Consider the following 108,066-nt stretch of genomic DNA (forward strand, 5'->3'; position numbering starts at 1 on the left):
GCCGCCGAGCGGGCCCGGGATCTGCCGGGCGGCCTGAGACGCGGCGCGAGCCACATGCGAGCGGGTGCCTGGTGGCGGCGGCGGCGGCGGCGGCGAAACCAGCAGCGGCGGCGGCCAGGACGCGGACGCGCCTGCGGCCCGAGGAGAAGCCGAGGCAGCAACAGCAACGGCAACAGCGGCAGCCACTGCAGTTAGAGCAGCAGCAGCAGCAGCAGCAGCAGCCACAGCAGCAGCCGCAGCGAGCGGCGCTCGGCGGGCGCGCCCTCCTGAAGGAAGCCGCCCGCCCCCCATCACCGTCCCCTCCGGCGTGTTCATGCCCCCGGGGTGAGTGTGCGCGCCCCAAGTCCCAGCCAGCGGCGATTGGCCAGGCCGGGTGGGCTCCCTGGAGGAGGTGGCGGGAGTGCACTCGGAGAGCAGTGGGGGGGGCGCTAAGTCCCTACACCGTGCCTCCCTCTCTCCCTGCCCTCCCCACCCCCCATGAGGCTGGTGTCGCTGGGCGGGAGGCACTGAGGGTCCGAGAGCGCAGGTGCCTCAGCGGTCTGACGGGTTTGTTTACAAACAATGGGGTGCGGGCTCGGCAGCGCCCCCTGGCGGCCAGTGCGGCTCCGGGGAAGTGAGTCGACCCCGACTGCCCCGGCCCCTGCAGTCCGGGAGGGGCGGGGGGCGGGGGGGGAACGGCGTGGAGGGGCGGCCACACCCCGGGCGCGCGCGCCCGCCGGGGGCGGCGACAGGGGGCGGCTCGCGGGCCGTGAAGTCTGCGGCTCCTGCGGGCGGGGGCTGCGCCCCAGCAACAGCCTGTTATTGGCCCCGCGCTCGCCTGGCGGGCGGGGCGGGCGCACGTGGCGGCGGCGGGGTTGGGGGGGGCTGTGACAGCGCAGGGGGGCGTCTGGGCCCGCCGTGGGAGCGCGCGTGTGCGGGGTTGTGGATCTGCAGGTGTCTCGCCTGGGTGTGTGCGTGTGTCTGGCTCCGAGTTTGTGCTGGGGTCTGCAGGGAGTGCTTGTGTCAGTCCCGGGGAAAGGTGGGGCTGTGTGGCCCGTCGTGGTGTGCGCGCCGTCCCCATGCGTGTTTGTGTGGGGTTCTGTCTGTGTACGCCGCGCCTGAAGGCGGGTGCTCTGTTTATGTGTGGTGTACCTGTGTTGTGTCCTCTGTGAGAGTTGTCTGTGTGTGCTGTTTGGGGGTGATTCTATGGGTCTGTATGCCTGTGTTATAGTGTGTGGTTGTAGTGTGTTGGTGTGTTGCTTGAGTGAGCTGTTTGTGTGTTTACATGTGTGTCTTGCCCGATGTGCTGTGTTTGTGTGTGCTTGTGTGTCTTGCCTGTGTGTACTGTGTGTGACTGTCTGTGACTATCTCCAGGGCATGTAGCTCAGCTAAGCGTTTGTGATGGTGTGCCTGCCCAGTGCCGATGTCTGTTTTCTCTCCAGGTGTCTGTGTGAGTTCTGCGTGGTGTGTGTGTCTGTGTGTGTGTGTGCTGGGGGTTGTCTGGTCTGTGTTTGCCTTGTGTGTCTGGCATCGGCGTCTGGGAATTGAGGAGCTGGGCTCTGTGGGGTCTGAGCAGAGCAGTCAGTGGATGTTGCTGGCAGCCTCTTGTATGAGGCTGTGTCTGAGCCCGTGTGTGTGCCTGTGTGTGTGTGTGTGTGTGTGTGTGTGTGTGTGTTGGGTCTGAGGGGCTTGTCTCTGATCGGCTGGCTGGCTCATGTGTGTCATGTGGGCTGCGTGTGTGTAGTGTTTATGTCAGTCACGTGAGACCAGTGTTTTCTGTGGGTGCTTTAGGTGTGCGCGCTGCCAGGGCAGTGTAGGATTAGAGTTAGCTGTAGTGTGTGTGTGTGCGAGTGTGTGCGTGTGTGCGCGCGTGCACGCGTGCATTTGCGTGTGTGTCCGGGGCTGACAGTTGGTGATGGTGTTTGGAGGTTGGGGCAGGAGGGAGGGTTGATGTCTGCTGTTCTGCTGTTGCGTCTCTGTGTTGTTGCCGGCATGTGGTGACGCATCTGGGTCTGATGACATGTGTCTGTGTGTGCCAGCTTTACATGTGTCCTGGGGTCTGAGAGTTGGTGACAAGAGGGTGTGTTTCGGGTGTGTCGGTCCATGTGTGTGTCCATGGAGGTCTGTTTTGTGTTGATATGTGTGTGAGTGCTGAGGTGTGTGGGTCTTATCTGTTGCATGTGTGTTGTCGGGAGGGGCATGTGTGTTTGAGAAGTGTGGCAGTGCCTATTTGGTGTGTGTTTCTGTCTGTGCTTGTGAGGGTTGCATTGTGTGTGTGTGTGTGTGTGTGTGTGTGTGTCTGTGGGCCTATTAACAGTGGCTCAGCGGGTGAGATCCTGACAGTTTGTATATGTGTGTGTATGGGGTGGAGGGGATGGGTTGTGCCGGCCACTATGCATTGTGGGGATAGTTCTTCCTGTGGCCTGTGTGTATGTGTGTGTCCACGTTTTGGTCAGTGTTTGTATGTGTGTGTCCTGGGACATCTCAATGTTTCTGTGCAAATGGGAGACGAGTTGGGGGGTCTGGCTAGCCAGTCCTGCGTGAGCCTTTGTGTGTGTGTTGTGTACCCTCCACACACACCCCTTTGGGTCCTGTGTGAGTCCCCGTGTGTGTTGCGAGGCATCACAGTGCCTGGCTGCCCTCCCTGTGTGCCCATCACTGTGTTCCAGAAGTTAATCCCACCAGCGCAGGCCCTGTGTGAGTCCCACGTTGGGTGAGTTTGTGTTGCGGGGCTGTCAGCCCTCATACACACACACACACCTGACAGACCCACAAGTCTGGGTCCTGTGTGAGCCCTTGTCCTTGCTGTGACAGCCATCCTGTGCCTCCTTGTCCCTCATGTGTGCCCATCACCATGTGCACGGGAGGCTATTCCGGCCAGCCCAGGCCTCGGGTCAGCCCGGAAGGATGTGTCTTGAGGGGCCATCACACGCACCTACGGTCCCCTCCGTCTGGGCCCTGCGTGTGTTGTGGGCACCAGCCCTGGGCTGCCTGGCCTGCCATGTGTACAGGAGTGGGGTGCCCTGTGTACCCCGGGTGGGATGGGTCCCTGCACTTCCCGGCTGACCGCACCCCTCTGCCCTGTCCTGCAGGCCCCAGGGAGCGCCATGGCCCGAGCACGCCAGGAGGGCAGCTCCCCCGAGCCCGTAGAGGGCCTGGCCCGCGACGGCCCGCGTCCCTTCCCCCTCAGCCGCCTGGTGCCCTCGGCCGTATCCTGCGGCCTCTGCGAACCCGGCCTGCCTGCCGCCCCCGCCGCCCCCGCCCTGCTGCCCGCCGCCTACCTCTGCGCCCCCACCGCCCCGCCCGCCGTCACCGCCGCCCTGGGGGCCCCCCGCTGGCCTGGGGGTCCTCGCAGCCGGCCCCGAGGCCCGCGCCTCGACGGTGAGTGCCCGCCCCGCACCAGGGATGCTGGGAGCCGGGAAAGAGAGACACGGAGGAACCGGAGAAGTGGGAGCGAGTGGGGGGAGGTGGCGAGCCGGCCGGGCCACGGGGAGGGTGTGGCCAGTGTGGTCTTTGTGTTGCAAGAAGCAGGAAGACTGAGTGGGAGGCAGGGGGTGGGGGGAAGCTGAATGGGAAGTCCCTCCTGGAATCTGACTGCAGTCCCCGAGTTGCAGCCCACGGCCTTTTCCGGGCCTCGGGCAACAGCTGTTTCCAAGCCCCCTTCTCTCGGTCTGGGTCCCCTGAAGCCCCCTGAGGACTGTAGTTGGAGAGAGTGGGCAGAGATGACTGTCACTTCTGGACACTGGGGAGGGGTCGAGGGTGGCCTTTTGCCTTTTATCTGCATCTCTTTGGCCAGGGCCCGCCCTCTCTGCAGTCCGGCCGGAGGAAGGAGTGGGGGAGGGGTAATTGTATGGGGAAAGGGTGGGAGACGGGTCTTGGGGAGGGAAGGGTTAAAGGTCCCCTGCCTGATGGGCTGTTAACTCCGTGGTGCCCGGTTAGCCCCATCCCAGCCGGCACACTCGGTGGCAATGGAAAGATTGTCCCGGTTTCCCTCCCCACCCCATCCCCGGACCCCAGAGAGATCAGGAGAGAGAAAACTTCCCCGGCTCTGTTCCTTGGCAGCAGAGGCAAGAGGAGACCCGATTTCTAGACCAGAGTCACAGGTGTGGAAACTGAGGCCCTGATTTTAGGTCTCAGGGATCCCTCGTGCCAGGACCTGGCGTGACAGAAGGGAGGAAGAGACGTCAGGGGAGCTCAGAGTGTGCGTGTGGGGAGGAGGCAGGAAGCATCTCCCGCATCCCAGCCCCCAGGCCCCTGCTCAGAGGCAGCCACAGTCTGGCCTTCTGGTTTCCAGGCCTCGGCCACATCCGGGGTGTGGCTTCACTGTGGTTGGACACTAGAGGGCAGGAGACCTGAGGCTTGTGACTCTGGGTGTAGTCGGTCACCGTAGCCCTGTGTGACCTTGGACCACTTCTTAGGGTGAGCCTCAGTTTCCCCATCTGTTGAGTGGAGCAGTCAAAATTTGGCACCGTTTTGGAAGGGAAGTATTTAGGTAGGATAAGAGGAAGCACTTCCAAACTAACACGGGTAGTGAGGTGGTGGCTGGCTAGACAGGTGACCCCAGGAAGGCCTCCCCAGGACTTCTTTTTTGCCTGGGGAGTAGGAGCTGAGAAATCTGGCTCTTAAAGGGGAAAACAGAATCTCTAAAGTGAGGTGGGGTGCAGGAGAGAAATCAGGCAGCTAGAAAAGGGAGAAGTAGGCCCTGGATAACGGGCCCCTCCGGGACACCTCAGGGCCTAGAGGGGCGGTGGGTGTGACCACGGCCCCTGGCTTTTCCCAGGTCCACAGCCCTCACTCTCGCCCGCGGAGCAGCACCTGGAATCGCCAGTGCCCAGCGCCCCGGGGGCCCTGGCGGGCGGCCCCACCCAAGCGGCCCCGGGAGTCCGGGGGGAGGAGGAGCAGTGGGCCCGAGAGATCGGGGCCCAGCTGCGGCGGATGGCGGACGATCTCAACGCGCTGTACGAACGGCGGGTGAGTGCTGGGGGAGGGGTAGACGGCAGGTGGGACTTCCCGCCGGGGAGGGGGCTGCGGCGGCCCAGCCAGATGTGCGGCAGCTGCCGCCCTGCGCGGCGGGGTCGCGCTGGGGACAGGCAGGTGGGAGGGGCGGCGTGTCCGCGGAGCCGCCGTAGGGCTAAGGCCCGCGCCGCCGCTGTCACGGCCCGGGGGAGGGCCGGGGCCGGGGCCGGGTATCCCCGAGCCCTGCAGCGCGCCCGGGGCCCACGGCCGCGGGGACTGAGGGCGGCGCTCGGCTGAGCGGCTCATATATCCCGGGCTATTTATAGCCGGTGAGTCAGCAGCGGCGGCGCTGCCGCGCCCGCCCGCGCGGCTGCGGCGCGCCACCCCGCTTCCCGGGCGGGCCGGGGGCGGGCCCGGAGGAGGCCCGCCCCGCCGGAACCCCCGCCCCGCTTGAGGCTCCGCCCCCAAGGCCCACAGCCAGACCAACTCATTAAAACAAAATATTTGAAGCCTGCAGCAGTGAGCAGAGAATAACAAACACCAGGGCGCCCACCACCCAGATCTGTCCAACCTGAACATTACACCCACACTGCTTGCTTATTCAAAGAAAAAACAAAAACCGGATGTTGTGAAGCTCCTTGTTTCCCTCCCTGACCCTCTTCCCCTCACCCCTTCCAAAGGAAACCTCTCAATCCTCTCAAATTGGCCTGTCCATTCCTCTGCAGGTGTTGATTCTTCTACTACATATTTACCAGGCCACAAACAATGCTTAGGATTGTGGGGCGTTTCAGACTTAATATACATGATATAGTATGTGTTCCTCTCCAAACTCTCTGCTTCTCAGTGTTAGGCTCGAGATTCATCCATATGGGCAAAGGAGCTTTAATTCATTCATTTTCATGGCCATGTAGCATTTTATTGGATCGACATGTAGTATCCTTGTTCATTTTCTCATTGGTGAGAAATGTCTCAAAAATTTATTTATTTATTTATTTATTTTTGTTGGTTGATTTGGGCTTTTTTTTTTGGCTCTTCCAAAAAATACACATCTCCAGGTGCACGCATGTGTCTCCAGAGCAGATACCTGTCTGGTCCTCCGGCCCTCAACCTTAGTAAATGATAGCCTGCTCACCAAGGTGACTGTGCCAGGTGGCACTCCACAGCAGTGTAACAGCGGCAAGCTTTTACATTTCTGCCAATCTGATGTGCCCCCTTGGCCACCTTCTCCTGGATGCAAAGTTTAGTGGGGAGTGATAAGGAGGCAGGCTGGTACCAGGCAGCCCACCCCCAGGCACCCATTAGGATCATTAGGATGGTTTATTTATTTATTTTTTTGCGGTACATGGGCCTCTCACTGTTGTGGCCTCTCCCGTTGCGGAGCACAGGCTCCGGACGCACAGGCTCAGCGGCCATGGCTCATGGGCGCAGCCGCTCCGCGGCATGTGGGATCTTCCCAGACCGGGGCACGAACCCGTGTCCCCTGCATTGGCAGGCGGACTCTCAACCACTGTGCCACCAGGGAAGCCCTATCTGACCTTCTTGTTCACATCTGTAAAATGGGTTTCTCCTTCCCACCTTGTGGGGATGAGATTAGGTGGGCCCTGCTAATTAGCACCGGATTTAGCCCTGCATTCAGTACAGGGAGTGGAGAGTACTATAGGTATTCATAAGTTTTTTAGTATTGTTAATTTTTTTTGGTGGGAGGCCTTTTCTTGTATCTAGCTTCCTTCGTTTCTAACACTGTGGAACTGAGATGGTCCTAGAGGCTACCCCCAGCCTTCATCCTGCCACTGAGGAAAGGGCAGGGGGTTAGCTTTACCTCGACATGCTTCCGTGCAGCTTCAGCGCAGATGGTGAACCATTCCCAGTTCTTCCACAGATTGTTCTAGAATTGCTGAGACTGTGGGCTCCCTGCCCCCTCCTGTGTGGCTTCACCAGCCTTTTATGGGAGGGCAGATGGGCTGCAATCCAGCCCCACCCCTCAGCCCCGTGTGACTTTGGTTGGATAACTTTCTCATCTGGAGACCAGGGACTAGGAGACCACAGCTAATATGCGCAGGCCCTGTGCTGAGGACATTGTCTGCATCCCTTCTGTCCTAGTCTCATGTTCCAGAGGACCTTGGCCCAAGGTGGGCAGAGAAATGTATCTGGACCCGATGAACAATGATAATAGTACCGACCCCAGAGGGTTGGTTGAGGGCGTAGCTCACTCTTAGAACCGTGCCCTGTTCCTCGCTGCCCTTCGACCTGACCACCTACGCGTGCCCATCTCAGGGCCACTCTAACTTGGCATTCGCTCTTTCCCTAGAGACAAGAGGAGCAGCAGCGACACCGCCCCTCCCCCTGGAGGGTCCTGTACAATCTCATCATGGGACTCCTGCCCTTACCCAGGGGCCGCGGAGCCCCCGAGATGGAGCCCAATTAGGTGCCTGCACCCGCCCGGTGGACGTCGGGGACGTGGGGGGCAGGACCCTCCCACCTCCTGACGCCCTGGCCAGTGCGGGGGACTTTTTCTGCACCATGTAGCATACTGGACTACCAGCCCTGCCTGTCCCAGGGGCGGGTCAGGGCAGCCACTCCGGACCCAGCCCCGGCCTAGCCTGCGGGGCACTGACGGAGATGTGGACTCCTGGGTCCCTGGCTGAGGAGCCAGGGGAGAGAGGGCTGACGGACTCAGCGTCTGAAGGTGGCGGTGACCGAGGCGGTGGGGACTGAGCCGCCCGCCTCTGCCGCCCATCACCATCTCAGGAAAGGCTGCTGGTGCTGGCTGCCCGTTCCAGCTGCAGGGGTGACACTGGTGGTGGTGTGGGGGGGTGTCTCTCTCTCTCTCTCTCTCCCAGTGTTCCTTCACTTTGGGCCTGGCCTCAGGCCCCTGGTGCTTCCCCCCCTCCTCCCGGGGAGGGGGCCCGTGAAGAGCAAATGAGCCAAACGTGACCACTAGCCTCCTGGAGCCAGAGAGTGGGGTGCGTCTGACGGCCGCCCCAGCCCAGCGCCCAGCCATCTTCCCTGAGCCAGCCGGCGGGTGGTGGGCATGCCTGCCTCACCTTCATCTGGGGGTGGCCAGGAGGGGCCCAGACTGTGAATCCTGTGCTCTGCCCGAGACCACCCCCCGCCCCCCCATCAATCCCATTGCATAGGTTTAGAAGAGAGCACGTGTGACCACTGGCATTCATTTGGGGGGTGGGATATTTTGGCGGAAACCGCCCCAGCCTTAGTCCCCAGGGCGAAGCGCTGGGGGGAAACGGGGAGTCAGGGAGGGGGGGAATCTCAGAAGAGGGAGGAGTCTGGGAGCGGGGAGGGATGGCCCAGCCTGTAAAATACTGTATATGCGCTGCTGTAGATACCGGAATGAATTTTCTGTACATGTTTGGTTAATTTTTTTTGTACATGATTTTTGTATGTTTCCTTTTCAATAAAATCAGATTGGAACAGTGGATACTCTTCCTGCTCTCCTTCCCTGCAGAGGGGCGTGCGCAGAATCTGTGAGCCCTGTCTCGGAGGAGGTGGGGGGCAGTGCACACATCACCCTGAGGTGTCTGTCCTTGTGTTTAAAGGACGGCTCCGGGGGACTTCCCTGGTGGCGCAGGGGTTAAGAATCCGCCTGCCAATGCAAGGGATGCGGGTTCGAGCCCTGGTCCAGGAAGATCCCACATGCCGCGGAGCTACTAAGCCCGTGCACCACAACTACTGAGCCCGAATGCCACAGTTACTGAAGCCCACACGCCTAGAGCCCATGCTCCGCAACAAGGGAAGCCACCGCAATGAGAAGCCCGCGCACCACAACGAAGAGTAGCCCCCGCTGCAACTAGAGAAAGCCCACGTGCAGCAACGAAGCCCCAATGCAGCCAAAAATAAATAAAATTAAAAAAAAAAAAAAAAAGGACAGCCCCGGTGCCACTGTGTGCCACCAACCTTCATGCACCTTTCCTCAGCTCCCACTAAAAGCTAAGCCCCTGAGGACAGGGCCTTTTTGGGTGTTTCCTCCTCACTTTATCCCCACTGGATAACGTATGTCAGGGGGGCTCGATATTTACGGAATAAATGAATGACCTATAACTTACTCAGAAGTCCCACTGGGAGGAGTCCTGGGGAACTGTCAGTCATGAGATGGACCTGGTCCCTGCCCTCAGGGACACAGAGGTGACATCTGGGATCAAGGTGAAACTTCACCCATGTAGCCACCCTAGCATACTCTTAACCGTAAGGCCTAGCGTTAAAAACCTGTGTTGAATTAATACAAGAAGGGGAGGGAATTCCCTGGTGGTCCAGGGGTTAGGACTTAGTGCTTTCACTGTCAAGGGCCCAGGTTCAACCCCTGGTGGGGGAACTAAAATCCTACAAGCCACGTAGCGTGGCCAAAAAATTAAAAAACCAAACAGAAGGGGAGCTTCTACCATGATCTTCGAGAAAACAGGGCAACCAGCCAAATGCTTCCCCTGTGTTGTCTTCCATACAGGACTGCCCCAGACACAGGTTCAGACCCAGCTCTGCCCCTTCTTCTGGCTATCCTCACTGGTAAAGGGGCAGTTCAGAGGCAATGGCCCTTCTAAAAGGGAGAGGAACTTGGCAAAACTTTGAGGATGTACACACCTATGCCAGCAGGTGCCTTCCCGGGCGTCTCCCTTAGAAGTGAACGTGCACAGGTGTCCAAGAGTTGGCAATGTGCAAAGACACCACGTAAGTACCAACAGCAGTTGGAAGGGTAAATCAAGTCTGCTGTTGTACAACAGAACAATAGACAGCAGTGAACAGGAATGAACTAGAACTTTATCCCTATGAATAAACAAATAATGGCGAGCAAGTAGCAAAATGATTGGTGGGTACTGGGTGTATACCCTGTGATATTATTACATATTTTGGTCATGCTTACATACTCGTGCATGGGGCCCAAGGCCCTGAGGTGAGGTGGGAGGTGGTGTGCCCACCCAACCATCTGGCAGGGAAGCTCTACTTGGTCCTCACTGCTCCCCTGGCAGAGAATGCGTCCTCCTCCTGCGACCAACGGCCTCCCCTGTCCAGGAACAGTTTGCTGAACTAATTTTTTTTTTCTTTTGGCCGTGCCACACAGTCTGTGGGATCCTGATTCCCGGACCAGAGATTAAACCCAGGCCCCCTGCAGTGGAAGCCCCGAGTCCTAACTACTGAACCGCCAGGGAATTCCTGTCGCTGAACCATTGCTCTGGTTGGATTAGGTCTCGATTTTATTGTTTTCTCTTCGTCAGATTTTTTTTTTTTTTTCGGTACGCGGGCCTCTCACTGTCGTGGCCTCTCCCGTTGTGGAGCACAGGCTCCGGACGCGCAGGCTCACCCTGGAAGGATTCACTCAGTGGCTGCCAGGGTGCCCTCTGGGAGGTAAATATGAAAAGGGATACAGCTAACATCTACAAAAGGCATCTCACATTTCTCTCCAAAATCAAGTTTAGCTGTTAAGTCAGCTGCTCCTGCTATGTGGCCAACACTGAGCTGACAGGCATGGGAAGAGGAATCTTTTGCCTCTTAGACTTGTACAAATATTGCTTGAATGTTTATTACTAGAAGTTTAAAAACAAAAGCCACTCCCTTCTGGACTCAGCTGAAGGCTGAGCACCTGGGCCTGACTGATGGTTTTCAGGGGTGACTCCTAGGTCTCAGGACCTTGGGAAGGAAAAGCCAGTGTTTTCTTGTCTTCACCAAGATCACAAGAAGCTGAGCCACTAAATGAATGTTTACTAGGTGTCCTGTACAGAAGCCTTCCCCGTCTGCCCACATTCCACCCCTGACTTGCTGGGTGAGGCTCTTTCTTTGCCTGCAATATGGGCACGACACTATCTACCCTCATGGAGTTTCTGTGAGGATTCTAACCATTTAGCTAAAGTACAAGTATTTTGAAAGGGATCAGGCAAGCAGTGCGAGCATGTTAGCTATTATCATAAAACTCTCTTGCTTGCCAACTACAACCTAAACTTCCGTTTCCCCACCTGTAAAGGGGCAAATAGGTGATCCCTCAAAAGATATACATTTATACTTACCAATAAAAAAGGAAGAAACTGACAAAAAGGGTCTGCACTGCAAAGGGAAATCATGGAACGTGGGGCTGCGATGGGACCAAGAGCTTTTTTTTTTGTTTTGAGTAGCACCTGTTCACTAGAACGTTCTGTCCGAAACTTCAACCATTGAGCACCTAACGAAGTTTGGCTACTACACATACCAGAGACAAGAGAAGTGGGGTACAGAGTAGAGAAGGCTGGCAGCCCCAAAGAGAACGCATTTCCTTTCATTTGCTAACTCCAGCACCCCCAAATATCTGCTACCATCTCAGCTCAGATCCCCTCTCTCAGGTGGGCTGCACTATCTCCTGAGATGCTAGAAACCACAGGATAAACACTGTGGACTTCCTGGAGACTTAGGGAGATCTATTCTTATAACACCAACATGGAATATGGGAAAATATGAAATTTGGAGCAAAGAGAATGAAGACATTTCCTGCCCAGGGCTGGCAGCTTCCAGCATCACCCCCCAGATTCCCAAGGGGTCCTTTCGGGATCACTCAATCTCTGCCATCACAGGTACAGGGGTGGAAAAGTTTGAAAAGCTTCAGAGAAGATTCAACGATTTTGTTTTTAATCCATGCAGACCCACCTGCTCCCCCTTGTGACCAAGGCCCCACATTGCAAAGTAAAGGGTGTAATTAGCTCAAATTTTCTAAGACCCTGCAAGACTCATGCAAGGATTCCCTGACTCAAACACTAATAGGGCCCAGAAAGGGGCAGCTCCAAAAATGCAGCCCTGGCTTCACCTAGGGTGGGAGCAGAGGTGACCAGGTGGGTTGGGGGAATTGAGTTCTTCCTCTCAAGAGGAGATCAGTTTTTTTTTCACTGACTGCAACAGGGCTGAATAGGAAAGGAGCTGATTTATTCATTCAAACCAGCCAGAGGATTTACATCGTGGAAAAGCCAAGTGAGGGTAAGGAGACTTGGAACGTGCTGCTGAGTCAAGACAAACCTGGCGCTCCAACGACTGCTCTGACCCGTCCAGCTGTGGGACTTGGGGCATTTTACTTAATGTCACTTAACCGTTATGAGACCATCGCTCACTTTTTTTAAAATTAAATTTGTATTATTTATTTTTGGCTGCGTTGGGTCCTCGTTGCTGTGCGTGGGCTTTCTCCAGTCGCAGTGAGCGGGGGCTACTCTTTGCCGCGGTGCGTGGGCTTCTCTTCTTGCGGAGCACGGGCTCTAGAGTGCAGGGGCTTCACTAGTTGCAGCACGTGGGCTCAGTAGTTGTGGCGCACAGGCTTAGTTGCTCTGAAGCACGTGGAATCTTAGCGGACCAGGGCTCGAACCCCTATCCCCTGCATTGGCAGGCAGATTCTTAACTATCACTCACTTTTACTCCTTTTCCACTATTATTACAAGTGCTATCCCTGAGAACAGCCACTACTTAACTGAATTATTCAACAGACAATAAGAATCAGAAGCTTCTGCATGCTAGAATATGAGCACTCTAACTCTTGCTGCATTGCCCAGGAATGGTGACGGAGGGGAGGATCTTTGTGTCATGTTAAAGCATCCAGGGACATTTCTTCAGGTTTAGGCAATTGATAGGATCGCTCCCTGTCAGAGGAAGAAGTTTCTAATGTGGAAATAAACAAGCAAATCCTAAAGCAAATAACTTTATTTCAATCATTCCTTTTTAAAGAACCAAGGAAATATAGAAAATATAAAAAAAAAACATGAACAGCTGCAATTCGGGGGGTAAATGAAGGGCCGATACAGCCCTTAACACGCGACAGCCTCCAGAGCGAGGGTCGGCACAGCGTCGGAGTGGGGCTCCGTGGGAAGGGCAGGCTCCTTTGTCCCAGCTCACGGCCAAGGAGTCAGAATCCCCAGGGGGTGGGACCAGGGAATCTGCCTTTTTAAAACGAGCTTTCCCGCTAATATTCCATTTGCAAGGTCTCACCCTCATACCCAAGAGGACTTGGTGATATTTCCTCTCGTCCAAAATCCAGGCTGGAACTCAACTAATCCTCAACTAAAACTCAAGAATAGCACACCAGATGCCACCTGTTGTTTTTCAGAGTCTCAAACTTTGGAGGAAATACATTCCGCCTGCCATGTTTTATCCTCTCTAAGGGCACCTGTCTGCATTTGGAACTGTGGTTCCACTAGTGTTTCATCAGTCCTAGGCCTTACTCCCCACCTGAAGTCATGCTCCTCTCTGTGTGACATCAGGCGGGGACTAAGGCCAAGAAGATGGCAAGAGGCTCCTAAGCAACAAGGCGTGCTGGTTCCTGGCGGTGGGGACTGGTGACGCCGCGACGAGGAGTCAGAGGGGGCTGTCCGGTGCTGGCCGCGCAGGCCTGGGACGGGAACGGCGACAGCCAGGACCTACGCCCCTTGCTTAGCAGCCACTGGTGCTTAGAAGCAGCACATCTGTATGACCTCACTGCTCACAGGAAATGGTTTGTATTGGTTCAATGACTTCACTTTTCCCTCGCCTGGAGAGGGCCTTCACGGGGGAAGGGGACAGGGATCACATGTGGGCATGCCGCAGGGCAGCATCACCAGGGCTGCCAAGTCTTGGGTTCACTTGGGGCCAAGGCACTCCACAATCCCGTTCCCCTTCATGCCATCAAAGAAGAAGAAGTTGTTGTGAGGAGGGTCCCTTTGAGACAGGGCCTGGGGAGCAAAACAAGAAGAGGGTTCAGCTCAAGTGCTTTAAAAGGGATAAAATGGAGAAAAGAGAATAAACCCCCAAACTGAAATCTTCTAAAAGCAACGTGGGCAGTGGTTCGCAAGAGACGTTGATTTTGCTCCCCAGGGGCTATCTGGCTATGTTGGGAAACATTTCTGATTGTAATTGTCATGTCCCTTTGCTCTGTCCCTTACCAGCTGTGTGTCCTTGAGCAGATCATTTAGCCTCTCTGACCTTTACTTTCCCCATGTAAAATGAAAATAACAAATGTTTTATCCTAGGGATTAAAAAAGATGCTGTACCTCAAATATCTAAAACAATGCCTAACATGGAGAAGCACCGCTTGGCTAACGGCAGTAATAATTATTCATGACTATTCAACTGAGAAAGGCACTGATTCATTCCAACACGTCTGAGGCTGCAGCCTCCATCACCTAGGGGGACACTCACTGATGCAGAAGCGGTGCTTCCACGAGAAGGCAGTGCTGCCTGCCCTCCACAGGACAGGACAGGGCTGGGGTCCAGAGGGCCTGGGACATACCAGTCAGCCATGAAAATGATGATTATCTCGTGGGGTTAACAGAAGTTCACAGCACTGTTAGAGATGCAGTTAAGAGTCCCTGAAATTACATGCTGAATCATGTGTGTACCTGTGTGTACTGGGAAAGGTCCATAGGCGATAGTGGACATTTTCAACGCAAGAAGGGTTACTGTTTAAAGAGGAAGGCATCACCTACGCAGACTGCTAGGCAGGGTGTCAGTTTCCGGGAGCACCATGCTGTCATCCCTAAGGCAGGACCTCCTTTACAAGGTTGGGAGTGTGCTCTAAACATCCCAAACCTCTCCTCCTTGGACTGAGTGCCAATCCCAACCCACTTTCTCATCTGTAAAATGGAAACAATTATACCTATTCCAAGTGGTTATTCCGGAAATAACCATTCTTCTGAGGAAAATGTATTGAGCATCTACTCTGTGTCAGGTATTGTGCTAGATATTAAGGATTCTGAAGTCCCTCCCTGCCTGGGGCTTGGATCAGAGGTTTGCTTCTCTGGGCTGGCATATGAAATGGCAAATAAATGGCCCCTGCCTGCTAGGGCCCCTGGTGAGTAGGAAATGCGATCAAGCTTGTAACGTGTCGGGCATGTAGTAAATTCTCAATAACTGGGAGCTGCTATGACTAACGGGGGCCAGAGGTCCTTTCCCAATAGCTGAGGCCCCAAGCACTCAGCCAGGGGGAAGGGCCCAAGAGCCCACAGGTGGATCTTAGGCCCGAGAACCCGAGTTCCAGGAGATGCTACAAGGCGTTTTCACGTGGAGCCTGATAAGGCTGCTGCTGTCACTCTCACCTCTAGTACTCTAGGTGGGGAGACCGACCGCGGACAGTGGGGAGAGAAAAGGAGGATGATTAAACCCAAGGAAGCGGGACATGACAGAGGACATGGATCATGGATAGAACATGTGGTGTCTGGAATGATGCAAGGAAGGAGGGAAACAAAGATGATTCCAAGGAAACAGACTTATACATTTGCCCCCCCATCTTCCAATGTTTACTTTTTACGGGTGGTCAGATGGTCCCACCAGGGAAAAGGGGGAGGTCCACGGCCCTCAGATTGCAGGCCTTTACCGCCAGCTGGCCAAAGCTGAAAGGGTGTTAAGTAAGGGGGAGTGGTGGGGACAAGACAGCAGGGCATGGGGTGAACATGGGGCAAAAGGTAAAGTGCTTCCCAAGCAAGATGGGGGTAGGAGGAGATTCCAAACACACCCAGCAACCAAGAATGCAGAGTACTCTGGCTATCTGGGATAAACAGAAACAAGATGCTGGGCAACAGCTGTCCCCTGCAGGCAGGAAGGAGGGGGCTGCACTAGAGGTTAGGACTGGGATGCAGAGAAGCCCCTGCACACAATGGGGTCAGGGCCACCTGCCTGACCCACAATCTCCATCCCACATGAAAAACTCAGGGAGCAGCTTCTCAATGGGAGGTATGGAGGTGAGGCTAAGGGTGCAAGGATGGTGGCCTCGGGTCCACACAGAGCCCTGCCGGACGGGAGGGCCTTTAGGAAGGGCACCTGAGGCCTGATGGCAGAGCACAGGCTCAGAAACCACATGGCAGGAGCTCGAGTCCTGGCTTCGCCGCTTCTCTGCACCTCAGTGCCTTCTTCATACAGGAGGGATCACCAGCTCCTACCTCTTGGGTTGTTGTAAGGATCAAATGAGTCTACCCACGTAGGGAACATGGTCTCTGTGCAGTAGGTACGTATGAGCTTTCAATAAATATCTACTATTGTTGTCGTCACTGTAGGCTACAAAAAATATATTATGTTCCCATTCCCCCCCTTATTTTTCACTGTACTCTTTCCTGCCAAGACTCTATAGGCAGCCTCAGAATCCTTCTCAACACAGTCCTCTGGGCAGCCAACTTCTCAGACTGGGGACACAGCTGAACTTTTTTATCAGTCTGGGTTAAGCAGAAGGCATGAGCGAGAAAGCAGGCACAGCATCCCATGCTTCTCCTCTTCTCCACTGTACCTCCTCGGTGCTCACCCCTACTGCCTATGACTTAGAAAGTTAGATTTAGGGAAACAACTGATCCACAGAGAAGGATCAGGAAAGAAGAGAGAAAAAAAAGGCCTTGAGAGGATGGTGGGACCATCAAATTGAGTCAAATGTTTCCAGAGCAGGACAAAGTAGTGAGAGCTGGTCTCCAAATCGTCCTCCTAAGCTCAAACCTGACATGTAAATGGACGTGGAGAATTATTTGACCAGGCACGACTCTGCCCCATGAAAGAAAAGGACACCCCATCACTGCAAGTCCACTAAAGCAGTTAAGAACCTGCAAAAGGCAAATTCAATATCTTTGGGCAAAGATCAAAAGTCCCCAAAGAAAGTAAAATACATTTGGGGGTATGCTATAGTTCTGGCAACTCAAACGTTCCAGAAGAGACTCAAAAGGCTGTGCTAGTTACTTGGTTACCCCATGACCCTACATGAAATGCTTCCCTTCTGAGAGGGACAACGACACCTGCCTAATGTGGGCACAGGTCACCCTGGATAGAGCCTTGGGGGCTCCTGGCACACTGCACAGGCTCCACTGGTACTGATCTCCCCCTGCTCTATACACGCCTATGGTGTGTGCAGTAACAAGAGGGTGCTTTGACACCATGGCCATGTGTGGAGGGAAACCGTGAGGCAGAGGTGGAGAAGCACGGGTCATGGAATCCCTTCTCTGGGCCTCGGTGTCACCCCTTAAATGGGGGTCAGGACAGTGCCCATTTCATAGAGCTGCAAAGGCAGAATACCTGACAAATATCATAAGTGCCAGATGACTGGCTGGTATAGTCAGGGGACGGTGGGCAGCACCTCACGGGCTCTTTGTCCAGCTCTGAGTAGGCAGGCACTCAAAGATCATTTGCCGCAGGCCCACCTAGATGGGCTGGAGAGAAGAGGATGGGGTGGAAAAAGGAAGGAAGGAAGAGAATGTGGAGGGCAGGAGACAGGGTGAGTGGAGTCAGAGAAACCAGGCAGCTCTCTAAGACAGTCCTGGGTTCTCTCTGTTGGCACATCCAAGGTCATGGTGCGGAGGGTCAGCGATTTTCTATGCCACAGTGACTTTTTACCTTCACAATTTCCTGGGCCAGGATCCCTCCAACCACTGCACACACTGGGGCCATCTCAGAGAAGCAGTACCTAAAAGAGAAGACAAATGAAATGGCGCACTGAGGAACAGGGAGGCTGGTAAGGACATCTGGAAAAGGTCAGTAGTAGGTTCACCTGAATGAAAACATCTCCTACCGGGAGGAGTCAATTCAGACAGCAATGCGAATGCTGGCAACTAGGTGTGAAAATTAAATCTGATCCAGGTTAGTAGGTGGCTGGGAATGACCTCTGAACCTTGGCAGGCAAGAATTGTTTCACAACTTTTTTTTTTTTTTTTTTTTTTAAGTTAAAGGAAAGGCTATATCTGTGCGTCCTAAAAATAAAGTCCTACAAATATCAGATGTTTCAGTGCCCTGGTCACATTCTCGCAATTCTCTCCTGACCCACATGGGCAGTGGGTTCTATATGCTCTTCCCAGACAGATGTCAGGAGCAGGCCTGTGTTAACATGCAGAAGGCACAGGAAAGTTGGGGCCCGAGATTAAAGCACGGGAGCAGAAAAGAGCCTTCACTACCCACATAGCTACCCACCCTTCTGGGCCAGGATGGGTATCCAGAGGAGAAATTTTAGCTAATATTGTCACCTGCCCCAATTACCCATCCTGGACAGCCAAACGCCTTCTCCCCCCACCTCCCCAGAGGAAGCATGCCTCGCCAGTTCCCATCCCTGAACACAAAGGGGTTTTTTAAATGAGCAAATTGAGGTGCAGGCAAGTTAAGAGGAAAGCTTCCCTACGGAACCCTACCACGAGGAGACCACCTCCCGTCTTCTTGGTTTGGTACACACCCTTCTAGGCATTTTTAAAAGGGCACATATCTAAACATACATAATTTAAAACCCAAGTCATAGCCGCTGTTACTCATTGTGCCCTGTAACCTACACATATCTAAACATACATAATTTAAAACCCAAGTCATAGCCGCTGTTACTCATTGTGCCCTGTAACCTACTGATGGATATTTAAGCAGTTCAACATTGTGACCATACATCTTGGCAGTGGTGTCCAAACAATTCCTTATGGCAAATTCCAAAATACAGAATTGTTGAGTCCTGACACATTGTGCCAAAATGCCCTCCAGAAAGGCTATACCCATTCAGCTCACATCAACTGTGCTTGGGGATGCCCATCTCCTCACCCCCTGGCCGGGCCCAGCACTCCCATCTGTCCATCCACAGAGGCAGCTCTTCCTCCCGTGTAACAAGGTCCACTGCAGAACTATAAAATACACAGAGAACTATGCCAAAGCGAAACTAGTCACCATAATTCTACTACTCAAAGACAGTCAAATGTGGGAATATCTTTCCTTTAAAAAAAAACTCACAGGGCTTCCCTGGTGGCGCAGTGGTTGAGAGTCTGCCTGCTGATGCAGGGGACACGGGTTCATGCCCCGGTCCGGGAAGATCCCACATGCCGCGGAGCGGCTGGGCCTGTGGGCCGTGGCCGCTGGGCCTGCGCGTCCGGAGCCTGTGCTCCGCAACGGGAGAGGCCACAGCAGTGAGAGGCCCATGTACCGAAAAAAGAAAAAAAAAAAAAAAATTCACCTACATTCTATGTGATCGTACTATACAAATTTAACACTCTGCTTTTTAAAAATCATCTTAACAAAATGCCAGCAAACCAAACCAGCAACATATAGACACATGATCACTTCAACAGACACAGAAAAAGCATGAGACACAATCCAGCACCTCTTCAAGATAAAAACACTCAACAAACTGGGAAGAGAAGGAAATTTCTTTAAACTGATAAAGGGCGTCTACGAAAAATCCACAGCTAACATCTTACTTAATGGCAAAAGACTGAAAGATCAGGAACAAAACAAGGATGTCTGCTATCACCACTTCTATTCAACATTGTGCTGGAGATTCTAGCCAGGGCATTTAAGGAAGGAAGGAAAAAGAAATAAGGGGCATCCAGACTGGAAAGAAGAAGTAATATATATATTCATAGATGACATGATCTGGTATACAGAAAATTCTAAGGAAACCACAGAAAAATTATTTGAACTATTAAATTCAGCAAGGCTGCAGAAGACAAGATTAACATACAAAAATCAATCTATTTCTATACATGAGCAATGAACATCCTTAAAATGAAATTAAGAATTTGATTTACAATAGCATCCAACAGAATAAAATATTTCAGAATAAATTTAACAATAAATGTGTAAAACTTATACTCTGAAGACTATAAAACATTGTTGAAAGAAATAAAAGACCTAAATAAATGGAAAGATATCCCCAGGCTTATGGATCAGAAGACTTAATATTGTTAAGATGGCAATACTCTCCAAATGTTACTGGGACAACTGGGTCTCTAAAGGCAAAAGAATTAATGTGGACCCCTACTTCACATCATGTACAAAGGTTAATTCAAAAATGGATCACACACACACACACAAAAATGGATCACAGACCTATATGCAAAAGCTAAAACTGTAAAACTCTTCAGACGGGAACATACATGTAAAAATGGGGGGAAAAAAGATAAATTATATTTCATAAAATTTAAACATTTCTACTTCAAAGGATACTATCAGGAAAGTGAACAGACAATCCACAGAATGGGAGAAAATTTTTACAAATCATGTATCTGACAAAAGGACTTGTATCCAGGGACCCCTTACAATTTAACAATAAAAAGATAACCCAATTTAAGAATGGGCAAATGATCTAAATAGACATTTCTCTAAAAACATACACAAATGGCCAGTAGGCACATGAAAAGATGCTCTACATCATTAGTCATTAGGGAAATGCAAATCAAAACCACAGTGAGATGCAACTTATTACCCACTAACACTGAAACAGACAGACAATAACACTTATCGGCAAGGATGTGGAGAAACTGGAATCTGGATAAAGTGCTGGTGGGATAGTAAAGTGGTGTGCCCACTGTGAAAGAGAGTTCAAATTGTTAAACAGTTACCATATGAGCCATCAATTCCACCCTTTGGTATACATATCCAAGAGAAATGAAAACTTATGTTCACATTAAAACACATGAATGTTTATAGTGGCTTTACTCATAATTGCCAAAAACTGGGGACAACCCAAATGTCCTTCATCTGGTGCATCAACTGTGGTACATCCATACAGTGGACTACTACTCACAATAAGAAGAAATGAGCTATCGATTCGTACAACGTGGATGAATCTCAAAGGTATTAGGCTAAGGGAAAGATGCCAGACTTGAAAAGACTACACATGCTGTATGATTCTATTGAAAAAGGCAGAACTACAGGGACAGAGAACAGGTCAGTGATTGCAGGTAGGGAAGGGACTGATTACTCCAAGGCAGCATGAGGGAATTTGGCAGAGAGAGAGAGAGAGAGAGAGAGAGAGAGAGAGAGAGAGAGAGTGTGTGTGTGTGTGTGTGTGTGTGTGAAAACTTTCCTGTATCTTGTTTGTAGTGGTAGTTACGCAACTCTGTGTCTTCATAAAATTTTATGGAACTTTAAAACAAATAACTCACAGAACTGCATAACAAAAAAGAATAAATTTGACTGTATGTAAATTAAAAAAATAAAACCAAAACACCATGAGGAAACAAGAACAAATTTCACTGTATAAGTCTAAATAATAAAAACTAAACAAGACAAAAACAAGCATCATCTCAAGACATAATCAGACAAGTTCAGAATATGGGATATTCTACAAATATAACTGGCCTGGACTCCTAAAAAAAAAAAAAAAAAGGCGGTAAACTGTTCTAGATCAGGAGTTGGAAAACTTTCTTTGTAAAGAACCAGACATTAACATTCTGCTTTAAAGCCAAATAATTTTTTGGCTTTATAGGCCATATGGTCTCTGTTTAAACTCTTTGTAAAAACTCTACAAAAGCTGTCACAAATAATACACAAATGAGGTGTGGAATAAAACTTTATTTACAAAAGCAGGTGGCAAGCCACAGTTTGCCAACTTCCGGATTAAAAGAAGCACAGAACCAAATGCAACAGGTGAACTCTGATGCATTCTTAAGCATCATGTCATCATTCTGCCCCCTCCCCAAAATGAAAAAACAAAATATTAACAACTGAATCTAACTGAGTGGTATATAGATGTTTACTACTGTTCACTATTCTTTCCGTTTTTCTGTATGCTTGACATTTTTCATATCATTTTTAATCTGTGTATTTGCATTTGCTCTGTAATATTAACTCTCTAATGCCTTTCCAATTTCTCTTTCTTATAAATATGATAATGAATATCTTCTGTACATAAGTATTTGCTCACATTATTTCTTTCGGGTATAGTCTCATTATCAAGGAGCAGAATTACTGGGCTAAAGAGGGAACACTTAAATGACTCTCGATACTTATTTCCAAACTGCCTCCTTAAAAGGTTAAGAAGGGACCTTTTCCCATCATGCTTACTAACAATGAGTATGTTTTTTTTAATCTACAAAGGATTTTTTTGATTTTACATATTCTCTGATAGAAAATATATAAGAAAATATGATAACAAATTCAGTGATTTTCTCTGGTTAATGGAATTATGAGTAATTTTCATTTTCCTCTTTTTAAATTGTTTTTTATAACTTTTATAAAATTTTTAAAGGTTACTTTCCATTCAGTTATTATAAAATATTAGCTATACATGGTGCAGCCAAAAAAAATAAATAAATACTGGCTATATTCCCCGTGTTGTACAATACATCCTGGAGCCTGTCTCATACCCAATAGTCTGTGCCTCCACTCCTCCTCATTTTCATCTTTGAATTTATTCCACACGATCTGATTTTTCCATAATATATATATATATTATCTCTGAAACTTAAAAACCAGTAAGTTCACAAAAGGACAAATATTGTATAATTCCACTTATACAAGATACGTAGAACAATCAAATTCATAGAGACAGAAAGTAGAATAGAGGTTACCAGGGGCTGGGACAGCACAATGGGAAGTTAGTGTTTGACAGGGACAGAGTTTCAGTCTGGGATGATGAAAAAGTACTGGAGATGGATAATAGTGACAGGCACACAACAATGTGAATGTACTTAATGCCACTGGCCTGTCCCTTTACGAATGGTTAAAATGGCATAATTTATGTTGTGTGTATTTCACCACAATAAAAAAAATTTTTTAAAACGGTAAAAGTTATATTACACGTACAAATTATGAATGTTCATCATAAGTGTTTATAATAGTGAAAAACTATAAATAACTCACATAGCCACCAATAAGGTAATGGCTAAATAAATAACCATACGGCAGACAATGAAACATCAGGCAGCACAAGTGAAGTTATGGATCTGTATTTGTGACACAAACAAGCCCATGATATGCTGGAAAAAGAAGGCTATCACATGAAAAGTACAATCTCATCTTGATATTTAAAAAGAGAAAAAACCTGAATAAATACACATACTGATGTCTGTGAGGCTAAACCCCCAAATTAAACCCCAAGTTAGCAGTGGCCACTTCTCACTGGGAGGACTATGGATGATCCTTTTCTTCCCTTTTATATTTGCTGGCAATGGGCATCTGTTACTTTCATAATCAGAAAAGCAATAAAGCTCTCTGAAAAGAGAATAAATAACATAACATGAAGGGACAGGACAAGCAGATCACAGACAGATGAGGGAAATGGAGACTTGGGCACAGCTTTCCCTACTCAAGTTAGCACACCCTGCTCGGAGCTGGCAGTGGGTAATTTGTGAGGGTAGCTCAGCTGCCAGACGGCGGCTCATTTCCTTGCCGCATCCCTATCCCATCTCCACCAGCCTCATCTCCACCAGCCACAGACGGACTTCGAGAGGCCGTCAACCACCTCTTACTTAAAAGGCAATAGAGAGGGAGCGCCTGAGCACACGAGGCGTAGTCACGGGAAAGTGGTTTCTGCAAAGGGGTAGGGGGGACACACTTTGGAGAGGAAACTAGTCGGCAGCTAGTCCGGCTGTTAGCAGTTAGGCTGTGGCTTTCTCCCTCTGGGAAGCGGGGCCTCTGCCACTGGCTGGCGATGCAGAGGCAGGCCGTTCGTCACTCTAAACACCCAAATCAGTCACTCGGCGGCACGCTCAGGCCCGGCACGCGGCACTGGGTGTGCTCGGTGGCCCTGCGGCCTGGCTACGTCTACTGAATCTGGAGCCCTGCAGAGCCTGCCCGCCTCCTGCCACGAAGGGCAGAGCAGGCACCACTTGCTCCTCCACTAAGAGAAGTGTGCCTGCTGTTAGCCCGAAACAGGGACCCCATCCCAGCCTGCAGTGTCATCAGCCCCAACCTCCCAGTGCTAATTTACAAAAGCACCTTGTAGACAGCTGCCTCTTTCTGGCTGAGGGCCCGGCAGGGGATTCAAAGCCCACTGCCGGTCTTAAATCGGCTGAGGTTTGCTAGTGTCTAAGTGAGGATCCCAGCCACGAGTGAAGAAGGAAAGGACGAGGGAACGAAGGGACTCCGATTCACTTTATTGCTGAAAAGGAACCAAGGTACTGTGCTGTTACCAGCGATTAGCAGTGTGGTGAGATCTTGGTTGGCTACTTACTAAAACCTTGGACAAGTGACTATCTTTCTGAGTCTCAGTTTCTTCATTTAACTGAGAAGAAAATAATAATACACACTTCGAGGATTATTGTAACAATTAAACATGGCCGTGTTGGTAAAGCACAGAAAGTCTTCAATACGTGGTGCTGTTGTTATTAGCTGTATAACCTCATAGTCACTGAACTTCTCTGAGCTCTAAATTAACTTTTCTTCTCCTATAAAATGGGCTGTTGTCAAGAGAGAGCATGTACAGAAAACAACTACCACAATGCCTGGTATTATAACAGCTGCTCAGTAAATTCTAGCCATCATTATTACTGTACAAGCTGGAGCACAGCAAAGCAGTTTAGGGAGTCCCCCAAATACACCGAAAGAGAGTGAGAGTAATGAGATGACCCCAGAACTCCTTGGAAGGGGTTCCTGACCCAGTCTCCCTTTGGACCGATCCAATCAAATCCTAAACCTGACTGTGTATAAGAGCAAAAGACTGGTCGCCTAAGGTGAAAGCATCCCAGCACCTAAGGGCGAGGACACTGGGACAGGGATGCCTTTGCTGCTGAGGGCATAAACTGATAGGTCGTCAGTGGAGGGCAATGGGGCAATATCTACCAAATGATAAACCCATTCTTCTGACCCCGCCACTCCATTTGTCGTGCAGTTATACCTGCACACATACAAGGTCACCTCGATTTTTCATATGCTGCTGTTATACCAACAGAAGGACAGAGGGCCACAGGAGGTGGCAGAATGTGGCAAAGGAGGCTCTCCTCAGGGCTTTCGGTCTTAATAAAGCATCTCCCCAAATTAAGGCAAATACTGAAAACAGACATTTATCAATCTAGGCTAAACTGTGATAAGTACTGAGACCAACCTGACAAAGTCTTCAGGAAGCAGGTCAGGATTAACACCCAGGGAGTCAAGCACATCGTTTCGAATCTGGAGCAATAACTCAGAATCTTCCCCGAAGGTATCAGAATTAGGATCTCTTCCTTTATCTGTGCGGAACTTCAGGAGCACTGGGAAAGGAAGAAGACAGGTTAAAAAGCAAGTCTTTTCACAACCTACAGACTGGGAGAAAATATTTGCAAATAATGTGACCAAAAATGGCTTAATTTCTAAAATATACAAACAGCTCATACAACTCAACAACGAAAAAACAAACAACCCAATCGAAAAATGGGCAGAAGACCTAAATAGACATTTCTCCAGAGAAGACATACAGATGGCCAACAGGCTCATGAAAATCGCTAATTACTGGGGAAATGCAAATCAAAACTACAATGAGGTACCACCTCACACAGGTCAGAATGGCCATCATAAAGAAAATCTACAGGGCCTCCCTGGTGGCGCAGTGGTTGAGAGTCTGCCTGCTGATGCAGGGGACACGGGTTCGTGCCCCGGTCCGGGAAGATCCCATATGCCGCAGAGCGGCTAGGCCCGTGTGCTACGGCCGCTGAGCCTGCGCGTCCGGAGCCTGTGCTCCGCAATGGGAGAGGCCACAACAGTGAGAGGCCCGTGTACCGAAAAAAAAAAAAAAAAAAAAAATCTACAAATAACAAATGCTGAAGAGAGTGTGGAGAAAAGGGAATCCTCCTACACTGTTGGTGGGAATGTAAACTGGTGCAGCCATTATGGAGAACAGTGTGAAGCTTCCTCAAAAAACTAAAAACAGGGCTTCCCTGGTGGCGCAGTGGTTGAGAGTCCGCCTGCCGATGCAGGGGACGCAGGTTCGTGCCCTGGTCTGGGAAGATCCCACATGCCCCGGAGCGGCTGGGCCCGTGAGCCATGGCCGCTGAGCCTGCGCGTCCGGAGCCTGTACTCCGCTACAGGAGAGGCCACAACAGTGAGAGGCCTGCGTACCGCAAAAAAAAAAAAACCTAAAAACAGAGTTGCCATATGATCCAGCAATCCCACTCCTAGGCATATATCCAGACAAAACTATAATTCAAAAAGATACACGCATCCCTATGTTCACAGCAGCACTATTCACGATAGCCAAGACACGGGAACAACCTAAATGTCCATGGACAGATGACTGGATAAAGAAGATGTGATATATATATATATATATATATATATATATATATATATATATATACACAATGGAATACTACTCAGCCATAAAAAGAATGAAATAGGTGGTGCAGTGGTTAAGAATCCGCCTGCTGATGTGGGGGACACAGGTTCGAGCCCTGGTCCAGGAAGATCCCACATGCTGCGGAGCAACTAAGCCTGTGTGCCACAACTACTGAGCCCACACGCCACAACTACTGAAGCCCGCGCACCTAGAGCCCGTGCTCCACAACAAGAGAAGCCACCACAATGAGAAGCCTGTGTTCTGCAACCAAGAGTAGCCCCCGCTCGCCGCAACTAGAGAAAGCCTGCACATAGCAACAAAGACCCAACGCAGCCATAAATAAATAAATAAATTTATTTATTTTTAAAAATGAAATAAAGCCATTTGCAGCAACATGGATGGACCTAGAGATTATCATACTGAGTTAAGTCAGAAAGAGAAAGACAAATACCATATGATATCACTTATATGTGGAATCTAAAATATGACACAAATGAACTTATCTATGAAATAGAAACAGACTCACAGACATAGGGAACAGACTTGTGGTTGCCAAGGTGTTTGGGGGAGGGAAGGATTGGGAGTTTGGGATTAATAGATGCCAACTCTTATATACAGGATGGATAAACAACAAGGTCCTACTGTATAGCACAAGAGAACTATATTCAATACCCTGTGATAAACCATAATGGAAAAGAATATGAAAAAGAATGTCTATATATGTATAAATGAATCACTTTGCTGTACAGCAGAAATTAAGACTTTTTTTTTTGCATCACATCTCTATTGGTGAATTCTCTTTTAAAGACTAGAACCATCTGCAAAAACAATATCAAGACAGCAACTAAACACAGACTAGTGGAAAGTATTAGAATTGAGGCTGACATAAATTAGCAATGATTATGGTATTATCATTTTATTTATTTAAAAAAATTTTTTAACATCTTTATTGGAGTATAATTGCTTTACATTGTTGTGTTAGTTTCTGCTGTGTAACAAAGTGAATCAGCTATATGTATACATGTACCCCCATGTCCCCTCCCTCTAACCCTCCCTATCCCACCCCTCTAGGTGGTCACAAAGCACCGAGCTGATCTCCCTGTGGGATACAGCCGCTTCCCACTAGCCATCTATTTTACATTTGGTAGTGTATATATGTCAATGCTACTCTCTCACTTGGTCCCAGCTTACCCTTCCCCCTTCCTGTGTCCTCAAGTACATTCTCTACGTCTGTGTCTTTATTCCTGCCCTGCTCCTAGGTTCATCAGAACCATTTCTTTTTTTTTTTAGTTTCCATATATATGTAACACAACATTTTAAATCAACTATACTTCATTCAATAAAATAAATTTTTTAAAAAGCAAGCCTTTTCATAATAAATAAATCTTTATAGATGTTGATAATTAAACACATTTTTTTCATTCTACAGGAAGTAGTACATTAATTAAAATGTGGGGGCTTCCCTGGTGGCTCAGTGGTTAAGAATCCACCTGCCAACACAGGGGACACGGGTTCAAGCCCTGGTCCGGGAAGATCCCACATGCCGCGGAGCAACTAAGCCCATGCGCCACAACTACTGAGCCTGCGCTCTAGAGCCTGCGAGACACAACTACTGAGCCCACGTGACACAACTACTGAAGGCCGTGTGCCTAGAGCCCCTGCTCCGCAACAAGAGAAGCCACCGCAATGAGAAGCCCAGGCACTGCAACGAAGAGTAGCCCCCGCTTGCCGCAACTAGAGAAAGCCCACTTGCAACAACAAAGACCCAATGCAGCCAAAAATAAATAAATAAATATATATATATATATATATATATATATATATATATATATAAATATAAATGTGGGCCAAGTGAAAGGTAATACTTTTCATTTATTCAACAAATATAGTCAGAAAGGTAATCAAATATTGCAAAAATGACTAAAATTACTGTGATGAGTGCCATGACAGTACAACAGAGGATGTGACATCCTCTATAGGGTGCTGTCAAGTAAAGGTTCCCTGAGGAAGCAACATGAGCGAAGTATGTGTGGGCCTGGGAAAAAGGGTAGGGGCAACTTCCAGCAGAGGGAAAAGGCCCTATTATGACCCAGAAGAGAGGTCAGGTGGAGGAGGCATGCATTCTAGGCATCAGTTCAAAGGATGAACTGCTTCAGCCAGAAAGGCCAGCCAAGTGCTCAGACTCATCAGACAGGCAGATCATTACAAACAAAACCTCCCTTACTTAGTACAACCATAATGGCAACCTCCAGAAACGGACAGTTTTGTTTTGGATGTGAACCAGAGGAAAGGTTCAGATGATGGCAGCAAATCAGCAGTACAGTATAACAAGACCCCAACAAGGCTTGAAATTGTAGCGCAAACGAAGAGACACAGGCAGGAGCAGAAGACCGATCAAAATACAAGCAGCTTCTACTGCCACAACACCTCGTCTGGATGTCCACTGCAGGCTGGCTGGGTGGCATTCTTGTTCCCCACATGCTCCCCAAGGCAGGCGGACAGTCAGCCTGGAGCCTCGTCTCTAGGGCAGTCCTCCTCCCACACCACACAGGCTGTTTCAGAGCAGAGGTAGAGATGGGTAGATCCCCGGGTGCCCTGGGATAGCCCCTCACACTCACAGTTCACAAACTGCTTCCATTTAAGTTTCATCAGCATTTGCTGACTGAAAAAGTGAACTTATGCAGCAAGTTACACTCCCTCTCAGTACAAGGGGCTCTTCCCTAAAAGATAAGGTGGCCTGAAAACTCAGGCAATTGTTGCGAGGCTCTTTAAAAACGCAAGTATTTGGAACTTGCCCCAGACTAAGGAATCACTGTCCTTCTCTTTGTTTTCTTAAGACTCACAAACAGTTTTGGTGATGAGCAGTGCGGTGAGAACCGCCCTCCAAGAAGCAGTAGGATTCATTCATTCACCAGTACGAGCGAGCATTCAGTGTGCGCGGCTGACCTACGTGCCAAAGGTCCGATGGTGAGCAAGGGAGTCTTGGTCTCTGCAGTCTGAAAGCGATGGCGGGGGAGGATGGGGAATTTAGGGGTCAAGACAGATGGCTCCACTGAAGCCTGAGAGAAGTTCATAAATGGGCTACACAGTGTTCTGAGAAGATCCCAAAACATGGAGGCCCAGGTAAAAGAAGACGCAACCTGCTTCTGGGCTATGCTTTTCTCAGTGCCGGCGTCCGAGGAAGATCGCTTGTCATGTCCCCAGCGTAGGGCTCTGCACATCAGAGGTTTTCTGTTCTTTATCTTAAAAAGGTTCCAGAACACCTGTTTTGAATACTGTTTGCTGTCTGGGAATGTTACTCTCCTCTCGTCTTCAAGAACACAGCTTCTACAACCCTCAATTCTACCTGACCACTTGGCAGACAACTCAAAAGTCGATGACAAATTGGATGCTGGCTAACACAGACCTGCCATCACCTAAGCTCAACTTCTAACTTTGCAGATGTGTCACTGGGATTCCAATTTGGAGTAAACAAATGCAATCAAGCAAGCATTTGGGGACAGGGTGGAGAAAAGACTGCAGAAGTGGCAGGTCATCACTGTTTACACCAAGCCTCTTTTCCAACAATGTCTGGTGAAGACAAAGGAACGTGGAAATCTGCTAGTCCAGTCAAAAGAGGATACTCCGAGCGGACTGTATCGAATGTCAGCGCTAATTCTGTCAATCACTCTTGAGAAGATGGACCCAGAATGTGCATCAGTGTTGCCTGAGCAGATGACGGAGGCAGTGCCAAGGGCAGGCCGCTTGTAATGCACAATCTGAGGCCCAGTGGCAAGCACGTGGGAACGGAATGAGGTTGCTGGACAGCAGCAGGAGTCCCGCCCTAGCTGCCTCCTGTGCACTCCTCTTATTTCTGTGTCACTGGGACAGAAGCACCAACTGTCACAAGGGACAGAGGATCATTTTTTCAGCCTTCACCACAAAACTTTTCATCTTTTGGTTATGAAACACAGCTCTTGAAGCATACTCAAACAATTATAACAACTGCAAAACAAACAGTGCCTACTCTATGCCGGGCACCAGGGCACCATTCTAAACCTTTTACATCCACGATAACCCAGGGAGGTAGGTAGGTCCGAACGCTCTTCCTACTTTACAGGTGAGGAAACTGAAGTTCGAGATTGAGCGGCTTGATCAATGGGACCGCCAACGAGTGGTGGCATAGAAATGCTAATGCTGGCATTCGGAATCTGTGCTTCTCGATCCAGGAGAAAGCCAGGACCATCAGGAAGGCAACCCAAGGATTCCAAGTGCTCTGGCTCTTTGCCCCCCACCTCAGGAAGACTCCTATTCAAAAACATTTCTGTGAGATGCATTTTCCTGACGGGGCCCTGCCCTCTCTTAACTGGTCCTTTTTAAATAAATAAATAAATAAATGAATGAATGAATGAATGAATGAATGAATGAATGAATGAATAAATAAATTTATTTATGGCTGAGTTGGGTCTTTGTTGCCACACACAGGTTTTCTCTAGTTGTGGCAAGCGGGCTTCTCATTGTGGTGGCTTCTCTTGTTGCGGAGCACGATCTCTAAGCACGTGGGCTCAGTAGTTGTGGCTTGCGGGCTCTAGAGCGCAGGCTCAGTAGTTGTGGCGCACGGGCTTAGTTGCTCCGTGGCATGTGGGATCTTCCCAGACCAGGGCGCGAACCTGTGTCTCCTGCATTGGCAGGCAGATTCTTAACCACTGCGCCAGCAGGGAAGCCCCTAGTCCATTACTTTTAAGTTACTAGTTCAGTGGATGAGAAGTGGACGTGGAAGCCGTACGAAACCTTGCCCATCAATCTTCAGAGGGTAAGACCAGTTTCATCTCAGAAAGAAATAAGATGGCACTCAGAGGAGGAGCAGAGGCAGCCAGCAGCTGGCCCCACTGTTTCTCTGGGCCCCTTGCCTGTTCCTGGTGCAGGCCGCCTGGACGTGGGCCGGCAGCCTGGCACCATCCAGATACCTTGCTGACCACATCTGAAGACCGCTCAGGGCCTCCGGGAAGGGGGCCAGTCAGTCCGGCCACTTATTTGCAGCAAAGCAAACAGAGGCTGTATTTTGCGCTCTTTTCCTAATGTCAGCACTCCAGTTAGCAGGGGTGGAGGGGGTGTGGGAAGAAGCCCAGTGTTCTAGACGGGCAGCAGCCTCAGAACTGACCCTAGCCCCGGACGAGTTCCCGCTTATTAAATTCTCCTCTTTGTTCTGCTGTCTGCCCTCCCAAATAGCCAGACACACACATAGCACTGTTGACTCTGCATTTCTGAAGAGCACCTCCCCACCAGTTTCCAAATTATGAAACTATTCCATGAAGATCAAATACTGTCAGGGATGCCAAAAGATGACTCACTGAAACATATTAAAACACTGCACAAAATAAGAGTTCCAAACTTGATTAACTTCATCTGCACCTTTTAATTAACTCAGGTTGCAGAAGTCCAGGGGGGATGACATTCACCGCTATGGATGATAGGCTGGGGTCTCTGCTATAGTTCAGGACTTGCCCATGTAACAGAGAAGACAAACTTTGAAAAGGGGAAACCAAGCACCTTTTCATGGATTAGAAGAAAAACTGCATATGCGTGAATAAACTACTACTTTTGCAAAAAGAAATTAACTCAAATTCAAATTTAATCTGAATCAGAATACCAGATTAGTGTTATAACAGGAATTTGGGGAGCAATGTTACTAATCACTCTATTTCTTTCTAAACATTTCTTATTGCATTTAAATGGCATGATTATATTTAGCATAATCACTAAGGCCATCCAAAGACTCCAGTATTTTTATAGGGAAAAAATGAAATCAATGTTGCAAACTAGCTCCAACCCAATTGCTGTTTCCCAAAACAGTTCAACTGAGACAAAGTCAAATCTATAGAAAATTGCCTGGCTGATGCCTAAAGCTGTTCTGTGCCAGACACCATCCCCACCTCTCTGGAGCTCCCCACCCATTCTCCCCAAAGTGGCTCACTTAATAGCGACTCATTATCTCTGGGAATGGCCTGGAAATCAGATCCACTCCTGGGTGACATAAATTTCCAAGAAAATGAAAAATAGAGTTATCCTCTTAGCCGGTAGCTTATCTGCTCAGGCAAGACGCTAGGTCTCACATTTAGTCAACTGTTCATTCAATGAATACGTAGCGAGCACTGACTCTGTGCTGGGCCCCGAGCTGGGCAGGGGAGAGCAAAATGCACGCTCTGCCTCTCAGAGCATTTCGTGAGGGTGACAAACAAAAACTGCATATGAAATAACAAAAGGTGGGAACTAGAAAAGGAGCTCTGAGAGAGCATGATGGATGGGGTAGAAGGGAGTGGTTTCGCCAAGCAGCCTGCCAAGCTCCCTCCCCAGTGGGCAGAACCACCTCATCCTCACAGGTCCCCCGGCCCCAAATGCTGATCCTCCCTACCTCTCACCCTCAGCATGCTCACACGCTGGCTTGTCAGGGCCTGCTGCGCCTTCTCTCTGCAAAGCCCTTCCTAGGCCTGGGGAACCTGGGAATCCGCAGGTAGCAGCGCGCATCAGCGAGGAGCACAGCTCTGGATCCCCTATTCTCCTACTTACTGTGACCCTGGATAAGTGACAACGACCCTGAGCCTCGTCTATGAAATGGGAATCGAAAGAGCACTGACCTTATTAAGGGGCTTAAGGATTAAGGGAACTGCTGAACGTAAAGCACCTTGGACGGTGCCAGGTAAGCATCAGGTAAATGGCGCTACTCCAGAACTGCCACTGCTTGTCCGCATCTCCATAAATCCAGCTTGCACGGATGGCCCTTAGAGAAGCTGACACGCTTGTTCATGCTGTGATTCCTCATGTGACTGTGTGACCACCACTAACTCAGCAGTGAGCTCCGGGGACTACAGCGCCTCGGCTCTGAACTATACTCTTTATTCTCCACACCCTGTTCTATCCCTCAGGGTCTTAATCTCAATTTGTGATTTTACAGTCATCTGTGTAAATTCACTTGTACAAGGACTGACTTGTCTCCTCCACCAGATTTTGGTGCTCCGTGGGGCAGAGACCATATCTGTTTTGTTCACTATTATCTACTTAATGCCTAGCACAGGGCTTGCCCCATAGTAGGCACTGAGAAAGTATCTGTTCCATGGGAAGCTTCAATGTTTGGAGAAGGAAGGAAAATCATCACACGGGTGGGCAGAAGGCTCACAACAAAGCGACACAAAGCCCTCACAGATCCTAACCAGGCCTGCTCTATTACTAATCAAATTGAATGGAGTCCTCAAGATACCGAGGATGGATCTGTTTCTCTTATTAACTATTTACAAACATGCTTAACATGGAATGTCCAGCAAGAAACAAAACAAAGATACACAGTGTACCACATCTGCCCTCAAGAGGGAAACAAGATAGAAGCCTGGCTTTCAAGGCTGTATCCGAGGGCTAAAGCCCACGGGGGTGAAGCTCAGAGGAGGGACACAGCTGGACTGAGGAAGGCGGGGCATTTCCAGGAAGCCACCATGAGTTCTGCTGGCTCTCAGCCTCCCACCTCTTGCGGTGTCTGTCCATATGCTCAGCTCAGCTCCACACCACTCCCCCCTTCATCTACCTCACTCTTAGTTTTTCTCTTTAATCCAGAAACTTAAAAGTATGCATGTGCATATACTCATTCATTCACTTTTTCATCCACAAACATTTCCTGAGCACCTGCACTCCACCCCCACCGCCTGTGCTGAGCTGTGCTGGGGACCCAGACGGCAGAGCTCACAATCCACAGAGGGCACTCGCAGAAGCCCCCGTCTGTCACCACGGCCACACAATCCTTTGACCTCTTTCTCCAGAGAACTTCACCTCCAGACTGGCCTCCCCTGAAGACTTTTTCTGAAACACCCCTTCTAAGCACCAAGTCCTGGCCACCCTTTCACCTCTCCTATGAAGGCCAGTCTCTGATCTCATCACACATCAGCTCAAAACAGAGAAAGTTGCCTCCTGTTATTTACAGCTCACTCTCTTCTGAAAAGAACCTGAGGCAGCTGGATGATAGTTGTTGATGGGAGAAAGGAGAGTCCTACTTCTCAGAAATGAGCTGCCAGTTTTTGCCTACCAAATGAAAGACCACGATTACTCAACCTGAGCGAGAGGCAGAGGGACTGGCTCTGTCACCTAGAGCTGGTGGGAGAGAATGCTCACCAAACCATGTGAAGATGTGGTATCGAGGATCTTTACAAAAGGTCATGCTCCTTGGCCAGTGATTTAATTATGTGTAAGCGGTCGCTGCCACGTTATTTATGCATATTTCAAAAAAAAATCTGGAAATAATCTCATATCCAATAACATGATGATTACATGAAACATGATAAATTGACAGAATGGAATATTATTCAGCTATTAAAATTATGTTTAAGCAGTTTTTAGTCACATTTTAAAATTTTAACAGCATTTCGGTTTAAAAAAAGGAGGGGCATAAATAGCCTATATTCAGAATGAGCTCTCCTATGTAAAATAAAATAGAATGAATTAGGGCTTCCCTGATGGCACAGTGGTTAAGAATCCGCCTGCCAACGCAGGGGACATGGGTTCAAGCCCTCGTCTGGGAAGATCCCACACGCCGCGGAGCAACTAAGCCCGCGCACCACAACTACTGAGCCTGAGCTCTAGAGCCCATAAGCCACAACTACTGAAGCCCACACGCCTAGAGCCCGTGCTCCGCAGCAAGAGTAGCCACCGCAGTGAGAAGCCCGCACACCGCAACGAAGAGTAGCCCCCGCTTGCCACAACTAGAGAAAGCCCACGCGCAGCAACAAAGACCCAACGCAGCCAAAAATTAATAAATAAATTTTTTAAAAAATGAAGTAGGTACAATTGTTACCATCCTCATTTTAGAGGTGGGAAACTGAGGCTCAGGATCACGATGGACTCCAAAGTCAGCACACTTCTAACCTCTATGCTGTATTACCTCCCTGGAAGCTGAGAGGAGACAGAAGATAGGCTAGTTTAAAAAAAGAAAAGAAAAAAGAAAATCACTTCAAGTGACCTTAGTTTCCCACCTCGGAGTCCACCAGTTTGGAATAATGCAAACCACCCATTCAGACTCTAGTCTGACCAAATATTCTAGTTCTCCTCTTAAAAAAAAAAAAAAAAAAAAAGTCGAATGATTCCCAAGCTTGACTCTCACCTTTAAAGTGGAACATTCCAGACTTCCCTGGCGGTGCAGTGGTTAAGAATTTGCCTGCCAACGCAGGGGACACAGTTCTATCCCTGGTCCGGGAAGATCCCACATGCCACAAAGCATCTAAACCCGCATGCCACAACTACTGAGCCCGCGCGCCTAGAGCCTGTGCTCCACAACATGAGAAGCCACCGCAATGAGAAGCACAGGCACCTCAACAAAGTGTAGCCCCCGCTTGCTGCAACTAGAGAAAAGCCCACACGCAGCAACGAAGACCCAACGCAGCCAAAAATAAATAAATAAATTTATTTATTTAAATAAAGTGGAACATTCTGAAAAGTCTGTAATTTAGAAAGAGAACGGGACAGAAACATTCTAAAATGCAGAGGCAGATGCTGTAGAGGCCAAGTATGGAGATCGCTGGTCCCCTACTGCAAGGGCCCCCATCTACTAGCTTTGCCAGCCACACTCTCCGTTTACAGAGCTATTCTGACAAAGCCCTTTCCATTCACACTCACCCTGCCTGGTCACAAGCAGCAGAGAGACAGGGTCTTTTCTCCAGGCCAGCACTTGAGTGGCACATGACCTTGACTCTGGGCATCTGCTGCTCTCTGCCAACTGCTCTTACCCAGGGAAGATGGCACAGGACATTCCCGTGACTGTTGTCTGACAGTCAGAGAAAAGATGTGAGGCTTTAAACAAGAATTGCAGCTGGGCTTGGGGCCCGAGAACAGCTCAAACATAGGCTACTGCGGGGGAGGGGGAGATGTGGGCCTGCAAAGAAGAAAACAAGGCAGGTTGCTGACAGTGTTGCCCATTATTACAATCGGGTCTCGGTGGGCCTCAGTTTCCCATCTGCAAAAGTGGAATAAGAAAATGTCACAGGGCTCTTGTGAGGTTCAGACTTTAAAAATGGACATAATGCTATTAGTATTAGTAAGGCTAATAATTATAGTCTGACTGAGCGCTTTGAGAGACGGGGTACTGGGCAATGTTTAAACATTTACTAGGTTTGGTGACAAATGACTTAGCTTCTCCAAGACTCAATTTCCTCCTGTGAAAATGACGTGATCATAGTAGATCTGCTCTCACGAGGGTGCTGTGAAGATGTAATGTGATCACGATGGATACAAAGCACTTAATCAACAATTACTAGTGCACAAGATGTGCCCGGCCATCATGTAATCCCTGTGACCCTATGTGGCGGACTTGGGGTTAGGCCTCTTTTTCAGGTTGAGGAGTGGAGCATGAGCCTAACCACAGCTGGTTCTCTGACCAGACTCTACACCTGCTGGCAGCGGTAAAGCCCAGAACTGCACTTATGGGTCACCTCTGCCCCTTCCCTCACCTCTCTTCTCTGCACGGCAGTGCCTTCTTCCTTTCTGAATGATGACTGTGGTCAGCGTTTTGTACCTCTGATAAAGCAGTGGCACCAGATAAAAAACAAACAGAAAAAGAAACAAAACAAAACCCACTGCTTTTTTCTTCCTCCCGCCCTACAAATTATTTTTAAACATTTGTGGTTATGACAGTAGCAAATCAACAAGCACTCAGCTGCTGCCCCATTATCGGAACCCATTTCCCTGTGGCTGTCTCTTCCTCAGCAGTTCTTGTCATTGCTGGACACCAAAACACCCACTGGGGAACGCCGGCCCAAGTGGCAATGGCTGGTTTGCAAAGGTTACAGGTTCTAAAATAAGAAGTTCCTTCTGAAGAGAACTGATCACCCAATCAAGCTGAGGTCTAGAGAGAAAGTCAATTAAAAAAATCATAAAATTTCCCTGTGGTGAGGGCAGGGAAAATTGAGGAAGGAGGTATCAAACTAAGTTTTCTAACAGTAAAAAAGTTATCAAGTGTCCACCATTAAGAAATCTTGAGAGAGAATCCTTGCAGTGATGAGGAAGAATGAGGTACAAAACACTAGAAAGTTCTGGAAGAATACACAAGAAATGGCAGTTTCCCCTGAGGTGTCTGAATATTTTACTAAGAAGATGTCTTACTTTTACAATTCAAAGAAGGAGAAAATAGGGCTATTTCTAAGGCTCTCCTATACATGATCATTGGGAGGAGATTATCAACATCTCCCTCATTTCTATAAAAGAAAACAGAGGCCACAAGGCAAAGAGGCTTGCTCAAGGCCGGGCAGTATATGATAGAGTGGGACCAAAATGCCTTTCTTTCAAATCCAAAGCTGGAGACATCAAGGTTCTAATGGCAGGAGAAAGTAGACATGAACTCCAAACTTGTTTGGCTAGATTTATGAACCAAGAACAATCAGCCATCTTAGAAAAGATTCTAATTTCTCCCTTGGAAGGCCCTAGGTCTGACTTTGCCAGCGCCTAAGAGAGATAGGAGCTTCTAGTCATAAACAAGCCCTTGTTCCCCGCACATGGGGAGTTAAAGGAAAGTGGAAGGGCTCCCCGATACTTTGGATCTAGGCACAGTCCTACAGCCAGGTCTAGGGCTTTGAGGTACTGTGTGTCTTGTGGCACAGCAGGGAAAGGGCCAAAGGCCAACTATGCAAATTAGCACCACCTAGATGGCTTTACAGGGGCCTAAAATAAATGAATGAAGCCACAGGTTAAGAACCGGCAAGATTCTCCAAGCTTGGGACAGGTGGCCGCAGCAATCAATCAATCCACATTTAGCAAGGCCCTGCTCTGAGTCAGGCCCAGTCAAGAGATGGTGAGCTGTGGTCCCTGCCCTCAAGTGACTCTGTTGTCCAGGGGATGGTATGGGATCACAGAGGAAGGAAACCCAACTCACATCAGGGCAGCTACATTCCTGGAGGTCACATCAGAGTGAGCAGTGAGGATAAAGTGGGAAGGGACGAAGCAGGATATTCCAAGCAGAAGGAATAAAAACGTGTAGAAACGAGGGACTGACAGATGTCTGGGGACAGCAATGTATAGGGTTCATGGAGGGCAGAAGGGAGTGGAAAGGAGAAAAGGAGGTCAGTGGGCCCCAGGTCTGGGATGCCAATCCAGGAAGTCTAAATGGTATCCTGAAGGCAAAAGAGAATCATGGAAGGGTTTTAGTTTTTAGACAGATTGGACTGGTGACTGAAAATGGATTAGAAGGAAGAGATCTGGGGACTTCCCTGGTGGTGCAGTGGTTAAGACTCTACGCTCCCAACGCAGGGGGCCCGGGTTCAATTCCCAATCAGAGAACTAGATCCCCCATGCATGCCACAACTAAGGAGCCGGCGAGCCTCAACTAAGGAGCCCACCTGCCACAACTAAGGAGCCCACCTGCCACAACTAAGGCCTGGTGCAACCAAATAAATAAATATTAAAAAAAAAAAAAAAAAAGGAAGAGATCTGAAGGAGGAGGCTGGTAAAGAGCTAAGCCACCAATGAAGGCTGAGGGTGAAAGGCAGCCCCACGGGAGGACTCGTGGTCATGTCTAGGCTGAACTCCAGTCCCACCGAGCCCCATACAGAGTGCTTTCTGGATGAAAGGAGAGGCCAGTCAAGTTCTTGAACTTGATGAACGCTGTGCAGAAGAGAAAATGGCAAATGCGTTAGAAGAGCTCCACTGGTTTCCAACACAGGCAGTATATTAAGGGCTCTGACAGCTCCTCTTTAATCCGCCCAACAACCAACCATGAGGCTCAGCAGGGGAAAGTGACTCGGAAGAGGCCACCCCTTCACCCTCTGTACCCCTAGTACCCGCCTCCAAGCCACCATTTGTATTTGTTCCTAGTAAGGTCCTGCTTGGCTCTACATGAAAGTTGAAGACGGGTTAAGTGTTTCTATGCAAATACACCCCCTACAGTCTGCCCAACACTACTGCCTGGAAGAAGAAATTCCTTTTGCAGAGCAAGGGCCCTAAGTGGAGACCACCCCAGGCTGGCCCAGCAGTGAGGTGCTATTTACTATACTACCTCCTTCCTGAAGCATGAAGGCTTTCTGTTCTCAGTCACAGAGGTGTGCTGTTTCTCCCACATCAGAGGTCTCTAGCTCCCCTTGAAAACCTGGGGGAACCGTATGGCTGCTTTCCAGAGGAACTGTACATGTGAAGAGATGATGAGGATGTGCTGTTATACGTGCCCTTCCTATGGACCCAGCACTGATAGAGCCCTTTGCAGGTACTACTCATCAGTCGTCAATATCGGGATTTTTTCCAGGTGCTGAGAACTGGGGTTTTGGAGGTTGTTTTTGTTTTTCGTTATTTTAATTTTTATTTTGAAATAATTTTACACTTAACAGAAAACCTGTACACGGAATTCCTGCATAATTTCACCTAGTTCTGCAAATGCTAACATTCTACCACATTTGTCATTATTTCTTTATATCTATAAATACACATTTTTAAAAATGATTTGAAATTTGCCCCTGAATACTTCACTATGTATTTCCCCCAAACAAGAATATTCTCACGGGGGCTTCCCGGCGGCGCAGTGGTTAAGAATCCGCGTGCCAATGCAGGGGACACGGGTTCGAGCCCTGGTCCAGGAAGATCCCACATGCCGCGGAGCAACTAAGCCCGTGTGCCACAACTACTGAGCCTGAGCGCCTAGAGCCCGTGCTCTGCAACAAGAGGAGCCACAACAACGAGAAGCCCCCGCTCTCCGCAACTAGAGGAAAGCCCGCGCGTAGCAACGAAGATCCAATGCAGCCAAAAATACATAAATTTATTTAAAAAAAAATATTCTCACAGAACCACAAAACAATGATCAAAACTGTGAAATTAACAGGGATGGAGTATTACCATCTAATCTACGGACCTTTTTCAAATTTTACCAACTGTCCCACTGATGTCTTTGAGAGCAAAAGAAAAAAAAATCTCCTGATCTCAGATCCAATCTGGGAGGTCTATGTTCCATTGAGCTATCATGTCTCTTCATTCTCCTTTAATCTGAAGTGGAGTTCCTGGGTCCTTTACGACACTTTTGAGAAGTACAGGCCATCTATTTTCTAGAGTCTTATTCAATCCAAGCGTGTCTGATGCTTCCTCATAATTAGGCTGAAATTACCCACTTTGGGCAGGGAACCAGAGCGGTGGCGTGTCTTGCTCAGTGCATCCTATCAGGACGCATGAGACCTACTGTCCTATTCTTGGAATGTTAACTGTGATCTCTTGGTTGAGGAACAATCTGCCAGGGTTCTCTAGTCTTTCTTTGCAATTAATTAAAACATGTCTTGAGAAGACATCTACCCTGTTTCACAGCGAACTTTCCCATTAGTTTTAGCATCCATCAATAATTCTTAAAACAATTTTTACTACTATGATGATGGCCAAATACAGATTTTTAAAAAATCTTCATCATTCCTGCTTTATTTACTATTATTCTTCTGTAAAAAAAAAAAAAGAACTTTGCTCTTTCCCTCATTTACTTATTCAATTATCAGTATAGACTCATGGGTTCTTGTTTCAGTCTATGGGTTACAATCTATTACTATCATTTCTCTGATCCTCAAACTGTCCCAGATTTGACCAATAGGAGCCCTTTCAAGTTGACTCCTGTGACCTTCTGACATGACCCATCATCCTTTGAGCACTTCCTTACTTTCAGGCACAGCAGGATGCTCCAAGCTCACCTGTAAATTTCCTCCCCCAGCCCCAGAATCAGCCATGTCTCCAAGGACTCCTGGATCCTTGGATATTAGCCATCATGATCTGGGCATGAAGTCTGTTCATTGCTACTAGAGCGCTTTTGCTCCTCAGCCCTCTCAACAGCCAGAGCTAGGAAATACATACGTATGAATGTAAATACACGGACATACACACATCTATTTCTGTACCTACATATAAAAAACCACGAGTTCATCCAGATGACTGCAATACCAATCCAACCCCACAGGGCTCCTTCTAGCCTTTCCCACCTTCCGTATTTACAGAAACGAACTCCCTTTTCTGGCAATAAAAAAGTCTGAGTCTCATCATCCACAATATATTTGCCTATTTGCTCAATCCTAGAATAAACAGTAAATAGTTTCAGACTTGCTAACCCACACCACTGTAAAAAGCAAACCAACTTACTAGACTTCATATTTGTTTACGGTTCTTTTTTTTTTTTTTTTTTTTGCGGTACACGGGCTTCTCACTGTTGTGGCCTCTCCCGTTGCGGAGCACAGGCTCCGGACGCACAGGCTCAGCGACCATGGCTCATGGGCCTAGCCGCTCCGCGGCATGTGGGGTCTTCCCGGACCGGGGCATGAACCCATGTCCCCTGCGTCGGCAGACGGACTCTCAACCACTGCGCCACCAAGGAAGCCCCAACGGTACTTTTTAAAATCTGAGGGTAAAAAAAAAAAAAAAAAAAAAAAAAAAAAAAAAAAAAAAAAAAATCTGAGGGTATACAGTCAAAATTCTGTATTCAAGAGCTACATGGGGACTTCCCTGGTGGCGCAGTGGTTAAGAATCTGCCTGCCAATGCAGGGGACATGAGTTCGAGCCCTGGTCCAGGAAAATCACACATGCCGCAGAGCAACTAAGCCCTTGTGCCAACTACTGAGACTGCGCTCTAGAACCCGCGAGCCACAACTACTGAGCCCTCATGCCACAACTACTGAAGCCTGTGCGCCTAGAGCCTGTGCTCCGCAACAAGATAAGCCACCACAATGAGAAGCACGTGTACCACAACAAAGAGTAGCCCCCCTGCTCATCGCAACTAGAGAAAGCCCGCGCGCAGCAACAAGACCCAACACAGCCAAAAATAAATAAATAAAAACAAATTTATTAATTAAAAAAACACATTTCAGTAATTAAAAACAAAGAGCTACATGGGTTATCTCCTTCTTACCCCTGCTTCAGTCATGCCCTCAACTGAAATACAGTACTTAACACATTTGAAAAACCCACACGAGTAAATCAGGGCTTTGACACAGGACATGGGTTCCTTTTGTCCTTATGGCAGTGGTTTCCCTCCAACTGGCTGATCCTTCAGAAACCTGGGAGGTTTACAAAAATGCATATTGCAGCCACTCCTAATTATTTTGATTCAGTAAATCTGAGCTAGAACCCGGGAATCTGTATTTTTCAAATGTTCCACGAGTGAGCCTGATATCCTCTTAGTTGGGAAACCACTGGCTGTAAGAATAAAAACCTAAAAAAAGCAAGGCCCTGATCTTATCTCTGATCGGCACCCATCAAGCTCCAGCCTCGCTGTGCCAGGTCTCTGCACCACTGGCCGCCTGCAAGCACTGCTTCTCTGCCGGCAACACTCTCACCTCCCTTTACCACCTGGCCAATACCGATTCTTTAAAATCCAGCTCAGATGTCTCCTCCTCTCTGAAGACTTCCCAACTCCCCAAAGAGAGCCAGACCCTCAGTTCCCTGAGCTCCCAAAACAGTTTGCTTTTGATGGTAGAATAATTCACACATATTGAAAAACAGACCAGCACAACACGACAGCTTTGTCAATAGCTCTCTGTTACAGCTCTCCTCACAAGGAGAATTATTTGTGATTGAGTTTTGCATTGGCAAGGAGATGACTTCTTCCCGTGACAATTCCCAGGCACGGGATCTGACACATATCAGGTGCTCCAAAAATGGTCTAAGATTATTTTCATCTTTAATTCTGTGGCTCAAAAACGGCCTAAGTACTTTTCCACGACTTGTCAGAACAGACTGAGAAAGTTAAGATTGCCAAGGATTCTCTGCTAAGTAGTTCACATCTTGAGATCAAGCCCATTTCTTCTTGCTCTGGACTAAACCTGTGTGTTATTATTCATGCTGGTAAGTGAATGCTGTTTCCATACTAGACCCGATATTTTTAGCACTCCTGTTATGATAAACTCACAGTAACCTCAAAAAGAACAAATCAAAGTCAACTTTTTGCCACAGGAAACCAGCTCACACTTCATGTTTTGCAACATGCCATGGGAGAACAATAAAAAGATGAGACCTTTGGCTCACAGATGGTGAGGCTGACTCTCAAGATGGTGGAAAAATGCAGCAGGAAGCGTTTGGTCTGGCCACCATCTTATTTAAGTAAACTGGAAAAACACTCAACACCCAAACAAGGCAAACACATGCACATGGACGACACACACACATGGACAGCAGGGCAGCTGCTTCACAATTCAGTAGAATGGGGCAGAAAGAGCCATCTACGTGCGAGGGGCAGGCCAGGACCAGGGTGCCACTGGGATCAAAAGCCTGACAAGTGCTCAGGGAAGCAGGCAGGAAAGAGGAGCCTGCAGGGACACCAGTGGGCAGGCTGCTCTCTCTCTAGGGTGAAGAAATGACCAGACAAGCAAACCAGTCACTCATGCAAAAGCTATTTATCGAGCACCCATTTATTTACTGAGCACCTACTAAGTGTTCCATTAGGCAATGGTGAAACAAAGGTATTCTCGTGTGTATCACAGCTAAGCACCCTGACTTCATGAGGAATTCCTAAGGCGCCATCAGGTATATTAGTCACATTCCCAGAAAGGCTCTTGGGAAAAAATTCCAAGGACTGAGAAAAACTGAAAACAACCTACATTTGATGAGACTGGTCACAAATGATAGTACACTCAAAGAAATACATTTTGCAGCCAACAAGACAAATGAGGTCACTCTATATATGCTCCAAGATCTTTTCCGAAGCAAACATGAAAACTAGAGTACTGCCTAAAAAGGTTGATCATTCAAGTTGGATATTCCCCAAGGCCATCCCACAGCCCGAAGTTATTGGGTTGGCCAAAAGGTTCGTTCGGTTTTTTTCTGTAAGATGGCTCTAGTAGCACTTAGTCATCTTTAACTTCATTAGAAACAATTTTGCTAGATTGTACGTGACAGCCGTCATATCAGTGTGCATTTTAAAAAGGACTTATCAAAATTGGTGCATTTTTGTGTAGCCATTTTAATACTGAAGATGGAAGAAAAAAGCAACATTTTTGGCATACTATGCTTTATTATTTATTTCAAGAAAGGTAAAAACTGAACTGAAATGCAAAAAAAGATTTGTGCAGTGTATGGAGAAGGTGCTGTGACTGATCGAACACGTCAAAAGTGTTTTGCAAAGTTTTGTGCTAGAGATTTTCTCACTGGACGTTGCTCCAGAGTCGGGTAGATGAGGTGAAGTGCAGAGAGATCAAATTGAGACGTTAATTGAGAACAATCAATGTTGTACCACACAGGAGACAGCTAACATACTCAAAATATCCAAATCAAGCACTGAAAATCATTTGTACCCAGCTTAGTTATGTTAATTGCTTTTATGCTTGAGTTCCACATTAAGTTAAGCGAAAATACCTTCTTGACCGTATTTCCGCACGCGATTCTCTACTTAAATGTAATGAAAACGTTCCGTTTTTAAAACAAATTGTGACGGGTGATAAAAAGTGGATGCTGGGGCTTCCCTGGTGGCGCAGTGGTTGAGAGTCTGCCTGCCGATGCAGGGGACACGGGTTCGTGCCCCGGTCCGGGAAGATCTCACATGCCGCGGAGCGACTGGGCCCATGAGCCATGGCCACTGAGTCGGCGCGTCCGGAGCCTGTGCTCCGCAACGGGAGAGGCCACAACAGTGAGAGGCCCACGTACCGCAAAAAAAAAAAGTGGATACTGTACGTGCTTCCCTGGAGGCGCAGTGGTTAAGAATCTGCCTGCCGGAGACAGGAGACACAGGTTCGAGCCCTGGTCCAGGGAGACCCCACATGCCTCGGAGCAGCTAAGTAAGCTCTTGCACCACAACTACTGAGCCTGTGCTCTACAGCCCGCTAGCCACAGCTGCTGAGCCCGTGTGTCACAACTACTGAAGCCCACGTGCCACAACTACTGAAGCCCACATGCCTAGAGCCCACGCTCTGCAACAGCAGAAGCCACTGCAATGAGAAGCACGTGCACTGCAACCAAGAGTAGCCCCCACTTGCCACAACTGGAGAGAGCCCGCACGCAGCAATGAGGACCCAAAGCAGCCAAAAATAAATAAAATAAAATAAATAATTAATTTTTTAAAAGTGGATACTGTACAATAATGTGGAATGGAAGAGATCGTGGGCCAGGCGAAATGAACCACCACCAACCACACCAAAGGTCTTCATCCAAAGAAGGTGATGTTGTGTATATGGTGGGATCGGAAGGGAGTCCTCTATTATGAGCTCCTTCCGGAAAACCAAACGATTAATTCCAACAAGTACTGCTTCCAATTAGCCCAATGAAAGCAGCACTTGACGAAAAGCGTCCAGAATTAGTCAACGGAAAACGCATAATCTTCCATCAGGATAACGCAAGACTGCGTGTTTCTTTGATGACCAGGCAAAAACCGTTAACAGCTTGGCTGGGAAGCTCTAATTCATCCGCTGTATTTACCAGACATTGTGCCTTCGATTTCCATTTATTTCGGTCTTTACAAAATTCTCTTAATGGAAAAATTTCAATTCCCTGGAAGACTGTAAAAGGCACCTGGGACAGTTCTTTGCTCAAAAAGATAAAAAGTTTTGGGAAGATGGAATTATGAAGTTGCCTGAAAAATGGCAGAAGGTAGTGGAACAAAAGGGTGAATACATTGCTCGATAAAGTTCTTGGTGAAAATGAAAAATGTGTCTTTTATTTTTACTTAAAAACCAAAGGTACTTTTTGGCCAACCCAGTAGAATGTTACCAATGTTTGACTTGAATAACAAAATCAAGGCCACTTTTTAAATTATATCAATTTCACGTAGGAGCTGGGACCTGCACTCAACTCTGGTAGTCCCCAAAGCCCGTCTTTTTCCCTGACACAAGACTGCCCACGACTCTACTTGGACTACACTTCCATTGCTATGGCTGACCATCAAAACTGGCCGGGCAAAACTACAGTTAGACCTTAAGACAAACTGGAGGACATTTTGTTCAAATTCACGAAACAATTTCTAGAAATTTTAAAAAGAAATACACTTAAAGTGAGTAAATTTTCTGGCATAAATCACACCTCAGTCAAGTTGTCAAAAGTACAAAAATTAAAAATACAGAGACACAAGGAAGAACTTTTATTTTATTAGAGTCACTGACTACCTAGAATGAGAAGAGATTTTAGAAACAGGCAGATAACAGTCCTATCACCTTACAGGTGAGGAAACAAAAGCCTAGCAGCAAACTGACTTACCTGACTCAAGTCGCAAAGACAGTTGACGGCAAGTATATTTGGCAAAAGGCAACTTCACGCGTTGGAAGCTACTATGCTCTCCTAGATAACCAATGAAGTCAAATTACAGGAGAATCTCACAGCTAGTTATATGAATGGCCCCACATCAAATCAAAAGAAGTATTTCTTTTTTTTTTTTTTTTTTTTTTGCGGTACGCGGGCCTCTCACTGCTGTGGCCTCTTCTGCATTGGCAGGAGGACTCTGAACCACTGCACCACCAGGGAAGCCCCAAAAGAAGTATTTCTGAATATAAGAATAAGGTGATACCATACACAAAAATAATCTCAGAATGGATTAGAGACCTAAATATAAGACTGGACACTATAAAACTCTTAAGAGGAAAACATAGGAAGAACATTCTTTGACATAAATCACAGCAAGATCTTTTTTGATCCACCTCCTAGAGTAATGGAAATAAAAACAAAAAAAAAAAACAAATGGGACCTCATGAAATTTAAAAGCTTTTGCACAGCAAAGGAAACCATAAACGAGACGAAAAGACAACCCTCAGAATGGGAGAAAATATTTGCAAACAAATCAATGGACAAAGGATTAATCTCTAAAATATATAAACAGCTCATGCAGCTCAATATTAAAGAAACAAACAACCCAATCCAAAAATGGGCAGAAGACCTAAATAGACATTTCTCCAAAGAAGACATACAGATGGCCAAGAAGCACATGAAAAGCTGCTCAATATCACTAGTTATTAGAGAAATGCAAATCAAAACTACAATGAGGTATCACCTCACACCAGTTCGAATGGGCATCATCAGAAAATCTACAAACAACAAATGCTGGAGAGGGTGTGGAGAAAAGGGAACCCTCTTGCACTGTTGGTGGGAATGTAAATTGATACTGTCACTATGGAGAACAGTATGGAGGTTCCTTAAAAAACAAAAAATAGAATTACCATATGATCCAGCAATCCCACTACTGGGCATATACCCAGAGAAAACCATAATTCAAAAAGATGCATGCACCCCAATGTTCATTGCAGCACTATTTACAATAGCCAGGTCATGGAAGCAACCTAAATGCCCATCAGACAGACAAATGGCTAAAGAAGTTGTGGTACATATACACAATGGACTATTACTCAGCCATAAAAAGGAACGAAACTGGGTCATTTGTTGAGATGTGGATGGATCTAGAGACTGTCATACAGAGTGACGTAGGTCAGAAAAAGAAAAACAAATATCGTATATTAACGCATGTATGTGGAACCTAGAAAAATGATACAGATGAACCGGTTTGCAGGGCAGAAGTTGAGACACAGATGTAGAGAACAAAGGTACGGACACCAAGGAGGGAAAGCCGTTGGGGGGGATGGCGATGGTGGTGTGATGAATTGGGTGATTGGGATTGACATGTATACAGTGATGTGTATAAAATTAAGGACTAATAAGAACTTGCTGTATAAAAAAATAAATAAAATAAAATTTAAAAATTAAAAAAAAAAGAAAGAATAAGGTGATATACTCAGAAAAGTCAGCTTAATACTTACAAGCTGAATTCTGGCAGAAGTCTAAGCTGCCGGCAGGACCCAGGGAAAGAGATCACGAGAGCCATTTCCCTCTACTTCCAGAAGCTTAGTCCAGTCCCTAGTCAAAGGAGTTAATCAAATATACACCAAGAGCAAAACTCCCAGACAGCAAAGCAGGTCCTCATGCTCATTGAATTTGGAACACTCCTTATACTTCCAGTTGCAGCACCTCTGGAAAGACACACAGGGCTCAAAACGACCCAAGAGGGCAAAAAAAATATCATCAGGAATATGCATATGACGCCACGCAAGAAAAGTTAGGACATGTCATCTGCCACAAAGAGAAAAGCCCAGGAAAGGCTATGTTGGATATCCAAAAAACTCAGGAAGAACACTGGGGATGGTGTGAAAAGAACTAGATCCTGGAAGAATCAGGAGACTTGGGTTTTAGACCTAGGCCATGGGGAGTCACTTCCCTTCTAGGCCTCATTCTTATAAGGAGAGAGTTAGCTTAATTTGTATTTGTATGCCAAATCAGAGAGGGAACTGCAGGCAGTGCTGTTTAAAGGATCCCGTGGCTATGAGAAAAGTGGCTGGCCAATGATAAGGCCTTATTAGCCACGTCTGCCACAGGTAAGGGATGGAGGGGAGAGTGGGAAGCGCACAGCTGCCAGCCTTGGTCTAGACGGTATGATATGTGGGGCTGCCTCCTTTTAAAATTCTCTACTACAGGGACACTTCCCTGGTGGTGCACTGGTTAAGAATTCACCTGTCGGGCTTCCCTGGTGGCGCAATGGTTGAGAGTCCGCCTGCCGAGGCAGGGGATGCAAGTTCGTGCCCTGGTCCGGGAAGATCCCACATGCCGCGGAGTGGCTGGGCCCATGACCCATGGCCACTGAGCCTGCGCTCCGCAACAAGAGAGGCCACAACAGTGAGAGGCCCGCGTACCGCAAAAAAAAAAAAAAAAAAAAAAGAAAGAAAATTCACCTGTCAACTCAAGGGACACAGGTTCGATCCCTGGTCCGGGAAGATCCCACATGGCCGCGGAGCAGCTAAGCCCATGCGCCACAACTACTGAGCCTGCGCACCTAGAGCCTGTGCTCTGCAACAAGAGAAGCCATTGCAATAAGAAGTCCACACACCACAACGAAGAGTAGCCCCCACTCGCCACAGCTAGAGAAAGCTCGCGCATAGCAATGAAGACCCAACGCAGCCAAAAATAAATAAATAAAATAAATAAATTTATATTATATTTTAAAAGCCTGCAAAAAAAAAATTCTCTATTACAAAACTATACACATAAAAATGGTTAAGATGGTAAACTTTATGGTATGTGGTTTTTACCATAATAAAGAAGTATTCATAATTAATATGACTATTAATTATGAAGGTTTTTTTATTAATTTTTATTGGAGTATAGTTGCTTTATGAACATAGTTTCAATCACCAAATCCTAAGCCCTGGAACTTGAAACTAAAAAGATAATTAGTACCATTTAGAAAGAGAAGTAAACCAGTGTAAAGCAATTATACTCCAATAAAAATGTTAAAAAAATTTTTTTAATTAAAAATAAAAAAAATTTTTTTAAATAAAAAAGAAAAGAGAAGTAAACATATGGAGTATATTATCCAACAAAGTGTCACAGGCAAAAAACTAAAATCCAATAGGATTGCTGCTATGATAATACTTACTCAAGTATGGAATTAAGGGTAAACTGAGGGACTTACCTGGTGGCCCAGTGGTTAGGAATCCGCCTGCCAATGCAGGGAACGCGGGTTTAAGCCCTCCTCTGAGAAGATCCCACATGCCGCGGAGCAACCAAGCCCACACGCCACAACTACCGAGCCTGAGCTCTAGAACCCGCGAACCACAACTGCTGAGCCCGCGTGCCACAGCTACTGAAGCCCGCGTGCCTAGAGCCCATGCTCCGCAACAAGAGAAGCCACTGCAATGAGAAGCCCGCGCACTGTAATGAAGAGAAGCCCCCGTTCACTGCAACTAGAGAAAGCCTGCGTGCAGCAACAAAGACCCAACACAGCCAAAACAATTTTTTTAAATAAATAAATTGTTTTAGAAAAGGGTAAATTGAGTCAATCCTAAAATTCTACTACACAGTTGCGAAGTACCTCCCACCTCCAAGCACATAACTATATTAGGTCTCTAGGACTTGCTGTGTGCTAAGCCCCTTGCGTGTGTGTCACGCAAGCCTCACAAAAGCCCTCTGAGGCAAGCGCTATTAACACTCCCATGGTCAGAGGGGAATCTGAGGGAGCCTCAGGGAATTTAAGTCTGTGGCTCAACATCACTCACCTAATAAAATGACAGCGCCAGGACTGAAAGGCAGGTCTGTTTTGATTCCAGAGCACTAGTTCTGAACTGTGTACCACTGCCTGCCATCTGGGTCACAATATTAAAGCTCCTGCTTCTGCCTCACGACCTGTATACTCCCAAGCCCCTTGTAACTTCTGATAGTGATGGTCAGCAGAATCCATCTGGATTCAATAAACATTTTCCCCCACACTGTCTCCAGGCCATTAGTTTTGCCTCCCCATCTCAATGATGGGCTCCTGAGGGCAGGGGTGGCCACATGCCTGTGTCTTCATCAATCTGTACCTTTTAAAACGCCTGTAAGTGGGGGTATAGCAGCTGCTTCATGTGAATGTGGTGAGGCTCCAACGAGCTAATACCCACAGAGCACTGAGAATGGAGCCCGGATGCTTTCATTACCTGGGACCTCTCACAGTATTTAATTAATTAGACTTCAAAGACCTGGGCTGCTCTTTTGCCATCTGCATTCTGCGTCCTCAGGCAAAACACGAGCCTCTCTGGGACTCTGTCTCTTCATCCCAAGAAACCAAACTGCGGATAATTCCCACCTTGTCCACCTCATAAGGGAGCTGTGATGATGAGATGGACAAGAAAATACTCTGGAAACTGCAAAGGGTTAGATCGGGGTCTCTCAACCTCAGCACTATCGACACTGGCAGCCAGATAACTCTTGTCATGGGGGGGCTATCTTGTGCCGTGTGTCATAAGATATTAAACAACATCCCTGCCCTCTCCCCATCCCACCCCCAGTCATAACAACCAAAAATGTCTCCAGACACTGCCAGTGTTCCCTGGAGGACAAGACTGCCCCTGGCTGAGAGAATCCCCAGGTTATGGTAAACTCAAATACTGGTTGACTCCTTTTATAAGCAGCAGTTAGAAACGCTCAGGCTATACCCCAAACCTTTCCAAATTAATAGCTGTTTACTGAGGGCTTTCTATGTGCCAACATGGGTGGGGGGAAGCTGGGAAGCACATCCCCAAAAGTACAAAAATGTCGAGGTGACTTTTTTTGCTCTTTTTCTGGTATTTTCTATAACAAATATGGATTATTTTTACACTAATTAACAAACCGATGTTATTTATACACTTACTTGGCTTACTGTGAGAACACGAGTAACCTTAATCTCTCTGTGCTCAGTTTCCTCGTCTGAGAAGTAGGGATAGTAATAGTATCAACTCCCAATGGCTCTTGCTAGTAAGCACTCAATGTTTATGATTATTATTATAAAAATAATATTAAAAAATAGAAGTGCCAGGCACAAGAACACTAAGACGCCAACCAACACTTCACCGACGCTCCCTGAACACCAGCCACGATGGCGCGAGCGGGGAAAAAGACTTCAGGAGAGGAAGACTGGTTTTAAGGCCCAGGAAGAACTCTGAAGAGGGAAAGCAGTGATGAAAAGAGCTTGATTTATGGCACTGTTATCTCAGGCTCAACTTTAGAGGGCAGTTCACTTCAACAAATAATAAAAAAAGCAAAAATCGTTAAGAAACCAGAGCTCAGTGACAGGCCTCCTCTCCATTCACTCTGTTGTTCTAAGAGGCCACTGAGAACCAGCTAAGGGGGAACTCCACTCGCGGCAAACCTCAAGAAACCTTCTGGCCCCTGCAGCCACATCTGCAGAAATCAAAGCACAAATCGCGCGCTGGGAAGCTCTGCTTCCAGTCCTCACCTTGAAGGAGAAAGTAATCTGGAGTTGTGCGCTTGAGAGCTGCCTTTGCTTTATCACTGCTCCAGTCCACTTCCAGCGCTTCTTTGATGGAGCAGAAGACCACCTTCTGTTGAAAAAAGACAAAATTGCTTAGGGATAAAATATGTTGGCTTTAAATCACAAGGCAGTAACTCTTCACCATTTCTAGGAGAAATGTCATTCTGTAAGGTTTACTGTTCATTAAAAGAAGCTGAGGCCCATTCAAATCCAATAAATGTTTATTGAGCACTTACTGTGTGTTCCTCTGGGCACTGGGGACACAGAAATCAATGACATGTACTCCCTGCACTGAAGAAAGACAGAGCAAAGCTAAAGACCTAGTTCCATTCTGGCTCTTTCTTGAACTCTGGTGATTTACGCCACGGAAATACCTTCATAAGTGACCAAGAATGTGTATCTAAAGATATTCAATAAATTTTCTTTGTATTAGTAAACAGAAACAAACAACAATATTCATAAATAACAGAGAAGAAAAACAAGCAAAGGGGATGGAATGAAACCTCCAGGCTGTGGAAATGGAAATGGCATTTGCAAAAGCTCTGTGGTAGGAGGAAATATGGTTGAAACCTATTAAGCTAAATCAAATTTTCTCAAAAAAATGCCAAGAGACAATTATATTTTTAAATATAAACAACTAAATATGAATGAGAAAATGGTTTTCCTTTCCCTTTCCGAAACAATTAAGTCCAAAAGCCATTTGCTGAGACTGAGGAAGGGCAGGGAAACTGTGTGTGTGTGGAGGGGCTGGGTGGCCTGGTTGGAGGGGACAGAGCAGGGCAGGGTAAGAAGGGCATCCCCAAGGGCAGCAACAGGAGACTGATTACATCCAAGGACTTGATGCAACAAGAAATTACATTGAGAATCTGGGGAGCCAGGTTTCTCACTGTCAGAGAAGAAGAGAATTAGAAATATGGAAAAGGAGAAAAGTAGAATGAAGCCTGTGGTGAGAGTTATTGGCATGAACTCGTTTTCTATATATATAGGCAGATAAAGAAATAAATGTAGATGCAAGTGTTTGTATGTGTACACATACAAATATTTACCTGCTGTGTCCACTGAGAAGGTCTAAAAGCAATGATACTCTGATAGCAATGAGCACATCTAACACCTAGATTTTGGTTTCTAATCACCTCTAAGAGAAACATTTCTCCTTGGAGATATGACTGATTTCAAAACTGGGGCAGCAGGAACACAAGAAGAGCCTGAAACAAGGAAAGTCCTCAAAGAATGATGGGCCATGTCAAGAGGTAATAGGAGCCAGCTTAAAGAAGCTTCCACTGGTCAAATTTGAGAATAAATATACTAAAACAATTTGAGGATAAAAATAGATTATAATACTTTAAGTAAACTATAATCCATTAGTCCACAGACCTACAATTAACTAATTAATAAAGTTTGATAGGAATGCGGTATTTACATATTTTCAAAATACCTCTCTACAGAATACCTATTAGTCACACAGGGGAAAAAAACTGTTTTCAAAGGAGCAGTCTGGCAAACAATCTTACTCATGATCAAAGTTAACCTTACCAGTAGAGGGGCATGTGACAACCATGCACCAGACCACAGCATGCAATGAGGAGCAGCCATGTTGTGATACTTTTGCCAAAGATGTGTAGCTAGAGTCTAATCACGAGGGAACATCAGATGAACCTAAACTAAGGGACATTTTACAAAATAACTGGCTTAGCAACCTTCAGGTGTCATGAAAATCTAGATGCACACATGATTCTGAACTGGATCCTTTTGCTGTTAAGGACATGATTGGAACAACTAGTAAAGCTTGAATGGGGTCTGAGGATTAGATGGCAGCGACGTACCCATGTGTATTTCCTGATTTTGATGGTTGGTTTCTGATTAAGGAGGATGCCTTGTTTGAGAAAACACAGACTGAAATATTTGGGAATAAGGTGGTAGCACCTTACTCTCAAATTTTTGTCAGTACTAGCTACTTTTACCAAGTTTAAGATGGTACATGTGTGTAAGCGTATAAATAATTTCAAACTTACAGAGCTGTGCGTCTTTCTTCCTGTCTTCTCTACACACACACACACACACACACACCAGATATTTTAAAAATAAAAGAGAAAAAAACACAACAAAGGTACAATTTAGCAGGCTAAGTGAACCAAGATCTATCAACTACCAGGCAGCTTGCTGAAGACCGTAATGGATTTGAAAGATGAAAGCTCAAATTGCTGGTGAAGATAAAACAGTGTGGTTTTCAAGGTGGCTTTCTGCCTCCCCATAATCACTCCTTTGGGGTCTGGATCCATTGTAAAAGCTAGCATACAAGATGTTTGTACTGCCCTCAAACCTTTTGGTCAATGGGTCTGTTTGACCTTAACAGATAAGTCACGTAGTTAGCGGAGTGACATTTAGTGCCTGATACAGACTTGCCAGATCCTTCTTAACAAGTCTTACAATGCAGATCAAGCCATCAGCAGTATGGTCTGGAAATGCCATCACAAGAAGAAAAGTCTTAACCAGGTTTCAGAAACTACCAAGACCTTAATTCAGAATTTTTGTAGTTTGTCTGGCAAAGACCAATGCTAAGAATCCACTGATTTGTTAGGCCATTATATGACAAATGAAGGGAAAAAAGTTGTTTTTACAGTCTTAGTCCCAGGCAGGCCCACTGCTAACACTTTCAGGGCCTGAGGGTAAGAGTACAAATGAAAACCCATGTCTACATATTTAGTTATAAATCACACTAATAAGTTATTAAGTATATTATATTCTCCTGCGTTGACAAATAAGCCTTCTTCATAACCACCTGGAAGACCAGGCTCAAATCTGGAATTCTCACACTCCTTGGGAGTACTGTGCCAGAACGAGATACCCTGGGAAGGCCGCACCCGCACCCCTTCCCCGCTCTGGCTCTGACTCAAAATGCAAGGGGCTTTGCACTTAACTTTGCAAAAGGCTTTGTCCATCCTTCCCCCCCAAAACATCCACCCCTCACGCCTAGGCATGCAGACATTGTGGCAAGGTCTATACTCCAGAGGCAGATCAGGGAGGAAGCCCACAAAAGCCCGGGAAGTAGCCTGGGGTTATCTGGGCAGGAGATTCCAGGGGTCCAGGTATCCAGAATGTGGTCTAGAACTGGAGGAAGGCTACAAGATCCAGGCAGATGCAGCTCCTTCATCCCATGGGATCCTTACCCTGTGAGGGGAATGGCTGGAGGAAGGCCAGAGTGGGACTTTCTATAGCACCAGGGCCAAGGATAGAGGCCCCTTTCCCTCCTCAACTCTAAGGGCAGAATTAGACTCAGTTCTGCCACTAACTTGTGACCTTAGGCAAATGAATTAACCTCTCTTGGGCCTGTCAGTGGCTGACAACTTTTAGAGAAGTTTCCTGGTATCTGAGGAGGAGACCCCCTGTGGCCTTGTCTTTAGTGTGTACCAGCCCTCCAGCCACAGGTGACAAAGCCAGGGGTGGACACATGTCCCAAGCCAGACCCATCAGATTGTTTCTCCTGGGAATTGTGAGTATGAAAGTTGGAAATGGAGACACATTAATGTCAGAGCTCTAAAGAGAAAGGCCAAACCCCTGCTGCCTCCGAGGCTCCCCAGCTGCCCTGGTCTTTCCCCTTCTCAGATCACAGGAGCTACTCCATGCTTCTTGTGCTACTCCAGCCTGCCTTCAATTAACGTCCCCTTTTCTGGTTCAAGGTACCCAAAGTCTACTATCATGGCTCATAACTATTAAAAATAAAACAAAACTTAACCAAGCTGCCTATCTGTAGTAGCACAGATGCAAAAGGTGGTGCTTGCCTTACCGACCTCACTGGCATTGAGTTTATAAAAAGCCCGCTCGACGGTGCTTTCAAGGAATGAAGAGCTTTTCAGATGAAGCAGCTGGCAGTGCCTGCCAGGTAGTAGCATCCACCACCCCCCTGAATGAAGGTAACTTTCACACCTCACTCATCCCTCCCGCTCCTCCATGTCCTTGGCTCATGGATCCCTCTGCCTCGAATGTCTAACCCACTCCCCTCCACTGTCCATTTTCTCCCCTGACGATTCTGGGCCTTGAGGATTTCAATCTGAGAGTCTAGTTAAGACTAATAATAAGCCCTCTCACACCGTTAACTGATCCCCTCTCCTCAGATGGGTAGCAGCTTCCTGAGGCAGGGACCACAGTGAAAGGCACAGCACTGAATGGACTAGATTTTCAATAAATACCCCTGAGCTGACAGGACCTACCTGCTTTTCATTTGCCGAAAAGCCCAACAATAAATATAAAGATGAATTCTCCACACAGTCTATCAGCTATCAAATTAAGGGGTTGTGCTGGGCCATTTAGAATAGTGGGAGACTGCAATAACCTCTGTGCAACAGGAAACTGGCTCAATAGATCATGGCAAGGCAAAAGGGGGAAGACCGACACACACAGCCATTCAAAATCATGTTCTCCAATTGTACGCCAACTATATGTCAATAAAAAAATAAATAGAATAGAACAGAATCATGCTCTCCAAAGTAGACATAAAGATTTGAGGAGTGCTTATGAAAATATATGGAGTGGAAAAAGGAAAAGACAATACATATGTATGTCACATATTACATTAGATCATTATATATGTCTTGCATGTACTAATATATATTAATTAGTGCTCTAATTTATTATGTACATGCATAAAAAGAATACTGACATCACTGGGTAACAGGGTTCACATTGTCTCAACTTGTTCTGTATTTTCCACATTTGGGACTTGTGAACCTACTTTACTTTTTAGATCAGGCTGAACATCTATAACAAGTGATACAGATCTGGATGTAAAGCTGAATGTAAATCAGAATTGAAACAACTTTCAAACTACAGATTTCTAGGTCTAATTTCCACACCTACTCATGGGAGACTATAGTTTTCAAAAGCATATTAACAACTGACAACCACAACCCGAGACAGTTTTCACACTCTGCAGAGTGGCAAAAGAGCCTGAAGTTACCAAATGTTACTGTTACATGCTGCTGGGTTTGGAATGTAAATTGAGGAAACTATTTGAGAGCTATTTTTCGGGGTCTGGTAAAGTTGAAGATGTGCACATCCTAAATCTCCTATATCCTAGAGAAATCACACACTTACCCAAGGAGATTATCTACACACACACACACACACACACACACACACACACACAAAATGACTGCAGCACAATTTGTAAGAGCAAAACCTTACATACCTAAATGCCCATTAATAGGAGAATAAATAAATAGTAATGTTTTCACACAACAAATACTCTATGGTCAAAACAAAAACAAAACAAACAAAAAAAAAAAAAACTGCAGTGCTTGCTGTCCAAGAGAACTTGCAATGATGACAAGAACATTCTGCATGTTGGTGCTTTGCAATATGGCTGCCACCAGCCACCTGTGGTTACTGAGCATGTGAAATGTGGCTGGTGAGACTGAAGAACTGAATTTTTAATTTAATTTCAATTTCATTAATTTTAATTTAAATAGCCACATGCGGCCGGTGGCGACCATAATGGACAGCAAAGCCCCAGAACCACACACAAACACAGATGGCCTCACAAACGCAAAGCTGCTCTTAAGAAGCACACGGCAGCAAACATAAAACGCAAAACCGACTTTTAAGAAGTTAAAAAGCACACCAAACAATTCTATGTTACTTGGAAAAACAAGCACGTGCAGTGAGAAGAAATGCCCAGAATAAGAACCACGGCTGACGACAGTGGGTGCCCATGCCGGCGAGCGGTAACCAGGGGGCCTCGATCACATCAGTAATGTTTTATGCTTTAAACTGGGTGGTGGGTACATGGTGACTAGCTCTACCATTCTTAATTTCATTTTTAATTTATACCTACAACACCACCTAATAAGCTTTATTCCACTGTTTAGATTTACAAACACATGACAAAACACCATGCCAAGCAGGGCTATATCCACCCCTCCTGGATACCTTATTAAATCCACACAAATGTACCAGCAGCCCTGAGAAGACAGAGAAAGAACACCCAGATTGGTACAACAGTACTGGGAACGTTTTGGTTTTTAAGTTGGATAGTATTTGTTTTACCGTTATGTTCCATAACTTGCAATGATGTCGCGTGATTTTTGTATATTGAATATCTCTCTCTCACTCTCACACACACACATACACACAAGACTAGACTGTGCTGTGATGATGGGAGGGACTCCTCTTCTTCATCCGTAGAGCCAAGAAACTTCTCTCAGGCGAGACAAGGCACCACCAGCACCCACCCCACACTCCACAACTGTCCTACCTGCAAAACCTACTATCAGCAGTCCACCAAATTCTCTGCGATTTGCACCCTGCACCTCCCTGCCTGCTCCCCTCCTCCGAACCAAGTGATTCTCTGACAATTTAGTTTTGAACCTCTCTGGCCTGCAGGTTCTGGTCTAGGCAACCCAATGACTTACTTCTACATATTCCTAGCCAAGAACTTTCTCTTCTTTAAAAGTCTGTTCTCTCAGCTCAGCTCAAATAACCTAAACTATGAGAACTAATGTACTACAACATTAATCCATTTATTTGATCACAAAGAAAGTTAAGTGAATAAATCCTTTTTACAATGACAATAATCTCCTCCAGAGCCGGGTCACGTTATGATGCTGGAACAGCCACAGCTACACTGAACAAACATTTCCTGGGGACTTCCCTGGTGGCGCAGTGGTTAAGAATCCACCTGCCGGGCTTCCCTGGTGGCGCAGTGGTTGAGAGTCCGCCTGCCGATGCAGGGGACACGGGTTCATGCCCCGGTCCGGGAAGATCCCACATGCCGTGGAGCGGCTAGGCCCGTGAGCCATGGCCGCTGAGCCTGCACGTCCAGAGCCTGTGCTCCGCAACAGGAGAGGCCACAACAGTGAGAGGCCCGCGTACCGCAAAAAAAAAAAAAAGAATCCACCTGCCAATGCAGGGGACACAAGTTCGAGCCCTGGTCCGGGAAGATCCCACATGCCGCGGAGCAACTAAGCCCGTGAGCCACAGCTACCGAGCCTGCGCTCTAGAGCCCGCGAGCCACAGCTACTGAGCCCACGAGCCACAACTGAGCCTGCGTGCCACAACTACTGAAGCCCACGTGCCTAGAGCCCGTGCACCGCAACAAGAGAAGCCACTGCAATGAGAAGCCGGCGCACCGCAGAGTAGCCCCCACTCGCTGCAACAAGAGGAAACCCATGCGCAGCAAAGACCCAAGGCAGCCAAAAATAAATAGATAAATTTATTAAAAAAAAAAAATCTCCTGAACACAAGTGTGCGGGGTACCGCACTAGGAACAGAGCAGCGAACAGAACTGCCCAGCCCGTATGGAGCTTCAACTCTAATGAGGGAGACCCTGACAAGTAATCTGAGGTGTAACCAGCATTACAAATCAACGTGCCACAGGAAAGAGGAGGAACTACACTAGTCACTCATCAGGAATGCTGCTTTAAGGATGGGGGTGAGAAGAGGATGAGAGAATTGTCAACAAATTGCTCACAAAGGGGGAAATCAAAATAATGAATCACTCCTCAACTATGGAATTTCACAACTAATTCATGAAAAAAGGATTACAGTGCCCAAATTAGTCACCCACTACATCAGAAGCAGTGGTAAGATTAAATCTGTAGTTTCTTAGCATGTCAGAAGCAAATCCTACTTTACGTTTAATCTTTAAAGAGCTATGATGGAGAGTGCCCACCACCAGGCATCTACCTACTCCTATCGGGCAGCCCCCTAACAATAAAGAAACATGAGCAGCAGCACGGGAGCACGCTGGTGGCTTTTTAAAGCTTTCTGGAGTGATCCCAATTTTCACATACTTCATCCCACCATCCTCACAAAACTTCAAGTTATCCTAGAAACTCCAAGGGGATTCACCTTGTGGGTGGTAAGGTGCGCCTGTGCCCTTCGCCACTGCCTATGCTCTCTCCCCGACTATTCCTTCCTTCTTACTCTGCTGTGTGACCTTGGGCGGGATTCCTTAACTTCTCTTGGCTTTAGTGTCAGCTGTAAACGGAGACAAGAGGGCTAATTTGCTTCCCTGCACCCAATACAGTGCCTTGTCCACAGCAGGCATTTTGCAACTCGCAGATACAGCAAGGGCTCGCTGCTTGGAGCGAGGAAGCCAGAGTCACTCCGTCTCGACAGCTGTGCCTTTTTTCTTGACCCTATTTCCTGTGACTGGATGCCGGTCCTGGCTTTGGTGCTTGGCAGACTGTCCTTCACATGCCAACTCGAACAATTCTTCCTCTGGGAAGCCTTTCCGGACACTTCCTCATCACAAAACCACTGCAATCTCCTTTATCTACTGCATACTAGAGCCCACATCAGGTCTGTGCCCAACACCTGTTTCTGACGAAATCTGTCTCATCACTTCTCCTGGGCACCAAAGGAAGCAAACAATCTACTACTGCATGCCTATCTATGGGCTGGGCATTTTCCCACTGCCGTATTTATCATGATGGCACAGGTGCTAGAAAGGCCCAGCCAGTGTCTTCCTAGACGGTGTGAAAACCACAAGCTCTGTTTTTCCTCTTTGTTTTTTAACGTTTCTAATTTAGGAGCACAATGTGTACCTTGAAGCAAAAGTGGCTTTACAACACTGGGTTGAGCCTAAGGGAAAGGGGGAGGGGAAGGGAACCCTAACCAGAAGCCTTTCACAGGAAACGGGAAGTGGCTGCTTCCCCACCCCCATCCTGCACGCTGAGCATAACCCAACTAGTTGAAAGGGCAGAATCTAAATCAAGGGATTTTTGAATTGGAGGAAAACTTCGAAATCGTGGAGTAGTCACTGCCAAAATGGAGTCGGCGTGTTATTGCAAGGTGGCAAAGCCAAGGCCCAGACCCTGCTCAGCCCGGTCCTTCCCCAGCGCTCTCTCGGTGAGGCTGCACAAAGACAAGGTTTGGAATCCCAGGGATTGTCATCAGGAATGCACTGAATGCCTTGGAACCTTAAGGGCTCAGGGTTGGAATCCAAGCCTGAATTGTCCCCGTGAAACAGCTGACTAACAATGTCAGCTGGGGAATATTTTGATACCTTCAAATTGGGCCCCAAGTAGGAAGAGGCCACACAAAGAGCTGTGTGACTGAAGAGCCCTAGGAATGGTACGCGAAGGCCGCCGAGGGCCTGCCAGGGCTGCCCACATTCTCCTCATAGCTAGCTAAAGTGGCTCCCAAAAGAGGTTTCCAGATCTGCCCCAGTGGGCACCATCAGAATTGACTCCCAGGAAACTTCCAGCTGTGAAGGGCAAACAAAGCTAGGGCTCTCTGCATTTGAATGTGAAAGACCTGCCTCAATCAGAGAAGGCCCTTAAGCCATAAAACCCTTCACACCAAGGCCAAGTGTCACACTTGTAAGAGGGTGTGATTTATAAATTGAAAGCACCCACAAAAGCTGCTTTTGTACTCCTCCCTTAGTTAACAATTTATCTCCCCCACCAAACTCACGGAGCTATTCAGATAAAGCTTGACTGGGCCTCAAAAAGAAAGAAAGAAAGGAAGAAAGAAAAAGACCCAAGTTTTGGCCAAAACACCAATGTTCACTCCGGATAATTATGGTCCTATGAATAGACACTAAAATTAGGGCTTAATAATTCCTCTGTATTACACTCACAGCATCAAACTATTCCAATACAAACATAAAGAGCAAGGAAAAGAAATCTCCAACACAGCCTTGCTGGAAACTCAAAAGAGTTCCACTTTTGTGGTTTTCTGCAGTCTCTTTTGTGGTTTCTGCACTCTTAGAATCCCCCCTTTAGAGCAGTTTTAACTCGACGCCCTGACCAGCTGTTTTTCTTTCTCAACGTTTAGATCTACAAAGCAAAGAGTAAATAAGGGCTTGGCCATGTCTTTCCTCTCGGTTCAACAAAACCAATTCTGGCCACTTCATCTTGTTTTTTTCCCCATCGCATGAATTCCCTTCTCAAATTCCAACACTAGCTACAAAACCATCATCTGTCTACTGATTCCCTTCCCACTCCTCTTTCTATAACATGAATTACAGCACCAATCCTAGTAGAGACTAAGCCCCTAACGTAAACTACATTAAAATATATATATATGTATATATATATACATCTGATAACACTTGTCAACATTGAGACCTTTCTTCTTAAAAGGTTATTTGGTAGGAAAAAACCAAAAACTTTATTTTAAAAAAGCAATTAAGCAATTCAAGTTTAAACTGTCTCCCTGCCCACTTAGGACCTTACTAAATTGTCTATCAATCTGAAAGAAAAAAAAAAAAATTTGTATAAGAGTGGGGGCTTCCCTGGTGGTCCAGGGGTTAAGAATCCGCCTTCCAATGCAGGGGACACGGTTCCATCCCTGGTGGGGAAACTAAGATCCCACATGCCGCGGGGCAACTAAGCCCGCGCACCTCAACTACTGAGCCTGAGCTCTAAAGCCCACGTGCCACAACTAGAGAGAAGTCCGTGCGCCGCAACAAAAGATCCCGCATGCCACAACTAAGATCTGACTCAGCCAAATAAATAATTAAAAAAATAGATGTAGCAATAATAAAAGTGACCTAAGTTTAAAAAAAAAAAAAAAGAGTAAGGGGCTGTGCTCAGAAACAGTCTTTCTGATGCTGCTCCATACATCAGAGGTGCAAATCTGTGGCCCACAGAGCAGGTAAGTCTTGCAGGCGTGTTCTCTTTAGTTTCTACAGGGTGGATGGAAACAGCATGCAAAAAGGTTGCCGGTATTAAAAAGTTTGGGACAGAGCATATTAAAAAAAATCTTTCTTTCTCATTCTCTTGAAAAATCACATCTGACATCACTAGGTCCACATTCCCTCACAGCAACAGCCGGCTGGCACCAAGCACAGCTGCCCCTTTAAATGGGACAAGCGCTGGCCTAGTCTGTCCAGACTCCCCCCCTTCAGGACTACATGCTTGCTTCCCTTGCTGGCAATGGTTATGGCCCATAGCCTACAAGGCCCCAGGGCTTCTGACCCTTGACACCACCCCTCTCCTCCACATACCTTTTTGACCATGGTTGTCTCAGATGAATCAAGTTTGGCTCTCTTGGTATCAGGTCCATCTTCTACTCCTTGACTAACTTTGGCAACTTTGGTTTTCTCCCTAGAGGGTGACAAGGGGAGGGAATCGAGTTCTACCCTATGAATCATGCCATGAGAACAAAAAGATCATCAGTGGCTCACTGAATAGGATGGTGGTTAAGAGCAAAAGCTCATACAGATCTGGCTCAAATCCCAGCCCGGCCACTGACTACCTGATGCCTCACTTACCTGCTATGTGGGAGTAATAACCCCTGAAGAATTATCAGAAGAGAAATAACAAATTGCTTAGCACACTGCCTAGCACATAGTATACTCTCAATAAACTTTGTAAACGTTCCACCTGAGTCATGAGATAAAGAGCTGAACTCAATTCCTCCTCTCTGCCATGGGGAGCTCACACTAAAGTAATCTGGCCTTCTTTTCTCTACTGTGACTTCTTTATCCATTTATAAGGTGCCCAAAGAACTAGATTTTCTTAAAGTCATAAAACATAAGAGATACAAGAGGGCTTCCCTGGTGGCGCACTGGTTGAGAGTCCACCTGCCGATGCAGAGGAGGTGGGTTCGTGCCCTGGTCCGGGAGGATCCCACATGCCGCGGAGCGGCTGGGCCCGTGAGCCATGGCCGCTGAGCCTGCGCATCCGGAGCCTGTGCTCCGCAACGGGAGAGGCCGCAACAGTGAGAGGGCCACATACCGCAAAAAAAAAAAAAAAAAAAAAAAAAGAGATACAAGAGATTTTGAACATGTTTGTCCTTCCCCCATCTCGACTTTACAGGCAAGAAACTTGCAGACTGGAGAAAGTTCAGTGACTTGCCTAAGAAGCTGAACAAAAGAGAGCAGTTCTTGACTCTTGGTAGGAGGCTTCACCTACCACACAGGGTCTCTCTTTACCTCTCATCAGCAAGGGTGGTGGTCAAAAGTTACAGCCCCAAAACCAACTCTTGTAGTTTTACAGCACTGGTATCATCTGCCATCTTTCATCTAGAAGCTAAAGGTTCAAAACACTGCAGGTCTCATTACGTGAGAATCACCATGGTCTGTAACCTCAATGTTCAAAATGAGAGGAGGTCTGTTTGTTCTGCCAGAGCAGTCTCTAGACCTTGGAGCTTTTCCAAGGTAGACTCTGGCTGAGTGTGCCCACAGAGTTGCCCATCCAACTAGTACTCATTTTACCATCTCTCAACCTGAACACACGCAAGCCCCAGCTGGGGAACAAATGTTTACAATCCGAGCAGGTTCTCCCTGAATAGAAAGTGTGGCTTCACCACCTGAAGTCCAAACTGATCAGATACCCACATGGTGTGTTTCGATCACCTTAGAACTGCTTTCCTCATGCTCTAGAGGAGACCATCAATTTGGAAGGCAGGGGCCACATCTCCTATAATTCTGAGCACACAATCTATATATTCAGTAAGCTGTTAATGAATTGGTTTCCCAAAGTTCTAAGTATTATAGTTAAATACTTTCCTTAAATGGTTCATTTCCTACCAGTAAATAGAACTACATTTTGAAAAGGCTTTATGTTCTCTCCTCCTCTCCCCAGACTTACTCTACAAATTCATGCTCTCCAAGATTGGCAAACGTGTATCCGTGGTAGCCAAAAACATCTCCCGTAAAGAACTTGATGCTATTTTTGTGACAGATCTGGTCAACTTTAACTATGATGTCCCTGGAGCAGCAAGTCAGACATACCTGCAGAAAGAATGAAAGTGGTCGGGTGTGAGTTGTGCAGACTGTGAATCACCGCCCCGATGTCTAAATACACCTTAACGAACAGTCTCTCTGGGCATGGCTAAAGCCAGTTTCAAACTGGTACAACAGGTTCTTTGGATGCTATGGTTAGAAGACAAAAGAAAAGTTGCAGGTTTCAGTGTGTAGAAAATGTAAATCATGAGACGGTCACTTCACCTTCTGCAACCAAAATGAAACGTGTTTAGCTATTAAGTAAAAGGCACTCGATGAATTTATTTCCCCTAAACCATGAACATACATAAACCACATTTCACAGTTTTCAGGAAAAGGAAAAGACAATAATATAACTTAGAGGAAGTTATTTCTAAATCATTAAACCTATTAATATCTGAATAAGCTACAGCAAGAAACAAAAGCAGTTTTTTAAATTTACCCAAAGGTCATGTTTAAATACAAGGGCATTTTTCCCCCTTCTTTTGACTGATATGTTAAGATAAAGAAAATAAACAAGTCCTGTTGAGATTATTTTTCCACAGTTTTCGATGTGAAACTTTATCTGAATTTAAGGACAAAAGAAAAGGTTACAGCCCAAGTGACCTCCCATTCAGACTTAGACAATGAGACGGTGATTCACTCAGTGGAATTACCAATGTTGCTCTGAGGCCTCTAAGTTGTGTTCCAGTAAGTTGAGGTATTAGAAATCACTGCACAGAACACGACCTTTCAGGAGAAGCTTTGTGATCAGGGCCAAGAAGACAACTTCTAAAGTGCACATGTTTTCTTCTGAACATAGAAAGTTGGAGAAGAAATTTCAAAAGGATTTTCATTTGATAAACCTCTTGCTGTTGTCTGGCAGCCTGAATACTGAAATAACGCTCACAGAGCAACGTGTGTCTCTGCTGCCATTCAGAGGATGCAGTCACCCGAGGAAAAGTCAAATCTAAAAGATAAGACAGGTGCAGCTGAACATGCAATCAACTGACCGAATGGAGCCCTGCCGTCAAAACTGAGCGTGAAAACCTACGAAGACCAGTCAAACGTGGCTCAAATATGAGGAAGTCACGCCTGCCCTGTGCACATGCGTTATACAAGCAACAGCCCCATGCTTCAGTTCTAACAAAGCTTCTAGTTGCTAGAAGTTCAAAGGACACCTAGAGTAAACCAAATGTGGTTACTACGGATAAAGAAATGAAGAGATGACTTATGTCCAAATGGAAAATGTTCCAATACCTGGACTTACAAAACAGAATAAAAAAAAATTTTTAAGGGACAAGATGCACAGATGATCCATCATTCCAAGCCCACATTTGAACAGATGCACATATGAAATACAACAGTGTGAAAAACAAAACTACCAAACCCAAATTCTAACCTCTCACGTGATGGGCCCTTCATTTAAAAAACAAGTAGATCATCTGTGACTATTGCACGGTTATCCAACATTTGTTAAGCTTTTCCAGGGTACAGGGAGCCATGGCTGAAAGGTCACAGACACTGAAACAGAATTTAACTTATCCTTTCACCTCTGCAAAGATGTGGCAGTGTAATCAAATGAGGCTCGATATGCCTCGTTTGGCTTAAGACTGCAGTGATTTTGTCTAGTTAACCACGGCAACACGGTCAAAGTGGCTCTGTGCAAGAAAGAGACAGAGACAGACCGAGATCAGGTGTGCTCTTTTTAAAGACAAAACACAAGCTGTAGTTTGGTATTTCTAACAACAAAAAAAAGACTCTGCTACAGATATTCACCAACTTGTTAAGTTTTCAGAAGAAAACATTTGCAATAAAATGTATAGAAGCTATGTGCAAAAATTCTGGAAGGAAGACAAAACACCAATGATAAAACCTGGTCTTGGGAAAAATATGCCCAAAGAAGAAGCCAAAAGGCAGCAACTCACAAGCAGCCAGCGCAGATCCAACAGACTGGATCTGCCTACCGACGCACTCAGCATACTAAGGCAATGCACTGATAAGGCATATACACTAAGGCAATATAAGACTTCAATCTACTGGGGCACTATATTAAAACTAAAGAATGAAACAGCTTAAAAATTTACTTGGGAAAAAGCTCAGATTTGAGATTCTAATGCGCCAGTGTACCTAGTATACATACAACTAGTGCTTTAATTTGCTGAATTCCGGAAGCAGATTTTACATTCTCTATGAAACTTACAGCATCAAATTGCGTGAAAAACGACTCAGGTTTCTTTTCTATATTCTCAGTGTCCACTTTCACATCCACCATGGGGTTGAGATTCTGTGCGCGCTCCAAAGAGGCTTCGGCCCTGTTTCGGCCAATAGACCCAGTACGGATCAGGAACTGGGCTCCGGGGTCTTCTGGAGATACCTAGGAATGATAATTTTTTTTTTAAATACTTGAAATTGGAGGGAAAAACAAATGAACTTTTCCACTTTAAAGAATAACTAAAACATCTGCCATCTAATTGTAGTACTACTGTTCCTATAGGAGTCTGCCCAGCACAGACTCCCTACACTCTTTCCTTCTGAGGCTTTAAAATAGACATTGAACTTTTTTTTTTAAACTGGGCACTGATGGTTAAAGAGCACCCCCTTGTGTTTATAATGAAAATTCACTCTAAACAAAAGAAGTCCATGCTTTCTTAAGTAAATGTTTAACTGCTAACAAAATGACATAATCATCAGTGCTAAGAGTTGACCAAATCCCTACCATGTGCCCAATTCTAAGAAATCGGAGAGAGACATAAGTAATTTAAAGGATGTAGTCCCTGCCTACAAGTGGTTTAAAATCAGACCCACACAAAAATTAGACACAGTTAAGAATGTTTGAAACGAACTCTTAAATTCAATTAAAACTCAGAAAGGAGGACAGCTGAGCAGAGGTTGGAGAAGAGGGATAATTTCACTCATAAGGCTGGACATCAGCAGAAGAGAGCCTCAAAGACAGATAACATAGTCACCTGACAGCCACCAATAGGATTACAGATTCCACTGTTCAAAATGCATTTCTTCACACATCAAACATCTAATTTAATCATGAATCTCCATGTACAACCCCGCCACCTTCACCAAGACTGGGTTCAACAGAAGTAATTCTCCTCTCCTGCCAACTACCCACAGTATACACTCTCCCTTACTATCTTTCCTCCAAGCAAATGAGCTGGTCCTCCTCCCGTTCAAGGCCAGCCCTCTAACAGTATGCTTGACCCATCCCATCCCATCCCAGGGATCTCACCACACACAGCGAGATCGTACATCATAGTGGTTAAAAGCCATGCTCTAGGATAATTCAGGTTGGATTCACAGCCGTGATTTGAATCCTGGCTCAACCACCTAAATGTGTGACCTTGAGTGAGTATGAGGGAATCACATGTAAAGTGAGGACGTTACTAAAAGCGATGGCACTGCTAATCACTCCACCAGGGGAGTCAGTACTACCTGTGCCCTACTCCTTGGCCTCACAGCTCCCGGCTCTCCTTCTCCCCCGCTGGACATTCCAGTTTCTATATGGGCCCTCTTAGGTGCAGCTGTTCTCAGGATTCCACCTCAAAATCATTCATCTTTTCACTCTATATAGCTCCATAAACCAATTCCATGCCTTATAGTTTCTACAAAAATCTGCTGTTATTTCTCAAATTGCTCTTACTGGTACAGATTGCTTCCTGATCCATCTGAGTCTTATATTAAACTGCCCACCAGAAAGTTCCTCCTGGAGATCCCATGGGCCAATCATAATCCAATTCCTATGTTTGTTGTCTCTGTTAACAAACAGAGACATCTCTGACGCATCCAGTCACCAGAGCCAGAAACCTGGTCTTCCTATCCTCTACACTTCCTTGATAGCAGCCACCAGGTGACGTGGCTAAGCGCATGGCCTCTGCCAGGAGTCAGACCGCCTGGGTCCTGGTAGTACCACTAACTGCTGTGACCTTGGGCGGGCCAATACTTCACTTCGTTTTCCTCCGTTTTCTTATGTGTAAAGCAGGAATGATAATCCCTACATCTCAGAGTTGTTTTGAGGCCTAAATGAGATACTACAACTACAGCTCCTAGAACAGCGTCCAGCACTTACAGTAAGTGTCAGCTGTTGTACTTCCTCCTTGCTTTCCCATATAGAATCCTACTGACTATACCACGGAAGCATCTCTCACCTCTCGGTGATTCTCGCCATCTCTATCCTCACTGTCATTCCACAGACCCTTTTCATCTCTCAAACTATTAAAGCAGCCTTCTAAGTAGTCTTCTGCCCCATATCTTGTGCCAACCACAGTCTACACAGTATTAGTGATCTACAGAAAGCCCAAAGCTGAAGTCAACCCTCACCCATCTGAAACTCTTCAATGACTCCTCACCACCTAGAGAATTAAGTACGTTTACAGCAGAGCTTACCAGCTGGCCCTTCGTGACTTGGACCTCACCTGCAAAATGCAACCCCCCCAGCACCGCGGGCTTCACACTCTAAAAACACCAAACTGTTATATTAGATTTCTACCATGCTGTCTTGTGCTAATGTCCCCTGCCTAAAACACAGCTCCTCAAACCCTGAAAAACCTCTGCTTGTTTTTTAAGACTCAGCTCAGCACTCCAGGAAGTCTCTCTCATGTCTGCATGCCACAACCTGAGTCAGGTAGCGTGCTCTGATTTCTGGAAAAAAATTGAGGATGGGAAGCAAATCTTGTGCATTTTTCTATCGCCAGTACCTAGTCTACTTCAGGGTAGGCAGCAGGTGCTCTTGGATGCTTGCTGACATAAACGAAATGAAAAACTCTAAGGGGCAGGAATTAACATCTTCAATTTATAGATGAACAAGCTAAGTCTCTGTGAGGTTAATTCCCTTTCCCAGCTTCAGAAGGTGTGATTTGAGCCCAAGCGTTCATGATTCCAAAGCTTCTGAAAAATGCAGCACCATCTTCCTGGGACGTTCCTAGTCAGGGACAAAAGCACAAGCAAACTACAAAAGGCAGAACTACCAGAGAGTGTTCACGAACTATGAAATTTATGAGATGGGAGTCAGGCTGGGTAAGTTGACTGGGACCAGGTTATACGAAGCCAGTGGTTCTCAACCCTCCCTGACTTTTAGACTCACCTGGAGAACTTTTATTTTTAAATAACTCCCCAAATATTCTAAAGCACAGATGGGACTGAGAACCACCGTGTCAGGCTTTGAAAACCAGTCAGAGGAGTCAGGCCTTACAGCAGAAGGCAAGTAGAAGGCACTATTAGTCTTTAAACTGAAGAGGCAACTGTTGACTCCAACTCTGGGTGGCATTCGTGCCAGTGCCGAGGCAGTGAGAGAACCACATCACATGGCCTCAGTGTTCTCTCATCCCCATTCTCAGACTTCCCAACCAAATGAGGAAACTACCATCCCATTGTGGTTTCGTTTTTCCACACCAACGGCCTCCAGGTTTTGGAACCATCCTTCCTTGGGTCTCCACTCTTACCCTCTCTACCCAGGCAAACAAATTCTTCCCCTGGATGGGGTGTTCCTGCCACTAGGGGGCACTGTGGCTGGTGGGCGGGGGGATGTCAAAGCTGGGAGGGTTCAGTTAATTATCTGGCAGCTTGCTTGCAGGGATTTTCTTTCCTTAGAAAGTTTTGAATTCAAGTCAAAAATCAATTTGTGACTGTGATATTAAGTGAGCCAACCTATGTGTCTCTTCGTATTACAGGAGAATTAAGACAACAAAAATTCTAGATATTATTTTCTCCTGAAACTCCAAACAGGAGAGCTTTTAAAAATGTCATTAACATTTACTTTTGTCTACAGAGCCTATACCTCACATTGTGTGTGCTAGTTACCTAGCATGAGACAGGACCCCTGTTCATTGCCTAAAAGGAAAAAAAGACACAAATAATATGTGACAACACAATTTTTGAAATATTTTAACTGAAAAAATACATGATTTCTGGAATTTGCTTTAAAAAACTGTCCCAAAAAATACAGGGGAAAAGATAAATAAAAAGATCAACAAAACATTGGTATCTGTAGAAGCCAAGTAGGTGAGGTGTCAAATATTATTCTACTTCTGTATATATTTGAAATTTTCTATAAAAGAAAACCAAAATGTCATTGAAGCATGAGAATGTAGACAAAGCAGCAGTTATTTTCACTTTGGAGAAAAGACAGGTCAGAGAAAGCTACATAGGGGTTGGGCACTATAGTTCTATTATCAATTAAATAATATTTTATCATATAATTAACTATTGGATGCTTATTACATGCAGGCACTACATTAAGTGGTCCATATACATTCTCTCTGATCCAACATTTCCCAAGGTAATGCCTGTGAAGCATCTCCATCAAGATCTCCTGAGATACCTGTTTTTCTTCTGAGATACCTTTAAAATGTATATATTCCTGAGCCTGACCTCAGACTTTGTAAAGTAGAATCATTAGGGGTGAAAGCTACACCAAAACAAAGCCCCAAGGCAATTCGGTGGTTTAAAGGTACAAATTGGAAGAGCACTCCTCTACTCCTCACAATCACCCTCCAAGGGAGATGCTAACTCCACTTTACAGACGGGAAAGGTCATCACCCCGTAGGATATGGTGGAGCTGAATTCAAACCCGGTGCTGGCGCTGTCATGTCAGTCTCCAAGGGCTACAGTGCCACTGACGCCAGCCCTCCTCTTTCACAGCCCAGAAGGGGCAAGTAGGAAGGCACGAAATCTCCACGTGTTTTTTTTTTTTTTTTTTTTTTTTTTTTTGCGGTAGGCGGGCCTCTCACTGTTGTGGCCTCTCCCGTTGCGGAGCACAGGCTCCGGACGCGCAGGCTCAGCGGCCATGGCTCACGGACCCAGCCGCTCCGCGGCATGTGAGATCTTCCCGGACCGGGGCACAAACCCGTGTCCCCTGCATCGGCAGGCGGACTCTCAACCACTGCGCCACCAGGGAAGCCCTCTCCACGTGTTTATACCAAAGAGGGGAGATGGCGAAGGAGAGTGATAAGGCGGCAGCTCACCTGCTCGTGATCCAGCATGGTCAGTCCTTTCACTCCGGCCAGGATGAGATTCTTGGCGATTTCAGCCCCGAGTCCCTTCATGCCAACAAGAAGCACCCGGGAGGCCCGCAGCCTACAAGGCAGATATTGTCAACGGGATGAAAGAGGACAGTGGAAGGTCTCTGAATTATTGAAGAACAAAACAAGACAAAAATAGGGAAATGATCTTGGATTTCATTAACTGCACTTAAGCATCCAGGCCTCAAATCTTGAAAAAGAGACAGGCTCCAATCTATCCTGCTGAGAACAATTCATTCAACAAATATTTATTGAGCACCTACTATGCCAGGCCCCCCTCCAAGGTGTGGAAATACAGCAGTGAATAAACAGACACAATTCCTGCCCTCAGAGCTTGTATTCTGTAGAGACAGACAAACAAATAGAGATATATAATATCTCAAAAAGTGAAGAAAATCAAGCATGGTATGGATCAGGAATGATGGAGGATGTGAGTTTAGTCAGACTGACCGTGAAGGCCTTTCCACAGAAGTGCTGAGCAAAAATCAAAATGAAATGAAGGACATATATACAGATACTTGGGAGAAGAACATTCCAGGTAGAGAAAAAAGCAAGTGCAAAAGCCCTGAAGCAGAGGAGTGCTTGGCATATTCCAGGAGCAGGAAGGCAGATAGAGCAGCTGAAGAGCAAAGGGAAGAGTGAGCAAAGGGAAGAATGGGGGACTTCCCTGGTGGTCCAGTGGCTAAGACTTCACCTTCCAAAGCAGGGGGTACGGGGTTTGATCCCTGGTCAGGGAACTAAGATCCCACATGCCTCCCCGTCAAAACACCAAAACATAAAACAGAAGCGATAATATAACAAATTCAATAAAGACTTTTAAAATGGTCCACATCAAAAAAATCTTAAAAAAAGGTAAGAATGGTAGATGAGGCTGTAGACAGAGTCAGGGGCCACATCATGAAGGCTCTTACAGGTACTGTCAGGATTCTGGATTTTATTCTAAACATGATGGAAAGCCATGTGTGTGTGGGGGGGGTTATGGTTGGAAGGGGAAGAGTGTCACAGTTAAGGTGAGACAGGATGATGGCTTGAACTAGTGTGACAGCAGAAGAGAAGGGGAAAAGGGGTACTATTTAAGCTATAACACACAAGGTGGCACGAAAGAGGGCGCATCTGGGAAGTGTTTAGCTCATTCTGAGCCTGTAGAGTGACAGAAGATGAGGCTTAAAAAAAAAAATGGTAGGGCTTCCCTGGTGGCGCAGTGGTTGGGTATCCGCCTGCCAATGCAGGGGACACGGGTTCAAGCCCTGGTCCGAGAAGATCCCACATGCCGCGGAGCAACTAAGCCCGTGCATCATAACTACTGAGCCTGCACTCTAGAGCCCACGTGCCACAACTACTGAAGCCCGCGCACCTAGAGCCCATGCTCTGTAACAAGAGAAGCCACCGCAATGAAAAGCCCGTACACTGCAATGAAGAGCAGCCCACGCACAGCAACTAGAAAAAGCCCACACACAGCAAGGAAGACCCAATGCAGCCAAAAATAAATAAATTAAAAAAAATAAAAGGTAGTCAGAGAAGTCTGGACTTAACTCTGAGGTCAGCAGAAGACAGTATAGGTCCACAATACCTTATTCAAAATCCCTTGAACCAGAAGTGTTTCAGAATCAGAATTTTTCATATTTGAAAAAGGAAATAAAGGGAATTCCCTTGGGGTTCAGTGGTTAGGACTCCGTGCTTTCACTGCTGAGGGCCTGGATTCAATCCCTGGTTGGGGAACTAAGATCTCACAAGCCGCCCAGTAGGCCAAAAAAAGGAAAAAAAAAAAAGGAAATAAAGAGTTTGCATCATATATCATGAAAAACCCCATCAGGATCTTAGGCAGCACCCTGTAATCAAACTCATTAATATTTTTGCAGCAAATGTATGACTATTCACACTGAAAAGCATTAGTAAGAACTAAGAACGGTCTCACCTAAATTCAAGTTCTGCTGGCCAATGAGTTTGCTCCTAATTTATGAAATGAGTCCATTCTCATCAAGTACCACTACTAAGGAGAACATGCAGAAACTCTTTTCCAAAAATGGTTCTAATAATTATGGACACTTGCATGTCATCAGGCTAGAAGTCTTTAATGGAAATGATGGCTGATAAAAATCGAGTCCTGCACTCTTTTTTTTTTTTTTTTTTTTTAATTTTTGGCTGCGTTGGGTCTTCGTTGCTGTGCACGGGCTTTCTCTAGTTGCGGTGAGCAGGGGCTACTCTTCGTTGCGGTGCGCGGGCTTCTCTGATTCTTGATGCTAGCGGATTTGGGATTTCCTTCAGTGATATGACCAAAGGGTAAAATGGCGGGGGGGCGGGGGGGGGGGAGGGAGAGAACATTGACATAGGCATATGTCTGGGGCTCAGCTTCTCCATTATTGCTTTTTTCTACACGGCCCTTTCACTGCCAACCATAGCCTAGGTGACAGGAGCCTTTCAAGTGACAATTCCACTTCACCAGAATAATTGGGCAGAGGGCTTACGGCATACAAGCAAGGTAAATAACAGAGATGCTAGCAATGAGCAGGTCTCTTATCACAGATTGATAGCATTACACCAGCAGAGGGGAGGAGGAAGGAAGCCACGCAGCCTTCCAGAGTGGCTCCAATCCCTTGAGAATCAGCACATATAATAAATATGCAATGTTTCCAAAGAGAACATCGTGCACATACCAAACCTTTGACATTAGAAAGGCTGAGCAGCCGTGCATTTAGCTGTACCTTCCAGGTCTCTGCTCTCACTGTTAGCCTGCGAGCCCTCCCTTCACCTGGTCCTAACACTGCTGCGCCTGGAACTCCAGGTTCCACGGTCCCGCTCAGTCTGAGTGACAGTCTTCCTGTTTGGCTGCTGTATCTACCTCAAGGATACAGCTAGACCAGCCCCACTCACTTCTGGGAAATCTGTACCCTCAAACGTTACCGATGGCCCCCTCATCTCCAAACCCACTAACTTCTCCTCAGGCTCTGTTTTCCTTGCTGCTCCTTCAGCAACAAGCATAGCCAATCACTAACGCCCTCCGGGTGTGAAGACTTGGGCTTGACTTCTGGCTCTGCCACTTCCTAACTGGGTGACCCAGGCAAACTGCACGACCTCTCTGACCTTCAGTCTATTCGTCTGTAAAATGGAGATACCAATTCTGACTTCATGATTTAATCTCCTCGACGACCTGGTCAAACATGTATGCAAAACCACCTGGCATCCTCCCCATCACAGAACAGGTGCTCCATAAAAGTTACTTGAACATCTCTTCAATCCACACTGCCTTAATTACAAAAGGGCTCAGTGATGGGTTTGATTCTGATTTTCAAAAAATCTGACAGAGGAAAAAAAACCCATTAAGCTGGCATTTAAACCCGTTCAGTCTTGGCTCCCTCCCATTTTCCCTGCCTTACCTTCCACTACTACCAGATCATCTCTGTTATTTACCTTGCTTGTATGCCGTAAGCCCTCTGCCCAATTATTCTGGTGAAGTGGAATTGTCACTTGAAAGGCTCCTGTCACCTAGGCTATGGTTGGCAGTGGAAGGGCCGTGTAGAAAAAAGCAATAATGGAGAAGCTGAGCCCCAGACATATGCCTATGTCAATGTTCTCTCCCTCCTCCCCCGCACCATTTTACCCTTTGGTCATATCACTGAAGGAAATCCCAAATCTGCTAGCATCAAGATCAGTGCAGAGGGCTTCCCTGGTGGCGCAGTGGTTGAGGATCCGCCTGCCAATGCAGGGGACACGGGTTTGAGCCCTGGTCTGGGAAGATCCCACATGCCACGGAGCAACTGGGCCCGTGAGCCACAACTACTGAGCCTGCGCTCTGGAGCCTGTGCTCCGGAGCCTGTGCTCCACAACAAGAGAGGCCACAATAGTGAGAGGCCCGCGCACCGCGATGAAGAGCGGCCCCCGCTCGCCGCAACTAGAGAAAGCCCTTGCACAGAAACGAAGACCCAACCCAGCCAAAAATAAATAAATAAATAAATAAATAAATAAAAATCAGTGCAGGAACAAGAGAAGCTATTCATTCATTCATTCATTTTTAGCTGTGTTGGGTCTTCACTGCTGTGCAGGCTTTCTCTAGATGCAGCGAGCAGGGGCTACTCTTTTTTTTTTGCGGTACGCGGGCCTCTCAGTGTTATGGCCTCTCCCGTTGCGGAGCACAGGCTCCAGACGCGCAAGCTCAGCAGCCATGGCTCACGGGCCCAGCCGCTCCGCGGCATATGGGATCTTCCCGGACCGGGGCACGAACCCATGTGCCCTGCATCGGCAGGCGGACTCTCAACCACTGCACCACCAGGGAAGCCCAGGGGCTACTCTTCATTGCGGTGCACAGGCTTCTCATTGTGGTGGCTTCTGTTGTTGCAGAGCACGGGCTCTAGGCTTCAGTAGTTGTGGTGCACAGGCTCAGTAGTTGTGGCTCGTGGGCTCTAGAGCGCAGGCTCACTAGTTGTGGCGCACGGGCTTAGTTGCTCCGTGGCATGTGGGATCTTCCTGGACCTGGGCTCGAACCCATGTCCCCTGCATTGGCAGGTGGATTCTTAACCCCTGCAGCACCAGGGAAGTCCCCCACCTGCAGACTTTAATCACAACATTCCACACACCTGAAACACACCCTGTCTTCCTCTCTCTGCCTAGTCAAGCCTTTCCTCCAGACCTCAAACCCCAACTCGGATGCCATTTCCTCAAAAAGTCCTTATCACGGCACTCAGGCGAGCACCCTCTAAACTCTTCCAGCAACTGCTCCACATAAATGCCTCTGACATAAATCACATGCAGCCCATGGCCTCTCTAGGATCCCTCCATCCTAGAGAGTTCCACAGACTCTGACTGCTCGGGAGGGTTTTGGGGTTTTGTTTGTTTGTTTTGTTTTGTTTTTGTGGCCATGCCTTGTAGCATGCGAGATCTTAGTTCCCCGACCAGGTATCGAACCCATGCCTTCTGCAGTGGAAGCTTGGAGGCTTAACCACTGGACCGCCAGGGAAGTCCCCTGGGAGGTTTTTTAATTCAACTGCCAACAACACTGAATATCATGTTTATGTTTTTAATCCTTAACCATTCTAGGGGCCCTGAGATTACTGCTTATTTATGGCTCAATTACATGAAAAGCACTTAAAATAGTACCTGGCACATAGTCAGCATTGAATGAATGCTGGCTATCATTACTCAGGCTCTAATGCAGCAATTCCCTTCTTGGAATCAATCCTGCAGAAATACTCACGTGGGCACAAAAATCATGTACAATGCTATTCACAGCAGCGTCGTCCACCACTTCCCTCCATTTTCACAGCCACACAGCCCTACTCTGAGTCACCATTTCTCACCTATAAAACCACAAGAGTGGGCTTCCCTGGTGGCGCAGTGGTTGAGAATCTGCCTGCCAATGCAGGGGACACGGGTTCGAGCCCTGGTCTGGGAAGATCCCACATGCTGCGGAGCAACTGGGCCCGTGAGCCACAACTACTGAGCCTGCGCATCTGGAGCTTGTGCTCTGCAACAAGAGAGGCTGCAATAGTGAGAGGCCTGTGCACCGCGATGAAGAGTCGCCCCCGCTGGCCGCAACTAGAGAAAGCTGTCGCACAAAAACGAAGACCCAACACAGCCAAAAAGTTAAATAAATAAATAGCGTTCCCTTAAAAAAAAAAAAAAAAACCCACAAGAGCCTGACACCTGGCCTCCCTGCTTATATTCCTGCCCCCAACAATCCACTGTCCCCATCTCAGATAGAGAGCTTCTAAACCTGACCACACCACTCTCCTGCTCAGACCTTTCAATGGTTCCCATGCAAGCTCCTTACCAACAGCCCTGCATACCACTCCTGCCTGTCTCATCCTACTCTCTCCCCTGGTAACTTGCCTACAGCCAGGCTGGCCTTCCTTGATCCCAGAAAATGCCACATTTGCTCCCACCGTAGGACTCTAGCATTAGCTGTTCTCTCTGCTTCTTCCCCTAACTCTTCACATGACCCATTCTTTAGATCTCAGCTCAACTGCCCCTCCTTAAAAAAGTCCACACTGGCCACCTAATCCAAAATAGGTCTACGTCTCTTCTATCTAGAATTTTGCTACTTGTTTATGTGTTCATTCCTCGTTCCTCCATTACAATGTAAGTAAGCTCCAGAAACCATGGTATCTCTAGCATCTATGACTGTGCTTGGGACTTATCACACTGTTATTTCAATTGCTATTGAATTAATAGATACACCAGGACTTACACCAGGACTTCCCTGGTGGTGCAGTGGTTAAGAATCCGCCTGCCAATGCAGGGGACACGGGTTTGAGACCTGGTCTGGGAAGATCCAACGTGCCGCGGAGTCACTAAGCCCGGGTGCCACAACTACTGAGCCTGCGCTCTAGAGCCCGCGAGCCGCAACTACTGAGCCTGCACACCTAGAGCCCGTGCTCTGCAACAAGAGAAGCCACTGCGATGAGCAGCCCGCACTGCAATGAAGAGTAGCCCCCACTCGCTCCAACTAGAGAAAGACAGAGCACAGTGACGAAGACCCAACACAGCCAAAAATAAATAAATTTTTAAAAATAACAAACAAAAAAACAACAGCTAACACTCACTACGTGCCAACCACTGTTCTAAACTCTTTACGTGTATTATGTCATTTAACCCTCACGACAATCTTACGAGCTGGTACCTTGTTATCCCTATTTTGCAGCTGAGAAAACAGGCACAAAAGAAGTTAACTAGCTTACACAGCTGGTTACACAGCTAGAAAGTGGCTAATATAACCAGCTAGTAGAGAAGGGCAACAATAGGGTAGAGTGATTGAGATGGTGCGCTCTGAGGCCACGATGCCATGGTGCACACCTACTATGGAAAACTAGGCAACCATTAAACAGAATAAGATAACACCAGTCAATGCTTAGGATACAGCTACTGAATGCCCAAGCACTGTTCTAAGCAACTTACATGTACTAACTCTGCAAGGCAGATAGTACTATTAGCCTTAATTTTACAGATAAAGGAAGCTGAGTGTGGTAGACAAAATAATGCCCCCACCACCACGTCTACGCTCCTCATCCCTGGGGTCTGTGAATAAATTACATTACGCCACAAAAGGAATTTTGCTGATGTGATCAAATGAAGGGTTTTGAGATGGGGGTATTATCCTGGATTTTCCAGGTGGGTCCAAGCAATCACAAAGGCCCTTATGCGAGGGAGGCGGAAGGGTCAGAGTTAGAGGAGGAGATGCGATGACAAGCAGAGGACTTGCTCACAGAAGAGACTTGAAGATGCTTTGGAGATGAAGAAAGGGGCCACAAGACAAGGAATGCAGGTGGCTTCTAGACACTAGGAAAATCAAGCAAACAAATTCTTCCCTAGAGCCTCTACAGGGAGTACAACCCTCCCAACACCCTGATTCTCCTTTAGCCCAGGGAAACATTCCAGACTTCTGAACTCCAGAATTTGTGCTGTCATAAGCCACTAAATTTGTGGTAACTGCTACAGCTGCCAATAGGAAACTAACACTGAGGCTCACAGTTCTTAGGAACCTTGCTGAAGACCACGCAGCTACCAAACAGCAAAGCAGATAGCAACTCAGGCGATACTGCTCCAGAGTCTATGCTCTTAAAGTGATGTTTCTCAGGATCACAATAAATATAAAATTACACTGTGACATACTGGGTGTAGAGTCTATTGGTAACAACAGTGACAGTAGGGATTTCCCTGGTGGCGCAGTGGTTAAGAATCCGCCTGCCAATGCAGGGGACACGGGTTCGAGCCCTGGTCCTGGAAGATCCCACATGCCACGGAGCAACTAAGCCCGTGCGCCACAACTACTGAGCCTGTGCTCTAGAGCCCACGAGCCACAACTACTGAGCCCGTGTGCCACAACTACTGAAGCCCACACTCCTAGAGCCCGTGCTCCACAGCAAGAGAAGCCACCGCAATGAGAAGCCCGCGCACCGCAACAAAGAGTAGTCCCTGCTCCCCACAACTAGAGAAAGTCTGCGTGCAGCAATGAAGACCCAACGCAGCCAAAAATAAAATAAATTAAAAAAAAAAAAAAAACAGTGACAGTAATTACCAACCACAGAGGGCTCACTAAGCTCCAGGCACTGAGCTAGGTACCATACATACAGTGCCTCACTGAAACCTTGATTATGGTTCTTCACTGTTCTTCTCTCAGAAGAAAAGCACACATCCTAAATGTTGCATACAATTTCTCTCCCTAAAAGGCCAAGTGGCTCCACAGGCCCCCAAGTAGGCCATCATGTTTCCATAGGAAAGGATCCATGTCTGCCTCGAGAAAGGAAAAAACTGAGGTTCAGAAAAGGTGTCCAAGCTCTCACAGCTAACGGGTGCCCAGAGCTGGGATCCCAAATTCAATTCTAACCAGGATCTGTGATTTTTTTTTTTCCCTCTCTCAGTGTCTCCCCCATGCTGCCTTGCATATAGTAGGTTCTAAATAAATACTTGCTGATTTACTCTCCTCTCTACTTCTGCTGCCATGGGAATACCTTTTCAATTTCTGGGAAGGAAGGAACCAGTCTTTACACCACAATCTGAATTCACAATACATACTGCAAGGTAAGTCAAGCCAATGAATTCCACTCATGATTAAAAATTCTGAAGACGACCAAATTCATATTCAAACCACATTTATTGAGAGTCTAATGCATGAGAGTGAGTCATGCAAAAATCTTGTATAAGATGATTTCGAGTAGGGCGAGCACAATGTCCCAGAGGCCAGAGAGAGCTTTAGCATATCTGAGGAACATAAAGATACAAGCAGCTTGAATGGAGTGAGCCAGGGAGATGCAGGCAAGGTCAGACAAAGCAGGGCAGGAAAGGCAACGGATTTTTAAAGATCTGAGTATACAGGAAATCACTGGAAGGCTTTAAGCAGGACTGCTGTGATCTGTTTTTTAAATTTAAATCAGTTTGGCTGCTGTGTGGAGGATGGATTATAAAGAGTCACACGTGGAACAGGGGAGACCAGGGAGAAACTGTTGAGGTGACCTGAGATGATGCGTGTAGCTTGGACTAAGGGAGGATGAGACAGAGCTTGAAGCAGAGCCTAGAGGAATTCCCAATAGACTGGATGTGGACAGAAAGGACAGAGGCTCCTAGGTTTCTGGTCACTGTGACCAGAAAAATGATGGGGCCACTTGGAAGATCTGACCATTTTCTCCTTCTAAAAATACTCTCCGCTCAACTAACAGTACAGTCCTTTTCACTTAAATCTACAATCCTGCTCCATCCAACTGCCCATTCATTATACTTACTTAAATGTCCTGACAGAATCCAAGACAGACCTTAAGACTGTTCCTCACCTCGATCTGCTTGGGCAAATCTGCTCCTCCTACAGTCTTCCTTGTCCTTTTGGAGTTTCCACTCATCCCACTGATGCCTGCTTTATCTCATTTATCTCAACCTATTTCCTATTTAGTTTCCCTTATTTTGTGGCTGGTGATTTATACTTGTCAAATAACGGTAGCTATAACTTACTGAATGCTTTCTGTGCGTAGACTCTATTCATGCATAATCTCATTGCTTTCTCAATAATCTTATGACGTAGATTCTGTTATTCCCATTTGATAAGTGAGAAAACTGAAGCACAGAGAAGTTAAGAAATGCATGCAAGGTTAGATAACTACGAAGTTCTGGAGCTGAGATTCAAACTCAACTATTAACCACTAAAAAATTGATCCTTATATGAAACAACCAGGATTGGCCTCCAGTACACGCTCAGTCACTTTCATGGCAAGTAGGTGCCTATGGAACCAACTGAAGCACTGTCTGAACAGCAGCAGTGTAGGGTAATGAGTGCTTGAAAACACGGAAGTTTTTGGAGCCCCTTTCCTGTAAAGTCAAAACTTCAGTTGAGGGCTCCCCTGGTGGCACAGTGGTTGAGAATCTGCTTGCTAATGCAGGGAACACGGGTTCGAGCCCTGGTCTGGGAGGATCCCACATGCCACGGAGCAACTAGGCCCGTGAGCCACAACTACTGAGCCTGCACGTCTGGAGCTTGTGCTCTGCAACAAGAGAGGCCGCGATAGTGAGAGGCTCGCGCACCGCTCGCCGCAACTAGAGAAAGCCCTCGCACAGAAACGAAGACCCAACACAGCAAAAATAAATAAATAAATTACTAAACTCCTACTCCCAACATCTAAAAAACAAACAAACAAACAAAAAAAAACTTCAGTTGAGTCCTTAAAGATTTGGTCACACTCACCCCTCCTTTTTTGCAGATGTGGAACCTAAGGCTAAGAAACTGTTGTGACTCACCCAGGGTCAGAGAGCTAGTTAGCAGAGCTGGGAATTGAACCCAGGTTTCTGGACTTCCTAGGTCTTTGCAGTGTACAATCATTTCATCCACTCAACAAATATCTGAATATCTACATACTTGCAGGCACTGGGAATTTAATAGAGACCAATCAAAACCCACATCTTAATTACTGGACATTTATAAAGTGCTTGCCCTCATGGAGCTTATCCTCTACTTCTCCCTTCTCAGTCACCCTCCTTCCTCACTCTTAGATAGGGGATAAATGACCGCTGAGTGGAAGGAGAAAAATTAGACATGCCTTTGTTGTGAAAGTCGGTGCAAAAACTGAATCACAGTCTGAGAACATACAGGGCTGCCAGCTTCAACACTCTCCTTTATGTTCATCTGATTGAAAGAATGAGCCTCCCATTGTGGCTAATGAGCTACTGTGGAAATAGCAGTGAACCTGAAGTTAGTGGCTTAGATTCAAGTCCTCCTTCTTCCATGTACTTGGTGTGTGACCTTGGGAGAGGTGGCTCCCTTCCCTGAACCTCATCCACAAAATGGGCTCGGCGTCACAGCAAGAGATGCAAACTCACGTGCTTACAGGGGCCAGGCAATTCTATCAATGAGTGAAGCAGAGCTGCTGGAGACGACGGCCAAGTAGAGAGCCCAGGCTCTGGGTAAAAGAGCCTCGGGACTTCCCTGGCGGTCAAGTGGTTAAGACTCTGCGCTTCCAATGCAGGTGACGAGGGTTCGATCCCTGGTTGGGGAACTAAGATCCCACATCCTCACAGTGCGACCGAATAAAAGAGGCGGCCTCTGCTTAGCTCCAACCAATGTGGAGATGTCTGACCTTACTATTTTTCAAAAGACAGAAATCAGAAACTGTGAAATCTCCATATGTGGGGAGGGTGGGGTTGGTTGGGAGGAAGAGAGACACATCTTCCCAACTTCTCATTATAAAAAATTTCAAACATACAGAAAAATAGAAAGAAGAGTTAACATTTTGCTCTACTGGCTTTACCCATATGCCGACATCACAGCACTTCACACCTTTAGCATGCAACTCCAAAAATATGACCTTCTCCTTCATAACCACACTATGATCACATCTAGAAAATAATTCCCAAATATCATCTAACAGGACTGAATACTCAAATTTCCCCTATTGCCTAAAAGGTGTATTTTAGGTAAGTTTTCTTTTTGAACCAGGATCCAGTCAGGGTTACACCTTGCATTTGGCTCCACCCTTTACTCTCTTAATCTAGAACAGTCCCTTCGCTTGTTTTTTCCATGACATTGACTTCTGGAAGAGAACCAGGGCAGTCGTCTTGTAAAACGTCCCACATTCTGGACATCTCATCATTACCTCAATAGTGTCCTTTAATTTGTTCCTCTGTTCTGTGAAAACATGATATCTGGCAGGAAAACATAGAAGATGATGCACTGAGGTTCTTATTTCACTACATCAGAAGACACATTATTAAATATTTCTACGTGAAGTCTATTTTATTCCTTCTGATGCTCAAACTGCCCCAAATTTGGCCAATTCTCTAGATTTTTAAATGCTGGCAACTAATTTCAAAAAAATTAAAACACTGTATGAGAGATACACACCAGTTTTTTGTTTTTTTTTTAAATGTTGAGCCTTCTTTTAATTTATTTATTTATTTTTGGCTGTGTTGGGTCTTCGTTTCTGTGCAAGGGCTTTCTCTAGTTGTGGTGAGCAGGGGCCACTCTTCATCGCTGTGAGCAGGCCTCTCACTGTCGCAGCCTCTCTTGTTGCGGAGCACAGGCTCCAGACGTGCAGGCTCAGTAGTCGTGGCTCACGGGCCTAGTTGCTCCGCGGCATGTGGGATCTTCCCATACCAGGGCTCGAACCCATGTCCCCTGCATTAGCAGACAGATTCTCAACCACTGCGCCACCAGGGAAGCCCACACACCAGTTTTTAACCACCAGACTGTATGAGTTCCCTTGAAGACCCTTTTTATTATTATTTGTCTCCCTTCCAATTCTCTGACAACCTTGGTCCAACATTATAGAGTCAGAGGCAAAACTGTAGCCAGAATGCAGTCTGTCCATTCCCAGGCTGCTTTCTATTTCACAAGGGTCCCCAGTCCCCAGAGTTCTCCTATCCCACCTGGAGTTCCCTTAGAGACAAGTCAATTTGCTTTGTGGAGCCTCCTTCCTTTCTGTACAGAGGAGGAAATCACTGCCTTTCCTTCTCCAAAGAGCTGCTATGAGACTCAGCTGAAAAAGGGACAAGAGAGCACTTTAATCAACTCTGTAAGACTGTATACAAATCTATAGATTCCAAATTATAGGTAACCCCTTCCTACCCTCCCAGGACCCTCAGCCAATCCTTTTCAGCTTCTCCGCTGAGTTCTAGACATCTTCACTTCCTCAGAATAGCTCCCATCTCCCAAGAATTCCATACCCCGACTCTGATTTGCCCCTTAGGTCACCTCTCCTTCAGGAGCCCTCCATCCATTCTTTAATGCTCCTCAGATAAATCATTCATTCCTACCCCTCCGACAGATCTCTCACTAATTCCAGTTTAATCCTCACCAACTTTACTCCGCCTCAAACAAAACCACCTACTGCCCCCAACGCCTGGAATCAACCCTTCCAGTACACTTAGGATCCCCTTCTCAACCCTTCAGGAACCCCTAACACTCCTTCAAATGGCAGTTCCTAAACTCATTCGACACTGTGTCTTCAGCCCCATTCTCATCATTTAATTCCCAATCTTCTATTTCAGGTGCCTTCAACCCTCAGACCAGTGCTTGCTAATGCCTCGTAATGCGCCCTCCTCCCCAGTCACAGAAGGCTCCACACACCTAAAATGAGCCTGAAGTAACCCCCACCTCACCCCACCCACCACACACGCTCTCTCACCAAAAAGCTGTAGAAGCTCCCGCCTCTCAAACCTCTTGAACTGCCTGCCTCCCCAACTCTTGGATCAATTAATTCTGCCCTCTGTACTCACGCACATCACATAACCACCCCCATCACTCAGACCTCATCACTGAACTCAACCACTCACATATTTATTTCTACTTAGATGTGTAGTAAACAGCTAAAACGTTAAGTCCAAATTAGAACTGCTGACTCTTCCCCCACCTCAGTCAGTAAAGGCACTTCCATCTTTCCAACTGCTTTGGCCAAAAACCTTGAGTTCTGCCTCTCCCACTCCACACGTTTAATCCTTCAGCAAAGCCTGTCCTCTCTACCTTCAAATTATATCCAGAATCTACATCTTACCCCTTCCCTAGAGTTCCGAGCCACCATTACTTGCATCTCAAGGGGATTACCGTAGCAGCCCCCTAAGCGTAATCCTTATTTCCACTTCTGCCCACTTCCACCTGTTCTCCATGCAGCAAGAGCGATCCTTTTCAAACACAGTTCAGATCGTGTTACTCCTCTGGTCAAAACTCTCCAACAGGTTTCCCAGCACACTTAGAATTCAAAAGCTACCTCCTGGGACTTCCCTGGTGGCACAGTGGTTAAGAATCCACCTGCCAATGCAGGGGACACGGGTTTGAGCCCTGGTCCGGGAAGACCCCACATGCCGTGGAGCAACTAAGCCCGTGCGCCACAACTACTGAGCCTGTGCTCTAGAGCCCGCGAGCCACGACTACTGAGCCCACGTGCCACAACTACTGAAGCCTACACGCCTAGAGCCTGTGCTCCGCAACAAGAGAAGCCACCGCAATAAGAATCCCGCGCACCGCAATGAACAGTAGTCCCCACTCGTCGCAACTAGACAAAAGCCCGCGTACAGCAACGAAGACCCAACGCAGCCCCAAATCAATCAATTAATTAATTTAAAAAAGAAAATAAAAGGTACCCCTCATTTGGTTCCAGCCACCCTGTTGCTCTCATTTGCCAAGCATGCTCTGGCCTCTAGGATTTTACACTTGTCCCCTATGCTAGGAAGATCCTCCCAGATGGCCACAGGGCTCTTTCCTTTCATACAGGTCCGAGGCTCGATGTTACCTCTTCAGAGGCCTCCCCTGGCCACCCTATCAAAATAGCTCTCCCACCCCATCATCCTTTATTGATCCTCTTTCCCTGCTTTATTTTTTCTCCCTAGCACTTGCATTGCCTAATATTTTATTATTTCTTATGTGTATTGCCTCCCCCACCGGAACGTAAGCTCCATGTGGGCAAGAAGTCTGCCTAGTTCATTAATACCCGCTCAGCGCCGGTGGCAGGTACTCAATAAATATCTGATCATATCGACCACCTCTTTCAAAGACCTCATCCCCTCCGATAATTACTCCCCCATGCCCAAGGTATCCCCAATCCTGTCCTCTCGGCACACACCCCCAGATCTAGACACAAGCAATCTCTTCGGGTACCTCCAGCACCCCCAGACTCTCCGAGCCTCTCAGGAACCTCACTTGAAATTACTTGCTCCAAAACCCCTCGGAAAAAAACCTCACTCTTTCAGACTGGCCCACTCCTTAGAGACCACAAAAATGAATGAAAGCTCTCATCTACTGGGCTCGCCAGTCTCCCCAGCATCCGGCAGAGAACAGGTTTCCGCTACCTATGAATGAATGAACTATGCCCCCCCGCCACTTTCATCGTTTCCACGCATTCCTGGCCCCTCCTATTCCCTAAGTCCCCAACCCCGATCCAAACGCCACCATCGCTCCCTCCGGGCGTCGAGTTCCTGAGTCTGCATCCTCCGGATCGCTCAGAACTCCCCCAGCTCCCCTTCTAGAGGTAGCCAATTCCTCGGAACAGCCCTCCCACCACCTAGGACGTCCCCGCTTCCCATACCTTCCGAGGAAACATCCCAAATCAACCCCTCCAGTCTTCTCAGGAAGGCGACCACGGCCGGGTACAGGATTCCCGCCTCCTCTCTTCAAATTAAACCCTCCGGCTCCCCAACGCCTCAGGCCAGACCACCCTCCAAACCCTCAGTCCCACAAGCCGCACCGGCCCTTACCGTTTCTGGGCCTCCAATCCCCAGAGACGGATCTGCCGGTCATACTGAGCCGCCTCCTCCTCGCTGATACCGCCGCCTGCCTCCTCCTTCTCCACCATGGCGCCGGCTCTCAGCGCCGGAGCTCTGGTCCTGCTCACGGCAACCGCCCGCCGGCCCCACAAGCCGCCAACCGCCACGGGCCGCGCACCCAGGCCGCATCTGCGCCTGCGCCAGGGATCGCGCCTGCGCACTACCTTCTCCAAGCCCCGCCTGCCCCTGGAGCCTGGAACCACGTGGACCTCCTTAGCCTCCGAGGTGGGCGGGCATCAGCCAGTCACGTGATGGAGTCTCCTGCCAATCCTGGCCAAAAATCCGCGCGGCTTCTGGCCCCACAAGGATACCCAAGTGTTTATGAGGCCTTCAATTCAGCAAGTAAAATGGAGCGTCTGCCGAAATCCCGGTAACGGGGATGTTGTGAAATAGGGTGGTGAGTAAAATAGATAAAATCCTGCCCTCATGGAACTTACGTTCCCTTGAGGAGGGCCCAAAGGAAAAAATATATAAATCAGGCCCTCAATAAATGTTTTGGAGAAAATTAAAACAGGATGTGGGACTACAGGGTGACAGGTGATTGTTGAGCAGAGATCTGAAGGAACCGTAGAAACAAGCTGGGTAGATAACTGGGAAATGTAGCATTCCTGGACAGAACAGCAGCTGCAAGGCCCTGAGGCTGGCACATGCTAACGTAATTAAGGAGCTGTGGAGAGGGCAGGGTGGCTGGAGCAGAGTGAGAGGGTGGTAAGAGATTAAATCATAATATGAAGCAGGTGGGGAATCTTGTAGGTTAGTAATAGCTAATAATAGCTAATATGTATTTTCCCTAGGCAAAATACCTTTTTAGTATTCATTCAACAAATACTTATTAGGAACTTGTTTGGGAATTCCCTGGCAGTCCAGGGTTAGGACTCTGCGCTCTCACTACCGAGGGCCCTGGTTCAATCCCTAGAACGTGCTTGTCAACCATCAGTCTCTGTGCTAGGGGTAGAACAGTAAAAAAAAATTTTTTTAATTTTTAAATAAGAATTAAAAATAGCTGCCCTCTCATGGAATTTAAATGGGTTTTATATGGATTATTTCTCTAACCCTTGCAAGAGTAGATAAATTCTTTAATATTCCCATTTCACAGCTAAAGAGTCTGAGGTCCAGCAAAGTTAAGTATCGATATTAGTGGCCTGAACAAAGTCTTATATCTTAGAAGTAGTGAAGCTAGGATTCAAATCCAGGCCCACGTGCTTCCTCAGGAGGTTATACTGCTGGTGGTACATTAAGCTCCTACTATGTGCTCTGACCTTGTCCAGTGAGGTACATACCCTATGAACCTCAGAGATAGATATTTCCTCCCCTTTTACAATATGACTCTGAGACTCAGAAAAGGGTAGCAATTCATCAGAGGTCAAAATATCATTCAGGGGGCTTCCCTGGAGGTCCAGTGGTTAAGACTCCATACTCCCAATGCAGGGGGCCTGGGTTCGACCCCTGGTCAGGGAACTAGATCCCACATGCTGCAACTAAGACATCACATGCCACACGTAAACATCCCTCATGCCTCAACTAAAACCCGGCACAGCCAAATAAATAAATATTTTTTAAAAATATATCATTCAAAAAATATGGAGGGGCTTCCCTGGTAGCGCAGTGGTTAAGAATCCGCCTGTCTATGCAGGGGACACGGGCGCGAGCCCTGGTCCAGGAAGATCCCACATGCCGTGGAACAACTAAGCCCGTGCACCACAACTACTGAGGCTGCGCTCTAGAGCCCATGAGCCACAACTACTGAAGCCCGTGCACCTAGAGCCTGTGCTCCATGACAAGAGAAGCCACCACAATGAGAAGCTGGCACCACAATGAAGAGTATCCCCCGCTCGCCACAACTAGAGGAAGCCCACGCACAGCAACAAGGACCCAACGTAGCCAAAAATAAATAAATAAATAAATTTATTTTTAAAAAAATAGAATATGATAGAAGTGAATGCTGGGCCAATTTCTGAGTCCAGCCCTTAAGAAATGGGCAGCCTCCCCTCAAAAAGCTAAACGTCAAATTATCATAGGACCCAGCAATTCCACTCTTAGGCATATACCCAAAGAATTGAAAGCAGAGACTCAAACAGATATTTGTATGCCAATCATCATGGCAACATTATTCACAATAGCCAAATGTGAAACAACCAAATCCATCCATCAGGTGATGAATGGATAAATAAAATGTGGTAAATCAATACAATGGAATAATATTCACCCATAAAAAAGGATGAAGCACTGATACATGCCACAATTTGGATGAACCTTGAAAATATTATGCTAAGTGAACGAACCCAGATACAAAAGGCGATGAAAAAGAAGTAGGTAGTGGTGATGGTTGCATGACACTGTGAATGTACTTAATGCCACTGAATTGTTCACTTAAAACTGGTTAAAATGGTAGATTGTATGTTATACATTTTTACCACAATTTTTAAAAAATTAATAATGTAATACACCCAAAATGACTGAATTGTACACTTTACAGCATTTCTTTTTTTTTTTTTTTTTTTTGAGGTACGCAGGCCTCTCACTGTTGTGGCCTTTACCATTGCAGAGCACAGGCTCCGGACGCACAGGCTCTGGACGCACAGGCTCAGTGGCCATGGCTCACGGGCCCAGCCGCTCCGCAGCATGTGGGATATTCCTGGACCGGGGCACAAACCTGCGTCCCCTGCATCGGCAGGCGGACTCTCAACCACTGCGCCACCAGGGAAGCCCAAATTGTACACTTTAAACGACTGAATTGAATGGTCTGTGAATATCTCAGTGAAGCTGTTTTTAAAAAAAGGAAGTGGTCATCTTCCACTTTCTGTTGGGACACTTGCTCTTAACCCCAGCCTCCATACTAGCACAAGACAAAGCACCTTATGGAGACGTCCACATGGAGAGGAACCAAAGCTTCTGACCCTCAGCCCGGCCAACAGCCCCAGCCAACAGCCAGCACCATCTTGCTGGCCACGTGAGTGAGCCGTCTTGGAAGGAGATCCTCTGGCAGACAGTCAAGTCACCCCAGAGGGAGGAGAGAGAAGCCATTCTTGCCAAGCCGTGCCCAAAGTGCTGATCTGTAAGAAAAATAATTGTTTGCTGCGAATTCCCTGGTGGTCCAGTGGTTAGGACTTGGCCGCTTTCACTGCTTGGGCCCCAGTTCCCCTGGTTGGGGACCTAAGAACCAGAAAGCCCTGCGGCGCAAGTTTGCTGATCACTTGCTACAGAGCATTAGATAACCCGAATATTCTCCCCACCCAATTCTCTCTTCTCCTATTCTCTCCGTTTTTGCCCAACCCAAATTCTCTTTCTCTCCCTGACTTTAGTTCCTTTCTCTGCTGAAAGTGGCAGAAAAATAAGCAGAAACATTGAGAAGTGCTGTCAAGGAAAAGAAGGAGCTATGACAGTGTCTGGCTTAGTGTAGGAGTCAGGAAATAATATTGTGAGAATGTGAACTCACTCTCCATTTTTCTGAATTTAGTCTATCTGATAGGTTTATTCATTTACATTTCCCTGAGGATGTCCTCAATGCCCAGCCCTGTACTAGGCAATATATAACCTCTAGGGGGAGTATTTTGTACTGTGGTTTCAGGGAACGTGTCTCAGAGGAAGTAATGACCAAACAGACTCTGGAGGAATGAAAAGAAGTCAGGTGACTGTGCCATGGTGACCCCAGGGGACAAAGGGATCATTGAGAAACCAGATCATGAATTTTTTAAAAACTGACATATAACATTGTATTAGTTTTGTGTATGGTCTTTTTATTTTATTTTTTCATAAATTTATTTATGTATTTATTTATTTTTGGCTGCGTTGTGTCTTGCTGCACACGGGCTTTCTCTAGTTGCAGTGAGCAGGGGCTACTGTTCGTTGAGGCGTGTGGGCTTCTCACTGTAGCTTCTCCTCTTGTTGCGGAGCACAGGCTCTAGGCGCGCGGGCTTCAGTAGTTGTGGCACAGGGGCTCAGTAGTTGTGGCTCGCAGGCTCTAGAGCGCAGGCTCAGTAGTTGTGGCGCACGGGCTTAGTAGCCCCACGGCATGTGAGATCTTCCCGGACCAGGGCTCGAACCCATGTCCCCTGCACTGGCAGGCGGATTCTTAACCACTGCACCACTAGGGAAGTCTCTTTATTTTTTTTTAAGCCTGGAAATCTATTTGATCATTGCAATATGTGATCATTGTACTTTGAGGCAAACAGAGAATGTAAAAAATTCAGGATCCTAGGGAATTCCCTGGTGGTCCAGTGGTTAGGACTCTGTGCTTTCCCTGCGGAGGGCCCAGGTTCAATCCCTGGTCGGGAAACTAAGATTCTGCAAGCCACTGGCTCAGCAAAAAAATAAAATAAAATAAAATTCAGGATCCTGAGCACTAAAGATGCAAGTCAACTCTTCCAGAATGAGCACTGCTTTGCTTAGAATAATTTGAGGCTGTCTTTGAAATGAGCAAGTTTGGGAAGCACATGCCTCTTCAGATTTGTCATGTTTCTTCCAAATATTGCTGGGCCCCCTAGGAAAGGCCCTTTCCTAACTGCCTTCCTGACCCCCAATTCAGCCTCCAATCATGACCTTACCCCTCATCTTACTCTAGAGGATGAGATGCAGGTGCAGATGGTTTGAAGTTCAGGGACAGAATGAGAAGAGCCATTTGATAATTTTGATTTTATTTTATTCTGTCAAAAATTTTTATATTTGGGACTTTTAATAGGCCCTTTTTTGTCCTATGAGTTATAGTATACTGTATCTTCATAATTAGTTAAGTTATGGTTTATGATATTGATTTATATAACTGATATGTTTGTATCATTATAGTTAATTTTTAATTCTAATGAAGGGGAAAAGTGACACCAATAAATCAAAGATGAAGTTAACCAGGCTTCCCTGGTGGCGCAGTGGTTGAGAGTCCGCCTGCCGATGCAGGGGACACGGGTTCATGCCCCGGTCCAGGAAGATCCCACATGCCGCGGAGCGGCTGGGCCCGTGAGCCATGGCCGCTGAGCCTGCGCGTCCGGAGCCTGTGCTCCTCAACGGGAGAGGCCACAACAGTGAGAGGCCTGCGTACCGCAAAAAAAAAAAAAAAAAAAAAGATGAAGTTAACCAATTAAAAAAACTTGGATCTTCAAGCTTAAAAAAAAAAGATCTTCAAGCTTACACAAAGTAGTCCAGGGCTTCTCTGGTGGCACGGTGGTTAAGAATCTGCCTGCCAACACAGGGGACACGGGTTTGAGACCTGGTCCGGGAAGATCCCACATGCCGCAGAGCAACTAAGCCCGTGTGCCACAACTACTGAGCCTGCGCTCTGGAGCCCGCGAGCCACAACTACTGAAGCCCACATGCCTAGAGCCCATGTTCCGCAACAAGAGAAGCCACCGCAATGAGAAGACCACGCACTGCAATGAAGATGAGCCCCTGCTCGCCACAACTAGAGAAAGCCCATGCACAGCAACAAAGACCCAATGCAGCCAAAAACAAATAAAAATAAAATAAATTTATAAAAACAAGAAACAGTCCAATGAATATTTACATAACTTTATCTAGATTCATTAATTTTAAGTTTTGACACATTTATTCTGTCACACGCACACACACATTTTGTATATATAATTTTTATTTTGCTAAACTATTTTAGAGTTAGTCATCCCAGGTCTTTAAATAAATGCAGGGAAAAGTTTTGAGAATTTTTTTTGAGAACTACAGATCTCACCAGGAAACTCTGGAAGGCCAGATTCTCTTAAACATTTCTGGTACATAAAAAGCCAAATATGCACAAATTCCTTAAACCAAAAGATTCATTCCTGGGACTTCCCTGGTGGCGCAGTGGTTAAGAATCCGTCTGCCAATGCAGGGGACACAGGTTTGAGCCCTGGTCCGGGAAGATCCCACGTGCCACGGAGCAGCTAAGCCCATGTGCCACAACTACTGAGCCTGTGCTCTAGAGCCCATGAGCCACAACTACTGAGCCTGTGTGCTGCAAATACTGAGCCCGCATGCCTTGAGCCCATGCTCCGCAAAAAGAGAAGCCACCACAATGAGAAGCCAGCGTACTGCAACAGAGAGTAGCCCCCGCTCAGCCACAACTAGAGAAAGCCTGTGCACAGCAATGAAGACCCAATGCAACCAAAAATAAATAAATTAATTAATTAAAAAAAATTCATTCCTGAGGTCTGGGTCACTTGAACATTTCTATATTTAACTCCAAATATTCCCCAGCGTTAAATGATGTCAACTAGGGAAAAAATTATGGCGACAAGGGGATTCACTAAGTTCTCTCTATTTTTTAAATCAATATTTATTTATTTATTATTTTTGGCTGCGTCCGGTCTTAGTTGCGGCATGCAGGCTTCTTTCTAATTGTGGCACACAGGCTCCAGAGCGCATGGGCCCTGTGGTTGAGGCACACCGGCTCTCTAGTTGTGGCATGTGGGCTCAGTAGTTGCGGTGCACGGGCTTAGCTGCTCCGTGGCATGTGAGATCTTAGTTTCCCAAGCAGGGGTGGAACCGGCATCCCCTAGATTACCAGGGAAGTCCCTCACTAAGTTGTCTTGATCATCACTGTGGCTGATGGCATTTTGCAAAGATATGGGTACAATAATATCTCTCATCCTACATACTCTTCTCGCAACATCCCTTTGACACTACTTCCAATGAAGGGGTGGGAGGTCTATGTTTCCTTCCTTGAAACTGGACTGGATTTGGCGACTGTTTGACCAATAGAATGTGGCAAAAGGGACACTGCTTAACTTCTGAGCTAAGTCAGGAAAGAGCAGGCCACTTCCACCCTGTTCATGGGAACACTTGAGTTTGAGCCCTGAACCGCCAGATAAGCAGTCCTACTGCGCTGAGGCCACCATGTTGAGAGGAAGCCCAACCAGCCCATGAGGAGACACCGTGCGGAGAAGCCCAGAAACTATACAAAGATGGAGAGGTCCCTGCCCAGCCCCTAGCTCTCCATTCATCCACTGTTCCAGTTCTAATCATATGATCTGCAGTCATATGAGAAGTCCCAGGCCAGAATCAGCCATCCTGAATTCCTGACTCACAGATACTGTAACAGATAATAAAATGAAATTGGTGCAGCCACTACGGAAAACATCATGGAGGTTCCTTAAAAAACTAAAAATAGAGTTACCATATGATCTAGCAATCCCACTCCTGGGCATATATGTGGAAAAGATGAAAACTCTAATTCGAAAAGATACATGCACCCCAATGTTCATAGCAGCACTATTTACAATAGCCAAGACATAGATACAACCTAAATGTTCATCAACAGAGGAATGGGTGAAGAAGATGTGGTACAAATATAGAATGGAATATTACTCAGCCATAAAAGAAGAATGATACAATGCCATTTGCAGCAACATGAATGGACCTAGAGATTGTCATACTAAGTGAAGTAAGTCAGACAGAAAAAGACAAATATCATATGATATCACTTATATGTGGAATCTAAAAAAAGATACAAATGAACTTATTTGCAAAACAGAAATAGACTCACAGACATAGAAAACAAACTTATGGTTACCAAAGGGAGAAGGGGGGAAGGGATAAATTAGGAATATGGGATTAAAATATACACACTACTATATATAAAATAAACAAGATCCTACTGTGTAGCACAGAGAACTATATTCAATATTTTGTAGTAACCTATAATGGAAAAGAATCTGAGAAAGAATATATACGTATAACTGAATCACTTTGCTGTACAAGTGAAACTAATACCTCATTGTAAATCAACTATACTTCAATAAAAATTGTTTGTCTTGAAAAAAAGAATAAATGTCAGCCACCTTAAAAAATAAAAAAGGTAATCAAATGATTGTTGCTGCTTCAAGCCACTAAACTTCAGGGAAGTTTTTTATTTAATTGTGGTAAAATGCACATCCCATAAAATGTACTAGCTCACCCATTTGTAAGTGTACAGTTTGGTATTGTTCAGTACATTTACATCATTGTGCTACCAATCTCCAGAAATTTTTCATCTTGCAAAACTGGAACTCTATACCCATTAAACAATTCTCCATTTTCCCCTCCACCCAGCCCCTGGCAACCACCATTCTACTTTTAGTTTCTATGAGTTTGACTACTCTATATACCTCATATAAGTGAAATCATACAGTATTTATCGTTTTATGACTGACATTTCATTTAGCATAAGGTCCACAAGGTTCATCCACGTGTAGCCTGTGTCAGAATTTCCTTCCTTTTTAAGGCTGAATATATTTCACTGTAAGTACATACCACATTTTGTTTATCCATTCATCCATCAATAGACATTTGGGTTGTTTCTACCTTTTCCACTAGGATGAATAGTGCTGCTGTGAACATGGGTATACAAATATCTCTTTGAGACAGTTTTCACTTCTCTTGGATATATACCCATGGGCAGTTTGGTTTTTAGCAACAGCTAATCAGAACAGCTGCCGAAACTGAGACTGTGTAACTTAAAAGGGTTGGAGACCAGTTATTCAGTAGATCAGGCTCCTGGGTTTAAGGATTACATAATTACTTCCACCCAGGTGACTGCTCACCATTAACCAATGCAGCCGTTCTCACCCACCTGCCCATTAGCATTATCTGGAGAGCTTTTTAGCAAAGGCAGTGCCCAGGCCCCACCTTCAGAGACTGCTTGATTGGTCCGGGGTGGAGCTGAGACATTGGGAAGTTTACAAAATGCTCCCCAGATGATTCTAAATTGCAGTCACGGTGGAGAACAGTGGAAGAAAGATGTGAGTCTTGCTTCATTCTAGTCTGAATTCTTTTCCTGTTCTTCCTGTTAGAACCATGTAACTCTTAGGGCTATTTAAAAGACACTGGGGGGACTTCCCCGGTGGCGCAGCGGTTAGGAATCCGCCTGCCAGTGCAGGGGGCACAGGTTGGAGCCCTGGTCCGGGAAGATCCCACATGCCGCAGAGCAACTAAGCCTGTGAGCCACAACTACCGAAGCCCGCATGCCTAGAGCCTGTGCTTTGCATCAAGAGAAGCCACTGCAATGAGAAGACTGCACACTGCAAGGAAGAGTAGCCCCTGCTCGCCCCAACTAGAGAAAGCCCGCAAGCAGCAATGAAGACCCAATATAGCCAAAAATAAAAAAATAAGTAAATAAATAAATAAAAGACACTGGGGGGAAGTCCCTGGTGGTCCAGTAATTAGAACTCAGCACTTTCACTGCTGTGGGCCCAGGTTCAATCCCTGGTCAGGGAACTAAGATCCTGCAAGCTGCGTGGCAAGGCCATAAAAAAAGAGAAGTTAATTAAACAAACAAAAAAAGACATTGGATTGGGGGCATAAATTAGGAGTTTGGGATTAACATATACACACTACTAAATAAAAACTAGATAACCAACAAGGACCTACTGTATAGCACAGGGACCTATACTCAATATCTTGTAATAATCTATAAGGGAAAACGTTCTCCAAAAAAATGTAAAACTGAATCACTTTGCTGTGCACCTGAAACTAACACAATATTGTAAACCAACTATACTTCAATTAAAAAAAAAAAAGACATTGGATTAAGCTCTGAGTATTTCTCATGGATCTGCTTTTTTTAAGCTCTGGGTATCTCTCGTGGCTCTGCTTTTTTTTTTTAATTTATATTTATTTTGATTCTACCGGGTGTTAGTTGCAGCACATGGGACCTTTTAGTTGCGGCATGCATGTGGGATCTAGTTCCCGGATCAGAGATCGAACCTGGGCCCCCTGCATTGGGAGTGCAGCGTCCTACCCGCTGAACCACCAGGAAAGTACAGGTCAATACACTTTCTAAGCCATTCTGTACACACTGCTATGAGAGTCAAATAATACATGGAGATTTAAAAACTAATTTTTTAAAATAAATTTATTATTCTTTTTTCGGCTGCGTTGGGTCTTCGTTGTTGCACGTGGGCTTTCTGTAGTTGCAGCGAGCGGGGGCTACTCTTCGTTGGGGTGCACGGGCTTCTCATTGCGGTGGCTTCTCTCGTTGCAGAGCAGGGCTCTGCGCATGCGGGCTTCAGTAGCTGTGGCATGCAGACTCACTAGTTGTGGCACACGGGCTCTAGAGCGCAGGCTCAGTAATTGTGGCGCAAGGGTTTAGTTGCTTCGCGGCATGTGGGATCTTCCCAGACCAGGGCTCGAACCCATGCACCCCCCCGCACTGGCAGGCGGACTCCCAACCACTGCGCCACCAGGGAAGTCCCCAAAAATAATATGTTTTAATAAAAGTATAATATGATAAAGTACATACATTTCATTATACAGATTGATGAATTCACATCTGTATGAAGTGTTATGGGTCAAACTGTGTCCCCTCAGAAGATATGTTCAAGTCCCAATCCCTGCTTCGTATGAATGTGACCTTACTTGGAAATAGGGTCTTTGCAGATGTAATCAAATTAAGATGAAATCATTAGGGTGGGCCCTAATCCAATATGACTGGTGTCTTTCTTCCTTCCTTCCTTTCTTTCTTATTTGAAATACAGTTGATTTACAATGTTGTATTAGTTTCTGGTGTACAGCAAAGTGATTCAGAATATATATATATATTCTCTTTCAGATTCTTTTCCATTACGTTTTCTGTGTCTGAGAGTCTCTGTTTTGTAAATAGGTTCATTTGTATCATTTTTTACATACATATCTATTTTTTTCAGATTCTTTTCCCTTATAAGTTATTATAAAATATTGAGTATAGTTACTGTGCTATACAGTAGGTCCTTGTTGGTTACCTGGCTATGAGTTTATAATTGTTGAAGTTGGATGATGGGTACATGAGGGTTCATTTTACTCTTCCCTTTATTTTTGTGTATCTTTGAATTTTTCCATAATAAAAAGGTTTTTTTTTTTTAACTGTTTTTAAAGTTCTGAATCTAAAGCTATCGAACTATGCCGTGCTACTATTTCCAATCACAGGATCAAATGATCCAATGACAGGATCAAATAATCTCTGTGCAGGAAAGACTTTTAGAAGTCATGGAATGACCGGGCAGCAGAGGGCTATATCAAGTATCTTTTGGATAAGACTTTGGAAATAAACACTTTTGCTGAGTTGCCTTATATTATTAAAGAGAAATGTAAATGGATCATAGAAAGGAAAATAAAGGAGTCAATCTCTTTTGAAGAGCGAAAACAGATCCTTAGCGTTGAATGATTTATTTGTTAATATGTTGACCTTGAAATTGACCTTAAAGATCCATGGCATGTACTCATTTGCATTTGGTTAGGGAGTGATCTGAGCCTTTACCTGTGAGTATTTAGTAACTCTTGTCAAATGATCACTTTGTTAAAAAGAGCCCTGTAAAGTAAAGCTAACTGCTCTATAAATTATTTTCTCTGCACTTCTAGACTCATTCAACATCTAAAAGTGTCCCCTTTCCCTCTTTCCCCTTATACATTTCTAAAGCTTATAGAGAAATTTCAATGTAATGATATGTTCTCAAATTTATATATTTTTAAACTTTTTTTTACAGAAGTGAAATTCACATAACATAAAATTAGCCATTTTATTTTATTTTTTGGCTGCGTCACATCATGCAGGATCTTATTTTCCTAACCAGGGATCGAACCCGTGCCCCTTGCAGTGGAAGCCCAGAGCCTTAACCACTGGACTGCGAGGGAAGTCCCTAAAATTAACCATTTGAAAGTGACCAGTTCAGTGGCATTTAGTACAGCCACCATTGGCAACCACCATCTCTATCAAGTTCCAAAACATTTTTATTACCCCAAACATAGTGGTATACATTTTGTAAATTTCCAGGAGTCTACCATGACTTTGCTATGCACACAATTCCAAAAGAACTGGAAAAGTTCAGCATGACAGCTTAATATACCTTAGTGTAAACTGTTCTTTCCATTATTTATGAACTATCGTTAACTGCGTTCATTAGGTAATCATTAATTACCAACGTAATGTCGCAGGACATCCTATCATCCCCACTCCCTATCCTCTAGTGCCGGTAGGTAACAACCTCCTCATTATTGTGATGTCCCAAAAGTTCACGCAAATTTCCAAAACATCCCCAAGGGAGCAATATTGTCCCCCTGAGAATCAGTTGACGACCAAAAATAATTTCCCTCCATAATTTTCAAAATGTCCTCTAGGGGGCGACATCATCACCTTAAGAATTAGGTAGACCAAGGATCATCTAAACTGGACTTCTTTACCTCCGACCTCCCCATTAAATCCAAGGTTGGATTAGCAAGAAAGAGGTGGAAATAGCTATCGGGTTGGCAATCAGTAGGATCCAACACACCGTAATGTCTCTCTTTGGCCAATGGTCTCCTTTTTTCCCCAGGGTTTCCAGAGGTTGGAGCCAGCTGCTGGTGCTGGTTCTACACCGTGTGATGTGTCTTCTCTCTAAAGGACTGCTCATCCGTGGCGCAAAGAACCCATCCTAGAGCCACCCCAGGAACTAGAAAAAACAAATCTTTTGCCAGAATTATGATCTTCCAAGAATACAATGAAACATGTGCCATGGAGGCATTGGTTAGACTTATGGGCATTACAGAAGGTTCTGTCTCAGAAAAATACAGGAACCTGCCTGCTCAAAGATGTTTTGGAGATCCAAAAGAAGAGGTATGTTGGAATGCAATATTTTTTCCAAAACAAAAGGCGAGTTGCTGAAACTTGTGTCTCCCCCGCCCACGCACTACAAAAAAGCCAAAATGTTTGGAGGCCCTCTTGGAGTTTTGGAGGCAATTTGCTTCATGGTTGGGAGACTTGCTCTCACTCATCAGCAAAGAAAACTCTAAAGCTTCTGAGCCCCATGCAAGAGGAGGTTCTCTAGCTGGTCCAAGATATAGTGTATCGGAGAGGGGAAAGTTCTCTTTTCACCCCTCTTGAGTTCTTGTGGCTGGATTAGTAATAAAATTGACACAAAACAGATTAACAGGAGAAAAAGAGACACATTTTAATCCTTGCCCATGGAGGTCTCATAGAAATGGAACCTAAGAAGTGGCCAAAACAGGCAACTTCTAGACAAAAATTGTTTCTTTTAGACAAAGTTTGGGCTTGAGTAGTAAATTAGTAAAGAAGTAACTGTTTATATTGTTTATATAGCCTACTTGGCCCTGAATTCCCTGTCTCTGGTGATAAGGGAGTCTTTCTACCTCTCAGTACAGGGAAGACACCTTTCACATGGGAGATATATTTCCTGTTTTCAGGGAGACAGAGAGGAAGGTCAAAGTGTCCCTCTTGTATCAGTCATTTTTTCAGTAACTTTCATTCGAAATTATCAATATGCTGTTGAGGTATATTTTGGGATGGTCTGCCCTAGGTCCCTACAAGTGCAAAGGACTCTGCAAATGGGTCTTATAATGCAGTGATCCAGGGGCTCTCAAAAGTGGTGACTACACTACAGTTTGTCTGGTTTACTATTGATGTGCATTTAGGAAGTTTCCAGTTAGCGGTTCTTTCGAATAGTGCTGCTGTGAGCATTCTTGTTTGTACCTTTAAAAAAAATTTTTTTTTAGTTGAAGTATAGTTGATTTACAATGTTGTGTTAATCGCTGCTGGACAGCAAAGTGACTGTTTTATATATGTGTTCTTTTTTTTAAAAATTTATTTATTTATTTTAGTTTTGGCTGCGTTGGGTCATTGCTGCACACGCGCTTTCTTTAATTCCCGCAAACGGGGGCTACTTTTTGTTGCAGTGCATGGGCCTCTCTATGCGGTGGCTTCTCTTATTGTGGAGCACCAGCTCTAGGCGCAAGGGCTTCAGTAGTTGTGGCACGCAGGCTCGGTAGCTGTGGCGCAGGGGCTTAGTTGCTCCGCGGCATGTGGGATCTTCCCAGACCAGGCCTCGAACCCATGTGCCCTGCCTTGGCAAGCGAACTCTTAACCACTGTGCCACCAGGGAAGCCCTATATATTCTTTTTATATTCTCAGTTTTACATGTTTTTCATTATGGTTTATCGCACTGAATATAGTTCCCTGTGCTATACCGTAGGACCTTATTGTCCATCCATTCTATATGTAATAGTTTGCATCTACTAACCCTAATCTTGTTTGTACCTTCTGTATGCACTTGTTGGATATATACTTTGGGGTTTGTCAACGAAAAAAATTAATCAGTTGATCTAGGAAAGAAATGGAAAATTTTATTTGAGCCAAATGGAAGATTATAACCTGGGAACAGCCTCTCAGAAAGCTCTGAGAACCGTTCCACCCATTACAGGTCAAAGCACAGTTATATAGGTTTTTGAGACAGAAGACTGTACATTAAATGACATAGATAGTTTGCAAAATCCAGATCTGTGAGTACAAAGTGATGGGTCCTGTGTCCCCTTACAAGATCCAGAAGGAATGTTATCTTTTAAGGAGTTGTCTTGTTGATGCCTGGAGAATGTTTCCCTTTATGGTAGAGCAGGTATTTCTGCCAATGGGGGAGGTTTGGTCGATGCCTAATGCAGATACACAGTGCGCTGCAGAGGGGAGAGAGGAGGCCAAAGGGCAGAGAAAAAAATTTTTGTGTTTAAACTTTTCTTATCTTGCCATAAAACATGAATTTTATTTCACAGGTTGGAATTGCTCTATCTTGGTGTAGGTGTACGTTCAGCTGTAGTTGATAACTGCCAGGCTATTTTTCAAAGTGGCTCTAAGGGAACTCCTGTGTTTCTCCATTACTAGAATACTTCTGTATTTTGGTCACCAAATGCGTAGAGGTTTTCCCACACCAAGCAATTCTCCAACTGGCATGGGGTCCTACACTTCAATTCAGTTCTGACACTAGCTGGAGTTAACATGAGATCCTGCAAGTTAAGGGCTTGTTGCAGGAAGGGGGACCCCTTCCAGGGCCCGAGAGAGGGCTCTTTCCTAACACTTGGAAATGAATTGCCCGAGGAGACACACGTGCTGACAAAAGCAAAAAACTTTATTGGGAAGGGGCACCTGGGTGGGGAGCAGCAGGGTAAGGGAACCCAGCAGAACTGCTCTGTCCCATGGTTCGCAGTCTCAAGTTTTACAGTGACGGGGTTAGTTTCCGGTTGTCTCTGGCCAATTATTCTGACTCAGGATCCTTCCTGGAGGCGCACGCATCTCTCAGCCAAGATGGATTCCAGCGTGAGGCTTTCTGGGAGGTTGGCAGGACATATCATATCCTCCCTCCTCCTTTTGTCCCCTCCTGAATTCTTCTGGGTTAGTTTTACAAGACATACTGTGGGCTGGCGTGTCCTCCCTCCTTTGGGCCCCTCCCGCATTCTCCCAGTTCGTTTTGGGTGGCAGCACCCTGAGCCTTATTGGGACCTCTTGCTGAGAAACAGCTCATTCAAGAAGTTATCATCGGGCTTCCCTGGTGGCGCGGTGGTTGCGAGTCCGCCTGCCCATGCAGGGGACATGGGTTCGTGCCGCGGTCTGGGAAGATCCCACATGCCGCGGAGTGGCTGGGCCCGTGAGCCATGGCCGCTGAGCCTGCACCTCCGGAGCCTGTGCTCCGCAACGGGAGAGGCCGCGGCAGTGAGAGGCCCGCGTACCGCAAAAAAAAAAAAAAAAAAAAAAAGAAGTTATCATCATGTCTAGCCAAGGCGGGCGGTTTCGGTCCGCATTCTCCCAGTTCGTTTTGGGTGGCAGCACCCTGAGCCTTATTGGGACCTCTTGCTGCGAAACAGCTCATTCAAGAAGTTATCATCATGTCTAGCCAAGGCGGGCAGTTTCGGTCAACGATTCCCTAACAGGCTCAGTTCCAGGAGATGGCCCACCTGCGACTTCAAGTGATGTTGGCAAGTACCTACAGATTGGAGGTTCCCACAATCCCTTCTTCCAGTTCAATTAATTTGCTAGAGTGGCTCACAGAACTCAGGAAAGCAGTTTACTTAGAAGATTACCAGTTTATTACAAAGGATATGAAAGAATGCTAACAGAACAGGTAGATGAAGGGATGCATAGGGCAAGGTCCGGAAGGATCCAGAGCACAGAACACAGAAGCTTCGGGAATTCCCTGGTGGTCTAGTGGTTAGGACTCCACGCTTTCACTGCCCAGGGTGCGGGTTCAATCTTTAATCCCTGTTTGGGGAACTAAGATCCCTCAGGCCAACAAACAAACAAAAAACCCCACAACACAGAAGCTTCCTTCCCCTTGGAGTGTGGAGTGTACCACCTTCTCGGAACATGGATGTTTTCTTTTTTTTTTTTTTTTTTTTTAACATCTTTATTGGGGTATAATTGCTTTACAATGGTGTGTTAGTTTCTGCTTTATAACAAAGTGAATCAGCTATACATATACATATGCTCCCATGTGTCTTCCCTCTTGCGTCTCCCTCCCTCCCACTCTCCCCATCCCACCCCTCCAGGCTGTCCCAAAGCCCCGAGCTAAAATCCCTGTCGGAACATGGATGTTTTCTTATTCACCAACCCAGAAGTTCTCCAAACCCCATAGCTCAGGGATTTTTAGGGAGGTGTCACTATATAGGCACGATTGATTAGATCATTGGCCATTGGTGATTAAGCTAATCTCCAGCCCTTCTCCTTTCTCCTAGGGGTTGGAGAGTAGGACTAAAAGTTGCAAACCTCTAATCTCCTGATTGGTTCCCCTGGCAACCAGCTTTGTGGCTTTCCAAAAGTCACCTCATTAACATAAACTCAGGTGTGGTTGAAAGGGGCTTGTATGAATAAGAAAAGGCACCTTTATCTATAGCTCTTATCACTCAGGAAAGTTCTAGGGCTTTAGGAGCTCAGTGCAAGGTACAGGGACAAAGACCAAATATGTATTTCTTAATATAAATCACAATACACGTGGTTAGTCCAATTTATAGTCCTATCAGCCGTGTAGGAGAGTTCTGGTTGCTCCACATTAGCACCAATACCTGGTTTAGTCACACTGCAATACTACACAGAAATGAGAATGAATGAACTTCAACTATATGCCACAAATCTAATGTTGAGTACAGGAAGCCAGATTCCAAAGAGCATAGGTTAGAAGTCAGAAGGGTTATTACCCTGGGAAGAGGTAGTGACTAGATGGGGACAGGAGGAGGCTCTGGATTGGCTTATCATTTTCCATTTTCTTTTTGTTTGTTTGTTTTCTCCACCCTACCCCCTTTTTAAAAAATAATTTTCTGTTTCTTGATTTAGGTGCTGATTACGTGGCATATTCACTTCATGTAAACCTATCAACCTGTATAATGCTGAACTAAAACCAATAAAACACCGGGTTATTTTGTCACCAAAATGGGTTTATCCAGGAACAGAAGAATTGCAATTCATGTCTCACAATCTATGAGGAACTACAGGCAAGCCCAGAGAGCAAAGGAAGGGAGTCTGCTTTTATAAGGAAAAGGGGGGAGTTGGGAGGGGCTATTCTACATGAAAGTTCGTTGGAGGAAAGTAGGAGTTCAGGGGTGGCAATGACTTCTCATTGGCTGGGCTGTTGCTAAGCGAGGAGAAATTCTTCCTTTGGTATAGTAATGCAGTTGCCCCTCCTGTTTGGGAGTGCAAGGTAGTTTCTTTCCGTGGGGTACACAATTGGCATCAAGGAGCAGGGCATGAGAGCTCCCCCTTCTGGCCTCTTGACTCCATCTTTTCTTTTGTTTTATAAATTTATTTATTTATTTATTTTTGGCTGCGTTGGGTCTTCGTTGCTGCCCTGGGTTTTCTCTAGTTGTGGCGAGCGGGGGCGCTGCTTTTCGTTGCGGTGCGCGGACTTCTCATTGCGGCGACGTCTCTTGCTGCAGAGCACGGGCTCTAGGCACGTGGGCTTCAGTAGTTGTGGTACGCCAGCTTAGTAGTTGTGGTGCATGGGCTTAGTTGCTCCGCGTCACGTGGGCTCTTCCCGGACCAGGGCTCGAACCCATGTCCCCTGCATTGCAGGCGGATTCTTAACCACTGCGCCACCAGGGAAGTCCCTGACTCCATCTTAAGTGAGATTTCTGTTTATTAATTTTCACAATACTCGTGATTATATTTTTTCTGTATGTATGCTAGTCTTCAATAAAGTAATAAAAACAAATAAAAATAAGGGTAGTCTGTGGGCCTCTGGTAAGCCTCAAGGAGAAATAAACCTTGGGGTTTTATAAAAAGCCATGATCTGTCTGGTGATTGATTCTTCTAGTACTAATAATCAGCTCTTGGCATATTCATGGGTTCCATGAAGACCACTGACTGGCCACAGAATCCCAGGTGATGGTGCATTCTCTGAGGCACCAAGAGATGAAATGGGCAGGCCCAGCATCTAGTGGAAGTGTTATATTGGGGACTGAACCCAAGCTGGTCCTCAAGGCACAAGTAGTTCTGTGAAAAGTTCTCACACCTACCAGCCACTGGTGGCAGGTTCTTTACCTTGGATCCTTTCCAACTGGAAGGGTCAATTCCCCTTCATTGCAATAATGATTGTCATCACTGTTGGAAACTTTTTTTTTTTTGCCTCTGCCCTATTTCTGCCAGCATCACCATCCCTGAACTTTACTATCTGTTTTCACAGTATAAATTTTATTTTATTTATTTATTTTTTTTGCGGTACGCGGGCCTCTCACTGTTGTGGCCCCTCCCGCTGCGGAGCACAGGCTCCGGACGCACAGGCTCAGCAGCCATGGCTCACGGGCCCAGCTGCTTCACGGCATGTGGGATCTTCCCGGACCGAGGCACGAACCCATGTCCCCTGCATCGGCAGGCGGACTCTCAACCACTGCGCCACCAGGGAAACCCCACAGTATAAATTTTTAAAAGTTAAAAACATCACCCTCACACAAAACCATGGTGAGCACATATCAAAGATGTTAACTCATCAATGGGGGAACTAGCAGAAAAATAAAGCTGGTTCAAGGGAGGACATGAGATATGAATATGTACAGACAGTGGGGGAAAAAAATGCCGGAATTAAGTTGGAAAGTTTGATACAAAACTGGTTAATGTCTTTCAGGGCTGTCTTTTCTGGCAGAAAAAAATCACTTTGAAACATGAGAATCTCCCATAACTTTACTGAGTCTGGACCCTAATCAACAATTAAATATTAAGTCCAAGTCATCTAGAATGTCAGAAGCTCTTGGTGGACAACGTTGTAGTTTGACACTGAAAAAGCATGGAGAAATCTTGCTCCCTGGGATTCGCTGATATTTTCATTTTCCTCATTACCTAAAAGGAAATGGCCCTCAAAAGCAGAAGGCCCTCTAGAATTGTGGCTTATTGAAGCTTCAGAAATGGTGCCAACTGGAGACCAGATCTTGAAAGGACAGGGTACCATCTTCCTAGACATGGTCTGTGGTCTCACCTAGTATTGTTTTGTCTACAACTAGAATACACGGGGTTCAGAAATCAAGGCATAGAAGGGGAATGGCACCTTTCACAATGACACATAATGACCCACTTCTGTGCTTTTCCTTTCCGTTCTCACAATCCTGCTCTACTAGCTCTCCGTGTGTTTAAAAAAAAAAAAAATCCTTTTTTTTGGACAATTTAGTTATGAGCATGTACCAATGTTTTATTACAATGATGCATGCAAGGAGAAAAGGTCTCTTGTAGGCCGACTGAAACATTTTCTCTTGGTAAGGTCATTTTATAGAAGAGAATTGTTAAATAACCCTATTAGACTACAGATTAGATCCAGGAAGAAAAGATGATCCAGTTAAAGATAGCAGATTCTCGGCTGGCAGTCAGCTGACTGTTAACTGAGTGGGCCACTGATTTCCCAGAAGTTTCATTCCATCAAAATTCAATAGAAAATGGCTTAATCATTTCACTTTATCAGGAATGCCAATTTCTTCCCTGAAGGAGGTTGTAAATCACCCACACGAAGAGCTTGTGTCCCAGACCAGGTTTGGGACATTTAAAATTTTATAGTAAGATTAATATAGCGGGTGATCTGGTGCTTCTGTCTCCAGGATTTTCTCTGTTCCTGGAAACTAAGTCGTCCTTGCCTTGTTTCAGGGCATGAAATAAGCTATTTCTTTTGCCTGGAATTATCTCTTCTTCATGTCTCAGCTTAAACAACCCTGTCCCCCAGTATAATAGGAGCCCCCTTACTCTTCAACTTAGAGTTTCTTTCCCCTGGGGCATTATCAGTTTTTAAGCTCCAAAAAGAAACTATGTTCCATTCGCACATTACAGGACTTGGCACTATACAAGGAGCTCACAAAAGCATCGAATGAAGATCCTCTCTTGTAAACAGGACTGAACAGAATTTTTGCTGGGGGCAAGAGCCAAGTACCTAGACACCGCGAGGTTCAGTATGCACCGATTAAACGGCCAGCTTGGACTTCCCTGGTGGCACCGTGGTTAAGAATCCGCCTGCTGATGCAGGGGACACGGGTTCGAACACTGGTGCGGGAAGATCTCACACGCCGCGGAGCAACTAGGCCCGTGCGCCACAACTACTGAGCCCGCGTGCTGCAACTACTGAAGCCGGCGCGCCTAAAGCCCGCGCTCCGCAGCAAGAGAAGCCACCGCAATGAGAAGCCCGCGCACCACAACGAAGAGTAGCCCCGCTCGCCGCAACTAGAGAAAGCCCGCGTTCAGCAACGGAGACCCAAAGCAGCCGATAAAGAAAGAAATAAAATAAAATAAAATAATTCTCACTTTAAAATTTAAAAATGGGCAGCCAATAGTAGCTCCCCTTAGTACAGTTGTGAGGATCAAAAGATTTTACGTTTTTATACTCGAACCCGGTTAGTGCTCCCATGTCCGGCATTTAAGATCTTGCACCTACTAATAAGCAAGCTCCAGGTTCTTAACTCCCCCAAAGCACTACCAAGGACCGCCCTCCCCGCCCACCCGCACCGCCCAAGGATAACATCATCAACCCAGGTCTCTAATGATGTCATCTCCGGGCCTGTTCTGCTTCATCCTCCGGAAACCTACAACTCCAGGCACCCGGTCTCCAGCCTTCGGTTATTTTTTTCTCTCCATAGCCCGAATTCCTTCTTTCCCATTCTCCCACCTAAAACTTTCGACTCTTCCCGCCTTCCCTCAAGGTAGCAATTTTCGGTTCTCCCCGCTTGCTCTCGAGCGAATTCCTCAAAGTCTTTTACTCTCTTAATTAATTGCTTCACTAGACCCACACTTCAGCTCTTTCCGTCTAAATCCTATTACCGCCGCCGGGCGTCAGTCGGCTGTTTCCGCCTCCTGTCACCCACCCTAGACACCGCCTTCGCTTCTTTTCGGATCACCTCAGTTCCTTGTTTTTTCCCAGTCCCGATTCGCTTCGGCTATTTCCGGCTCCCCGGGGCCTCCCATTCTTTCTCTGGCCCCACCCCCGTTAACAACTTCGGCTCTTTCCGCCTCTCGCGATCTTCAGCTCAGCTCCTTCCGGCTTTTTCCGCCTTGCCTCGGCCTCACTCTCTCCCTTCGGCTCTTTCCGCGGCCCTTCGGGAGAGCAGTCTGTGCCTCTCTCCTCCACGTGACGCCGCCTCCACCTCCCAGTTCCCCCTCCCACCTCGCCCTTCCTCCCGCCTCAGCCTCTTGGCACGTCCGGGCCCGAGCCGCCATTTTGTGTGAATTTCTGACTGCGGCGGGGGCCGGGAAGCCGGGGCACCAAGGGCCGGCAGACAGTCGGCCTGTCTCTGCGGACCGTTTCCTTTTACTAAATTACTTTTTTTTTTTTAATCGCCCTCGCTCGCTCTCCTCTTTTCCCTTTCCCCCTCGCTTGCTCCATCGCGCGCGGCCCGCGCTAATTACACCGAACCACCCACCAGTGTCCGTGTCCCCCGGGTCTCCCACTCCCGGGCCCGCAGCGGTGTGTGTGTGGGGGTGCTCTCGCCC

At 46.4% G+C, this 108,066-nt stretch overlaps 2 protein-coding genes across 4 annotated transcripts; one reads left to right on the forward strand and one right to left on the reverse strand.

The window, feature by feature from the left end:
• The first annotated feature begins 3,077 nt into the window (after positions 1-3,077).
• On the forward strand, positions 3,078-7,360 carry BBC3 (BCL2 binding component 3). Its single transcript, XM_065899563.1, has 3 exons — positions 3,078-3,360; positions 4,760-4,950; positions 7,244-7,360. The coding sequence occupies exons 1-3, from the start codon at positions 3,087-3,089 to the stop codon at positions 7,358-7,360; spliced, it is 582 nt and encodes a 193-aa protein (XP_065755635.1). The 5' UTR covers positions 3,078-3,086.
• A 6,139-nt stretch (positions 7,361-13,499) lies between these two features.
• On the reverse strand, positions 13,500-86,461 carry SAE1 (SUMO1 activating enzyme subunit 1). Of its 3 annotated transcripts, XM_065899148.1 has the most exons (9): positions 86,364-86,461; positions 71,151-71,262; positions 66,380-66,553; positions 64,064-64,206; positions 62,476-62,575; positions 51,489-51,594; positions 24,620-24,764; positions 17,224-17,293; positions 13,500-13,592 (listed from the first exon to the last, which is right to left on the reverse strand). In XM_065899148.1, the coding sequence occupies exons 1-9, from the start codon at positions 86,459-86,461 to the stop codon at positions 13,500-13,502; spliced, it is 1,041 nt and encodes a 346-aa protein (XP_065755220.1). The 3 variants fall into 3 exon arrangements, with proteins under 3 accessions (XP_065755220.1, XP_065755222.1, XP_065755221.1); XM_065899150.1 differs by lacking the exons at positions 17,224-17,293; positions 24,620-24,764 and having other exon boundaries at positions 13,546-13,592; XM_065899149.1 differs by lacking the exons at positions 13,500-13,592; positions 24,620-24,764 and having other exon boundaries at positions 17,226-17,293.
• Positions 86,462-108,066: the final 21,605 nt, after the last annotated feature.

The sequence above is a fragment of the Phocoena phocoena genome, chromosome 20 (assembly GCF_963924675.1).
Source record: "Phocoena phocoena chromosome 20, mPhoPho1.1, whole genome shotgun sequence".
In the NCBI taxonomy this organism is placed as follows: domain Eukaryota; kingdom Metazoa; phylum Chordata; class Mammalia; order Artiodactyla; family Phocoenidae; genus Phocoena; species Phocoena phocoena.

Bases quoted from the DNA above. Each gene is read 5' to 3' on its own strand.
- BBC3 (XM_065899563.1), top strand. From the start codon at position 3,087: ATGGCCCGAGCACGCCAGGAGGGCAGCTCCCCCGAGCCCGTAGAGGGC. The intron at 3,361-4,759 runs GTGAGTGCCCGC...GGCTTTTCCCAG, and splicing joins CCGAGGCCCGCGCCTCGACG to GTCCACAGCCCTCACTCTCG. The intron at 4,951-7,243 runs GTGAGTGCTGGG...CTCTTTCCCTAG, and splicing joins ACGCGCTGTACGAACGGCGG to AGACAAGAGGAGCAGCAGCG.
- SAE1 (XM_065899148.1), bottom strand. From the start codon at position 86,461: ATGGTGGAGAAGGAGGAGGCAGGCGGCGGTATCAGCGAGGAGGAGGCG. The intron at 64,207-66,379 runs GTAAGTTTCATA...TTCTTTCTGCAG, and splicing joins TTTTCACGCAATTTGATGCT to GTATGTCTGACTTGCTGCTC. The intron at 51,595-62,475 runs GTATGTGGAGGA...TTTTTTCAACAG, and splicing joins AGACAACCATGGTCAAAAAG to AAGGTGGTCTTCTGCTCCAT.